Source organism: Sciurus vulgaris (genome assembly GCF_902686455.1).
Source record: "Sciurus vulgaris genome assembly, chromosome: 3".
NCBI classification, from domain to species: Eukaryota; Metazoa; Chordata; class Mammalia; order Rodentia; family Sciuridae; genus Sciurus; species Sciurus vulgaris.
Genome location: NC_136463.1, coordinates 41,831,844 through 41,976,022, shown reverse-complemented (window position 1 = coordinate 41,976,022; position 144,179 = coordinate 41,831,844). Strand labels below are relative to the sequence as shown.

The window sequence follows — 144,179 nt, the reverse complement described above, 5'->3', positions numbered from 1 at the left end:
CAAAAACAAACAATCCAGCTTAAAAATGGGCAAAGGACTTGAATAGACCATTTTTCCTAAGAAGATATACAAAGAGCATGTAAAAAGATGGTCAACATCATTAGTCATCAGGGAAATGCTTAGAAAAATCCCAGCGGGCTTAGCCAGTAGCATGGGTATGTGGAGCATGTATATTTGTGTGGAGAGTTATATGTATGTGGGTGCATGTATGGGTATGTATGTGGGATGTGTGAATGTATATGGGGTGGATGTATGTATTTGGGAGCTATGTTGGATAAAATGATCAGGAAGGAACTTTTTTTTTTTTCTTTCAGCACTGAGAATTGAATTCAGGGGTGGTGTCCAGTGATCAACATCCCCAGTCCCTTTTATTTTTTGTCTTAAGACTGGGTCTTGATAAGTTGCTGCAATTGGCCTCAAACTTTGAATCCTCCTACATTAACCTCCCAAGTAGCTGGGATTACAAGCATGCACCACATGCACAGTGGGAGAGTCTTATTTCATGAGGTAAGATTGGAATGGTGAAAGAAGCAAGAAAAGCAGAAAAGCATTCTGAGCAGAGGGAACAGTGTTGCAAAGACCCCAAAGCAAGATCTGCTTTGTTTAAGGAACCACAGCAGCCATGGGCTGGAGTGGAGGCAGTGAGGACATGAGAGCAGAGAGGCAGGGGACAGGGTAGGAAGGGCCTCCAGGCTAACGCAGACACTGTGAGATTTTATTACAAGACATACATTTGCATGTCAGAGTAATGCATTCATAAACTTTTAAAGAGATTATGGAAGCTTAGAAGAAGAATAAAGGGCATTTAGCTTGAAGCAGGCCTGAGGGAAAGAACCAGAAAGTGGAAGAACCCGAGAAGATGGGAGAAGTGTGATGGTAGGGCCTCTGGGGCCCCTCTAGCAGGGTGCCTGTGAGCAGGAACAATTCCTGAAGACCCAGCCTGTCCCTGGGAACCACCCCTGGTGTGTCAGCCAAAATCAGTTAAGGCTTGACCCTCACTGTAGACTCGCATCAACATGATGATCTGCAGCTCAGCACAGTCCACTAGAACTTTCTGTGATGGTTGGAAATGACCTGTGTCCTGATGGCAACTCCTAGTCATGAGGGCACTATGGAGGTCTTGAACTGTGCTGCATGGGACAACTGACAAATGGAATTTTTCATTTCACTTAATTTAAATTTAGATGGCCACCAGGGACTAATGACTCCCACTCTGGAGAGTACGAGATGGGCTCTCAGTTCTTCCATGTATTGCATGACTGGGTTCCACCAGGTGGCTTCTCTTCACAGGCACAACCAGGTGGCTTCTCTTCACAGGCACGACCTGGGTGGCTGCCACCGCACACAAGCCCTTGCCCTGCTGACCCTGTCTCACTCTGACCCAGCTCTTTGCTCTGGGCCATCTGAAACCCTTTGGTTAACTCACCACAGATCTCATCTTGAGTTAGCAGCCGGCAGATCTTTCCATTCTACTAAGAACATTATTTTCCGTTTGCGCACGAATCTTGGTCTTTGTCTACCTGTTGGTCATGTGGGAAGGATTAGGTCAAAACCAAACCCCGCGGCCATAGCAGATGGCCTAGTCTGAGATTCATACCTTTTTCATCAGGAGCCAAGAATATCTACCTTGCTAATTTGAACCCAAACAGTGAAGTGTGCTCTTTCTCTTTTTCTCTCTCTCTTTTCTTTGGTATTTATTCTGTGATTTCAGTTTTCAAAACCAAAACATTTCTGCAATGCAAATGGCTTACAATGGTTGTGGTCTCCAGTGTGAGTCTTGTAAAACAAATGCATTTGGCTTGTGATTTTGCAGAGCCTTATAATGACTCCAGGTGGAGCTGTCCAGTTGTGAAGGAAGGCGGCCAGATTATCTCTGTGGTGGGGCTATCCTGTGCTTCCTGAGATGTTTGCCAGCATCCCTGGCCTCTACCCACGTGATGCCAGTAACAATGCCCCCACCCCTGGCACCACTGAGACAACCAAAACTGTCCCCTGACCATGGAGGCAGTTTCTTGGTGGATAACATGGATGAGAAGAAGAGGGGATGTCTAAGAACACGTGAATCATTGCTCTTGGAAGTGAAGGTGCATAGACTCTAGACAACATTGCCTATAGGTTTCCAGGTCTTAAAATTGAGTGAATTCAATGAGGGACTCATGTCCACATTCTTTGTTTATTGTTTTTTATATATTCACTTTTCTGAGGGTCAGATACCAGGGCTTTGGTGGTGGGTAAACAGATAATTTTATTAATTCAGTCCATAAATTTGTATTGATTACCTGCTGTGTGCCAGGCACTTCTCTAGGCACCTGGGAAACAGTGATAAGAAAAACAGACATACTTTCTGCTTATTTGGAGCTGCTGTGTGTGTGTGTGAGTGTGTGCACATATGAGTATAAATAACTAATAAATCAATGAATAGAAAAACAAGGGGACTTTTAAAAATGACAAGGTACTAGTGGTGGGGAAGTGCTGTTTTAGATAGGGAAGATCTCCCCTGAGGAGATGATACTTGATTTTCTGCTTAAGAAGGTAATAATCCAAGGATAGAGCATTCCAGGTCGAGGGAATAAGTGCAAAGGCCCTGGGGCAACAGTGTTCAAGCTGCAGTCAGATGTCCTCTGTGAGCAGGAGCAGGAGCAGCGATCAAACCACAGGGCCCCATAGGAGTTAACATTTCATTCTTCATAACATGGAAAGCCATATTAGTGTTCTAGGATCGCCATACCAAATTTCTATAAACCAGGGCTTAAAACAACAGGCATTTATTCTCTTGCAGTTCTAGAGGTCAGAAGACTTAAATCAGTATCCCTGGGTCAAAATCAAGGCATCAGCAGGACCATGCTCCTGCTGAGGCTCAAGGGGAGAATCTCTTCCTTGCCTCTTTGGTGACTGCAGGCTTTCCCTGGCTGCAGTCTTTGTCCCCATGGTCATGTTGTCCCTGCTTCTTCTGTTTGTATCAAGGACTCGCCCTGTACCTCCCCTTTGTAAGTATGCATGTGACTGAATTTAGGGCTCCCTGAGACAATTCAAGATCATCATCTCAAGATGCTTAATTTAGCTGAGTGCTGTGGCGAATGCCTGTAATCCTAGCTGCTCAGGAGGCTGAGGTGAGAGGATCACACAAGTCCAGAAGCTTGAGGCCAGCCTGGGCAACACAGCTTTCTTCCATTGGTATGGAAAACATTCCAAGTGGAGGAGGGACATGCACAAGCTGAGGGGTGGGGAAGACAATGAGGTATTTGGGAGGGAGCAAAGGAGGCCAAGTGGAATAGGCGGGATAGAGGCAGAAAGGACTCCAGATAATCTCACACATCTTTTTTTGAAAGAACTCTTGATTGCCATTTGAGTACACACTCCCTTGTTCTCAGTTCCTGTAGGAGTTTGAGTCCACCCCTGGTTCTGGGGGAATCACAACCCAAGATTGGCTAGTCAAACTGTTATATCTCCTGACAACATTCATTGGTCCAGAAATGAGCACATGACCCAAACTGGGCCAGTCACAAACATGCAACTTGAACTCTCAGGGGAAGCAACCTAAGAGGTGGAACAGGATCCAGCCATGCCTGAAGTCATCCCTATCAAAATGAGGCACCCAACAAAAACAGGTTTAAGGCAGTTTGGGATCAGGTTTTATGTATCTGACAATCATGTAAAGGACTTAAGTTTACATCTATTACCTCACAAAATCCCCAAGGCAGCCAGGGTGGTGTGGGGGAGGTAAAGGGCCAGGAACGATTATCTCTGCTTTAAAAAATATTTTAACCTTGCATGCAATCCCAGAGACTCAGGAGCCTGAGGCAGGAGGATTGCAAGTTCAAGGCCAGTCTCAGCAACTGAGCAAGGCACTAAGTAACTTATTGGGATCTTGTCTCAAAAAAAAAAAAAAAAAAAAAAAAAAAAGGAATGGTAATGTAGCTCAGTGATAAAGTGCCCCTGGGTTAGATCTCCAGACTCCCAGTACCCCAAAATAAAATTGTTTTCTTGGTAAGAGTCTTGTAGGTTGACTCATACTCCATTGTGCCCTTAAGGCACTGGGAGACATTGTGCACTCTTAGAATCTAGAGAAGGGGAGGAGAGTGGGACTGGTGCATTTGCTCTGTACAAGGTCAGCATTGTTAGCCTGTTTTATGGATGAGAATGCCATGACTCTCGAAGTCTTGCCACAAGTAGGCAGATGAGCCCAGCTCCTTTGGTTCAGCTCTGGGGTTCTTTCCTTGTGTCCTTGCTGTAAGAGAATAGCAGAATCCATTCTGGCACCTCTTGCCTTATCTTGTCCCACCTCATCCCCCAGCAGGAGGACTACTACCATGTCTCAGGTGGGGGAAGGGAACAGCTGGTCATTTGTGACCCTCACTCTGGCCACAGTTCCTCAAATACTCCATGTGTTACCCTCTCATTGTCCCTGCCCATTGGAATGACCTGGAATGACATTCCCTCCCATTGTCTACTACCTCACTCCCACTAGTTGACACTTTTTATTCCTTTCTCCAGGAAGGCTGTTCTTGTCAGGTCAGACGAGGCAACGCAGTTCTCATCTTGCTCACCAGAGCACTTGCAGTTGGACCCTGAACTGCCATGCATGCAGTCTACTCACTGAGGCTGCCATACTGTGAGGAAGCCAAACTAACTCATGGGGAGACCATGGAGTAGCCCAACACTGCAACACTGCATCAGACTTCTGCCCAGGCAGTCCTCGTGAGACAGTAACTGGTCCAGAACTTTCTGAATGTCCAGTTCTTGTTATGTATGGTACTTGGAAACATGCCTAATCTCCCCCTTGGGTAGGGTAAGCCTTCAGTGTAGACAAGAGTTCAGGGAAAATGGGGAAGTGTCTTGGTTATATCTTTTTGCATTACAAACTACTCCTAAAGTTTTATTGCTCACAATATTGTTCATCAGGAGTTCAGATAGAATTTAGCAAGAATTTTGTTCCTAGACCTGAAAGCCACACACTGGGTAATTATAAAGAAAAGAGGTTAGGTTAGCTCACAGTCCTGGAAGTCTAAGAGCATGATGCTGGCATCTTTCGTATCTGGTGAGGCGCTTCCTGCAGGCATTGTGGAGGCATCACAGGGCAAGCATGTCAGGGGAGAACTCAGTTTTACAACAAAGCCACTTTTGCAATAATCCATTAATCTACAAATGCATTAATCCATCAAATGACCTAATTTCCTCTTAATGCTTCCACCGGTTCTTACCTCTTAATCCCTCATGATAGGGATGAGGTGTATTTCAACACGAGTTTCAGTGGGGACATTCAAACCATTGTGCAGCAGGTCTCTGATGTGCCTGGTGTTGGCTAGGTTGATTCAGTAGGGCTGGAGGAATAAAGATGGCCTCAGTTACATGCCCAGTGCCTCCACTGGGGTGGCTCAAACAGCTGGCAGGGATGCTGGGATTCAGTCTTTTCATTGTGTTGAAGAGCTACTTTCATGTGTGTAGAATGTCTTTATATAGTAATGGGTTTTCCTCTGCAAAAGCAGAAGCTATTAGACCTTGGTGGAAAGATCTAGAACATAACTCCTGCATATTCTATTGATTAAAACAAGCTATAAGACAATACTAATTCAAAGAGAAGAGAATGGACTCTATTTCTTGATGGGGAAAGTGCTATGAATAAAAAAGAGGACGAGAATGACTGGTGACCATCTTGGCAGACCGTCTACAAAGGAAGTTACTGGTGTTCCATGACAGACAGTGGTAATCATTAGAGCTTTATATAAATGTCCCAGTTCTCTTCCTTGAAGGAATAGATTAGAATAGCATTTTCTCATTCCTTTGAAGAGAGGGCATGGTCATGTGACTTGCTTTGGCCAATGAAGTAGAGCAGAAGCGAAGTGTGTCATTTTGGAGCAGAAGCTTTTAAGGGTCAAATAGTGAGTCACTACCACATCAGTTCTCCTGCCTCAGCAACTTTGGAGCATAGAAATGGAGTGTTAGGAGCTGAACTGTATCCCTACCAAATTCATATGTTGAAGTTCTAACTTCCAGTACATCAGAATGTAGTTATAGTTGGAGATGAGGTCTTTAAAGGGGTAATTAAAGTTGAATCAGGTCATCGGAGGTGGGTCCTAATCTTGTATGACTTGTGTCCTTTTAAGAAGAGGGGTTTAGGGCACAGATGGACTCAGAAGGACAACCATGTGAAGATGGAAAGAAGAAGATAGCCACTTACAAGCCAAGGAACAAGGTCTTGGAAGAAATCAACTCTGCTGACACCTTTATCCTGAATTTCTAGGTTCCAGAACTGTGAGAAAATAAATTTCTGTTGTTTAAGCCATCCAATCTTTGGTATCTTTTTATAGCAGCCTGACATTGTTTGAATATTTGTCCCCTCCCAAATTTATATTAAAATTCATTGTCATTTTAACAGTATTAAGAGGTGGGGATGGGAAGAACGATAGAATGAATCAGACATTATTACCCGATATACATGTATAATTCTCTACTGGTGTGATTCTGCATCTAAAAGAATAAAATAAAATAAAATATGACAAAAAAAATGAGGTGGAAACTTTAAGAAGTGACTAGGCCATGAGGGTTCTATCCTTGAGACTGGATTAATGGTGTTATCATGGGAATAGGTTTCTTATCACATGAATATGTTTTTATAAAAGGATGAGTTTGTCATCCTTTTGTCTCTCTCTTATCTGCTCTTTGCTCTTCCATCATGTGATGACATAGCAGAAGGGGCCTTACCAGATATAACCTTTCTATTTTAGAATTCTAGGTTCTAGAACTATATGAGCCAATAAATCTCTGTCCATTATAAATTGCTTGGTCTGCAGTATTCTGTTATAGTAGCACAAAATGGAATAAGACACAGCCACAGCAAACCAACCCAGATTTTGTCACTGCAAAGTGGGATGCTATTGTAACAAAAACCTAAAAATGTGGAAGTGTCTTTGTAACTGTGTAATAGGTCGAGTCTGGAAAAGTTTTGAGTTGCATATTAACAAAGACCCAGATTACTAATTAATTTGTCAATAAGTGATCAAGGTGCCAGCAGATTTAGTGTCTGGCAAGGCCTCACTTTATGCTTTCTAAATGGTACCTTCTTGCTTCATTCTCACATGGTAGAAAGAATGAACATCTCCCTAAGGCTGCTCCTAATCTTATTCATGAGAGTGCATTCTTCATGACCTAAATTATCCCCAAAGTCTCACATCTTAATTCTATTATACCAGAGAATAGGTTTCAACATGTATTTTGCATGGTCAGAAATATTTAGATGATAGCAATCATCTTAGAAATAGGCATGTACCATCATGAACAGAGTATTAGTGTAAATAGGAATCTTAAAAGGGCTTTTGGTAACCCACAGTTCCATATGGATATTAACTCTTCTAATCCATGAATATGAGATGTGTTTTCCTTAATTTATCTCTCATTTAATTTCTTTCTGCAATATTTTATAGCTTTATTGTACAAATCCTTCATTTCATCTCCTTGGTTAATTATTTTATTCTGTTTGATGCTGTTTGTAATTTTCTTTTCAAATTGTTCATTGTTTGTATATGAAAATGTAACTGATTTTTGCATGCTGATTTTATATCCCACTACCTTAATGAATTCATTTATTAGGACTAACAGTTATTTTGTGGAATCATTATGATTTTTTCATACAAGATCATCACCAGCAAACAGAGATAATTTTACTTCTCCTTTTCTAATTTAGTTTCTTTTTATTTCTTTTTCTTGTCTAATTACTCTGGCTAGAACTTCCAACATTATGTTCAATAGAAAGTGGCAAAAGTGGACATACTAGCTTTATTTCTAATATTAAATAAAGGCTTTCAACATGTAGTATGTTGTGGGTTTTTCATATATGGCTTTTATTACTTTGAGGCACTTTCCTTCTACTTCTGGCTTGTTGAGTGTGTTTATCATGAGACAATATTGAATTATGTCAAATGCTTTTTCTGCATCAATTGGGATGATCGTGTGTTTTTCCTTTTCTCTGTTAAAATTGTGTATTACATTGATTGATTTTTGTATGTTGAATCATCCTTGCATTCCAGGGATAAATCCCACTTGGTACTGGTGTATAGTTACATTGACACATTGCTGAATTTTATTTTACAGTATTTGTTGAGGATTTTTGCATCAATATTCATAAGGGATGTGGCACTGTAGTTTTCTAGTAGTGTCTTTATCTAGATTTGGTATTAGGGTAATGATGGCTTCATCTAATGAGATAGGACACTTTCTCTCCTCTGTAATTTTTGGGAAAAGTTCTAGAAAGATGGTATTAGTTCTTCTTTAATTATTAGGTAGGATCTACCATTGATGACATTATGTCCTGGGCTTTTCTTTGCTGATAGATTTTTGATTACAAATTCAATCTCCTTACTTGTTTATTCAGATTTTTTATTTCTTCATAATTTAGTCTAGGTAGATTTCCTATTTCTAGGAATTTTCCTTCCTTTTTAAATTTTTTTTTAGTTGTAGATGGACACCATACCTTTATTTAATTTATTTTTTTGTAATGCTGAGGATCCACCTCCATGCCTCACACATGCTAGGCAAGTGCTCTACCACTGAACTACAGCCCCCACCCTAGCATTCTTATTTCTTAACATAAGCATTTATAGCTGAATTTTCCCTCTTAGTACTGCTTTTGCTGCATCCCATGAATATTGGTATGTTGTATTTTCATTTTCATTCACCTCTAAGTATTTTCTAATTTACTTTTTGATTTCTTCTTTGATATATTGATGATGTAAGAGTATGATGTCTAATTCCCCACAAATTTGTGAGTTTTTCAGTTTTACTTTTGTTATTGATGTCTAACTAGATGCCATTTTGGGTGGAGAAGAAACTTTGTATGACATCTTTTTCTTTAATCTATTGAGACTTAATTTGCAGCCTAACATGTAGTTTATACTATAAGTATTGCATTTGTACTTGAGAAAAATGTGTCTATTTTTGTTGGATAGAGTGTTCTGTATGTATTTGTAATATCTAGTTGGTTTACTATTGTATTTTTTAGGTTCTTTATCATTTATCTTCTGTCTGGTTGTTCTACCCATTACTGAGACCAGGGTATGGAAGTTTCTAAACATTATTGTAGAACTACCTATTTTTCCCTTCAATTCTGCCAGGTTTTCTTTGTTTTGTTTTTGCGGGGGGATCCTGGGGATTGAACTTAGGGCCACTCAACCACTGAATCACATCCCCAGCCCATTTTTGTATTTTATTTAGAGACAGGGTCTCACTGAGTTGCTTAGGGCCTCACTATTGCTGAGGCTGGCAAGATCCTCCTGCCTCAGATTCCCGAGCTGCTGGGATTTCAGTTGTGTGCCACTGCACCTGACTGTCTTATCTTCTTGTTGTATTTAACCTTTCATTAATATATAATGTTCTTTTTTGTCTCTTGTAAACTTTTTAAAATTTAAATCTATTTTTTTTCTGGTATTAGGTATATTAGTCAACGTTTCATCTCTGTAACCAAAAAATCTGACTAGAACAACTTAGAGGAGAAAAAGTTAATTTGGGGCCACAGTTTGGCTGACTCCATTGCTCTGAGCCTGAGATGAGACAGGTGGAAGAACATGACAGAGGAAAGCCGCTCTGCTCATGTCAGCTGGATACAGAAAGAGAAGAAGCCAGGAGGACAAGATATAATCCAAGGGCAACATTGACCACCACCTCTGCCTGCACTTCTGATATTGAAGTAGCAATCAGTGAACCCAACACAGATCCCTGAAATTTTTTGCTCATCCTGGTTTCTTTTTTAAAAAAATTTTAGTTGCTGAGAACACAATAGTTTTATTTTACTTACTTATTTTTTAAATGTAGTGCTGAAGACTGAACCCAGTGCCTCATATGTGCTAGGCAAGTGCTGCACCACTGAGCTGTGACTGCAGCCTGCTCATCCTAGTTTCTGCACATTCTCTGCAAACTGTTCCAGGAACACACATTGCCTGCCACATGCCTGGGTGTAGGGCATGGACAACTGCTACTGAATTGAAAGCTAAAATTGATCAAAATTAACTGCAATTTAGTATTCAACCCTTCCCCTGGAAGTTGGAACTTTCCAATGGACTCCAGAATCCCCAAATAGTTGCATAAGCTAGATTTTTCTGTACAATATTTGTCTAGGTGGGGAGATAGGTTCTGGTGCTTCATTGTATTCCAAAGTTCTCCACCTGGAATTAAATGCATTTTACAAGTGAGAAGGACTTGAGTTTCAGAAGACCAGGGGGCTGAAAAATGTGGACTCAACTGTGTTGCCCCAAATTTATATGTTGATGTCCTAATCCCCATACTTCAGAATGTGATTGTATTTGGGCACAGTGTCTATAAAGAGGATATTAAATTTAAGTGAGGTATTGAGAATGGGCCCTAATCTAGTATGTCTGGTGTCCTTATAAGAAGAGGGAAATAGCATATAGACACACACAGAGTGACAACCATGTGAAGACACCAAAAATGACAGCCATCTACTAACAAGGAACAAGGTGAAATCAACACTTCTGACACCCTATCAGACTTCTAGCCTCTGGAAGTGTGAGCATATAAACTTCTGTCATTTAAACCTCTTAGCCTGTGATATTTTGTTATTTTATCCCAGAAAACTAGTATGGGAAGTCTCAGCTCAGTCCTGAAACCAATTCCCCATAAATACTGAGGGATGGCACACTCCCCCCCACCAAATATATCATACCACATACACACACACTCACATTAAATTAATTAGCACATGTACATAGATTCATGTACACATATGTATATTCATATAAACAAACATATAATACATAATTATATATAAACACATTTTTGCTAGTGTGCAATAAGGCAAGAAGAAGATAAAAAATCATTCAGATTTAAAAGAAAAAAATAAGTATGTCTTTATTCTTAGATAACATAATTGTTATATGGAAAATTCTATATATAAAAAATTCCATGGAATCTACATGAAAGCTATTATAACTAATAAGAGACTTGAGTAAGATCTCCAGACACATGATCAATATACAAAATATATTGATTTTGCATTTCATATATTGATTGTATTTCTAAATACTAACAACAAACAACAAATTGAAATTTTAATAATTTACAGTGCTCTCAAAAGTATGAAAAGGGAATAAATGTGGCAAAAGTTGTGAAAGACTTATATAATGAAAACTAAAAAATATTGCTGAGATAAAGAAACCACAAATAAAAGGAGAGATATACCATGCTTGTACATTAGAAAGTTCAATACTAAGCAGTCAGTCAAAGAGCTGTTGGAGGCTCACATTACCAGCTTTAGAACAAGACCTAAAACTAGACTAGTCAAGAGAGTGTGGTTTTAGTGCAAGGGGCAGACGTTAGTTTGATGGGGCAGAATAAAGACTCTAGAAATAGAACCCAATGTCTAGACAAGTAATTTTCAACAAAAGTGCAAAGGCAATTTAAAAAGGATCATCTTTTTTCTTTCTTTTTCAATTTCTTTTTCTTTCATTCTTTTTTTGTGGGGGATACCGGGGATTAAACCCAGGGGTGCTTAACCACTGAGTCACGTCCTCAGCCATTTTTTTTTTAAATTTTGAGACAGGGTCTAGCTAAGTTGCTCAAGGTCTAGATAAGTTGCTGAGGCAGGCTCTGAACTTGTGATCCTCCTGTCTCATCCTCCATAGCTGCTGGGATTACAGGCATATGCCACCATGCCTGGCTCAATTTCATTTTTGAGACAGGGTTTTGCTAAATTGTTCAGGCTGGCCTTGAACTTGAACTTGTGATCCTCCTGTCTTAGTCTTCTGAGTAGCTGGAATTACAGGCATATGCCACCATGCCCAGCTAAGGATCATCTTTTTAACAAATTGCTCTGGAATAATTTGAAATCCATATGCAAAAAAAGTAATAATAATTTGGATCCATATTCTGAATTATATATAACAATAAACCCTCAAAGGATCATAGCCCTAAATGTAAAACCCAAAAATGAAATTTCTAGAACAACATTTGAAAACATTTTGATTTTTACATACAACACTGAAAGCATAAACCAGAAAATTTTAAAAAGATAAATCAACTTCGTCCAAATTAAAAACTTTTGCTCTTTAATAGATGCTGTTAAGAGAATGAAGAGATACACCTCAGAGCAGGAGGAAATATTTGCAAATTATATATCTGTTAAAAGACTTCAACCCGTATCATAAAGATATAGGGAAGATGGGTGGAACAAACAAAAGCAAACAAAAGGAATAAAGGAAGGATGCAAAGGGGAGGAAATATGGAATGAATTTAACAAAATAATGTTCCATGTATATATAAATGTGCCAAAGAGAGTTTCTTTATGTATATGTAGAAAGAACCAGTCATAAATAAATAAACAGGCAAAGGAAAAATCAGTAGAGGAAGGAGAATAGGGAGTGGGGAGGGAAATTTGGAAGGGGATGAGGGTTGAAATAGAATTCCAGGCATGTATGATTTTGTCAAAATATATCCAACTACTATGTGTAACTATAGTGCTCTAATTTTTAAAAAATAGACTTCATCCAGACTATATAAAGGATTCTCAAAATCCAATAATAAGAATATAAACAATCCGCTTTTTTTTTAATGGGCAAAAGGTTTGAATAGGCACTTCATCAAATGAGATATGTGGATGGCAAATTAGCACATGAAAAGATATTCAATGTCGTCAGGCAAATATAGAAACCATAAGGAGATACCACTGCACACCTAGGCTACAATTAAAACGACCGACCATACCCAGGGTTGATGAGAACGTGGGACAACAGGACTCTCATTCTTTGCTGGTCAGAATGTATACAGTAAACCACTTTTGAATATAATTTGGCAGTTTCTTTAAATTTTAAACATACCTACATTATGAGATTGCAATTCCATTATTAGAATAGAATGAAGGAACATAGCCACACCAACATGTGCATCAATGTTTAAAAGAGCTTGAATTGTAATCATCAAAAGCTGGAAACAGCTGAGAAGCTAAGATGACAATCAACAGGCAACTGTGATACTTCCATACAAATGGGGTGTTTCTCAGCAATAAAAAGGAAGGAGACACCACGGAGGCAGGCACACGAAGTCCCAGCTACCTGAGATAGGAGGATCATTTGAGCCCGGGAGTTTGAGGCCAGCCTTGGCAACATAGACAGATTCTGTCTCAAAAGGGATAGGACTGGGGGTGTGGCTCAGTGGCATGGTAATTGCCTAGACTGCACAGGGCTATGGGTTTCATCCCCAGCACTGCAAAAATATTAACAATAAAGGACATGAGAATGCCCTGGATGGAAAGTGTCCTCCAGTTCTGTGGCCTGGAGCCAGGGGTTCCATTTAAGAGACTGCTTTTGCTTGGGTTCTGTTTTACTTTGGTACTGGGATGAAACCCAGGGCCTTGCAGAATGGAGGCAAGTGTTCTATGACTGAGCCCCTACAGATGGGTCCATCAAAATTTTCAAGCCTCCTCATGGCTCCCATGTCACTCAGAGGACAAACCAATTTTCAAAATGACCACAAGGCCCCTCAGACTCAGCAGTCATTACCTGTCCTGCATCTCTTCCTTCTGCACAGGCTCTCACCCACTGGCCTCCTTGCTGCTCCTGAAGCTGGCCAGGCCCTTCCTGCCACACTTGCTGTTGACTCCTTCTGCCTGGAAGGTGTTCCACAGTGTGCCACAGCCCCCCTGCCTGATTCAGGTCTTTAGTGTCAACTTTGTTTGTGAGGCCTTCTTACTACTTGTAGGCCAAGAGATATCCAGGTTCTGACCCCAGGAACCTGTGAAGGGTCCCTTGAATGACAAAAGGGATTTTGCAGATTAAACTAAAAATTTTGAGATGCAAGGTTATTCTAGATTGTCCAGGGAGCCCTAAAAGGAAACAGAGGAAGATCTGACACAAAAGAAGAAAAGGAGGTGTGAAAACAGAAACACAGAGAAGCCAGATGTTGCTCTCCCTGACTCTGAAGCTTGCAGAAGGAACCACCTGCCCAGAAGAAAAGCAAGTCAGTGGCTGGAAGTGGCAAGGAATGCTTTTTGCACAGGGATTCTCCCCTGGGGACTCTTGAAGGAATCAGCCCTGCAACACCTTACCCCATGGAAGCTGATTTTGGATCTGTGGAACTGTAAGAATAAATATGTGTTGTTTGTAGCACACTTGACCATGGTCAGCATAGGTGCCTCACATATTACTTAAAATAGCATTCCCTGGCGAAGGAAGAGAAGATGGGAATAGGAAAGACAGCAGAATGAATCAGACCTAACTTTCCTATGCTCATATCTGAATGCATAACCAGTGTAACTCCACATCATATAAACCACAAGAATAGGATCCTAATTAGAATAAGTTATACTCCATGTATGCGTGATATGCCAAAATACACTCTACTGTCATGTATACCTAAAAAGAACAAATTTAAAAAATAAAATAAGCATTCCTCAACCCAGAATCCCTGGGGTCCTTTCTTGCCTCCTTCTCCCTCCCTGTCCTCATCAACACCAGACACAACATTTATACTTATTTACATGTGTATGATTTATCTATCCATAAACTCCAGGGGTGGGGATATTTTGTCTGTTTTCTCCTGCGCTGCGGAGCCCACCTTGTGGTATATATAATGAAGCTGGGAAAACCATGTGTGGACACCTAAAAGTTGAATGCATGCAGAAAATAATACTGAGAATAGTGCAAGAAATAATTTAACAAACACCCCGAGGGGCCTTGTTTAAAACTGGTGGAGTTTGTTCTTTTTCTTCTCTCTTCTCTTTAAGTTTATACAGCCTTGCACATGAAGTTCAAGTCTGCCAGTCACATCCACTCCCACCACACGCACACACCACCACCACCTAGAAGTAACCAGTATTGGGAATTTGGTGTGTGTGTTTCTAGCTCTTTTTATTTCTTATTATTTTTTTAATTTCACCTACACAGATAGAGGCTGATTAATGATCCTGGGGCTGTTTGGGGTGTGTGTTTTAATTGATGTGAATGGAGCCACATCGTCCCCTGTCTTCCTTCTCCTCAGTCTGTTTTTGAGAGGTCTCTGGGTCTAACTCTTTTCCTGGACCCACTGTATCATGTTGTTATGAGAATGCATTCCATTTTATTCATCCATTTCCTGGTCGATGTGCCAGGCAGAGTCTGGGCAGGAAACAAATGGAGCTTTTGAAAAGGGAAAGGACTGAAGGAAGGGCCTTGGGAAAGGTGCAGACAGGACTAAGGACAGCAGCCTCTGTGTCTTCTCAGCTTTTGCCATCTCGGATTAAAGTCTTTGCTCACATCTTGTGACCATCCATGGGGCAGCAGCTCCTCCAATGTCCCCTGCTGGGGGACTTGGCCAGGGCATTTCCATGAAGCAAGAATTAACAACAGGCAGTCAGTGTAGATAGGTAATCGGGTCGGATTGTGAAAATGGAGGCTGGTTTGGGTCCTGGAAGTTGGAGATTGCCCCTGGGAGATCAGAATGTTAAAGTCTCCAGAGCTCTTTGATTACTAAGATTGCCTGCCTATACCACCCCTCCCAAAAGGCTAGTAATGAAGCAATTCCGAGCAGACAGGGGCTTCTAATTAATGCCCCCTGGGCTGCTGCTCCCTTCCTGGCCAGTCACTCTACCTTGGCCCTTCCAGCCCACCTGCTTCTCGCCTTTTGGCTACCCCACCAGACATCTTCTGGGCCTAGTCACATATGCAGCAAGGACAGAAATAAGGGGGAAGAGGGCAGGAGAACAAAGAAACTCTAAAATGTATAAAAGAGACATGATGCTCTCACTTCTTGCGATACCCTTCTCCCTCTCGGGAGAAGTCTGTTACTATTTTTTAAATAAAACTTGCTTTCTACACTGGCCTCAGCTGCTTCTCTAATGTTCAAACTTCAACATTTGAGGAAGCAGAACTCGTCACTGATAACCAGCAGTATCACCCAGGCACTGATACTCCAAATCTACTTTTGCCTAAGATGAGTGCACCTCTCAAGGGAATTTACCCTGAGTCCACTCAGCACATCACTCAAGGACCTCCCCACCACCCCCGGGGGGCCTTTCTTTACCCAGCATGTCCCTTATAATTTGTCAGCAGGACCTCATTGAACAGACTGCAATTCAAAGAACAATGTAGGTCAGAGTCCACGTGAGTCCTCTGTTCCCTCCCTAGTCAGTTGCATCTTTGTGTCCTACCCCACTGCGGCTGAGCCCCACCTTACCCTAACCCTGCCCCACAGAGGCCCTGAGGAGCGAAGTGGGAGCCGGTTGGGCTTGCACAGGGCCCTGGGGAGAGCCTGGCAGGTCACTGCAGAAACAGTACTTTCTGCAGGAAGGACAAAAGTGCCCGCCTTTCTCTCACTTCCTTTTTGGGGCCTGGGAGGGTTGGCCTTCGAGTGGCCAGCTGCTATTTATGGGCCTAGGCTGTGCTGTGTGAAACCCCAGTCCCTCCCGAGAGGAAAGAGTGGTGGAAGTGGCGGGTGTGGGGGGTGTTGCTGCAACAGGTGACACTATCCTAGGTCTGGGGCACCATTTGCCCAGGTGTGGCGGCCATGGTCAGAGGGAAACCCTCCAGGAGGTCAGGGTGGCCCTGGTGCAGCAGGTTTCTTCACAGGTCAACCCCACTCTATCATATGGATAGATGCTCAATATACAGAGGGGGCTCGTCTCTTGGGTGATGGCATAAATCTCCCTGACTTTGATGGAAGGGGATACTGAGGACAGAGAAGCTATGGGCCTTATCCGAGGTCACACACTGAGCTTGGAACACCTGCAGGACCGGAGCCCAGGGTCTGGGCTCTCATTCCGGTGCTCTTTATCTCCTTGGGGGTGGCAGGAACACCCGTTTGGAGCAGAAGTGAGATGAGTCATTTTTGAGGGTCACTGAGCATCTTTCCCCACCCTGGCTATCCCCAGGGCTGTGGCTAGGGGATGGAGGCCTCCTTGTATTGTTCAGAGCCCCTGGGTGGTTTGCAGGTGGAAGGAGACTGTGGTTGGGAGGGACAGGGAGGGGGCTGCCCAGACATGAGACTCACACATATCTGGAGCCTCAAAATCTGCATCCGGGCAAATGAGCAGAGCTGCCTCCCTCCATGTCCTGCCTCATTCATGTGGAACTTTTCTGAACTTTATTTTTGCACCATCTGGATTACTCTCGGGTGCTCATTGCAACCTGATTTCATTGGAATAAAGATGGCCAGGTGGCATTCCTTTTCCCCTCCCTTGCTTCTCTCCTTCTGTTCTTTCTTCCTTCCCAGTGTACTTGTTGGGCCACACCCTGAAGGATGATCAGAGTCGTCTTCATTGGCAAAGTGAGATTTACAGGAAATGATGAGTTACTCAAGCAAATACCTGGCCAAAGAGCCTTCCAGAAAGTGGGAATGGCATGTGCAGAAGTCCTGAGGCAGGAGCATGATGGACACACTTGAGGTCCGGAGAGGAAGTCCCATGTCTGGAGTGAGCAGATGAGTGGAGTAGAGGAGAACTTCAGAAAGCACAGGGAGGGTGAAAGTCCCTGATTCAATGACATGAGGGTGTATGGACCTGGGCTTTCAGAGCAGCTGGAGAGCTGGCAGAGGGTCCTACAGATTAGAACTAAACTTAGGCTTGGGTACTAAGAGGTCACATAGATGCCTGGGTGGGAACCACAGTGAGGAGGGGCATTGGCAGCAGGAGGAGCTCATGGGGCGTCCCCTGGCTAATCTAGGAGAGTGACGAAGACAGCTCAGACTCTGTGGGGGTAAAGGAGATAAGAAGTGATCATCTCAGAATCATTTTGAAAGTGATTCCTGCTCAATATGCTCATGGATTGGATGAGGGTGAGGTGTGGGGGGAACAGGGAGCCAAGTTCATGATCCCCACATGCTGTGCAGGGAGCCAAATGGACTGGGTTCCAATTTCGACCTGACCAGCCATCATCCACGTGTCTCTGTGCCATGGCCAAGTCACCTGGGTTCCCGGGTTCATGTGTGTGACTGAATGACTGACCCCTATGGGGCTCCACATTGCATGCATCCAGGGTCAGCTCAGCACCTGGCACTCCCGATTACCCAGGAAATGCAAGCTGTGGTGGGGCAAGGGCAGTAGTCCCCATTCACCACAGCCTCAGGCAGTTCTCTCACCACCTCCGGGACTCCTTTGTAGAATGCCTGCGGTCCCGGGGCAAAGGAGACTGAGCTTCTATTCCCTTCCAGACATGGGGGAGAGATCATGTGCTAACAGTCATGGTGCCGCATTTCTCCTGAGGAAACAGACCAGGACGAGCAAACGGCTGAACATGAAGTGGTGAACTGTGAAGGCTGAGGAATGGAGAGGAACGAGGACGTGCACTTCAGTGAAGGTGGCTAGCAAGGGTCCTGGGGGACTTCAGAGCATAAAGGAAGAGGGAGCATAGGATGGAGGGAGGAGCCCTGAGTGGAAAGAAGAGCGTGTTCCAGGGGTCTGGGGTTGGGCAGCCCCGGGTGCCTGCGGGGAACTGAAAGGAGGGTGCTGGGAGAGTCAGGTGGAGCAGCGACAGAAGCCTGCAGGCAGAGAAGTGCTGTTGGGTGCGGGGGTGGTTGTGACAGGTGTGGGCACTGCCTGGGCATGGTTGCTACAGAAACTTATTACGCAGAGGTGGGTGGCTGTCATCACACATACGTGGGCCCTGTGTGTTCCTGTTCTCCAGCGTGATTCAAAATAGGGTGTCACCCTCTCCCATTCACGGCAAGCCAACTGCAGGGACAGAAGGGAAAGCCATATTTGGGCCTCCTCCCCTTCTAGGCCCTGGAGTTCAGTCCTTTGCTGAAATGGCCAGGCGATGAGGGGAACAGGTTGTGGGGAGGCCGTGTTCACCACTGTGCTTGGGGACCTACCTGGGCTCTAAGTCAGGTGGGCAGATGGCACCCCAGAGTAAGGCTGGCATAGCACAGCCTATCACTGCTGAAATGCCACCATTATGGATGGGAGCATCGGCTTTGGAGAGTTGAGAGCCACCTTGACCTCAGAGGAGGTTGTTTCTGGAAGCAAAGATCCAGCATGTATTCATGTTTCCTGTTGCTATAACAAAATATCTGAGATCAGGTATCTCATCTTTAAAGAAAAGAACGGTAGTACTGGGTCCCTGAAAGGTCTCTTTCAAAGAATTTAATGAGGCCTAGGGAGCTATGAGAGCCAGGCCAGGCCAGCATGACTAGATAAGTACTATCTAGAAGGACACTGAATTTCTCTAGTGTGTGCTGGGAATTAGAGAAAGTTGGTGTTATCTGTAGTAAGCTGCTTTCTTGCACACATGCCAAGACAGCTGCTCCTTGGAATGCTGGTCATCCAGGAAACGACAGACTAAACAAATTAACGATTCATTGCTTCTGTAACCAAACCTATAAAACCCCCTCCCTGTAGTAACTGGTATAGATCAGTCACCATGGAGAGGAAAGTGCTGGTCCAGGCAGCCACCCCTGGACAAAACAACATGAGGGATGGGAGGTGTGACTTCCTGGCACAGCCCTGCAGGCCCCGTATGCAGCAGAGGTGCACTGGTCCCACCGGGTGCCACTGGGCTTTCTGTGAAACACCTGTCCAGCCTCTCACCATTGGATCTCTTCCATAAACATTTCTCAATGCACTATGTATGTACCATATTCCTTCTCTGGGTATCTTCCTTGGTCTCTTGGCCACCTAGTCCACGGCCCCAGCATACATGGGCTGCAAATGTCACAATGGGTAATTTATAAACAATAGAAATTTATTTATCTCCTAGGCCTGGTGGCTGGGAAGTCTGTGGTGCTGGCATCTACTTGGCATCTGGTGAGAGTTCACTTGTGCTTTGTTACATGTCAGAGGGCACCACCTGGTGAGACAGAGCCTGAATGCTAACTCTTCTCATAAAGCCACTAACACCATCGTGGGAGCCCCACCCTCATGACCTCACCGTGTCCTAATTATCTCCAAAGGCCATCAACATACGAATTTGAGGATTAAGTTTCTAACACGCGAATTTTGGGGAGCATCTATCCCCGAGACAGGTGAGACCTGGGATCTTGAATCCTTCCAAGGCCTTTGCATTGGGCCGTGGAGGCGTGTTGATTCTGAAGAAGGAAGAAGAGCTCATGGCAAGAGCTTTTGCTTCACTTAGTCCTCACTGCAGCCCTGAAGGTAAGAATCATCCTTCCACTTACAGGTGAGGACACCGAGGCTCCAGGAAGTCATATGGTTTGCCCCAAGTGTCATAGCTCCTAAGAGGCAGAGCAGGACTTGAATCCAGGTCTTTCTGAAATGATCCAAAGCCTTGTTAGAGCTCTTGGTCTCCACTGGTAGGAGGGTGGAGTGGTACAAACACTATGGAAGGTCATTAAACGACGTGGAAATAGTCACAAAAGCCAAAAATACACCTTTCCTCGTGAGCGATCGTATTTCTGGGTGTACACCCAACACAGATTCACCATCATCACTAGAATGTAGGTAAAAGGATGTTTCTGACAGCCCTGTGTGTAAGAGTCCCAAGAGTAGCCATCCCAAATACCCATCAACAGGAGAATGGATTAAAGAACTGTGAGTATTCACAGAATGGAATACCACACAGCAAAGAAAATGAACTACACCACTACACACACAACACAAGTGAACCTCACAGGCGTAATACTGAGTGAAAGAAGTTAGACCCAGAAGAACAGATGCTGCATGGTTCCTGGAGTTCACAGTCAGGCAAGACTGATCTCCAGGGACAGAGGTTACTGGGTGGAAAGGGCAAGGAATGGGACCTGCTGCAGGGCCAGAAATGAGTGTTCTCATTTGTGGGTGCTGGTTGCGTGGGTATAGTTACGTGGAAAAGTCCTTGGTGCTGTCTACTTGAGACTTGAGCTCTGTACTCTATTTCCATTCTCCCTCCCTAGAAAAGACCAGTCCTTCTCCTCCTCTGTCTGGTTGTGCCCTGGGGACATGGAGTTCCACATGGGTCCTAGAAAAATGAATCCCAGACTCCAGGGCTCAGTCTTCAAAGACCCTCCCTCTGCCCTTCACAGGGCACATCTTGGGGAGGGGACACTGCAGGGGCAATAGGGATGGAGATGAAACTGCCAGAGAGGACAAAGGAATTTGAATAGATGTTGGTGCCTGGAACTTTCCAGAAAGCCTGTCACAGGGGTGATGCCTCATGCCACTTTAATGGTGGCCCTTGTGTCCCTAGCTGTATGTAGTGGGTGTACTCTCAGCTCAGGGCTTGTCTGGGCACTTGCTGATCATGAAAAGTCCCTCAGACACTTCGGTCTGGCTATCTCTAAAGAACCGGCCTGGAGTGCAGCTGGTGGTTGAGCGCCTGTCCGGCATGCCCAGGGCAAAACAAACAAAACGAAAAGCCCATGTAGCAGTTGCCCCGACGTGGGGTGTCCTTCCCTTCTTCCACCCCAGGCTCTTCTCCCTGGAAACCTGAGGAGGGACCCCAGGCCTGCGCCCTGGCTCTCTCCCTCCCCTCCTTACCTTCTGCTTACCTATTTTGAGCTGCCTGGCTGGAGGGAGAGGCAAGGGCCTCCGTCACATCCAGTGGTAACAGTAAGACCTGAGCCATTTGAGGGCTAATGTGTTCTAGCTGCTGTGCCACATGTCATCTCAGGCAAAGCTTAGAGTGACCCCATTCTACAGAGGACAGAACAAAGGCTCAGAGGGGGCTGACTTGCTAGAGGAAGATAGAGCCTGTGTGTGAACCGGGAACCCAAGGCACCTCCCACAAGGGCTCAGCACTGCTCTGGGAACCCCATGGTCGTCCCCATTCAGTAGCGCTCTCCCAGTGGCGGCCTAGAAAGTGTTTTTGGGGACCCCAGGGGAACCCTGAAGGGAACCCCATGCCTTTGTGAGGATCTGCTGGATCTCCCTTGCCGACTGCAGACCTGTGTGAGGGGGACAGTCCTCAATACTTAGGCCAAATGACAGGTCACACTGGACTGACCCCTGGGACAGAGGTCATTTCTAGCTACCTTGTAAGGCAACAAAAGAGATTCACAAAAACGTAAAATAGTGCTACTCTTCTTACTCATTTTCTTTTGATGCACACCTAGTCAATTTTCTGTAACAGTATGTTATGTATGTTAACGAGGAGGGAGCTTCTTATGGTTACTTAAAAAGAAAGCTGTCTTTCAATTCTGAGTTTCATTTTAACGTGTTCAGTGTTGATGAGTGTAACTCTCTGGACTTTTCCACAGAGTTTGGAACCAGGCAGGGGGTCCCAGCTGGGCAGGCAGCAGACACGCCAGGCTTCTGCTACCCCTGCCAGGTATAGGGAATGCACATCAGATTCTCTCAGTTCATGGGAGGCTCCTTGCGGCCAGGGTGAAGCTCCCCAGAGGGAGCCCTCTCAGGGGCCTAGGTGAGAGGCCAGGCACCTTTCCCCACCAAATTGGAGGAAGCCTCAGCTTTCTGTAAGAAGTGTCCCCCTAGCTGATTCATCTGAACCCCCACTGGATCCAGCTCGCTGAGCAGCCCCTACAGTTGTCTCCTTCACAGATGTGTGAATACCAGGCTCTGGGGTCCTTCCTGTCCTTGCCTCCAGAGCTCCTCCAAACTGGCTAGGTGGTGAGAAACAGAAGGACAGAGGAATCGTCAGGTTGGAGACAGTGGGTGAGGCCCCGTGTGGGATCCAGGGCCAGGTAAGGACTCTTAGGGATAAACTGGTAAAACCCCAATAGGCCCTGGAAGCTTTTAGTTAATGCTTACCTTTATTATGTCTTTTCAAGTTTTCTGAGGACCCAAAATTATTACAAAATTTAAAGTTTATTTTAAAAATGGGAAACTGGGCCAGGGGCCATTGTGGGGCTCAGTGGCAGAGCGCTTACTTAGTATGCATAGGGGCCTGATCCATCCCCAGCACTGCAGGGCCAGGACAGGGATGGGGGAGTAAAGTCAGATGTGGTGGTGGTGTTCGAGTCCAAGAGTTTAAGAGCAGCCTGGGCAGTCATCAGGAACACAAACAAAAATAAATGCTGCAGGGGATGTATAGAAAAAGGAACATACTTAGTGTTGGTAGGATTGTAAATTAGTACAACTGCTATGGAAATCAGAATGGAGTCTCCTCAAAAGACTAAGCATGGAACCATCACATGACCCAGGCATACCACTCTTTGGTATTTACCCTGCAGATTAAAGTCAGCGTGAACTTGCGTACCCATGTTTATGGCAGCACAATTCACAATAGCCAAACTATGGAACCAGCCTAGGAGACCATCAATGGATAAAGAAAATGTGGTATACATATACCATGGAGTTTTACTGTCATAAAGAAAAATGAAACTATGTCATTTGCGAGAAAATGGATTAATCTAGAGGACATCGTGTTAAGTGAATTAAGTCAAACTCAGAAGGTCAAGGGTCAAATTCTTTCTCCCACATGCAGAAGCTAGAGAGGAAAAAGGAAAAGGTGGGGGTAGATTTCATGAAATTCACGGGGAGATCAATAGAGAAAAGGGACCAAGGAGCTGGGAGTAGGGGAGGAAGGGGGAAGTGCTGGGTAGTGATATTAGCCAAATGATATTGTTATATTGTGTACACACTTGAATATGTATCTAATCCCATCAATATGTACAACTGAAATGCACCAATAAAAATGTGGGGAAAAATATGTTAGTACTAGCCAAAAAAAAAAAAAAAAGGAGGTGATGGTCACTCCAGGTCCCCATGTACATGAAGCACAAGAGGCAGGTATTGAAAATCAGAACGGTTCTCATTCTCTGTGAGGGACAGGGGACCTAGGAGGGGCTGGACAAGATCCATTTCTAAATCTAGGGACTGGTGTGTCTGTGTGTGAAAGACTTTTAAGCAGTACACTTACATGAATGTAAGCCATATCTTAAGGAATTTTCAAATGTTTATTTAAGAAAAACTAGGTCAGGAAGAGACTGTTTTGGCTGAGGGGACTTGTGTATTTGTCCAGTGAGCTGCAGTCTGGAGCTGCCCATGCCTCTTCTAGAAGTTTCTGCCTCTGCAAGGGGAGCATCTGTTGAGACCTTGAGCTCCAGGACCCACAGAGCAGGAACGGAGGTACTTAAGAAAGTCAAGGAATTGTCACTGTGTAGTTTGGACAGTTACCCCAGAGGCTCATGTGTTAGGGCTTGTTTCCCAATCTGTGGCGCTGCAGATTGACGCTTTCTTAACCCCTTGTGCCTTAGATCCTGCCCCACCCCCATCACCTGATGGTTCAAGGCTGAGCTCAACCAAGAGCTCACTTTGAATATTTTTGACTTGAATGGTTTCCTTAGATGTGGTTTTGTTGTTGGGTTTTTGCTTTTGTTTTGGCACTAGGGATTGAACCCAGGGGTACTTTACCACAGAGTCCTTTTTAAAATTTTAATATTTTGAGATAGAGTCTCTGCTAAGATGCTGAGGCTGACCTTCGACTTGCAATCCTCCTTCCTCAGTCCCCTGAGTCTCTGGGATTACAAGTGTGCAGATCATACCAGGCAGATGAGGTCTTTTTATCCAGCTCCACGCACAGGGATGTCTTTTCAACCAGATTGTGGAGCTTTTGGGGGTAGAAACCATGTTTTTTAATAGTTCTTCCAAAGGAGCTGTAACAGGGAGCTTACTGCTTAACCAGGGCAGTTTTTGGTACCGGCAGAAGCAGTGAGCTCTGTCTCCAGTGGGGCTTTCTCACCTGGACAAGTCTGCACAGATCCCCGTGGGACAGGACAGTCCTGTGAATGCTTGGGGACTGCCACCCAATCATTTCTCCTTCATGGGCTCACATGCCAAACAGGTTCTGGGCCCTGAGAACCCTCCTCTGATCACATGCCCAGTAGCTAAATCCGCCCAACCCCACAGACACCCAGCAGAAGGCTCTCCACTTCTGCAAGGCAGAAGTGCCAGGGATTCACACATCCAGGGAGTAGCCAGGTTATGTCCTTTCAACCAAGAGGACAGACAGGGATTGATGTATAAATATCCAGCCCCCCACTCCTTTCCAGTTTTCCCATAGGATTGAGTTCCCATTGCCTGTGGTGACTATCACAACACAGCCTTGCTTGAAATGTCTTCCCTTCCTTGTGTCACTTCTCCACCTGCTGACCTGCAACTCCCACATAAACTACTGGTGCTTAATCTTCACATTAGTATCTGCTTAAGGAGGAGCCTGGGCCCTCACAGTACTTCTACCTAATGTGAGACCCATAATAAACAAGTACCAGCATGTGAACATATGCAATTTGAGCATTCCTAATCTGAAAATCTGAAATCCAAAGTGCTTCAGAATCAGAAAGTGCCAATATGATGGTCAACAAGGTTTGTTTTTTTGGAGCATCTCAGATTTCAAATTTGCAGATTATGATGTTCTACTGGTAAAGCCTATGTAAATATTGCAAACAACAACAACAACAAAAGCAAAACCAAAACAACAACTCTAACTTCTAAAACAATTCTGATTCCAAGCATAACAGGTAAAGGATACTCTACCTGTGGTATAAAATTTTGGTGAGGGTGTGAAAGGAAGAACAGGGTGTACATAAGAGAGGCTAGGTAGAAAGGAGCACAAGTCTCAAATGCATTAGTAGGGTTATGCCTACTTTAGAATACAAGGTCAGTGTGAGAATCTTCTTTCCATTACTGTAACAAGATGCCTGAGACAATCAAATTAAAAGAGGGAAGATTCACTTTAGCTTATAGTTTCAGAGGTTGTAGTCCACGGTCACTTGGCCCTGTTGCTTTGGGCCTGTGGCAGCCCAGGTCATCATGGCAGGTGTGTGTGGGTGAGGATGCCTGTTTACCCCATGGTGACTGAGAAGCAAGAAGAGAGGAAGAGGCTGAGGCACACACCCCAGTGACTAACTTCCTCCCACTAGGCCTCACCTCCTGAAGGCTCTACCCCCTCCCAATAGTGCCACAGGCTGACAACCAAGCATTTGGGTCTTTCGGGGACATTCAAGATCCAAACCACACTAGATATTATAATTACAATCACTAACATATAATTATCCTAACAAAGCTATGGGGTGGGTGCAAGTATTGACCCCACTCTAGAAAGGAGGAAAATGTGACTCAGAGACTAAATCACCTACAAAATGTTTCAGAGATCCCAGGCGGATTCCTCTTCCAGTCATTCTCATTTCAGCATAGTAGTTTCTCCTTATCTGAGGCTTGGATTTCTGTTGGTTTTGGATAAACAATGTCAACTGCAGCTTAAAAACACTGAATGGAAAATTCCAGAAGTAAACAGTTCATAAGTCTTAAATTGAGTGACATTCTCATGCCATCCCACTTCATTCTGCCTGTGCCATGAATTTTCCCTCTGTCCAGAGTTTCCACACTTCATATGCTACCCACCCATGAGTCACTTTGCAGCATCTGTTACCAGTTTGACTGCCAAGGTGGCACGGTGCTTGGGTTCAAGTCATGGTTGCATGGCAGCCTAACACTACATCACAATGCCTAGTCACTGACCTCACTTCATCTCTTCATGTGGACTCTGTATCACTTCACTGTGGGTACAGTACAGAAAGATATTTTGAGAGGGACCATATTCATATAACTTTTACTACAGTATATTGCTATTCCATTTTATTATTAATTGCTGTTAACATCTTATGCATAATTTATAAATGAAATTTTATCATAGGTGTGTATAAGGGAAAAGAGTATATTGCAGGGTCGGCACTATCTGTGGTTTCAGGCATTCACTGGGGGTCTTGGAATGTATTCCCATGGATAAGGGAGGGGGGCCTACTGTAAATGACACCACTATTTACTGAATGGTTCAAACCAGAAATCTGGGGTTGACCCTCAATTCTTCCCTTTCCTTGCTCCCGCATCTTATCCACCAACAATTTGTCTGTTCTACCTTCTAAAACTCTAAACATACTCAATATGGCCATTTCTCTCACATTCCCACTGTTGTCACTGTCCCTGTAGCCTCCATCCTCTCTGCGGAGTCATGAACTTGTCTGTGACCATCACCCACTTTCCCCCAGGAGCTGCAGGGATATCAAATGTAAATCAGACAGTGTCAGCTCAGAAAGAAGATTCTCTGATGGCTCTTTATTGTTCCATGAGCCTTTGGAGGACACTTAAAATCCAAACTGTAGCAGCCAGGATAGATCACTCAGAGGAAGTGACATCTAAACTGAGACCTAGAGGATGAGGTAAAATGTATTCTAGACAGAGGGGGGGAACACATGCAAAGTCCCTGGGGGCAGGAAAGAGCTGGCATATTCAAGGTACATGGAAAAGCCCAACATCCCCCTGCAGTGCCAGGAGTAAAGGGGAGCTTGGGATGAACCTGGAGGGCTGGGCAAGATCCAAATCACCCATCCTGTGATTGGCAGGATGGGAAGTTTTCCTCTGTTCTGAAGACAATGGGAGGTTTCCAGCCATCTTCCAGCTGTAGATTGAATTTGGAATGTCCCCCAAAAGCCCATGTATTAAAGGACAGAATAGGACATGATAGAAATTTTAAGAGGTGAAGCGTAAAGGGAGGGTTTAGGTTATTGGGTGGGGGTGCGCCCTTGAAAGAGATTGTGGGACCCTGGGTCTCTTTTCTCTTTCTCTTTTTTGCAGCCCAGTCATGAATGCACAGCTTTCTCCACCACCTGCTTCTGCCATGATGTGCTGCTGCCTCAGACCCAAAAGTGTGGGGCCAAATGACCATGGACTGAAACTTCCAAATCCGTGGGCCAACGTGAACCTTTTCTCTTTTAAGCTATCTCGGGTATTCATTACAGTAACATAAAGCTGTCTAACGACACAGTAGGCTGGATTATTTCACACATTCCTTCTTCTGAGAACAATAGAAAAGCTGGACAAAATTGAAAAGAAGCAAACATATCTTTTTGCAGGTTCCAGAGAACTCTCAAGGCAGAGAGGTATTAGAGGACGATGAGGCCAAGACCTGGGAGAAGCTGGACTCCAGAGAAGGGAGGCAGGCAGGGGACACCACCTTTCCCCGAGGTGATCACTGACTGGAAAGCTACATCTGAGATTGAGAATGGAGCAAAGGTTTCCTCAGACTCATGGAGCTTGGGACAAGGAGAATGCAAAATGTGGATTTTAGAACCTTCCAATGAGGAGGGGTCTGTTAGATGTCCATGGTTTGTGGTTGGGACTCTTGAAAGCTACAATGTGAAGAATAAAGATGAAGAGTAAATAGACCCCCTCACAGGTCCAAGTCCCTCCTTCACACCACCTGCGTTCCTTGATGGGTTCAGGGATCTGGGACGGCTGGTGCATCCAGACCAGTTGCCACAAGTAAGCAGGAAGATGGCATCTGTTTATCTGCACAGTTTTTCCTGCCTACTGTCCAGGGTTACAAGAATAAAAAACATGACCTAAAATTCAAGAGGAAAAACACACACACCAACAGTAAAAACAGACCCACAGGGATGTTGATAATGGAGTTGTCAGATATGGACTTTGCAATAACCATGATTAAATTTTATGAATTTCAGGATAATATGGCAGGGCTGCAGATGTAGTTCAGGAATAGAGCACTTGCCTACTATGCAGGAGGTCCTGGGTTCCATAGTCAGCACTGATTAAAACAAACAAACAAACTGGAGAATTTTGGTAGCAAATGAGAATCTAGAAAGGGGCATTAAAAATTAAGCATATTTTTATCATACTATCTATCAATCACATTCCTTTGTATTTATTCAAATGAGTCAAATTCCTATACGCACACAAAAAACTATGCACAGATGTTCATAGAAGTTTTATTCAAAAGTACCAAAACTTGGAAGTAACTAAGATGTGCCTCAGTAGGTGACCAGAAAAGCAAACCGTGACACATCCAGACAATAGAATAATATTCAGCACTGTGAAGAAGTGAGATCTCAAGCCATGAAAAGACATGGAGGAAACTTAAATGCCTTTTACTAAATAAAAGAAGCCAATATGAAAAGGCTATATACTGTACAATTTCAACTATATGACATTCTAGAAAAGGAAAAACTATGGAGATAGTAAAAAGATCAGCAATTGCCAGACGTAGTGGTGCATGCTTATAATCCCAGTGGCTCAGAAGGCTGAGGCAGGAGGATCTCAAGTTCAAAGCCAGCCTCAGCAACTTAGTAAGACCCTGCCTCAAAATAAAATAAAAGGGGCTGGGGATGTGTCTCAGTGGTTAGGCACCCTTGGACTCAATCCCTGGTACCCTGCTCCCCCCAAAAAGATAAGTGATTGCTAGGGATAGAAGGAAGGGAGGGGTGAACAGGGAGGGCACAGTAGAATTTTAGGGCAGTGAAACTATTCTATAAGGTATGTAATAGTGGATACATGTTGGTATGCATTTGTTAAAGTCCATAGAATGAATTCAGCAAGAGTGAATCCTGATGTAAATTATGAACTTTGGGTTATAATGGTGTATTAATGTAAGCTCATTGATTGTAACAAAAAATGTACCACTTTGGTGCAGGATGTTGATAATGGGGAGGCTAGGTTTGGGTGCAATAGAAACTCTGTACTTTTAACTGCAAAGCTGATTATACTCTAAAACACAAAGTCTGTTATTGAAAAAGAAAATAAAAGAAGGTAAAATACTGGAAGAAAATAAATGACAAAAAGAGAGAGCACTGATTAGAAACTGTAGGCCTGAAAAACTTAGTAACTGAAATTAAGAACTGAAAAGATGTGTTTAATGACTGATTAGATGCAGGGAAGGAAGATGTTAAGGACTGGAAGATATGTCAGAAGAACATATACAGACTGAATAATGAAATTAGTGAGGAAAGAGGATAAGTGATATATGGGACATGATATGAAAGGTTCAATGTGCAAATGAAGTTGCAGGAGAAGAGAAAGCACTGGGCAGCAGTAATAGTTTAAGACAGGATGACTAATATGTATATTATAATAAATTACATTTGTGTCTATATGTATATGTACACACATGTGCTTTTCTTTGCAAGTCCTGGGAATCAAACCCAGGGCCTCAGGCATGCTAGGCAAGTGCTATTCCACTGAACTATACCCACAATTCCAACTAAGAGTACTTTTTTAAGTAAGTGAAAGACATCAAGCTCTGGATTTTAGAAAGACTGTAAGCCCATAGCAGGATAAATTCAAAGAAAACACACATGGGAACAGTACAGTAACTTTACTGGAAACCAAAGAGAAAAAATTTTAGAAATAGGCAGAGAAAGGAAGCATAAGAAGCCATTGGAGAGCTTCCTGAGAAGGTCGACACTGTGGCTTAAGTTCGAGATCTCCTGGAGCTGCCGGGGCAGCATGAGTGGTGACTGCAGACCAGTTAATGACTCAGCAGAGAGGAAGGAGGCTGCAGGGACAGCGGGGATGGGAGAGAGAAAGAGCCACGTTGAGTATTTCTGAGTTTTAGAAGGTAGAAAAAATTGTTGATGGGTCAGATGTGGGAGCAAGGAAAGGAAAGAATTGAGGCTCATTCCCGGATTTCTGGCCATTCAGTAAATAGTGATGTCATTTACAGTACAGCCCCTCCCCCATCCATAGGGCTACATCACAAGACCCCCAAGGGAATGCCAGAACCACAGAAACTACTGACCCTTACATTTACTGCTTTTTCCTACACATACATATTGTCATGGTTTGGATCTGGAATGTTCCCCCAAAGGCCACATGTGGGATGCATGGTTCCTAGTGCAGCTGGGTTCAAAGGCAAGACTTGTAGGGTACTTGATTGGTTCATGAGGATTCTGACCTCATGTAGTCATCGTTGATAGTGGAATGGACTACTGGGAGTGGCACCTGATTGGAGGAAGTAGGTCACTGGGTGTGCGCCTGGAAGGGTTTACCTAGTCCCTGGACCCCTCCTCCCAATCTGTTTCCTGGCTGCCATGAGCTGACAGCCTTCCTACCCCACCATGATGTTCTGCCTCACCTCAGCTCCAAAAGAATGGAGCTGGACAACCATGGATTGAGTCCTCTGAAACTGTGAACCAAAATAAATCTTTTGTCTTCCAAGTTGTTCTTATCAGATATTTTGGTCACAGTAATGAAAAGCTAACCTACATACCTGTGATACAGTTTCATTTGTAAGTTTTCATTTATATGAGCACAGTAAGAAATTAATAATAATAAAATAGGAGACTTATAACAATATACTGCAATAAAAGTCATGTGAATATGGTTCCCCCGCCTCAAAACAATTTTCTGTACTGTAGTCACCCTGCTTGTGAGATGATGTGTCATCCCCACGAGGAGATGAAGTGAGGTCAGTGGCTAGGCATTGTGAGGTAGTGTAAGGCTGCTATGTAACAATGACTTGAACCCAAGCACTCTGACACCTTGGCAGTCCAGCTGACAACTGAGATGCTACCGAGTGACTAAGGGGCAGGTAGTGTACGCAGTGTGGACAGAGGGATGATTCATGCCTCTGGCTGGCATGAGATTTCATGGAATTACTCAGAATGGCACGTTACTTAAAACTTATGGGATAGGGGTCTTGAGAAGGATGGCGAGTGGTCGCTTCCCGATCAAAGAAGAGATGTGGAGTAGGCTGGTGCCTCCTGACCTATACAAAAGTGCTAATGAGTCAAATTCTGAAGACAGAGGCACCCTAGAGAAGCCTGAACTTAACTTACAGGAAGATAAAGAGGATGGGCCCATTAGAGAAATAGAAATTGAAAATTTCCCTGCAGGTGGACCAAAAATGGAAATAAAGGTCAATGCAAATGCTAAGAAGAATGCCCTTCTGGAACTCCCTCATATATGTGGATCAAATTTCAAGAATTGTACAAAAAAAAATTCTGAACAGAAAACCTCAACTTCAAGATTCAGAGGGAAAAAAGAGAAAATGCTCCAAAAAAGATTGAAGAATGAAAAAGACTCTCACAGTGAACAGTCCGCAAATGAAACTCAGCGGAAGGAGCTTACTTAGTACTTTGGAGACGATGACATATTTGAACATCCTGTTAAAAAGGTGCAGGTCTGTAATCCCAGTGGCTCAGGAGGCTGAGGCAGGAGGATTGCAGGTTCGAGGTCGACCTCAGCAACTTAGCAAGGCCCTTAGCAACATAGTGAGATCCTGTCTCAAAATAAAGCATAAAAAGGACTGGGGATGTATCTCAGTGGTTAAAGCACCCCTGGGTTCAATCCCTGGAAAAGAAAGAGAGAGAAGAAAGAAAGAAAAAGAGAGAGAGAGAGAGAGAGAGGAGAGAGAGAGAGAGAGAGAGAGAGAGAGAGAGAGAGAGAGAGAGAGAGAGAGAGAGAGAGAGAGGGAGAGAGGCAGGCCAAGGTCAAGCCAGGTCTTGAAAAGAGGATAAACCAGATTATGGAGGAATGGGATGTTGAGAAGTCTGAGCTCGTGTAAAAATTGCCAAAGCAATTGGGTGCTACAAGTTTGTAAATGCCAAAAATAAAAATAAAGGGTTGCTGAAAATTTACAGGCTGCTTGAAAAAAGAAACTTGCATGGGCGTTGAAACACAGAAGGGATGGGGAACCAAAATCCACGTGGGATATAGCTGATCTGGTGGAGTTCTTCAAGACACTTGTAGACTCATGTGCTCAATTCTGAAAAGATTTTCCTTCTTCAGCTAAATGGGTTGGGAAATTGATAAAAGTAAAACAAAAATGAGCATAAATCTTGGGAGATAATCATCATCTTTTCAGTCTTTTACTAAAGAGTTCCATCCATTGAAATGAATGAAACAGGCACTTTTTGTTATCCAAGAAACCTAAGAATACATATGGGAAGGAAGGATAGGATTTTATTTGTTTGTAGAGACCTATAATATAAAATCCATTTTGCTTTCCATGTGTTTGGGATAGGGTAGCCTGTGAGATCCTAGTACCTCCTCATTTGTTCTTGGCATAACTGCACCTTTTCTGGAATTGTTTTTAAGATTGCCTTTTGTTAACAATGGATTAGTCATAAGTGTAAAAAATATTTGATACAAATGACTGTATGCCTTAATGCTATAGAAACAAGGAGTGAGTCCTTATTGGAGGTTCTGGAGTGGATACTTCAATAGTCACTTGGTAAAAGCGCCTGGCTGATTTTTGTGTGCCTTCAGATGAAGTAATTATAGTGAAAAGGGGACTGAATGTGGTATTTGGAAGATGATCTCAATTCAGCTCTTCCCAGAAAGGTCTTTCTAAGTATCTCCTGGGCATATTATTCCTTCAGTTATAAGATGGCTCAAAACTCAAGATAATGTAACTTTGAATTCTCTGCAAGGCAATTTGTTTTTAGTCTCTCTTCCCTATTACTCCTTAAAAGATTGAATTAATGAGGATGAACAGAGGGATGGTGCCACGGGAAGTAGTTTTCATTAGGTGTGTGTTTCATAGTCCCAATGGGAAGGGGCTTTGAGAAATCATATGATAGCTGGTACACAAGTCCACCAGCTGTGTTATACATAATTGTTATAAATAGTTGGATGCTATGTTATAAATAGTAACAAACTTGCTTTTTTTAGAAATAGAATTTATGAACTGTTTACTTCTGGAAATTTCCATGTATATTTTCAAGCTGCAGTTGGCTGTGGGTAACGAAAACCATAGAAGGAAAAGCCTCGGGTAAGAAGGGGCTCCTGCAATGGGAGTGGCTGGAGGAGGAGTCAGCCTGAGGTCTCCGTGAGGTGATTGACTTTTTAGGTGATTTAGTCTGAGTACCATTTTCCTCCTGTCTAGGGTGGAGTCAAGACTTGCACCCACCCCATGGCTTTGTTAGGATGAGTATAGGTTAGTAACTATAGTTTTAGCCTTCAGATATAGTTTGGATCTTGAATGTCCCCTAGGGGGCCATGTGTTGAATGAAGGCTTGAGGTCACCAGCTTGAAGCCTCTGGCTTCACCAGCTTCTGGCACTGTGGGGAGGTGGTAAGACCTTTAGGAGATGGAGTCCAGTAGAAGAAAGTTAAGTCACTGAAGGTGTGTCCTTGAAGGGGATTTTGGGACTCCAACCCCTTGCTCTCTCTCTCTGTTTCCCAGCCGCCATGATAGAAACAGACTTCTTTCTCCATGCATACTTGCCATGATGTACTGTACTGCCACAAGGCCCAAAGCAACAGGATCAACCAACCAAAGACTAAAAGCTCCAGACCTGTGAACCAAAATCAACCTTTCATATTTTTAAATTTGATCACCTCAGATATTTTGTTATACTAACAATAAGCTGAATAATACAACATTCAAGTAAAAGATGTAAAGTTGCTGGTTCCTGGTAGGCACCTGGAACAGGATTTCACTGTTTCTACCCTGGGACACCGTATCCTTTACCACTTTGGATCCAGAGCTGAGATGACCAGGTCAGCCCATTTGTAGAGTTTAGGAGCCCCAGAGCTGGCTTAGCCTTCTGTAACAGAGCCAATTTTCCATTTATCTGGAAAAGGGGGAAAGTGGAGATTAGCCTTCATAGTGGCAGGCGATTAAGCTCAAATACTGCAACATAAGAGTGTGTTTTTCTTTTTAATCCAAAACTTTTAATTCTGCCTCTGCAACCTGAGGATCCCTGATCTGCCTTATTTCATCTATAACTATTGTTTTGGTTTGCTAACCATAGGAGATCAATATTCACCCTCCTTCTCCTCAAAGGGAATTTTTCTGTGAGATAAGTGAGACCTGAAACGGTTTTTGGTTTTTCCCAAGCAGGGCATTGACTGGATCCAAATGCATACAATTCAGATATTGCTTGGGGACCTTCTCTGTGCCAGGTACAAGGATATTTCATTCATTCCTCTGTTCAGTAAACATTTCCCCCTTGCTGCCACCCCCACCCCTATGGATGTTTTCATCTATTACATCAAGATGCTAATTCGTACTCTACTAAGTGCATCTGACTTCCTGGACAGGTCTTTACCTGGACTTCAGAAGCTGGCACCTCCTTTGCAGAGAGGCTGTCTGACCTGCTGCCCTGGTCCCCTGCCCCCTGACTCCTGATCCTGCCACCCCACTTTAACTGCTGTCTGCTCTTTGGCTTACTTCTTTTCTCTCTCCCCACCCTTTCTCTCACTCTGCATGCAGAAACTGAGACGTAAGCCTACTTATGTTCTCAGCACTCCTGCACACTGTAAGCACTCAGTGTTTGTGCACTTTGTGAGGTAGATCTCTGCTTCTCAGCCTGCCTGACCTGAGGGCACTGTGGTACCTGGGTAGAAGAACATGGCCAGTAGGAACTTGGGGTTCTGTTCTCAACCCTATGAAGACTGGTTACATATCCAGTGTCAGAGATTTGGGGAGCAGATCTCAGCCCCACCATGTCCTGGGCTAAACTGCTCAGTCTTTCTAACCTCGACTTTCTATTCTATAAAGAGGGGACATGGGGGCATCTACCCTATTCTGAAGAGGAAGTGATTTAAAATAAAATATATGGGGCCGGGAGCTCAGTTGTAGAAACACTTGCCTACTATGCACAAGGCCCTGGGTTCAATCCCTAGCACCACAATAAATAAATGAGAAATACAATCTGGTTTGCGGTGGCACAGAGTAGGTGGTCAACAAAATGTGGTCACCTATTATCAGCTTGATTCTCTCCCCCACCCCTTCATCTTCAGCTTCACCTACACCACAGGCCCTGCCCCCTTTTCTAGCTTGGGCTCCCCACTGACGGGATGCCAGAGGCCTCAGTTCAGAGATCAGCCCCGGGCCCCTCTTCCTCCTGGTCATTCACCAATTATCTGTTGGGTCCCTTTTGTGTGCCAGGAGCAGCTCTAGGTGCCAAGGCCTGGCAATGTGGGGAGGAAGCCCCTGGCTGCCCGGAGCTTACATTCTAATTGGGGAAGCAGACAGCCCTCCAGTGAGCTCCTGCTAAGCAGAGGAAGTGCATGGGAGGAAATATACCAGATCAAAGAAGTAGGAAGTGGCTCTATAGGGACTCAGGGTGGGAAGGCCTTTAGAGGAGGTGATGTTGGAGCTCAGACTCAGTCATGCAAAGAGCCAGAAGCTGAAGGGGAACAGCAGAGCAAAGGCCCTGGGTTGGAATGTCCCCAGGATGTCCCCTGGCTTGTTTTAGGATAGCTTACATCAGATGTGGAGAGACAGGAGAGGAGAGCAGGCAGTAGGGCAAGGCTGTGTGGGGCCAGTCCCTTGTTGTTCTAGGCTTTTATGTATCTCCCCCCAGGCTATCTGGGAGTCACTGGTTTGTGGAGGCTGATTGCTCGCTGAGTCACTGACAGTCTCCCTAGGGGACTGGCCCCTTCTTCTCACGAAAGACCTGGTTCATTGGTTTTCCTTACTTGAATTGGTCACCTCCACCAGCGGAACCCGAAGGAATCAGAACTTGGGGGTTTGTTTGCTTCCTTTTTGTTTCCAAACGTCTTTCCATCTATTTATTAATTTAACAAATGTCGGTGAAGTGTATATTGTGTAATGCATACTTTGCTGGGTTCTAAGGACAAATCAGAGGCTTTGGTGTCCTGGAGCTGCCCAGAGTCTAAAGATTCCACAGCATGAAATGGGAGTCCTGAAGCTTGGTTCACCTATAAGTTGCTTCTTTTTTGGATTCCTGATGATGCAGAAGTGTGTAAACATCTTTGCCCAACATGGCGTGTACAATAGAGGGATTAGATGAGAGAGAGAAGGAAAGAAAGAAGCAGGAAAAAAGATAGATTTTTTTTTTCTCTTACTCTAAGATCTAAAAGTTTGCAGAATGTTTAGCCTTGATGTTCCATTCCCCATCCAAACCACCCATCCTGCTACATTCAACCCCCAAGCCAGGAGAAGCTAGGACACCACCAACCCACCTCTTTCCTGAGCTGCCCTGAGAATGAACCCTTTAAACACTTTTGACTGCCTTCTCTATCTCCTGATTCAGAAGCCCTGGTGGGCTAAGAGTTATTTGCAAAGCTGCACTTTTTGTTTAACAAATGACTTCTCTGCTAAAAGCCTTGCAGGGTCTCCAGAACCTGTCCATCTTTTATTCTCTCTAGGAGCCATCTGGCCATGTGGGAAGGGTATAGAGAAGCAGTGCTGTATGGACTGAAGGCTTTGGGTTCTGTGACCTTAGAAAGTCATTGTGCCTCTCTGACCCTCAGTTTCCTCTTCAGCAAAATGGGAATGATAACAAATGAAATTCTGAAAGTATTAAAGAAGGTCAAATGTGCCCAGTCTCATTAGTCATCGGGATATACAAATTAAAGAAACAAGACACAATCTCTCACCTATTAGTTTGGCAAACATTTAATAATCTTTACTCTCCTATGTAGTCAAAGATATGAGGAACAAGGACAGTCATACTCGGCTAGTTGGAGTGTACATTAGTGTGGTCATTTGGATCTTATCTAGTGAGACTGGAAAGGTGCAGACCCCACAACTCAAATCCCATTTGAGAATTCCTCTCTAGAGAGACCCATGCACCTAGAGGCATGCACAGATCTGCCCACAACAGGGCTGCTCATAACAGGAAGGACTCAAATACAGTCAAAATGTCCCTCAATAGAAAGGTAAAGAAACAAGTTAAAGGTAAAGTTAAAGAAAGGTAAAGGAACACAGTGAAAGGAACAAGCTTGCTACATATGAATTAATGTGAGCTGATCTCAACAGTGTTGGATAGGAAAAGAAAGATGCATAGTGATAGATACAAAATATTTATATAAAAAATATTAAGGGGCTGGGGATATAGCTCAGTGGTACAGCACTTGCTTAGCATGTGCAAGGCCCTGGGCTAGATCTTCAGCAGTGGGATAAAACAAAACAAAAACCTCAAGCAAAATGATGCAATCTACAGTATTGTTCATAGAAAAAGACATTCTTTTTTTTTTTTTTAAGTGTCAGAGAAAATTTATGGAGGTCACTTTTCAACATGCTAACCTTGACGAGGAAGAAGTGAATCATTTTTTCATCTTTACATAAGCTTGGATTTTTTGAAACGCTGCACATATTATTATTACAATTAAAAAGTACACTGAAGTAATTAATATAAGAACAACCAAACAAGTAAACATATATTAAATGACTAAGTATGTAAAAGATTGGGTAGATTGATCAACTGACCCTGTCTCGCTGGCCCTAAAAGTCTTTTTTCACCTCCTGTCTGGTTGTCCATCTGCTCACCCATATCTCTGGTTTCCTCGTCTCTGAGGGTTCTTTGAACTCCGTAGCCAGTTCTGTTCTTACTTTAACTAGGTATCAGTGAATAAAACATTCGGTTTTTGAACCAAATACTCTGTCTTTGAGCCTGAATTCCTTTTTGTTCTCCACACTTGGTGAATTCCCTAAGGGAATGACCTAGCTTCTGCTTTCTCTCCTCTGGGTCCATTTTGGCCTCTTCTAGCTTGCTACAACTGAAGTCGCCTCCAAAGCAAAACGTATCCAAGGACATTCTTATAAAAGTATTAAAATGTGCTGGAGCTGGGTTTGTGACTTGATGGTAGAGTATGTGTGAGGCACTGGGTTGGATTCTCAGCACCACATATAAATTAATAAAATAAAGGTCTATCAACATTTTAAAAAGATTTTTTAAAAAGTTTTAAAATGAGCTTAGAAGCAGGTACCACATTTTTGACAGCAGTTACTTCAGCAGAGGGGAAGAGGTAAAAAAGGGCAAGGGGGATTTCAGAGCATTCAATTATCTTTATGAAAATCTTTTTGGGAGGGTACCAGGGATTGAACTCAGGGGCACTCTATCACTGAGCCGTATCTCCAGCCCTATTTTGTATTTTATTTAGAGACAGGGTCTCACTGAGTTGCTTAGCACTTTGCTTTTGCTGAGGTTGTCTTTGAACTTGTGATCCTCTTGCTTCAGCCTCCTGAGTTGCTGGGATTATGGGCATGCACCACTGTGCCTGGCTCCTTAAAAAAATTTTGAAGGTGAATATGCCAGCATTTTAACATGTAATGCAGGTGGTGAAAGTTTGGGTGTTTTTAATATTATTCATAGTCATTTTCTGTATATTTATTTTCAAAAGGGAGAAATAAAAATATTAACTTTCTATTACTGTAACAACATACTTGAGATAATCAACTTGAAAAGATGAAATGTTTATTTTGGCTCATGGTTTCAGAAGTTCCAGTCCATGGTCACTTGGTCCTTTTGCTTTGGGCCTATGGAGGCATAGTACATCATGGAAGAAGTGTATGGTGGAGGAAGATGCTCACATCATGGCACCTAGGAAGCAAAAAGAGAGAGGAAGGGGTCAAAGTCCCACAATCCCCTTCAAGGACACCCCTCTGAAGACCTAACTTCTTCCCATTAGGCCCCATCTCTTAAAGGTTCCACCATCTCCCAATGGCACCATGGGCTGACAGCCAAGCCTTTGACACATGGGCCTTTGGGGACATTTATCTAAGTCACAGCATAAAAGAAAACTCTCCTTTACAGAAAATACCCACTAATAATGTAGAAGGAATGATAGGTTTAAAAAGTCACCAGCTCACAAATGTGACATTTGTTTCAGTCAAGGACCATGAACAATGCTAACGTTGTCAACAGAAAGGGTCTCCTTTCTGTTGGGTACCAGGATGTTCACACAGTGCCAAAGAATCCCATAGGTATCACTAATTACCTAGTGTGCTTCCCATGGGGGCTCCTGGTATCACCACCTTCACAAATGATCTGGAATAGCATCCCTGTGATGGGGAAGAGCTGACACTGCACCTCCAGTATCACTCAGAGGCAGAGGAACAAATTCAACACCACCAGGAGAAAAAAGAAAGACTAGATGTGGACCTTTTGTAAGACCATGGCCAAGCTTCTTCACCAAGTCAGTGTCAAATTGTTAGTCACCTTTCCATCACTGTAATAAAATACCCAAGATAATCAACTTTAAAAGGAGGAAAGGTTTGTTTTGCCTCACAGTTTCAGAGATTTCAGTCCATGGTTAGTTGGCTGGCTTGCTTTGGGGTTTGTGATGAGGCAGAACACCATGGCAGGAGGGCATGGTGAAGCAAAGCTGCCCATCTGATCACAGCAGGGAAGCAAAATGGGAGAGAAGGGGCCAGAGTCCCAGTATCCCCTTCAAGGACATGCCTCCCAGGGACCTAAGTCCTCCCACTGGGCCCTGCTTTCTGAAGTTTACACCACCTCCCAGTAGCACCACAGGCTGGGGATCAGGCCTTTAACACACGGGCCTTTGGGGAACATTCAAGATCCAAACTATAGCACAAACCAAAGAAGGAAAAGATGATCACAGAAAAAGAAGAGAGTAGAGAACCACTTCAGATGCCTAAAAGACAACAGAAAATATAATGCGTAACCCTCGATTAGATCCCGATTCAAAACTAGCAACCAGGAAAACCTCAGGACAATTGGAGACATTTATATATGGACTAGATAGAAGGTGATGTTACTGAATTATTGTGGACTATCTTGGGTGTGATAATGATAATCTATGTAAGAAAATACCCATTTTCTAATCGCATTCACTTTTTTTTGTGGTACTGGGGATTGAACTCGGGGCACTCTACCACTGAGCTACCTCCTCAGCCCTTTTAATTTTTTATTTTGAGGCAGAATCTCCCTAAGTTGCTGAGGCTAGCCTCCAAGTTTCCATCCTCCTGCCTCAGCCTCCTGAGTTGCTAGGAATACAGATGTGCACCACTGCACCCAGCGGAATGTCCATTTTCTCAGGGAACATCTGCTGAAGCATTTGGCAGCAAAGCATCATCCTGTCTGAAAACTGCCCCGTTGTCTCAGCAAGAAGGCAGCCAGGCAGAGACACAGGCAGATGTAGATAATGGACCCAATGAGAAGAGTCCTTGAGCCCATGTGGAGAATGGGTGGGTATTCATTATGCTTCCCTTTTTACCTTGCTCTAAGTTTTGACTTTTTCATAATAAAAAGTAATGAAGGAAATATTTTAAAATAAGAAAAGCAACTAGAAACTAGGTCTTCTCACAGAAGTTCAGAGACTCAGTATATAGAAACTGCTGTTTGCTTCTTCAAATTGAATTTTGCTAAAATAATGGTATCTAGCATTTCTGAGAAATTAGTACGAATGGAATGAACAGCTCAATTAGCAACAGAGGAAATTGAGAGCATCTGAGTTGTATATGTAAATTGCAATAATGAAAATGAGGGCTTTCTCTGCATTTCTAAGAAATGTAATTTTGGGACACTCTTGCTTTTGTCTTCTCTCTGGACTATCAGAGGTTCAACAGTGTGGCCTCAATCGAAGGGGACAACAAGGGGCTGGCAGACAGGAGGGAGCACATGGAGTCCACCAGTCTAGCCTGTTATGGGTCTTTAAGGTGAAAATACCACAGATGTACAAGAGTGATGTGGGACAATGTCACAGTGTGATGTGACTCTGACCAGCACAACAATGTTCCCATTGATTAAGTCATTCCACTTAAGCAACTAAAGCCCTTCACTGAGACAGGAAGATAAAATATGAATTAAACAAACAGATACAAAAGTATTTAGGCCTGTGCCTAGAACACAGGAAGCACTACATAAATTCTTCCTGTTTTTATTCCTAATGAGCATTCTGAGAGATCATTAAAAACCATCAAGCCTGATGGGCAGGATATAGTAAATGAAAAAGTCACATGCAAAGCACCGTGTTCCATCCTTAGAAATGAGCAATTATGTATATATGGAAAAAAAGTGTGTATTGGGGAGAACATGGGGGAAACAAGGGGATGCACATCAAGAGTGACACATAGGTGTGCATAAGTGCCTGTACTTTGCCAGCATGCTGCACATGGCAGGTATCTAGGTGGGAGAGACATTTACTTTTCATTCTTTTCCCTTTAGAATTCTTCCTTTACCATGCACACATTTTAAACGACTGATTATACACATATAAATGAACCAACTCCAAAACTTTGAGGTGTATAAGGTATCTACTCTGGGTTCCAAAACTCGTCTGTTACCTTGATTGTGGAACTTAAAATTAGAAGCCTCCCTCCCCCTGGGAGTCAGCTCAGAAAGGACTGGTTTCAGAATGAGGTTTGGAAAGTGAAGAATGAGGTTCAGAAACCATTCTGAGGGAACGCACGTGAGCAAAAGCATTCACATACTGATCAGCAGTGAGACAATCCCATCCTTCAATCCCCAGTCACCCCCCAAATCAGGCTGCATTTTGTTTGTTTAGTTTTCATTTCTTGCAGAGCACATGCTGGCTTTGACTCTCCTAAAGTGCTACAAAGCCAAGACGGTGTGTGTGGCTTCAGACAGCTGCACCCAGTCTAGTCCAGTCTAGTTCCGTTTCTGGAAGGCACAGTTTGCTCAACAGTCAGAGAGGAGTTTTGTAACAGTCAGAGCTAAGCTCCTGGGAGTCAGCTGCTTTGTGAGGTGGTGGATCCCCAGACCTGAGGGTGTGCAAACAGAAGACAAGGAGGGGATGTGATACAGGCATTCAACAGTGACCCTGGGCTTGCCCCATTTTGACAGGCAGAAAGTCCCTGGCAATGAGGGTCTATTGATCAATTCCCTCGAGTCCAACTGTGGCTTTGTTATTTTCACTGACACAGTAATGAAAATCTTACATATGGTGTGGGGGGGGGGGGGCGGGCGGATAAATACCATCCCCAGTCTTGGTCCCCTCTTGCTTCACATGGAGGTCGCCATTGTCATTGTGCTGCCCTTTCAGATTTCCCATGAATCACATGCCTTTGCACATGATCCTGGCCAGAGTGGTACTGTGGGTGTATATGTGTGTGTGCACATGTGTGTGATTTGCTTTTTTTGTTTTTCAAATTGCTTTTGATATTGTTTTACTAAAAAAAGGCTTCATACTATAAACATCATGCTTATAAACTACTTTTTTTCACTATCAATCTGCCCTATGAGCTTCAGAGTCACCTCCTTCCCTTTAGGTGTTGCATACATAGCTCCTTCTGACCTCTGCACCCTGTTTATTCAGCATTCTCTGTTGGTGCTCATTTAAATGTTTCCCATCTTCCTCTATCATTGGCAAGGTTTTAATGATGGACAAAACTTCAGGGTCCTGGGGGTAGGCACATATTCTACACTTTAATTGACCCTGGCCTTAAAAAACAGTACCACCCACCCACATCCTCCAGCAGGAGCTGAGTTCTGTACATCACCTCCAGCACTTGATAGGATCAAACTTTAAAACCTTGTCCACCTGATGGATCAGAGTTACTTTTCCATTGTTTAAATTGTATCTCTCTCTCTCTCTCTCTCTGGTACTAGGAGTAGAACCTTAGGCACCTTACTCCTGAGCCACATCCCCAGCACTTTTTGTTTTTAATTTTGAGACAGAGTTGCCATGGCCTTGCTAAGTGGCTAAGACTGGCCCTGAACTTGGAATCCCCCTGCCTCAGCCTCCCAAGTCACTGGGTTTGCAGGTATGCACAATTGCTCCCACTTATTATTATTTTTTTTTTTGGCAGTACCATGGATCAAATCCAGAACCTCACTCATGTGAGGCAAAAGCTCTACCACTGAGCTAAATCCCCATCTATTTGAGCATTATCATCCTTTATTGTTAACCACAGGTACCCTACATGCAATGGAACACCAGAACTCCCCCTCCTATCTAACTTGGTACCTGTTAACTGATCTCCATCCTCTCTCCCTCACCCTCCCCAATCCCTACTCTCAACTTCTTTGAGATCAACTTTTTTAGATTCCACATATGAACAAGAATGTGTAGTTTTGTTTCTCTGGACCTGGCTTATTTCAGTTAAGATAATATCCTCTAGTTCCATCCATCCTGTGCAAGTGACAGAATTTCCTTCTTTTTAAAGGCTGAATAGTATTCCATGATCTATATGCACCACATTTTCTTTGTCATCTGTTGATAGATGTTTAGGCTGATTTCATATCTGGGATACTATGAAAAGAGATGCAGTGAACATGAGGGGTTGCTGTGCTTCTGATCCCTCAGGAGGTTTCAGAAGACTTGGAATGACATAGAAATAGTTATGGTACTGGGTGATAAGGGCCATAGTCTCAATCCTCAGTCCCATTTGTGGAGAACTCACTGTGCCAACAACTTGCTCTCAGAATGGGAGTGTGTGAACTCAGACTCAGATGGCTTGTGCCACGCATAGTATTATTATTATACCCATTCTACAGAACAGAACACAGCGGCATAGGGGGGCACATTATGTACATAACTTGTCCCCAAGACCTCCAGTTGGTATTTGGCAGAGTAAAGATTCAAACCCTGTCTGGAGGCTCTAGTGTCCAGCTTCCCAGTGCTTTGACAGGCATCATGACAAGCGGAGGAGGTGCAGAAATTGAGCCCATAACTTGGTTGTGGCAGTCAGTGTGGCTTCCCAGACACCTCATCTGAGCCTTGAAGAAGAAACAAGAGGAGCAGAGCTTGCAATGGAATAGGACAAGATCCTCCAGGAAGAAGAAGGCCTGAACCCTTCTGCGAGGCTGAGACCTGGCCTGGGGGTATACGCTTGGGGCAGGAGATTAGCCCCTGAGGTGGGCCAGGGAAAATCTGGAAGTCCCTAAGCCACACCAGGATAGTCCCAGGCCGTTCTCCGCACACCGGTGGACAAAGCCGATGAGACTCAGCCACTCACCTTGCCTCGTGAATGCGCAGGCGCTGGTGACCGGGCAGCTGATTTACATACTCCAGGTTGTGGGGAAAACCCAGGAAGCGCAGCCCAGGCACTAATCAAATCTAGGGCTAATAATAAACATCCTGAGTAATGAGTGGCCAGGTCCAGAGCAGGCGAGGTGGCCGGAGCTGGCGGGCAGGCAGAGGAGCAGTGTGAGTAGCTGGGCCAGCGGGCAGGTGGGCAGGTGGGCAGGTGGGGAGGGCCACGCCCCAGGCTCTGGAGGGGCTCGTGGACCCACACAGAGCTGTAAGCTTGGGGAGGCCCCAAGATGGCTGCAACCGGGGCTTCCCCAGGCCCCTGTACGTGGAGAACCCCATGTCTGTGCACTTTGCGGGGTGGTGGGGGGTCTTGCCTTCCAGAAGAGGAAGGCCAAGGCTGAAGCTGGGGAAGGTCCGCCACGATGTCAGGAATCGTCACCTTTGTGACCATTTACCCCCCTTCACATTTTTTCTCTTCCACCCTCATTGGGCCATTTAAAAATGAATCCCAAACACTACATGGTGTGATTTTAGAAATCTCTGTATTAGACTCAAAATCCCTAACCCCCGCCCAAACTACCACTTCTGAAAAGAATTCCTTAATATTCTCAAACAGCTAGTCAGTGCTCAAATGTACCTGCTTGATATATCCACATCTTTTCAGTTTTTTTGTTCAAATCAGAATTGAGCATGGCCCACATTAGACATTTAGTTATAGTGTTAATCCATACCAATTCCCTCCCTCTCATTATTAACTTTTTACTTCTAATTATTTGTTGAAGAAATGGGACTATTTTTCTTGAAACGTTTCATTAGGACTGGACTTGGAGGTTTGCTCAAAGACAAACATTACCTGGAAACATCTGTTGCTTAGAGCAAATGAGATGATGCCTGGTCCTTCATCGTGAGATGAACACAAGACTGGATGTGAGGAGGGGCTGTCCACACCCAGGCCACAGTCAAGATCCTCAGGCCTCGCCTGTCCCTTTCCCCTGCACCCCAAGCTTGAAGCCTGTCTTATCTCTGATTTTCATTTGAGACCAGTGACTCCAGACCTGTTCCAAGCCAAGGGCTCAAATACACATAGTTTCTTAGAGAGTTTGACAAGTCAGTGACAGGAGGCCACCTTGACCTAGGATGAAACCCCCAGGGACTCTGGGATCAGGAGTCAGGGACCAGCTGGAATTGTGACTTGGCACCCACAGAGGCTGGAGAGGGAAATGTCCTAGCTCCCATTGTTCACAGACTGAAGCACTAAAGCTTTGAAATGTCTAGACCCTCTCTCTCTTTTTTTTTTTTTTTTCTTGTTCAGACCCGCTCTTGAAGAGGAAAGGCTCTGGGAAGGCCTATGGTTAAAATGTGCTTTAGTTTTTGTTTTTTTTTTAACTCAATCTGTTTTAATTTTAATAGTTCTTATATTTGTACCAACATAAAAGTAGGTATATATTCTTTTTGGCTTTAGTTCTCATGCAACAATAAAACCTAGAATAGTTACAAATTAAAACAAAAATATAAAACCAGTAAGGTGTGAATGAACCACCTTTATTTACTATAACAAGTGCTGCTGTTTTCTCAAATAGAAAAATGTTTTGCATACAAGAAATGCATCGCAGGTATTGGTTTACTAACAGAAAACTGTTGTTTCAGATCTCATTCTGTTCTTAAACTGTTATGAGTGGTTTTACTTTAATAATAAAGTTGAGAATGCTTGTTTGCATTAACAATCTTGTTCAAACTGATATTGAGAAATTCAAGTCTTTTCTTCCTCTTTCAAGGCAATCAGATCAGTATATTAGCCAAACTTTTTACATGACAATCTTCAGATGCCAATTTTAAAAAGGCAAGAACAGATAGATTGAGAAAATTCAAAATTGCCTTTACTGAACTGCAGTAGTGAATACTAAAAATCCAATTAGATTTAGATTTGAGACAGGCATATTTTTTACTGCTTATTTGGCATGGTGCTTGTTGCAAGTTGCTGTGTAGGGAGCCCCTCCACTTAATGAAACTTACATGGCTCCGATCTCTTCTGAGTAATGTAAATAGTTGTCTGACTTTGACTTTCTTTAACCCCTCATGTTTCAAACTAATTTGACCACAGAGGTCTTTCTTGGTACAGCACCTGTCAACTAGCTGAGTATGACAGGAAACTCAGGCTGAGGGCTCCAAGAATCGTCCCTCTTGGCTGCTCTCTGGTTTCGGGGTTCAGGGGAGAGCCCCTGGCTGCATCTGGCTCTGCTGCAGCCAAGGTGTGAGCCCAGCCCACAGGCCCAGTGTGCAAGAGGAATTCTTCGTCCTTTTCTGTCCATCAGCAGAGCTTCTATCTCAAGCTTCTGTTCTGCCCAGCTGCTGTCCCTCTTGGGGGTTTCTTGACCATCTTTGGGTATAAATAGTGGCTCTGGGATTTTACATCGATCCAGGTGGTGGTGGAGGAAAGGGAAGCAGGGACAGCAGCCTGTGGTCAGTTGGGTGTCTTCCATGGTCAAGTGGGCACTATCTCCCTATCTAGCCCAGTGGCTTTAGTGGCTTCCAGGCCATGTTAGAACCTCTCTAAGGCTGTCCTATTCCCACGAATCTGTTGTCCACTCAGCCATCACTTCGCAGTGAGGCCAGAATGGGTGGAAGTTCTCTCCCTCTCATCTTCCCCACCCAAAATGGGGGAGAATCAGAGACCTTTTTAAAGTTTTTGCTTGATTCTTTGGTTTTAAATTGCTTTTGAGTAGATGGCATAGTCATGTGATTTGAAACCCAGAAAGGATAGAAAAATAGAAAGTAGAAAGTCTTCCTTCCCTCCTTCATCTGCCCAGTGCCTGCCTCCTCTGGGATACACAGCTTAATTGACATGTAATTTACAGCTATAATGTTCACCTACTGAAAGTTTTCTAGTATATTTATAGAATTGTGCAACCATCACCATAATCTAATTTTAGAATATTTCCATCACCCTGAAAAGAAACCTTGTCACTTCATCCCCTATCCAAACCTAGGCTACCACTAATCTTTCTGTCTCCATAGGTTTGCCTATTTGGGACATTTTATACCAATGGACTCATAGTATGTGGTGTATCATGACCTGCTATTTCTGCTTCCTTAGCATTTTCTCAGGGATCATTCATTCATAGCATATATTCGTACTTCATTCATTTTTGTGGCCATTTTATGGATATGTTTTGTTTATCATTTCATCAGTTCATTGACATTTGGGTTGTTTCTACTCTCCAACTAGGATGAACAATGCTTCTATGAACCTGGGAGTACATATTTTGAGTTAATGTTTTTATTTCTCTTAGACAGGTACCTAGAGGTGTAATTAATTATTGGGGGTCTTATAATTCTGTGTTCAACATTTTGAGGAATTGCCAAACTGCTTAAAAAGTGGTTATACCATTTTATAATCCCATTTAATGCACAAAGATTCTGATTTCTCCATATTCTCACCAACACTTACCATGGTCCATCTTTCTCATTATAACAATTACAGTGAGTGTAAAGTGTTATCTTGTGGTTTGGATTGGCATTTCCCCAATGATAATGATGCTGAGCATCTTTTCACGTGTTTGTTGGCCGTTCATATATTTCTTGGCAAAAATGTCTGTCCAACTATTTATCCCATTTTGAAGTTGGGTTGTCTTTTTAATCATTCAATTATAAGTGTTCTTTAAACATTCTGAGTTCAAGTTTCTTATCAGTTATATGATTTGCAATTGTTTTTCCAGTCTTTTATTCCCTTCTTCTTCTCCTCCTCCTGCCTCCTCCTTCTCTTCCTCCTCCTCCTCCTCTTCCTCCTCCTTCTTCTGCAGCGATTAGGGTGGGGACTGGGATTAAAACTCAGGGGTACTTTACCACTGTGCTGTATCTCCAGTCCTATTTATTTATTAATTTATTAATTTATTTTGAATCAAGATCTTGCTAAGTTGCTGAGACTGGCTGTCAACTTGCCATCATCCTACTTCAGCCTCCCAGGTCACTGGGATTACAGGTGTGCACTACCGTGCTTTTTTAACTTTCTTGATGGCTTCTTTGGAACACAAAAGTCTTGCATTTTCATGAAGTCCAATTGATCAGTCAGTTGTTTCTTTTATCAAATGTACATTTGGGGTCATTTTCTAACCCCAAGTCATAAATATTTAGTCCTATGCCTTCTAAGAGTTTTTCTTTGTAGTTTTAACTCTTCCATTTAGGTCTATGATCCAGTTTGAAGTAACGTTGAGAGGTGGGGGTTTAATTTCATTCTTTTATATGTAAATTCCTGTTGTCTCAGCACTATTTGTTGAAAAGACAGTTCTTTATGCCATTGAATTGTCTTGGTACCCTTGTTGAAAATTAATTGACCATAAATGTTAGTCTTCAATTTTGAACTCATAATTGTACTCTGTTGAGCTATGTCTCTTTTTATGCCAGTATTGTATTGTCATACTTACTGTTGCTTTGTAGTAAGTTTTGAAATAGGGAAGTGTGAGTCCTCCAACTTTGTTCTCTTTCAAGATTGTTTTGGATCTTTTGGTCCCTTGCATTTCCATATGAATTTTAGGATCAGCTTGTCAAATTCTGCAGAAAAACTCAGCTGGGATTTTGTTTGGAATTGCATTGAATCTGTAGAACAGTTTGGTGAATATCTGAACAATATGAAGTCTTTCAATCCATAAATATGGATGTCTTTCCATTTATTTAAACTTTCTTTAATTTCTTTCAAAAATATGTTATAGTTTTCAGTGTACAAGTCTTGCACATCTTTTGAAAGTTCTTTAAAATATTTCATTTTAAATATAATATTGTCTTTATTTTCTTATTTTAACAGATTTTTATGCAAATACCAACACACATATAAATTAGAACTTTCTTCCTTTTGAGGGAGAGGAACCTATGAGCTATACAATATATACCATGTTTTGGTTTGCTTTTTTTTTCTACTTAATATATCTGGAGTTCTTTCCATAGCGATATATATAAAGAGCTTCTTCATTACTGTTTTTATATAGCTGCATAATAGCCCAGTATATAAAGTATAATGTAATTTACTTAGTCAGTCCACCACTCATGGACGTTTAGAAATCCTCAGTAATTACAAACATCGCTGCAGTGAGTTTATCTTTCCCCCCGTAGGATAAACCTGGAGTTTAATCACTGAGTTATCAATAATTTTGATAACTATTGCCCAATTGTCCTCCATAATGGTCACACTTATTTACTTTCCTTCCATAATGAATGAGAGTGCCATTCACTCAAGGCTTTGCCACCAGAAGTGCTTTTATATTTTTTTATTTTAAAAACTCCGTTAGAGAGAAGATGTATCAGTGTGGTTAGACTCTGCCCGCCTGTCTTGTATGAATGAAACCATGTTTTTACCTGTCTGTCAACGGTACATCTGTGACCTTTGCCCATTTTTCTCTTAGGTGTAGTCAGTGTCTTTGCTTTTCTGTTTGTCTTTCAAATATGAGTTGCAAATGTTTTGCTCCCAGTTTTCATAAGGAGTTTGTTGCCATAAAGAAGCTGTTTTGTTGTTGTTGCCATTTGGTTTTTTGTTTTGTGTATTCTATTTTTATCAGTCTTTTATGGATTTTGGATTTAGGGTCAGATGTAGAAAGACCTTTCATACTCCAAGGTTGTAAAGAAATCACCAAATGGTTTCTTCTCTGTAACTATTTTTATTCATTTCATCTTTTAATCTTCAACTGGGTGTTTTGTTGTTGTTGTTGTTTGATTTGTTTTGTTTTTAATCTGAGTGAAATTTCCTGTGCTTGTTTCTGACCCAGTCCCTTTGTGCCAAGAATCCTTTCTCCTAGTGTGAAAAACAACAGTTAGAATTTCTGCTTCTTCTTTTCCCCCACTAGGACACTGCTCCCCTGAGTGCTACTGGGATGGAGGAAATGCAGGCAGGGAAGGGGATTGTTGAAAACAGCTCACATATTATCCCCGCCCACTGTTCGTTACAGTAGAGTGGAGACATATGCGTTGCTGTAGTGCCACAATTTTTTACTGAGGACAACTATGTACAAGGGGTTCAGTCATTTATGAGCATTTATTGACTACCTCTTCTGTGTGCCTAGTAGTACGAAAGACACTGGATTCAGAGTTGAATGAGACAATAGGAGGTACAATATTTCTGTCATTGATATTACAATTATTCTATGTTATTACAAATGGCCATCATCAGCCTATTACATTCTATTCTATTTGTGCCAGAATAATAGCTACCAATATTAACAGCCACGTCTTCAGCCAGTTCCATGTTATCATGTACATGCCCTTGAGGAAAGCCTATAGTCCCATTTTACAGGTAAGAAAAACTGAGGTTTTACATGGCTCAGGCCCTCTCCTCAGGGGACCCCATTGTGCCTCCCCACCATGGGCACTTCCTCCCCCACACGTTCTGTCACAGAACCGTGGTGGATCAATTTTCTTCCTTTTAAAATTTAATTGGTATTTATTTTGGGGTACTGGGATTGAACCCAGGGGTAATGAACTACCTCCCAGTCCTTTTTTTTTTTTTTGTATTGAGACAGGGTCTTGCTATGTTGTCCAGGCTGACCTAAACTTTCAGTCCTCCTGCCTCAGCCTCCTGCACCTGTGGGATCACAGGCCTGCACCAACACATCCAACTGCAAATCAGTTTTCACACCAAGCTAACAAGAGGCAAAAATCACAGCAGATAGAAATGGTCATTCCAGTTTTATTAACAGAAAACTGAGAAGTGACTTGATGAGTTCTCTCAGAGCCTGTTTAACTCATGACTTTAGACCAGCAAGGGGCAGTGACCCTGAGCACCACTGACATGTGGTGTGTGGGTGTGTGGCTTTCTAGGGGCAGGTCCTAGAACTATTCTCAGTATTTCAAAAAGGCCTAGTTAGAAATCATATATGACTAACAGAAATGAAGTCATTTTTCTTCTTCCTCCTCCTCCTCTCACTTCCACCCCTTATTTCTCTGCCTCCCCTTCTTCTCTACAGTTAATAAAAAACTGTCATATCCTCATCTGTCCTTGTGCATGTCACCAGGTTCCAGCTGTGACTTCTGGGACATGCATGCCATCTCTCCATACTGGAATCTCTCCTGCCCCCACCTCACTAGTGACAACCCATCTTTTTAGCTTCCAGTCCAAATTTTCAATCAATGTTCACTTAAAAGATTAAAGGAGACATTCCTCCTGCTTACGAAGCTTTTACTGTCTTTTATGTTCAAGTTCATCTACAGGTTTTTGTGGCAAAACTGTAAAGAGCTTGCTAAAAAAAGGAGTCAACACTTTCTCCCATATCTGTTCCTTTTCTCATGGACACTAATTCCTCTCCCAAGGTGCAGATAAGGAGAGAGTTGGCTCCAGTTATTGTAGCAGGAATTGACCCTTAAAATTTTTATTTTTGAGTTAGGTCTAGGTCTTATTCAGTACAACACTCCATAATGCAAGGAGAGGCAATATTAATAAAGCCAACAGCTCAGGAGGTCAAGGCTATAGTGCTCAGTACCATGCTGGGCACTTGTCATGCACATAATGCTCACAATGACGTTAGCCAACACATCCTTGTTGTACAGATGAGGACACTGGGACTCAAGGGATATTATTCATTGCCAATTGCTCACATTTATGAAAATATGACTGTTGTCCACAGCTGAGCCATACATGTACTATGATTATCTTTATTTTATTATTGGCCTCTTTGGTTTCCCTGAAGTTGATAACTCCCAGGTTGTTGTATATCAATAATTTATACCCAGCTCTATAACAGATCTAACTTGTCAACTGGTCAGACTTACTCATTTATCTATCATTTCCATTTTTCCTTGATAATAGTCTTTTCTTTCTTCTTCACTTAGTTGGGATAGGGGACCCTTCATACTGTCACCTGGGGAATTCCTTTCCCATTTTGCGGAGAATTTCCATCTTCACCCCTCTGCTGAGAGGGTTACTGTTTTTCTCCCAGCCTCACTGTTTTCTTACTCCCTCTATTTGATGAAGCACACCCCCAGGTATTACCAGATCTTGCATGTCTGATAATGTTTATTGGTGTTTATTCCACTCCACAGATGATAGAAAATATTTAGTGTTCTATTGAAAATAATTATCTGTTATGAATATGAAGGCATCATTCTCCATTTTTCTTTCTTCCTGTTTTGCTCTTTTGGTGTGGTAAAATACATATAACAAAATGTAACATTTTGATCATTGTTTAAGTGTAGAATTCAGTGACATTAAGCACATGCAGAATTACTACTGTCTATACCTGAAATGTTTTCATTAACCACAACAGGAGTTCAGTATCTATTAATTAGCACTTTTCCACCCCTCCTCCAGCTCTGGTAACATCTATTCTACATTCTAATTCCATGAATTTGCTCAGTGACCTCGTGTAAGTGGAATTTTGTAGCATTTGTCCCTTTTGTATCAGGCTGATTTCACTTAGCAAGTCTTACAAATTCATCCACATCAGTACATGTGTCCCTTCTTCATTTGCTTTAATAACTGAATAATATTCCCTTGTATGCCATCTTATTTATCCATTCATCTGTTGATGAACTATTTGGTTGTTTACAACTTTTGGCTATTATGAAAATGTTGCTCTGAATGTTAGACAACTTTTCATTGCTGGGACAATACCCAAGAAAAACACCTTAGAGAAGGAAAGATTTATTTTGACTCACGGTTCAGAGGTTTCAGTCCATGGTTGGCTGGCTCCATTGTTTTGGGCCTAAGGTGAAGCAGAACATCATGGCGGAAGGGCATGGCAGAGGAACACTGTTCACTTCATGGTAGCCAGGAAGCTGAGAGAGGGATAAGGAGGAGGTGAAGGAGAAGGAGGAGGAAGAGAGGGAGAGAAGTGCCAGGACAAGAGCATGCCTGCAGTGACCTACTTACTCCAACCATGCCCTACCTCCTACATTTCCACCACCTTCCAGTAGTTCATTGGGCTACTGAGGTTGGAACTCTTATGATCCAACCACTTCCCAAAGCCCCACCTCTGAAAATTGCTGCATAGGAACCAAACCTTCAGCACTAAGCCTGTGGGGGACTTTTAAAATCCAAACAGTGACAGTCGGAATGTATGTTTATATCCCTGCTTTCAGATCTTTTGGGTATGTACCTAGTGGTAGAGTTGCTAGATCATATGGTAGGTCAGTGTTTAACTTTTTGATGAATGGACATAAAAAAGTGATGAGCTATGACCATCTTCTGCAGTGATTGCATCATTATACATTCTCAGAAGCAGTGCACAAAGGGTTCAAATTTCTCCACCTCTCCAACATTCATTATTTTCAGTTTCTTTTTACAATAGTCATCTCAATGGTGTGTGATATTTTATTGTGGTTTTGATTTGCATTTCTCTAATGACTAATGATGTTGAGCTTCATTTCATGAGCTAGTCAGTCATTTGTGTATCTTATTTGGAGAAATATTGGTTCAAGTCTTTTGCCCAGTTTGACTTGAGTTGTTTGAATTTTGAGTTTTTTACGTAGTCTGGATAACAACCCTCCTCAGGTATACAATTGGTAAATATTTGCTCCTATTCTGTGAGTTGTCTTTTCATTCCTTCAATAGTATCCTTTGGTGCACAAAAGTTTTAATTTTGGTAAAGTCCAATTTATTTAATTTTTTTCTTTTCTTGCCAATGTCTTTGGTGTCATTGCCAAATTCGATGTATGACAATTTCCCTCAGTGTTGTCCTCTAGACTTTTGTAGCTTTGGCTCTTAGCATTTGATAAATTCTGAGTTCATTCTTATATTATAGTATTAGGTAAGAGTCCAATTTCATTCATTTGCATGTGGATATCCAGTTTTCCCAGCACTGTTGGGAAATATTACTCTTTTCCCCATTGAATTATCTTGTCTAAAACCATTTGACAATGTGCAAGGGTTTACTTCTGGGCTCTGTATTCTGTTCCATGGTCGGTATGTCTATCTTTATGACATAGCAACACCTTTTTTTTTTATTGATTAAGTTTTGTGGTAAGTTTCACAATCAGGAAGTATGTCTCCCATCTTTGTTCTGAAAATTCTTTTGACTTTTTCCATTTGAGTTTCTAGAATCAGTTTTTCTATTTCTGTAAAAAAAAAAAGTCATTAGAATTTTGTTAGAAATTGTATTGAGTTTGTAGATTGCTTTGGGTAGTATTAACCTTTTAATATCATTAAATCTTCCAGTCCATGAACACAGGCTATCTTTTGTTGAGATATTTTTAGTTTCTTCTGGCAATATTTTGTAGTTTTCAATACACACTTATGCCTCATTGATTGAATTTATTCCTAAGTATTTTGTTCTTTTTTATGCCATTGTAAGTGGAATTATTTTCCTATGGGATTGTTCATAGTACATCTATAAAAATTCATCTGATTTTTGTGTGTTGATTTTGTATCCTAGAACTTTGCTAAACCTTCTACTAACTCTAATAGGTTGTGTGTGCGTGCGTGTGTGTGTGTGTGTGTATGCATGTACATGCATGTATGTGGAGATTTTAGGAATTTTTTATACTTAAGATCATGTTATCTGTGAGCAGAGATAATTTAACTTCCTCCTTTCCCATTTGGATACCTTTCTTTTTCTTGCCTAAATGCGTTGGCTAGCATTTCCAGTGCTATGTTGAATAGAAGTGGCAAAAATGTGCATTCTTGTCTTGTTCCTAATCTTTGAAAAACTTTCAGTCTTTCACCATTGAGTACATTATTAGCTGTGTGTTTTTCACTTATGGCCTTTCTCATGTTCAGGAAGATTTTTTTCCTTTCCTAGTTTATTGAGTTTTTAAAAAAATCATGATAAAGTGTTGTTTCTTGTCAAATGATCTTTCTGCATCATTTGAGATGATCATGTAGTTTTTTTCCTTGTGTTTATTTATTTAGGTACTGGGGATTGAACCCAGGACACTTTATCACTGATCTACATCCCCGGTCCTTTTTATTTTTTATTTTGAGACTATCTTATTAAGTTGCTTAGGGTCTTGCTAAGTTGCTGAGTCTGATCTTGAACTTGTAATCCTCCTGCCTCAGCCTCTGAAGTCTCAGGGATTACAGGTGTGCACCATCATTCTTCATTCTTTAGTGTGGTGCAGAATATTGATCAGTTTATATGTGATGAACCATCATTGCCTTCTAGGAATAAGTCTCACCTGACCCTGTGAATGCTGCTTTTCATATGCTGTTGGGATCAATTTTCTAATATTTTGTTGAGGATTTTTGCATATGTATTCATAGGCATGTTGGTCTATAATATTCTTTTCTTGTGATGTCTTTATTTGGATTTGGCATGAAGTCTTTTTGTCTGACAATAATATATCTGCCTCAGCTCTCTTTCAGTTACTATTTGCATGAAATATCTTTCTTTATACTTCTATTTTTAACATTTTTGTGTTATTTAATATAAAGCTTTTTGTAGACAACATATGGATAAGTCTTGTGAGTTTCTAAAAATTGAATCTACCAATGACAAATTACTTCTCTCTTGCTACTTTCACATTCTTTGTCCTTAGGGTTCCATAATTTTATTATACTGTGTCTTGGTGCAAGTTTTTCTGGAGTTTTTCCTGCTTGGAGCTTGTTGAGCTTCTCAAATGTGTATACTCATGCCTGTCCTTACTTTGGGGAAGTTTGGAGACATTATTTCTTTTACAATTAATTCCAATTTACATGTAATAATTGTACATATTTATGGGTTACAATATGATTTTTGATATATGTATACATTGTATGATAATAAAATAAAGGTAATTAGCACATCCATTACCTCATGCATTTGTCATTTCTTTGTGGTGAGAATATTTGAAAACCTCTCTTCTAAATATTTTGAAATAAGCAGTGTATAATTGTCACCCTACCATGTAATGAACATCCTCTCTGTTCCATAATGTCGTACCTCTTGACCAGTTTCTCCCCATCCTGCACTTCCCCTTCCCTCTCCAATCTCTGGTAACCACTATTCTACTTTCTACTTTTATGAGGTCAACTTTTTTATATTCCACATAAGAGTGAGAGCATATGGTATATGTCTTTCTGTGTCTGATTTATTTTGCTTAAAATAATATCATCTAGATCCATCTATAGTTTTGTAAATGACTGAATTTCATCCTTTTTATAGTTTAATAGTATTCCATTGTGTGTATACCACATTTTCTTTATATATTGATCTGATTTTGGCCATTTAATTCCAAACTTGGTTTTTGTGAAGAGTGCTACAATAAACGTGGAAGTGTAGATGTCTTTTTAATCTACTAATTTTATTTCCTTTGGATACTACCCAGTAGTGGGATTGCTGGATCAATTAACTAGTTAATTCTAGTTTTAACTTTTTGAGGAATAATATCCTTACTATTTTCATAATGACTGTACTAATTGACATTCCCACTAATGGTGTACAAGAGCTCCTTTTATGCCACAACTTTGCCAGCATTTGTTATTTCTTGTCTTACTGATCATCACTATTCTAACTGGGGTGAGACGATGTCCTGTGGTTTTCTTTTGCATGACCCTGGTGTTCAGTGATGTCGAACTTGTTTTCATAATCTTTTGAAGAATGTCTGTTCAGCTCCTTTGCATATCTTAATATGATTATTTGTTTTCTCTTATGTTGATATGTTTGAATTCTTTATATGCTCTGGATATTAACCCTTGTCAGATTTTTTTTCAGGTTGTCTCTTCGCTATCAGTTTTTTCCTTTGCTATTTGGAAACATTTGAGTTTGATGCCATCTCCTTTGTCTGTTTTTATTTTTTGTTACCTACATGCATCTGAGGTCCTATCCAAACAAAACCTTGCCCCAAAGCAATTCCCCTGTGTTTTCTTCTCATGGCTTTACAGAGTCTTGCATTTTAGCCTTCAATGCATTTGGAGTTGACTTTTATAACTGGTAAGAGATGGGGGTCTAGTTTCATTCTTCTGCATGTGGCTATCCAATTTTTCAAGCACCATGAATGGAAGAGATTATTCTTTTCCAAATGCATATTCTTGGCACCTTTATCAAAAGGCAGTTGATTATTAATTCACAGATTTATTTCTGGATTCTCTATTCTGTTCCATTGGTCCATGCATCTGTTTTTATGCTGGTACCATGCTGCTTTGGTTACTATTGCTTTGTAGTATATTTTGAAGTCAGGTCATGTGATGCCTCCAGCTTTTTTGTTTTTCCTCAAGTTTCCTTTGAATATTCAAGGTCTTTTGTGGTTCCATACAAATTTTAGGACTATGTTTTTCCCCATTTCTGTGAAGAACATCATTGGTACTTTGATGGAGATTGCATTTGAATTTGGTTAGTAGGGACACTTTCACAATATCAAAATGGGGTATTTGAGAACTCATTAAACACAGGATATCTTTCTGTTTGTGTCTTCTTGAATTTCTTTATCAGTGTCTTAGTTTCCATTGCAGAGATCTTTTAGTTCCTTGGTTTGATTGATTTATTTCAAGATATTTTCTTTGTAACTATTGTGAATGGGATTTCTTGGTTTCTTTTTCAGCTAGTTTGCTATTGGAATATAGAATACCATGATTTTTGTATTTTAGATTTATATCCTACAACTCTACTGAACATTTCTTGCTTTTGTTGTTGATGTTTGAGATGGGGTCTCCCTATATTGCTCAGGCTGGCCTTGAATTTGCAATCCCACTGCCTAACCTTCCCTGAGTAACTAAGATTACAGGCATGTGCCATCACTCCTAGCTCTTTTATTAGTTCTAGTAGTGTTTTGGTGGATTCTTCAGGTTTTTCTGTATATAAGATCATGTTATCTGCAAACAAGAGCAATTTAGTGACCTTTCCAATTTGTATGCTTTCATTTCTTCCTCTTCAGTTGGGTAATTGATCTGGCTAGTACTTCTAGTACTACATTGAATAAAAGTGGTAAGCATAGAAATCCTTGTCTTGTTTTAGATTTTAGAGGAAAATCCTTCAACTTTTTCCTCTTCAGTGTATTAGCAAGTATTGTCATACTCAGGTTTTATGGTGTTGAGGTATACATTACTTTTTGTTTCTATTTTTATTTTTTATTTTAGGTGCTGGTTCTGGAACCCAGGGCCCTGTGCATGCTAGGCAAGTACTCTGCCACTGAGCTACACCCCTGAGGTACATTCCTTCTACATCTAATGCATTGAGAAGTTTTATGATAAATGAATTTAAATTACTATTAAGTGTTGTTTTCTGAACTCCTAGAGGTGATCATATTGTGTCCTTCATTCTGTAATGTGACATATCACATTTATTGATTTACATATAATGAATTTATTGATTTACATATAATGAATTATCCTTGCATCTCTGGTATGAACCCAACTTAAGTATGGTGAATAATCTTTTTGATGTGCTGTTGGATTCTGTTTGCTAGTATTTGCAGGGGGTCACTATTTCTTCAAATTTTCTGCCCTTTTGTCCCTCTTCCTTCTGGAACTCCTATAAGCATATATCTGCTAAGGGTCCCACAGGCCTTCAGGGTTAGTTCATTTTTTCCCCCATATCCTTTTTTTTTTTTTTTTTTAAATTCTGTTCTACAGACAATAATTTCAACTAACTTACCTTCAGGTTCACCAGTCATTTCTTCTGCCTACTTAAATTTGCTGATAACTCCCTCTAGTGAGTTTTTCATTCAGTTATTGTACTTTTCAGTTTCAGAATTTCTGTTTGGTTCCTTTTTTAAAAAAGTAAACTATTTTTAGAGCCGTTTCAGTTTCACATCAAAATTGAGTACAAAGAGTTCCCATCTACTCTTGTCCTTCCTGAAAACACAAGCTGCCTCCACACTTATCGACACCTCCCACCAGAATGGTACATTTGTTATAATCAATAAACCCACATTGACACATCACCCAGAGTCCATGGTCTATATTAGGATTCACTCTTGGTGGTGTACATTCTTTGGACAAGAAGACGTCCCCGTATATCCACCATTATCATGTCCCTGTTCCACCTATGCCTGGCAGCCACTGATCTCTGTAGTCTTGACTTTTCCAGAATGTCAAAGTTTACATCATACAGTAGCTTTTCCAGCTTGGTTCAGCTTATTTAGTAATATGGATTTTGAGTTCCTCTATGATATTTTGGCTCAGCAACTCCTTTGTTTTTGGCGAGTACTATCCCATGGTTTGGATGCACCACTGTTTCTTCATCCTTTTGCCTACTGAAGTGCATCTGGTTGCTTCCAGATGTTGGTTCCTTTTTTTTGTTTCCATCTCTTAATCCATATTCTTATTTTATTCATATATGGTTTTCCTCATTTGCTTTAGTTCTTTGCCCATGATTTCTTGAGCTACCTTGAACATATTTAAGATTATTGATTCAACACCTTTGACTGATCATTCCAATGCACAGGCTTCCGTGGAGATATGGAATGTTGAATTCTTTATTTCCTGTGAACATTCTATGTTTTCCCACTTCTTTGTATGTTTTGTGATACTTGTGAGAACTGGACATTTTGAGTATTTTGTTGTGGTAATTCTGGAAATCTGATTTTCCCACTCCTCAAGAACTGGATCTTGCTCATCTATAAGGACTGGAGTCATTCACTTGTGACTTTTTCAAACTCTTTTTGCACAGTATGTGTTCCTTGCTGTGTGTAGTCACTGATGTTTCTGTTCCTCTAACTTTGTAGTCACCCAGTGTCCTCACAAGATTTTCTTAAGTGTCTGGCTCCCAAAAGGAGAGGGGGTTACAGAAGCCACATCAACCATGGTGTTGGCCCCTGAGTGATCTAAAACAGCAGAGTCAGCAATCAGAACCCACAACCCCAATATTTGAAGGACAAGGGCCTTATTGCCCAACCTGGCCCCAGCAAATGCTAACCAGGAACTTGGGCAGTTGTCCCCACTGATGCTTTCCAGGGTCTGGGGGCCAGGGAATGGAAGCTGTTACCAAGCCAAGGCTGAAATCCATCCAAGTTCCTGAAACTTATCTGTCTCTTCAAGATCTCTCCTGGATAGCTCCAGAGTTTCAAAATAGTTAATTCCTTTGTTGCTGCCAGCTCAGTTGTTTAGCAAGAAGGACAGATTCTTAGAGCTTCTTGCTGTAACTCTTCACATCCCAGGACAGCTGTGGAGATCTTTCAATTTTGAGTCAACCTTTGGACTTTCTGAAATGATTCTATCATTTCATATCTCAGAAATGTCTTCAATTGCATCTTCCAACCCTTCTACTTATGTTTTTATCCTGGATCCTGGCTATTATATCTTTAATTTTTAATAATTCTTATGAATGTTCTTTAAAAAAGAATGCACTGTTGTTTTTTTTACAAATGCAACATTCTCTTATATTTCTGAGGAAATTCTGCTGCTGTTGTTTTTAACCTTCTTCTGCTTCCTGCATCACCTATGTTGGCCCCAGGCACTCTTCTTCTGTTTGCTGGGTTTGAGTTCTTTTGTGCTGGGGGTGGTGCTCCAGTTTCAGACCCTTGGTTCCTGGTTCATACCTAACAGCTGGTTGCAAGTCCTGGGGAATGGATGGGACTGTTGGCATGGATGCTTTGCTGTAGTGTGATCAGGCAGGGACTTGGCCATTTTCTTTAGAGACTTTCCCACTGACAGTGCGTCTCACTGTTTCCCTTTGGGTCCATTTGCCCAGAACACTGTCTGCTTATTTCCAGCTATTGCAGAGTGAGGTGGAAAAAGTTTTTACAAACCTGCCTGCAGCACCCCTCAGGTAAAGGCAAAACGAGTGAGAAGAGGGGAGACACCATGCTGGAGGAGGATCCTCACTCGATCCCCCTCTTGCCGGGAAGGACCTCTTTGCACTCTCAGTTGTGCCTGGGGAGACGTCCAGTCTAATGCTTGGGTGGACAATAAGGAACGGGGATCTGGGCGGGACCAAGTCCTTTTATATAAATTTCCATCCTATTCTCTTTCATGCTTCACACCTCCTGCCCGATTCCCTGCTGTTAGCCACTCTCGGTGCCTCCCGTTCTGGAGACATCCTGAAAGCCTGTGGCCTCCTTCCCTCTCTGGGCATAAATGATGGGAGTCAGTACCCCTGGGTCTCCCGGTTCTTCCATCTTCCAAAATGTTGCTGCCATCAGGCCCCTGCCTTAGCAACTTCTTTCTTTGTCTTTATCTTTGAGGACAAACGAACTTTTTATTGTCCATTGTAAGTTTTCAGGAGGGAAAGAAGATAAACTCACCTGTTTAAGCTGCTGTGCTAAGTGAGATGCCACTCATGTTTTCTCAGTTAAAGAATAAGCACATGCTGCCGGGGTCCAGCCCTAGCAGGGGTTGGAGGTCCTAGGTGGATGGGAGGCGTTGGCATGGTGGAGAAACAGCACACAGAGACACCAGGTGTTCTGAGGCTGAATCTGAATCTTTATTGTTCACAGAATCTTTTTGTATGTTTTTTCTTTGGTATTATTACATCATTTCATGGTTAATACAATGAAATGTTAAGTTAAAAATCTTCAAGAGTATAATTAATGACCTTATTCAAGAAACATGTTCTTACTGTATGATAACTTAAATAAAAAAAAAAACAAAACCCAGTTCCCAACAAGGTAGAGGGCACTATGCTCTGTTTAGTTTTAATTTCCCTGAAAGAATACGTCATTAAGTTTCTATAGCAGTTACCCTTTCCAAGAACTCTCATGTTAGATATTAACAGTGGAAAGTTTTTGTTAATACTAACAGAGAATAGAGGAATCAGTTTATACTTAATATTTATTCTATTTCATGTCCTCAATGGCGGACTAAAACTCTATTTTGATCTTTAAAGAACTAGACATAGGAAGAATACAAATTATACTTATGATTAACCTATTTATTTTTTATTAAGTGGGAAAAATATCCTTAAACTTAATCATAAACACTAAGAAAGCAATGAAGACCAAACACCACATCAAAGCTCAGAGGAATACTCTCATATACCTATAAATAACTTTTAGAGAATTTGTATACTTAAAAGAAATCACAGGCTCCTTACAGATTTGAGCAAATCATAATTGCTTATTTATGACTTCATCTAAGTATTAATATTAAACTGGATGTATGTTATTTTGTGTCCCAGCAACATGAAATCTCCCCAGTATTCTCTGTCATCTGAATCTAAGGATATATTGATTAGTATATTAAAAGCAACTGCACGTGGAGACATGCCACACCTATGGCCCCCAAGAGGGAGGATGATCTTTCAACAGAACCGTGTCAAGTGTTGGAGTGGTAGGAAATAGATGCGGGAACATGCCTTGCAGAGTTTAAAAGGAGATGCTGGGGAGCCGGGCATGCCCCTGTCATCCCAGCCACTCAGGAAACTGAGCAGGAGGATGGCAAGTTCAAGGCCAGCCTGGGCGACTTAGCAAGACCCTGTCTCAAAAGAAGAAATAAAAGGGTCTGGAGATATAGTTCAGTAGTAAAGTGTCCCTGGGTTCAGTCTCCAGTGCCAAAAAACAAACAACAAACAAACAAACCAACCAATGAGAAGTTGAGGAGAAGCAAGGGTCCTAAAATCAGACAGAACATTTCATCAAAGAAGTGATGCATCTCAGAATGAATACATACAGACTGCCAAGCATCGGAGCAGGCAAGACTCAGAAACCATGTGGGCAAACAAAGCCAGACACAAAAGCCCCTGGTGATGAGAAGGACTGGAGGAGGCTACAGTTGTGTGAGGCACTGGGTTCGAAACTCAGCACCACATAAACATAAATAAAGGTGGAACTTGAGATTACGTAGAGGGAATAAGAGGGAGGAGGGTATGAAAGATGGTGGAATGAGACAGACATCATTACCCTATGTACATGTATGATTACATGAGTGGTATGAATCTACATCATGTATAACCATAGAAACAAAATGATGTACCCCATTTGTATACAATGAATCAAAATGCAGTCTGTAAAAAATAAAAAATAAATAAATAATTAAAATTAAAAGATACAATAACATTTAAAAAAGAAGGACTGGAGGTGTAGCTCCGTGGCAGAGCATTTGCCTAGTCTGACCCCCAGCACTGCAACAAAACAAAGAAAGGTTAAAACGGTAGCTACACCTGGGATTAGGTATGGGGAGCAGGGTGGCCCAGGGAGTAGTCCAGGGTGCAGCAAATGTCTCTCTCTCAATGTGGGTTGAAGTGACACCATGTATCCATAATCACCAAACTGTACACATAAGACTTGTGCACTTTGCACATGTCACTGTGTTTCACACCATGATAAACAAGGAAAAGGGAACGAAATGGACATTTATTGAGTGTTTATTGTAGGCTATGTCTGCTTTAAAAAAATTAATTTAATGAGCACCTACTATGTCCTAAGCACTATCTAGGTCCTGAGGACCTAGCAATTTGGTCCAGGCCCTCCCTCCCACATGATGCCCACAGTTGCTGTAGGAGATGGTATGAAAGGAAAGCAACCACAGTGACAAGAGAAGGGCATTGCAAATGTGTATCAGTGACCTGTCGCAGTGTGGGGAAGAGTCCAAAAGTTTTCCCTGAAGAAAAGATTAGAAATCTTAAGGAAGAGAAATAAATAACCAACCGAAGGGGTTGGAGAGGGGAAGAAGAGCATTTTGTGTAATGGGAACAGCATGTGCAAAGGTCCTGTAGGAGAAAGAGGCACAGCCTGAAAGGAGGGCAGAAAGCAGGGCCAAGCAGGGTGCAGCTGATGTGAAGGAGGGAGGGACCCTCATTTCATAGCTGGGGAAACTGAAGCATGGAAAGGCGAGGTGGCACTAGTGAGTGCAGCTGGAATTGGGAGCCAGCTTTGTCTGGGTGCCCTCTGTCCGCTGAGACACAGAAAGTCCTTGGGGATCTGGGTGAGGAGGCCACTGGGCTCCAGTCGGCCTGCCAGCAGCCCTCATGCTCCCTACCTCTCAGCTCCGCAGGGCCTGTGGCTGGCTGGCTATGGGATCCTGCCCCAAAGAACAGTACTGGGACTCTCTGCTGAAGAGCTGCATCTCCTGCAAGTCGACCTGCGACCATCGGAGCCTGCGCCCCTGCACAGCCTTCTGCAGTGAGTCCTGGAGCCTGGGCCCAGGGCTGCTGGACCAGCCCCACTGCCCCCAGAGTGCCCTCTGGCCCCACTGCAGTCTGGTGGCTGAGAGTGGGGGTCAGGGGAGGAAATGCACAGTTTGGCACTTCTTCGCCCTGCGTCCCACTCTCGCCATGTCGCCTGCTTTCAGTTTCTTGAACATGCTGCCTTCTTTCCGGCCCCAGGCCCTTGGCACACACTCTTCCCTCTACTCAAAATGCAATTCCCTCATTCATCATCCCTCAGCTCCCTCCTACCCAACATTCAGGTCGCAGACCAAATATCAGGGGTCTCCTAGACTCTCCACTAGGAGTTAGGCCCTTCTGGTCAGTTTCTGTCATTTTCTTTTGAAAACTTTCATCATAGGAATTGTCAACCATGCACAAACGCAGAGTTAGGATAGCACAGAAAGTCCTGTGTACCCATCATTGGCTTCAGTCATTGAAATTCTGCCTTTTTATTTTCCAACCATTTTTGCTTGTATATCTTAAAGCAAATTTAAGACCTTATATCATTTTTACCTGTAAATACTAGATCAGGGATACCCCACACATCAGGTCCCCCAAAACATAAACTCAACATCTTATTGCAATAAATAATTCCTTAACATAGTATGATAGTTGGGCCATATTCAGTTTTCCCTGAGTGTCTTGAAAAATATCTGTTGTTCACTGATCTTTTTAAATAATTTGTTCTTTTCCTTGATAGAACTCACCATAATTTGCTATTATGGTTTTTTTCCCTTTTTTTGCATTTGTTTCATATCTGACACAGTCACTAGACTGAACTCTCGGAGGGGGGACACCATATCTGATTTGAGTCTGGCACAGTGCCTGGCATGTAGTAAATATCTTAAATACGCACTGAGGGGAGCTCAGAAAGGCTGAGTGACTTACTTAAGATAACACAGCTGAAAAGTGTCAGGATTTGAGCCCAGGACTCTGACTCAGAAACCTTGACTCTGAACCACACTGCTCACTAATGAATTAGAACTTTCATGGTTTCATCCTGCAAATATATATGGAGCCCTCTAATGCCATGAAAATAGGAATCTGGACTGATCCTTTAAGGAGGGTGTCATCTGATCAGAAAAAAGAGTAAGTACCATAAAAAGCCACAGTTGGGAGGACCCCCCTCAGCTGATGGGGACGTGTTCTTGGAGTTCATAGGATATGGAAGTCAGCTGGGAGGGAAGGGAGCCCTGGAAGAGGGACCAGCATGGGCTGAGGCACAAAGACAGGAAGACAGGACAGAGGATCCTGAGATGCAGAGTGGGAGAGGTCAAGATCAGGCAGTGAGAGCAAGTGGTCGGGGCACTATGGCATCGCCTGTGGCACACACACGGGGCCTCTATAGAAGGGAGGGGGCACAGAAACCCTGCAAACACTGGTGTTGGGCTGACCCTGCACCACGAGGGGTGGTGGCAGTCTTGGCAGCTTTGAGGAACCCCACAGGGGGGCAGGCCCCGCAGGGCCATCTGAGTCTTCCTGAGGTCCCAGTGCTATGGTCTTTCTGTCCATCTCTTTAGTCCATCAAAGATGTGGGGTGTGTGTGTGTGTGTGTGTGTGTGTGTGTGTGTGTGTGTGCGTGTGTGTGTGTGTGTGTGTGTGTACGGGTGTGTGTACGGGTGTGTTGGGTGTGTGTGTGTGTGTGGGTGTGTGTGTGTGTACGGGTGTGTTGGGGGTGTGTGTGGGGGGTGTATTGTGAAGATGCTCTAGTGAATATTCTATTCAAACCTCCCTTAACCGAGCCTATGCTAGGTGCCAGTAACTGTGCTGGGCTCTCCGACTCTGCCCAACAACACTAAGACCCAGCATTGTCATTACCCCTCTCTGGGAGGTGGGGAGACTGAGGCGTGGAGCAGTGAAGACTGCACAGCCTGCACGGCAGAGAGACTCCCCCAGTCTGCCTGGTTTTGAAGTTTGTATTTTTAGTCACATCCTACACTATCTTAAAGACAAAAGAAAGTTTACTTGTGAAAATAAAAATATTCTTAGGCTTTCTGGAAGGCAAATTTATTGTCCCAAATATTTTTCTTTCTTTGGTCCAGGTCCTGGAGCTGGAACCCAGGGCCTCTTGCATGTTAGGCAAGCCCTCTATCACTGAGCCACACCCCCAGTTCCTATTAGATTTCTTTATACACTCAGTGTTGGTTCTGTTGTGCTTGGACTTTAAACTGCTTGGCTTCTGCTCCTTGGCACTGATACTTGTTTAAGCTGCTGTGATTCCCATTTATTTTTAAAACAAACAAAATGCTACTAATGTCAGCTTTCCCACTTTACTTCCAATCCCCTCCCACAACTTGCCAAAGAGGAGTCTGACCTTTTCCCTCTATTCCTTATGCTAATTTGAAATATATTTTTTCTTGATGTGGTTTGAAAAATACAAGTAGATATCTTATATGCCAATGTAATAATCTAGATTATCAATTTTAAAACATAAGTAGAACATCTTCAAATGTTTGAAAACTAAGAAATGTACTTTAAAAGAATCTATAGGCCAAAGAAGGAGTAATAATGAAAAGAGAAACGTTTTGAACTAGATATAGGAAAAATACCACATATCAAAATGTGTGCAGTGCAGCTAGAACAGTACTTAGAGGACAATTCATAACCTTCAGTTTGTATAAATTCAGTTTGTAAAATGCAATTTGTAAAAAGATTTGGATTATTCTGGAATTGCTTTTTGAATTGGACTGTAATTATTTTTAACTTTGATGTCCTTTGAGAATAGACCCAGAGCTTCTGCAGGTCCATATCACCCAGTAGCATCACTCGTTTCTGTTTCCCAGAGTCACTCAGTTGCCACAAGGAGCAAGGCAAATATTATGACCATCTCCTGAGAGACTGCATCAGTTGCATCTCCATCTGTGGACAGCACCCCAAGCAATGTGAATATTTCTGTGAGAACAAACTCAGAAGTCAAGTGAACCTTCCACCAGAGCTCAGGAGGCAGCAGACTCGGGAGACGGAAACCAGGTCAGATAACTCGGGAAGGTACCAAGGACCGGAGCACAGAGGCTCAGAGGCAGATCCAGGTAAGCTGCTGGAGTCAGTTTGTGGTGTTGAGGGTCAAAATGCAGGGGAGACTGGGCACCAAGCCTTGATAAAAAGAATCTGAAGGGCTGGAGTCAGCTTAGTGGGAGAGCTTTTGCCTAGTATGTGTGAGGCACTGAGTTTGATTCTCAGCACTGTGTATAAATAAATTAAATAAAGATCCATCGACAACTAAAATATATATTAAAAAAAGAAGCATCTGCAATATAAGAAGCCCAGAGTCCGGCAAGTAGCCAGAAACCAGGATAGCAAAACAATTCAGACAAAATTTCCAGAAGTGTGTGGGCAAGAAAGAAGTAGAAGAAATTACCTTACCAGTAATTATCTCTCACCAGAGAGGGACCTTTGTAATAAAGGCTGCTAAGGTTCTTTTTATCTCTTTCTTTTTAAACTTTTTATGTACTCTGACACGAAATTATACAATTTATGGAGTACCATGTGATGTTTTGATACATGTATTTGTTGTGTAACGTTCAAATCAGCCTAAACAGGTCTATCTCTACAAATATTTGTCATTCCTTTGTAGTGAAAATTCTTTCATCTACATTCTTCAAACATACAGTACATTATCATCTAAGCTCACCCTACTGTTCAGTGGAGTGCCAGAACTTATTTCTCCTGTGACTTAGTACCATTGACCAGCCTCTCCTCACCCACCCCCACCAGCCATCCCCAAATGAGCAAGTTTTTTTTTTTCAGCAGCCCTACCTGTGTGAGCACTGTGCCAGGAGGCCACCCCAGGCCTCTGCCAAATCTCAGCCTCCATTTAGAGGAAATGGAGAATTCCTATGAATGAGAGGAAGAGATATTACTTAAAACTTTATGGCCAATTTGGACATGGTAAGAAGAGTCCTGCTGAGTTGGGCATCTACTTAGTGCCAGGTGTCAGAAATAATCTGACTGGTTCTTCTAGGAAACAACTCTTGACTCCCTACCCTGTTATGTGGTGTTGGAAAGAATGGAGGGGGACTCCATGTGGAGTTGCAAGCACCTGAGAGACCCTGGAGCTGCCCCTGGAGAAACAGCAGGTCTGAGTTCCCAGAGAGTTGATTGGTTTCTTTCCTTTGCTATGACTTTCCTCATGGTGACAGCATTTCCGGAAGGCCAGGCTCCAGGGCCAGAATGTCAAAGGGTAGGTCTCGTGTGCCCTGATAATGGAGGTTCTCAGCTGCAATCTCCACTTGGTTAGCCTGTCATCTTTGATTCTTTTTTTTGGTACCGAGGATTGATCCCAAAGACGTTTTACCACTGAGCCACATCCCCAGCACTTTTTGTAATTTTTAATTTTGAGACAGGATCTTGCTAAGTTGTCAAGGCTGGCCTTGAACTTGTGATCCTCCTGCCTCAGCCTCTTCAGTTGCTGGGATTACAGGTGTGCACCATCACACCTGGCTCATCTCTGACTCTTGTCTGCTGTCAAGTTAGCTGTCATCCATAAGCTCAGTGGCTTAGAATTCCTCATGAGTCAGGGATTGGCTGTGTCAGGCTGGCTACCCCAGGGGGGATAGCTCTACTTCCTGCATCTCTTATCCTCCTCCTGGCACCAGTGAACTGACCAGGCTTGTCCTTCTCATGAGGAGAGTAAGGGATAGAAACACAGCCTCATACTACCTACACCAGACATTAGCTATATCACTGCTACAGCATTCTGTTACTCAAACAAGTCATGAAGTCACCAGATTCAAGAGAGGAGAACAGACATCATGTCTTGGTGCAAGAGTGGCAAAGAATTTGTAGCTGTGATGAGTTTGTGACCAGTTTGAGTCCAGCACAGCCTCTCTCATGGGAGGCGCTGCAGATTCACACGATGGGGTGCGTGGATACAGAGGGACAATCAACCAACCAAGAAGGAAGTGTCTGCCTCCCTGCCAGTGTCTGATGGCCTGTGCACCTTCCCTGCCTACTGTGACACACTTGATTTTCCCCACCAGCCTTTCCCACCTCCAGTGCAGTAGATTCCCCTTTGGGTCAGTCTTAACCATTGCACAGATCAAGAGACTGAGTCTTAGAATTAGGAGTGACTCCCTGAGTCACATGGCAAGTATGTGACTGAGTTGGGCTTTGTCCACCCTACAACAGCAGGATGACCCAGGGTAGCACCCATGGGTTTACTGATTCCTGAGGGTCATGTGTTGCCCATAGGATGAGGTTAGCCACTTCCTGCTTGTGACCACCAGCTAAGACTTCTCCAAAAGGTACTTGGAAGAAACCTGGGGCCTCATCTTGGCTCCAGGGATAGAGCTCCCATGATGTGTGGGTGGGTGTGTATAAGGACATGTTGGGAGGTCGTGGGGTCAGCATTACTGTGCCTCACCCTGCAGCTTTGGCTGCTCCACTGTACCACGGTACAGCCAGGGGACACCACAGACCCTCCCAGAACCTCAGAGACTTTGTGACTCTCTTGCTGTCCCCTGTCCCTGCCCTGCATCTGGGTGATCTGGGGTTAAGCTCTATTCTGCTCTCTTCTCTCATACCTGTATGTGCTGCTGGGGCAGGGGCTGGGCTGGTGTGGACTGTAAACAGGAAGCCTGAGGCCACATGCACAGGGGACAGACCCAGATGTGGACTGTTTGAGGGCAGAGAGCAGAAGACACCATGTGACCATGCTGCTGAACCCAGTGGAACAGTTGTTCTGTTCCCTGTCCCCTCTGTGGGCTTTCTGAATCCTGTCACCCACCACAAGTCTGTAGTCCTGCCAGGCCCACCTCACCCTACACCAGGTTTCTCATGCAGCCCGCTCAGAACTGCCCTTCCTTCACGGGGGGCCTGCGGTGCAGGGGGGAGGCAGCAAGGGCAGGATCCTGTCCTGACTCTGTGGATTTCAGTCTCATGGAGGATAGACTACAGACAAGACTTATGCAAATGATAAAGTAATCTCTGTCTGGAGATAACACAACCCAGCTGGGGCAAGGGATGGTGGAGACTTCGAAACTTCAAACATCGAAATATAGAGACACAGCCAGGTGGGGGTGATGCACGCCTGTAATCCCAGCAACTTGGGAGGCTGAGGCAGGAGGATCACAAGTTCAAAGCCAGCCTTAGCAACTTGGTGACGCCCTAAGCAACTTAGTTGAGATCTTGTCTCAAAATTTTTAAAAAAATTAAAGTTCTGGGGATATTGCTCAGTGGTTAAGTGTCCCTGGGTTCAATCACACACACACACACACACACACACACACACACACACACGTATATATACCATTCACCTCTCTGGCCGTGGTGTAGCCTGGAGAGGTGCATCCCAAGGATGACATCTTGCAGAGAAGGAGGAGGGGAACTGAGATAGAACAGCAAGCACTCAGGAGTAGCTGGAGATGGCACTAGGAGGGGTCATGTGCCAGATGAGAGAGGGCCCTTGTTGCCAGGCGACAGAGGGCCCTTGTTGCCAGGCTGGGGAGGCCAGTGTCCAGCTAGAGGCAGGGAGGCAGCAACTGGACGAGAGGGTCAGAATGTGACTGTGAGGACATCTTCCTCTTTGCCTCTGGGGGCATGGATGACAACCATAGCAGCAAGGGTCCTGTGTGAGAGGCTATTTCTGGCAATACTGGGGCCACAGATGACGAGGACCTGAGGTAGAACAGGCATGAGATCAGGAGGTGAGGGAAAGGCCCTTGCATCTGGCCAGTTCAGAGTCACACAGCCTCTGTACCGCTGACACATCGTGGTGGGGGATCACACGGACAGGGTGACCAGGAGACCACTGATGTTGAGATGCAGCTATCAAATCATGGAGCACATCCCAGTGACAGAACTAACCCAGGTGCTTCAGTATTCATGCATCCAGCAACCAACTCAAGTGGCAGGCCCGGGGACTTCAAACTGATCAGGAGCACAGAGGACGTGTCTGGCTCTCTTTAACTACTACAGCGGAATTTGTGATTCTGTTGGGGACAGGGGCCACAGCTGCTTCTCATGCAGCTCATGGTGGCCTTCATATATAATGGAAGCAGAAGCTAAATTTCAGTTAGCCATTAGAGAAAGGAAATCTTTGTTTTGCTTGTTTCTCCAAGTCACAGGCCCCTGGAGTTGTCCCATGGGCCCTTGGGGTCCTACACTAAGACCTGCAGGTGGTTTTGTGAGCCAGCCCTTGACCAGCCTGCACCTGAATTCCATCCAGCACCACCTTCCAGGTGACCTGGAGAAGTTTCAGTACTGCTTATCCCCAACTGTCCCCACCCATAATGACCTCCTGGGGCTCTCTCAAGGCTTAAGTGACTTCACATTTGGTGTGTGTGTGTATGGTAGCTGGCATGTGAGGACCAGCTGCCCTTGCTGGTAAACTAGGTTAGCTTCCTGTGGCACTGTGATCTTGCTCCATAGACCAAGTGACTTAAAACAGCACACATTGACATGTTCATAGTTCTAGAGGCAGAAGGGCAAAAACCAAGGTTTGCACATGACTGTGTTCTCTCCAAAAGCTCCAGGAGAGGGTCCTTCCTGCCTCTTCCAGTTTCAGGTGCCTGCAGGCATTCCTTGGCTTGTGGCCTCATCATTCCAATCTTTACTTCCATCTTCACATGGCCTCCTCTGTGTCTGTCTCTCCTCCCTTGTCATCTAAGGACACTTGTCATGGGATCTGGAACCCACCCTAGTCCAGGATGATCTAGTCTCCAGGTTAATTTCATTAGATCTGGAAAGACTATCATCACATGTGCAGGTTACAAGGGGGCATATCTTGGGGGGGCACTGTAAGGGACAGTGTCCCCAGGACACTCTGAGCTTTGAGTGGGAACACCACATGTGATGGTAAGGCCAGGCTTGGGGACAGCCAGGATCCCTGCATGTAGCTGAAGTTCTGGATAGCATCTTATCTGGAAAACTTGGATTTCACCCACCTAGAAGGTGGCAGTTGAAGTCACAGGAATGGAAAATGTTGCCCCAAACCCGAGCTAGGACAGCAGCAGTCTAGAAAATTCCATTTTTAGATGAGAGGTGGCTTTGAAAACAATTTTTTAGAAAACAGACATAAAGAGAAAAGCAGGGGGAAAAAAAAGAAAAACAAAACAAAATTAGCAAAAATTGGCTTAGAAATAAACTATGCCCTGGGGCCTGCCTGGCTCTCTCGAGGGCATAAGCTGTGCAATGCCCTCTGGTGGTAGTATCTGGGAACTGCAAACAGGAGCCATCTACCCTGAACTTAATTTCACTGGCATCTCTTCTGACAAAAACTTGCTCACCAACTAGAGATGTAGCTCAGTGGAAGAGCGCCTGCCTAGCATGTGCCTAGCCCTGGGTTTAATACCTGTGCTGAGCTCCTATGCTCCCTGGGATCAGGGTAGAGTGAGCACAGAGCTAGGGCTCTACACCACATGGAGCTGGGCGTGGCCTGGCCTGAGGGGTCACAGGGGGCCAACAGAAAGTGGTTCCTGAGTTTGAGAACTGAGTGACCTTCAAGACTGGATGAAAGGAAGTAGAGAAGTGACAAATGTGTCCCCACTGAGCCAGTGCAGACTATCCCTTTTCCCAAGGAGAGTCCTGGCACTTACTGCCACAGGACATGGTGACCAAGGCCATCTAGGTGACTTTTGAGCAGCAGAAAACCTGCTGTGTGATCTCCCCATCCTTCCTGGCCAGCTTCACATGACTCTTTACAAGTATGGGCTGGCATGTGGTCCAGTGGTAGAGCACTTGCCTAGCAAGCCCCCAGCACGGGGGGAATAAATTAGAGAAATGTGGAATCCCATTGCCACTATTAGGTGTTGTTTTGGAAATGATACACATACATCGTTTTTTAAAGACTATTTTTAAAAAGCTTTTGGGAAAAATCTCCATCCCACCCCCAGCCTCTCGGTTTCTCTCCCAGAAGCAATGACTTAGCAGTTTCTTATCTTTTCTTTCACACATAAATCTTCTATGAGGCACACTCACATCTCCTCACCTCGGTTACACCCTTGCTGGAATCCAGAGTGCCCACCATGCTATGTCATTCCAAGTCTCTTGGTGATTGCTCCCTTTCAGAACACACAGACCCACCCTGTTTGTTTTAGTGACTGCATAATATTCCATCTCCTGGACATACCTCAATCCACTGTCCTTGCTACTAGACTCCTAGCATGTCTGAAGTTTTTGGCTGCTGTGAATGAGGCTGCAATGGATACCTGTGTGTAAGTAAGAGGACACACCCGTAAACATGAAAGTGGATCAATCAAAGGAATAAGAAAATCACATTTTTAAAAAAATTTTTATTTATTTATTTATTTTTTATTGTAAAGAAAATTACACTTTAAATGGTGGTAGATGGCTGGGAAAAGTGGTCCACACCTGTAACCCTGGTGACTCAGGAGGCTGCAGCAGGAAGATCTCAAGTTTGGGGCCAGTCTCAGCAACTTAGTGAGGCTGGATAGGGAAATAAAAAATAAAAAGATTTGGGGATGTAGCTCACCCCTGGGTTCTACCCCCCAGTACTAAAAAAACTAAAAACTAAAAATAAATGGCAATAGATGGTTTCAAACGACCCTAAAAAGAGACAACCCCCCACCAACAACATGTAAGGTGCCTGTTTTCCCACACCTCTTGTGGGACAGGTAGAAAATGACTCTTTTTTTATATAGTTTTTTTTTTATTGTAGACAAATGGGATACATGTTGTTTCTCTGTTTGTACATGGAGTCAAGGCATACCATTTGTGTAATCATAAATTTACATAGGGTAATGTTGTTTGATTCATTCTGTTATTTTCCCCTTCCCCCCACCCCTCCCACCCCTCTTTTCCCTCTATACAGTGCTTCCTTCCTCCATACTTGCCCCCCTCCCTAACCCTAACTCTAACCCTAACACTAACCCTTCCCTCCCCCCATTATGTGTCATCATCCACTTATTAGTGATATCATTCGTCCTTTGGTTTTTTGAGATTGGCTTATCTCACTTAGCATGATATTCTCCAATTTCATCCATTTGCCTGCAAATGCCATAATTTTATCATTCTTTATGGCTGAGTAATATTCCATTGTTTATATATATACCACAGTTTCTTTATCCATTCATCAATTGAAGGATATCTAGGTTGGTGCCACAATCTGGCTATGGTGAATTGAACAGCTATGAACATTGATGTGGCTGTATCTCTGTAGTATGCTGATTTTAAGTCCTTTGGGTATAGGCCAAGGAGTGGGATAGCTGGGTCAAATGGTGGTTCTATTCCAAGTTTTCTAAGGAATCTCCACACTGCTTTCCAGAGTGGCTGCACTAATTTGCAGCCCCACCAGCCATGTATGAGTGTACCTTTCTCCCCACATCCTCGCCAACACCTGTTGTTGCTTGTATTCTTGATAATTGCCATTCTAATTGGGGTGAGATGGAATCTTAGGGTGGTTTTTGATTTGCACTTCTCTTATTGCTAGAGATGTTGAACATTTTTCCATATGTTTGTTGATTGCTTGTAGATCTTCTTCTGTGAAGTGTCTATTCATTTCCTTAGCCCATTTGTCGATTGAATTATTTGCATTCTTGGTGTGGAGTTTTTTGAGTTCTTTATAGATTCTGGAGATTAGTGCTCTATCTGAAGTATGATTGGCAAAAATTTTCTTCCACTCTGTAGGCTCTTTCTTTGCATTGCTGATAGTTTCCTTTGCTGAGAGAAAGCTTTTTAGTTTGAATCTATCCCAGTTATTGATTCTTGCTTTTATTTCTTGTGCTATGGGAGTCCTGTTGAGGAAGTCTGGTCCTAGGCCGACATGTTGAAGATCTGGACCTACTTTTTCTTCTATGATCTTCAGGGTCTCTGGTCTGATTCCGAGGTCCTTAATCCATTTTGAGTTTAGTTTCGTGCATGGTGAGAGATAGGGGTTTAGTTTCATTCTGTTGCATATGGATTTCCAATTCTCCCAGCACCATTTGTTGAAGAGGCTATCTTTTCTCCATTGCATATTTTTGGCACCTTTGTCTAGTATGAGAAAATTGTATTTATTTGGGTTTGTGTCCGTGTCCTCTATTCTTGTACCATTGATCTACCTTTCTATTTTGGTACCAATACCATGCCGTTTTTGTTACTATTGCTTTGTAGTAGAGTTGAAGATCTGGTATTGTGATACCCCCTGTTTCACTCTTCCTGCTAAGGATTGCTTTAGCTATTCTGGGTTTCTTATTCTTCCAGATGAATTTCATAATTCCTTGCTCTATTTCTGTAAGGTACGTCATTGTGATTTTAATTGGAATTGCATTGAATCTGTATAGCACTTTTGGTAGTATGGCCATTTTGACAATATTAATTCTTCCTATCCAAGAACATGGGAGATCTTTCCATCTTCTAAGGTTTTCTTTAATTTCTTTCTTTAGTGTTCTGTAGTTCTCATTGTAGAGGTCTTTCACCTCTTTTGTGAGATTGATTCCTAAGTATTTTATTTTTTTCGAGGCTATTGTGAATGGGGTAGTTTTCCTGATAATTCTTTCCAAAGATTCATCACTTATGTATAAAAATGCATTAGATTTATGTGCATTGATCTTATATCCCACTACTTTACTGAATTCACTTATGAGTCCTAAAAGTTTTCTGGTGGAATTTCCTGGTTCCTCTAAGTATATAATCATATCATCAGCAAATAGGGATAGTTTGAGTTCTTCTTTTCTTATTTGTATCCCTTTAATTTCTTTGGTCTGTCTAATTGCTCTGGCTAGAGTTTCAAGGACGATATTGAATAGAAGTGGTGAAAGAGGGCATCCCTGCCTTGTTCCAGTTTTTAGGGGGAATGCTTTCAGTTTTTCACCATTTAGAATGATATTAGCCATGGGCTTAGCATAAATGGCCTTTACAATGTTAAGGAATGTTCCCACTATCCCTATTTTTTCTAGTGTTTTGAGCATGAAGGGGTGCTGTATTTTATCAAGTGCTTTTTCTGCATCTATTGAAATAATCATGTGATTCTTGACTTTAAGTCTATTGATATGGTGAATTACATTTATTGATTTCCTGATGTTGAACCAACCTTGCATCCCTGGGATGAAACCCACTTGATCATGGTGCACTATCTTTTTAATATGTTTTTGTATGCAATTTGCTAAAATTTTGTTGAGAATTTTTGCGTCGATGTTCATTAAGGATAATGGTCTGAAATTTTCTTTCCTCGATGTGTCTCTGTCTGGTTTAGGTATCAGTGTGATATTGGCTTCATAGAATGAGTTTGGGAGGGTTCCCTCCTCTTCTATTTTATGGAATACTTTGAGAAGTATTGGAATGAGCTCTTCTTTAAAGGTTTTGTAGAACTCGGCTGAGAACCCATCTGGTCCCGGAATTTTCTTTGTTGGTAGGCTTTTGATGATTTCTTCTATTTCATTACTTGAAATTGGTCTATTTAAATTGTGTATGTCCTCCTCGTTCAGTTTAGGCAATTCATAAGTCTCTAGAAACCTGTTGATGTCTTTGAAAATTTCTATTTTGTTGGAGTATAGATTTTCAAAATAGCTTCTAATTATGTTTTGTATTTCAATCGTGTCTGTTGTGATATTTCCTTGTTCATTCCGAATTTTAGTGATTTGGGTTTTCTCTCGTCTTCTCTTTGTTAGTGTGGCTAAAGGTTTATCAATTTTGTTTATTTTTTCGAAGAACCAACTATTTTGTCAATTTTTTGTATTGTTTCTTTTGTTTCAATTTCGTTGATTTCAGTTCTGAGTTTTACTATTTCCTGTCTTCTACTACTTTTGGTGCTGGTCTGTTCTTCTTTTTCTAGGTCTTTGAGCTGTAGTGTTAGGTTGTTTATTTGTTGAGTTTTACTTCTTTTATTAAATGTGCTCCATGAAATAAATTTTCCTCTAAGTACTGCTTTCATAGTGTCCCAGAGATTTTGATATGATGTTTCTTTGTTCTCATTTACCTCTAAGAATTTTTAAATTTCCTTCCTAATATCTTCTGTTATCCATTCATCATATAATAGCATATTGTTTAATCTCCAGATGTTGGAGTAGTTTCTGTTTTTTACTCTTTCATTTATTTCTAACTTCAATCCATTATGATCTAATAGAATACAAGGTAGTGTCTCTATCTTCTTGTATTTGCTAACATTAGCTTTGTGGCATAATATATGGTCTATTTTAGAGAAGGATCCATGTGCTGCTGAGAAGAAAGTGTATTCGCTCTTGGTTGGATGGTATATTCTATAAATGTCCGTTAAGTCTAAATTACTGATTGTGTTATTGAGATCTATGGTTTGTTTGTTCAATTTTTGTCTGGAAGATCTGTGGTGAGAGAGGCGTGTTAAAATCACCTAGTATTATTGTGTTATGGTCTATTTGGTTTCTGAAATTGAGAAGGATTTGTTTGACATACATGGATGAGCCATTGTTTAGGGCATAGATGTTTATGATTGTTATGTCTTGCTGATTTATGCTTCCCTTAAGCAGTATGAAATGACCTTCTTTATCCCTTCTGACTAACTTTGGTTTGAAGTCCACATTATCTGAAATGAGGATGGATACTCCAGCTTTTTTGCTGAGTCCATGTGCATGGTATGTTTTTCCCCATCCTTTCACCTTTAGTCTATGGGTATCTTTTTCTATGAGGTGAGTCTCTTGCAGGCAACATATTGTTGGATCTTTCTTTTTAATCCAATCTGCCAGTCTATGTCTTTGATTGATGAATTCAGGCCATTAACATTCAGGGTTATTATTGAGATATGATTTGGTTTCCCGGTCATTTGGTTCATTTTATTTAATTAATTAATTTATTTATTTATTTGACACGACTTGGTTCCTCCTTTATTTGACAGTTCCTTTAGGATAATTCCTCCCTTTGCTGATTTGCTTCTTTGTTTTTCATCTCTTCCTCCTGGAATATTTTGCTGAGAATTTTCTGTAATGCTGGCTTTCTTTTTGTAAATTCTTTTAGGTTTTGTTTATCATGGAAGGATTTTATATCATCGTCAAATTTGAAGGTAAGTTTTGCTGGGTATAAGATTCTTGGTTGACATCCATTTTCTTTCAGGGCTTGGTAAATGTTGTTCCAGGCCCTTCTAGCTTTTAGGGTCTGGATTGAAAAATCTGCTGATATCCGTATTGGTTTCCCCCTGAATGTAATTTGGTTCTTTTCTCTCACAGCCTTTAAAATTCTGTCTTCATTTTGTATGTTAGGTATTTTCATTATAATATGCCTTGGTGTGGGTCTGTTGTAATTTTGTGTATTTGGAGTCCTATAAGCCTCTTGAACTTGATTTTCCATTTCATTCTTCAGATTTGGGAAATTTTCTGATATTATTTCATTGAATAGATTGTTCATTCCTTTGGTTTGTTTCTCTAAGCCTTCCTCAATCCCAATAATTCTTAAATTTGGCCTTTTCATGATATCCCATAGTTCTTGTAGATTCTGTTCATGATTTTTTACCATCTTCTCTGTTTGTTCAACTTTGTTTTCAAGGTTAAATATTTTGTCTTCAATGTCTGAGGTTCTGTCTTCCAGGTGTTCTATCCTATTGGATATGCTTTCTGTGGAGTTCTTAATTTGGTTTATTGTTTCCTTCATTTCAAGGATTTCTGTTTGGTTTTTTTTCAATATCTCTAACTCTTCATTGAAGTGATCTTTTCCTTCCTGTATTTGCTCTTTTAACTGTCGATTGGTGCGATCATTCAATGCCTGCATTTGCTCTTTCATCTCATCGTTTGCTTCCCTGATCATTTTAATTAAGTCATTTCTTCTGCCATGCTGTCATTGGGTTTTATTGATGTAACATCTAGATTTGTTTGGGGCATTTTCTTCCCTTGTTTTCTCATATTGTTCAGATATCAGTGGACCGCTGAGATATTGCAGATTTCCTCTATTGACTTATAATGTCCCTGAAGATTTCTATTATATCCCCTCTTAGCCTTCAGTAGGCTGAAGTCTTGGAGGAAGTTGATAGTGCGGTGCTCTACAAGGAAGCTGCCTCTCTAGGGGTGGTGGCCTTCAGGTGGGGTATATTCCCTGCTAGTGGGCAGAGGTGCCTCCACTTGTTGACCAATGGTCATCCAAAGGGGAACTAGACTGCGGGCTGAGCCTGTTTGGGCCTGTGTCTCTGGTTTTACCGTCTTTGTGGGAAAACCTCACCCGGCAGGGAAGACTCACCTGGCGGGGAGATCTCGCTGGTCAGTTCCCCTCCTAGAGGTTCCCCTCAATCTACAGCTACCGCCTGGGCTGAGCTGCCTTCCTCTGCAACGTTCCCAGGGTCCCATACCTACCTCCTGGGCCTGGGAGCCTCACCCTTCGCAGACGAGTCTCCTTAGGCTGCCTCTCCTCAGAGAATCTGCCCGCAGTCCTGGAACCTTCGCTCCGCCCCTAAGTGTGTCTCTTCCATCAAGAAGCCTCCTAGGTCCTGGGGCCCTGCTCTGCACCTAATCGCCTGGCTATGCAGCCCCTCCTCTGAGCAGCTACCTGGAGCCCCGTACAATCGCTCCAAATCCCAGCGACCCGCCGCATGCCTCTTCCTCCAGACAGCTGCCCGGTGTTCCGGTGTGGTCACTAGATGTCCAAGCAACTCACTGCGCGCCTCCTCCTCCCGCCAACTGCCTGTAGCCCTGGGCAGTCACTCGGAGTCCAAGTGACCTCCCCCATTCCTCCTCCTCCTCCGGGTAGCCCCCCAGGTGTTCAGGAGTGGTCACTCTGAGTCGCTCTGAGTCCAAGTGACCTGCTGCTCGCCTCCTCTGGGCAGCTGCCCGGAGCTCTGGTGTGGCCACTCCGAGACCAAGCGACCCATTGCGCTCCTCCTCCAGGCAGCCCCCCTGGTGTTCAGGAGCAGTCGCTTTGAGTCCAAACAACTCACCACTCGCCTCCTCCTCTGAGCAGCCGCCTGTAGCTCTGGTACAGTCGCTCTGAGTCCAAGCACCCTGCCGCACTCCTCTGCACTCCTCCTTCTCCTGTGGGCAGGCCCCGGTGTTCAGGAGTGGTCGCTCTGAGTCCAAACAGCTCTCCTCGCAGCTCCTCCTCTGGGCAGCCGCCCGGAGCCCCAGTGGTTGCTCCAAGTCCAAGCGCTGTGCTCTTATATAGTTTTAATATGCATTTTTCTTCTTAGTCAAACGGTTTTGAAAAGCATGACTTATGAGCAGGTCTCTAGGTAGGGACCATTTTTCACTTCCCATAGGAAACCTCAAATCATTGATCTGGGAAAAGAGGAAAGCAGAGAAACTGGAAAAGTTCTTTAATCCCCTGAAAAACAGAGGGGCTCTAGATGGTCATCCATGCAGCATGGAAAAGCCCCTGGAAACTTAGTGCCCTAAAAATAACATTTTACTATTTTTGCAGTTCTGTGTGGGGCTCAGCTGGGCAAGTCTTCTGGCTGGCTAGTCTCACTGGGGTCTCTCATAGGGCCACCAGGTGGATGGTGCTAGGGATGGGGTCCTTGAAGGCCTGGCTCTGATGCTGGGGTGGCCTCACCTTGCTCCTCCTATGTCTGTTCTCAGGCCTGTCCAACTCCATGGGGTCTCTTCCTGTGGCCTCTCCAGCTAGACTTCTCACATGATGGCTCACATCTCCCAAGAGAGCAAAACCTGCAGTTGCCAGGCCTGCTTCAGGTGTAGGGCCAGGGCTGGCACAGGGTATCCCCAGGGCATCTTCTTGGGTAAAATGAGTCCTGACTCAGATTGAAGGGAGAGGACTCCTCCAGGACGTGGTATCAATGGCTGTTCTTTTGTGGTCCATTCAAACCTCATGCTGAAAATATTCAGCATCTGCAAATGTTTAGTCTTCCTCCTTGAGTTATCATGGCAGTCCATCTCTACTCTGTCTCGTAGCTGGCCTTCTGTCTCTGCTGTAAAGGCCGCTGGCTTCTCTCCCATTGGTCCAGCCAGTAGGACATTTTTGTTTTATTCCAGGGGCTGGTGGGAGCAGTGGGTCTCGGCCTCCAGATGTGCAGCACCTCACATCCTGAGAACCACAGGCCAGCACCCATGGTTGATCCAGAGAGCTCTGTGTGCTCTCTGAGCTCTGGGCATGGCACATACGAGATAGCACCGCAGGCCTCGGTGTGGTACCAGTTCACCCAGAGCTCCTGTCCCCACTTTGTAAATGCCATGGTGACACCAAACGACCACTAAGAATCCTGCCAGCTCCATCACATCATCAACACTTGAATCTAAGAGTGTATGTAAAGATGAGGGGCAGTACCTGCCCTGTGGCCCTCTCTGTCTGGCATACTGGCCCAGAGCACTGGCCTGGGACTCTGTCAGACTTGCTCCCAGTTACAAATCTAAGACTGGGAACAAACAATATGACTTTGAGACTCAGGTTTGTCATCTACAAAATGGAGTGTAAAATGGTGGGGGTGCTGTGGAAAGCAGTCTGGCAGTTTTTTAAAAAGCAATCATGGAATGACCCAGCAATGGAATGACATCCACACCCAAGAAAATTTAAAAACACATTCATGGGAAGACTTACACATGCACATTCATAGCAGTGTTATTCACAGTGGCCAAAAAGTGGCAACAACCTGAATGCCCAAGAAGTGACAAGTAGATAAACAAAATGTGGTATTATCCACACGCAGAATATATTATTCAGCAATACCGAGAAATGGAGTTCTGAGACACTACTCTGCACAGGTGAACCTTGAAAATACAGTGCTGAGTGAAAGAAGCCAGAAGCAAAAAGTCACACATTGATTGACTCCATTGATAAGAAATATCCAGAACAGGCAAACCCACAGAGTTAGAGAGCAGAGAGTGTCAGCCAGGCTGAAGGCAGAGGGGGTAGAGTTAATGGGACAGGGTTGTTTTGGGCAAGAGAAATGGTCTCAAATTAGTGGAGATGATTGAATATGCTAAATATGTGAATATGCTAAATAACACAGAAATATATACTTTAAAATGATGAATTTGATGGTATATGAATTATATCTCAAAAATTTTTTTGGTACTGGATATTGAACTTAGAGGCACTGTACAACTAAGCCACATCCCCTGCCCTATTTTGTGTTTTATTTAGAGACAGGGTCTCACTGAGTTGCTTAGCGCCTCACTTTTGCTGAGGCTGGCTTTGAACTTGTGATCCTCCTGTCTCAGCCTCCTGAGCTGCTGGGATTACAGTCGTGCACCACTACACCCAGCAATATCTCAATTTTTTAAGTGGCAACCTATCCTCCAATGGAGTCAGAAGATTAAGGAAATTACTGTGCAAAGTGCCCAGCACATAGAATGGGCTCAGTAACTGGTCCCATCATACACAAGTTTGCATGCATGAGTGCAATATGTACATATTATATTACATCTAGCTATCTGTCCTTCCACTGGAGGACGTAGCTCACGTCCCAATTCCAAAGGCCAGGAAGATCTTGGGATAAGAAAAAAAAGTCGAAGGAGGGCTTTGGCCTGGCAGTGGATCTGTCTCTCGCATCCCAAGTCTGGAGGCTGGTTAGTAATCTTGCTGGTACTGACCTCAAAGTATAAGCTCATCCAGGAAGGCTCCTCATTGGAGGAGGAGCCAGATGCAGGGAAGATGGAGACACCATTCTTGTACTGTCATCCACACATCCATCTACCTCCGGGACCATTCCCGTCAACTCCCTAGCAAACAGACAACAGAAAGGGCCAGCTCGAGAAGTGTCCAGTTTTGAGGTCTTGGAAGAAGTGTGTGGCAAAGGATGTCAATTTCCTCCAGGACCCAGAAAGCATACTAGCCAAGCCTCAGGTCAGGAAAGGAATCACACCTCTCCAGGAGTCAGAGAGCAGCTAACTGGGAGTGGGGGATGGCCAAGAGGATTGCTTGGGCATAAGGAGGGGAAAAGAAGGACCTTGACTGGAAGGGGAACTGAGGGTTTCTGAGGTGGGGCAGGAGTTAGGATGGCTGCCGGTTTAAGAAGACACTTCAGATAAGGGCCCTGGGGAGTGGGGTCCCCCTTGAACTCAAGGTCTTACACTGTCTTGCAGTCCTTCTAGGACCGAAGCTGAGCCCCGAACAGCTGGCCCTAGTCTACAGCACACTGGGGCTCTGCCTCTGCGCCATAGTCTGCTGCTTCCTGGTGGCGGTGGCCTGCTTCCTCAAGAGGAGGGGAGATCCACTCTCCAGCCAGCCCCCCAAGGGGCCGTGCAGAGCCCGGATCAAGTCCTCCCAGGGTGAGTGTGTGAAATGGGGGTCCTCGCCCTCTTAACTGCTTGTGTGACAAGACTCAAGCCAACCCTCTGATTTGTCACTGCCTGCTGCTGAATTAGGATTTTTTTTCCTGGGTGCTAGGGTTTGAACCCAGGGCCTTGCGCCTGCTAAGCACATGCTCTTCCACTGAGTTCCATCCCCAGCCCTACTGCCTGCTTCTATACGGATAGTGTTTGCCAAATCTTAACATGTAGAAGTCTGGGACACATCCGGTTAAAACGGCTGGGCCAAAAGAGAAAGTGCACTTATAAGGTAGCCATCAGCATCGCAGGACGCAGGCTCTCTGAACTAAAACCGGGAGGTCACCCTGGTGTGTGTGTGTGTGCGTGCATGCGTGCGTGCGGATTTGAAAGCCGAGTGCCGGCGTGGCCCTTAGTTCCTAGATAAAAGGAGACTTCTGGAGTCCGGGCGTGGGGCGGCCGGGTAGAGGAGTGTAGGGCAGTGCAGCGGCAGCCCCAGCAGACGTCCTCTCCTGTCCCCGCAGACGCCGCGATGGAAGCTGGGAGCTGTGCCGGGGCGCCGCCCGAACCGGTGGAGACTTGCAGTTTCTGCTTCCCGGAGCGCAGGGCGCCCACCCAGGAGAGCGCGGGCGTGCTGGGGATTCCGGATGCCGCGGGCCGGGGCTGCGGGGTGCACCACGCGGGGACCGCCTCCCCGCAGCCGTTGGAGCGCACTGTCAATGGCGGGTTTGGCGTCGTGTGCGCGCCCGCCCTGGACGGGGTTCCCGGCGAATGAAAGCTGGGTGGCCAGGACGGAGGTGGAGGAGGGAGATGAGGAAAGAGGAAGAAATGGAAAGAGACTACGGAGGGAGTGAGAGACGGGGAGGGAATGAGGAAGAAAGAGACCGCCGGAAATCGAAAGAACGAAGTTGAGACCGAGAGGAAATAGGAATGGGGAGAGGTGCCAGAGTGGGAACTCGGACGTTCTTTATCCCCTTTCCGTGCAAACCGTGTCACCATCACCATAACACACACGCAATAAAGTTATCTGTGCATGCTATTCATGGCTCCAAGAGCCCTTTTCCCTATAAAATAAACATCCCGCCTCTCCTCCGGGATCTTGGTGTGTCTTTCTATCTGAAGAATGAAGGCGTCCAGCCCTCACCTTCCTTGGCACAGGTTTCACCAAATGCAGCTGTGGGACGACCTGGGGCGCTGACAATCTTCTCAGATTGCTGGTCGGCCTGGCTCTTGTTAAATGCATTCTACTGTCATGTATAACTAATTAGAAAAAAAATTTTTAAAAATTTTTTAAAAAGAGGGAGAGCAGAGAAAGATGGAAGAATGGTCTGCAGAAAGGTAGGTGTCGCCATCATCTGGAGAAGTAGGGACTTGAGTGTCTACTTTTTTCACAAACAACAAATTCTCTTCCATGCCTCCTTGGTGAGGGCATGAAAGTACAAAGCGTGTGTATATGTATGCACATGCGTGCACAGGCCTGGAGGGCAGTTGGAGCTGAAGGTAGCAAAACTCTCAGAAAGACGGATGGGTGTTCACTGGACCCCAGCTGAAGATCGTTTTCATTTGCATCCATTTTTAAATTAGCATTTAAGCCTTTAGTTTTGGTAGCATTTAAACCTTAAGTTGCACAACTATTCTTAGAAGCATTTACACAGTAAATGATTATGTAAGTTGAAATCTCTCATGCGCACCACCCAAGGGTATGCAGCAGGACTACACTCGCCAAAGGGCCATGGAGCATACTTTGGGAAACATGGACAGGCATCCTGCTGCTCTGTCTAATGCTCTCTCTTCTCACCATCAGTGGGCTGATAGGCTATGCATCTGCTAGGGCCGCCATTCCAAGTGCCATGTTACTGGGCTGCTTCAGCAAAAGAGTTGTTCATGATTTTGGAGACTGGAAGTCTGAGGTCAAGGTATCAGCAGAATTGGCTCCTGAGGCTATCTGGCGAGGACCATCCCAGGCCTTTCCTTGGCTTATAGGTGTCCTTCCTCCTCTGTCTCTTTTCCTCATCTTCCCTCTGTCTCTGGGTTCAAATTTCCCTTTTATAAGGACACCAGTCATATTGGATTGGGATCCACAATAATGACTTTGTTTTCACTTTTCTGTAAAGACCCTATCTCCAAACAGGGTCACATGAAGCACTGGGGATAAGGACTTCAACATATGAGATTTGGGGGACAAATTCCACAAATTCCACCCACAACACTGGCCCTCCATGAGACCACCTCTGTTTCATTTTTGTGTCCAGACAAGCTGGCATCTAAAAACATAGCTGCCAAGAGCACTTGCCTCCCCTTGCCAAGTGAGCCCACTTGGCAAATGGTCCATTTTGGCTGCATTGTTTCTGCACTACCACACCTACTGCAGGCAGCTTCCTTTCTTATAGCAGGGTTGACACGAAGACCCGGTCACAGTGTAGACACTAGTTAGGTGTTGGCCAAGTCCCACTACACTGTTGTGCTCAGAAACACAACATCATCTATTAAGGCACGTTTGTGTGATGTGCAGATGGTTATTCTTACAGATCTGTAGTTTTCAAATTCTGAACCTGAAGGGTTCTGGATGTAGGATACTTCTGGAAATTCTTGGTGGGGTTGGGGATTACAAAAACAGGATGCTGAGCATCCAAATTCAACTTCAATCAGACAAAATCTTGTAGAGTTCTTTGTATAGTTTTCCAGTTGACCTTGGTATAAGTTTTTGTTTTGTTTTTAAAAGAAAAGTAATTCCTTGATAGAAGTAGACCTAAATACTGTCAATTTTGTCCATGTTGTGTGGTTCTACCTTGAAAATATATCCTGATTCCAGTCAGTTGCATGGCCTCTATAATTTGAATCCTCATCATTCGTCACCTGGATTACTGTCTAACCTCCCTGGGCCTCCTCACTGCCACCAAGTTTTTTCTGTAAAGGATCAGTTAAAATAGTTACTTAGACTTTGTGGACCATGCAGTCTCCATTGCAACTACTCAGCAATTACTCAACTCTGCCATGAGAATGCAAAAGTAGCCACAGACAGCAAGCAAGCCCATGGGTGTGACTGTGTCTAATAGAGTTTGATTGACTAAAACAGGTGTGGGGGGCGGGATGTGGACAGTGGGCTGCCAACCTCTGCTTGACTCCATGGCAACAGTGATCTTTCTATGCCTCTTTAAAAGATGTGTCTACATTAGACATCCTTAATCAATCATAGTAATCCTCAAATAGTAATACATTTCTTCCCATATAGGGTAGGAATCTTACAACCATAAACTCCCCCCACCTATCTTTTGTGCTATTGTGCTCTTGGGTGACAATGCAGGTCACAATATTCCTGTTCCACCTTGGTTTTATACTTTTCCACGAAACTCTGCTACAAAGTGGGTCCTCTCCGTATTTCTGGCCCTCCCTCAGTGGTAGATCACTGTTAATTATCACGAGTGTGGGGGAAATGGGGATTGTCTATGATCCTGTTTCCATTCTCAGTCTGAGGCAGGCCCTATGCTCTGGGTCTAGAGATTGAAGTTTTTTCATTGATGCTTCTTCTCTGAGGAGTAGCCCTCTCATGAAGTGGGACAGTCTCCTGCCTCCCAACTGCAGTGGAGGCTAGTTGCTTTTCCTTTCCACCAACCTCAGTCAGTCTTCACACATGTGGTAAGGCCAGCAGGGTTTGCTGCCTCCACACCAAATTTATGCCTTTTGTTTTCAGGGAAGATGAGTCTGGGTGAGCTTTGTGTGTTTCCTGCCATGGTGGCTGCTCCCTTTCCCAGGCCTGCATCCAAGGATATCTCTGGTCTCCGACTGCATGTGTGTGAGGACCCAGTGGAGGTCTGTGGAGGAGACCCTGCAGTGGGTGTGAACTGCCCTGTGCTATGATTTGGAAGTCCCCCACTCCCCCAGGACTCCATGTGTTGAAATTATCCCCACTGGGAGGTGATACAATGATGGAGACTTGACCCAACTCTTGTGTTTAGAGGTGTGGCCTTTGGGAGTTGATCGCAATGGGATCAGGTCATTAGGAGACCCCATGACTGAATCCTGGTGGCTTTATAAGAGACCAGAAGAGACACACGTCTCTTGCTGTGTGATGCCCTGTGCTGCCTCAGGGCTCTGCCAGGAAGACCATTGCCACATTCAAACCCTGGAACCTCCAGAACTGTGAGATAAATAAAAACCTCTTAAAAAATAAAAAATAAAAACCTCTGTTCTTTAAAAATGAACCCAGGACAGACATATCCTGCCGAGTTCCACACTCAGGCTGCCCTTCACTCACCTCTGGCAGTCTTTACATTTTCCACATTTTATAGATGAAGAAATTGAGTCTGGAGAGTTGAAGTAGCTTGCCAACAACACCCTCCACTAGGACTGGAGCTCGGCAGCTGGGCTCTTTATTGTGCAGTCGCTGGCTTCCACTGCAGAGGTTAAAATGAAATCTTGACATTAGAGAGGCTGGAATCTTCTATTTTAACATGTGGTGATTAAGTCTATGACCTGGCAAAAGAATCCACATGAACACACTGGCATGGAAAGCATGACGAATTCCAGCTCGAAACAAGGCAGTGAGCCCACTGGCTCCTGGTGAGCAAAAGACTGTGACATAGAGGCACAGCTGACACCATCCCTTCCACAAGCCGCCAACATTCCACTCTTACAACCAACTCAATGAATAGACTGAAGTGAACTCCCCAGGGTGCCCAAAGGACCTTTATTTCCCATCTTTACGGCCAGGCGTGTGTTTTACCTGGAATGTCCAATCTTGATGGCACAGTGCACACCATGTTCTGCAGGCCTCTTCTCCAAGGTGGTCACATTGAAGAGCCTTCTCCAACCATCCTGGCCCTGGCTCCCTGCCTTCGCTTCACCCGCCTTCATGTCTCCATAGCATAGTGCAAGCCCACTTGTACCTGCCCCGCAAGACTGTACTCTCTACAATGTGGACAGGTCTTTGGCTTTTGTCACTCCCACACATGTCAAACATGTCTGCCATTAAATAGTTGTTGAATGAAAGAACTAAGTGTCAGACTGGATCATTTGTCATTTTAGAACTTTCAGTTTTAACAGTCCACAAAAATATGACTTCCAGAGATTCAAGATGGCAAACTAAAGGGAGGCTGCATTTCTTATTGCCCCACAACTCCGGTTTCAAGCAAAGGAAAATCTGTTTCTCTTGAGGCAGTCTTTGCTGCTCATTGATCCCCTGCTGTTTACCCCATTTGTCCACCTGCATCTGCCAGCATATCGACTATACTTTTGAGTGCAGATTGCTCACTGACTGCTGCCTATCATCCACATTTGCCTGTTTGCCTGCCTCTTGCCTGCCCATTGCCTGCCTGTCACCTACCCATCACCCACTGCCCAAGGTCCACCTGGTGATCATCCACCAGTAGCCTGCAGACTGCCCGCAGACCCAGGGTGGATTGCCAGCTGCCTGCTGTTGCCTGGAAGTCCAGTCACAGTACCTGCAGGTTTGGAAACACGTGGCTGCTGCCATTTTGGGACAATAGCCAGGACTTGCAGGACCCCCCGGCTCGACCAACAGCACCCCATACATACTTGGCACCCATGCTCCGTGCTGCAGCTCTCCATTTGCTAACACATTTGGAAGCTAGTACAGCCATCTTGGATTATCCTGGAAGTGGAAGCTGCCATCTTTAGGTGGGGCCAACCCCATCCTGAGACCCCTGCTGGAGACTGGAAACTCATTGTCAGGTACCTCTCATGCATCAGGCTACTGAAGACTGGGAGGTTTGAACAGTAGATGACTGTTATAGTGTAGATTTTTTTTTTTCTTTTTGAAAATTTTTGTTTTTATTTATTTATGTTTCTCACTGTATTTTTCCTTTTGTTTACTGTTTCCTCAGAGTCTCTTTCTCCCTTTTCTCATGCTAACAAACAACTTCTTTGATTCTGCTTTCGCTCTTCCTACAATCTAGTACTTCTATATACTCTTTTCTTATCCCATTAACAGTTTCATCCTACACCCCTCCCCATCCTTTTTCTCCACCATTAGAAACTGTAGACCTAGATAATAATTGAACTTACCCTCTCTGTTTATTATGACAATATTGTTAAGGTCTTCATTTGATTTAGGGCTGCATATTATCTGTACTGGCTGCTGCTAATATTGATCTCCCCCTTAAAGAAGAGGTTTTGGAAACCTGCAGGGTCAATATAAACCTGTAGGGGGGAAACTGCAATACCCCAGATCTACACTGTTAGAGGGGAAGATATGTGAACAACATGAAAAAACAAGGGGAAAAAGTGTTCCAAACAAACCTAGATTCTATATTAACAGAATCCAATGACAGCATGGTAGAAGAAATGTGAGAAAAGGAGTTCAAAATATACTTAATTAAAATGATTCACAAAGCAAAGGATGAGATACAGAGAGCAAATGCAGGCAATGAACGTTCACTCCAATAAACAGTTGAAAGAGCAATTGCAGGAAGCTAAAGATCATTTCAACAAAGAGATAGAGATTCTGAAAACAAACAAACAGAAATCCTTGAAATGAAGGAAACAATAAACCAAATAAACTCAATGGAAAGCATCTCCAACAGACTGGATCACTTGGAAGACAGAAACTCAGACAATGAAGAAAAAAATATTTAATCTTGAAAATAAAGTTGACCAAACAGAGAAGATGGTAAGAAATCATGAATGGAACCTCCAAGAACTAGGAGACATCATGAAAAGACCAAATTTAAGAATTATTGGGATTGAGGAAGGCACAGAGATACAAACCAAAGAAATAAACAACCTATTCAATGAAATAGTATCAGAAAATTTCCCAAACCTGAAGAATGAAATGGAAAATCAACTACAAGAGGCTTACAGAACAGCAAATGCACAAAATTACAACAGGTCTACACCGAGGCACATTATAATAAAAATGCCTAACATCCAAAATAAAGGTAGAATTTTAAAGGCTGTAAGAGAAAAACATCAGATTACATATAGGGGGAAACCAAGATGGATATCAGCAGATTTCTCAGCCTAGACCCTAAAAGCTAGAAGGGTCTGGAACAACATATTTCAAGCTCTGAAAGAACATGGTTGCCAACCAAGAATCTTACACTCAGCAAAACTAACCTTCAGATTTTAAGATGAAATAAAATCCTTCCATAATAAACAAAAGTTAAAAGAATTTACAAATAGAAAACTTGCATTATAGAACATTCTCAGCAAAATACTCCATGAGGAGGAAATGAAAAACAACAATGTAGGTCAGCAGAGGGAAGAACTACCCTAAAGGAAAACCCAATCAAAGGAGAAACCAAATCAAATTAAAAACCAAAAATAAGCCAAAATGACCAGGAATACAAATCATATCTCTATAATAACTCTGAATGTTAACGGCCTAAACTCATCAATCAAAAGACATAGACTGGCAGATTGGATTAAAAAGAAAGACCCAACAATATGCTGCCTTCAAGAGACTTATCTCATAGAAAAAGACATTCACAGATTAAAGGTGAAAGGTTGGGAAAAAACATACCATACACATGGACTCAGTGAAAAAGGTAGGGGTTTCCATCCTTATATATCAGATAAAGTGAACTTCAAGCCAAAGTTAGAAGGGATAAAGAAGGGCATTTCATACCACTTAAGGGAACCATAAATCAGGAAGACATAGGATCATAAATATTTATGTCCCAAACAACAGCGCATCCATGTACGTCAAAAAAAGTCCTTCTCAATTCCAGGAATCAAACAGAGTACAACACAATAATTCCAGGTGACTTTAACACACTGCTGTCAGAATGCACGAGAAAATGCTTTCCCCTCCAGAGCCCTATCAATAGAGTATGTTAGCTAACTTTGGATTTTTACCAATGGAGAGAGAAAAAATGGTCTTTCATCTGAAGTTTTAATTTAATTTTCTTTTTTAATGAGTGAAGTTAACTATCTTGTTTATTAATAGTAAATTTTATTTCCTTTTTCTATGTTTGGAACGGGTTATGATTTTGTCAATTTACATGTTAGGAAGGATAGCTCTTTGTGATATGAGCTGTAAATATCTCCTTTAGTTGTCTTTTTTTAAAAGTTTGTGATGCTTTTTTCCACAAAAAATTGATTTTTATATAACAAAAAGTACCAGTGAAATAATTTATGACTTGGGGATTTTTGACTCTTAGGTAGTTCTTGCTAACTCCAGATATGTAAAGAAAAAATTTTCAAGTTTTCTTATTATTTAATGGTTTTGTTATTTAAAAAATATCTTTGGTACATAGGGAATTTATCATGGTATATGAGGTAAGGCAGAGATATTACTTTACTTATTCCTATAACATTTATTGACTACTTCTTTTTCCCAGTGATTTGAGATGATGTCCTCTTTATACATTCAATTTCTAGATGTATCCGAATGTATTTACTTCTGGGTATTCTGTTTTTCTAATAGATCAGCATGATACTCTTAAATTATTTAGACTTTTAAAAATGCCTTATTGCGTTTTAGTGCTGTTCCCACTTGTATGTTTATTTTTTTCACTAAATTTAGCATCAGGTGATACAGCTTAAAGCTATTAAGTTTCCATTGAGATTTTGTTTAATTTATAAGTTTACACAATAATATGATCCTTCCATTTGCAGAAAGTCTATTTTTTTGCCTTCAGTAGTATTTTAATTTTTAACTGGCCTCACATTTTTATTGACAAACATATTAATGTATTTTTTACTGTTATGAAATCTTTTCTTCCATTAAATCTTCAAAAGATTGTTTGAATCTACGTAAACTGATTTTCATATGTTGGTTTTGTACTTGGTAATCTAATTGAGCTATCTTACTGTTTGTAATAGCTGTTAATAAAATATCTCAAACCTAATATATATATATATATATATATATATATACACATATACATACACCCAGCAAAACTAACCTTCAGATTTTAAGATGAAATAAAATCCTTCCATAATAAACAAAAGTAAAAAGAATTTACAAGTAGAAAACTTGCACTATAGAACATTCTCAGCAAAATATTCCATGAGGAGGAAATGAAAAACAACAGTGTATACACACACACACACACACACACACACACATATATATATATGACTTCCTCTCTGCTCTGGTTTAGTGTATCTCCAAAAGATCATATGCTGGAAACCTGGTTCCCAGTCAGCAGTGTGGAGAGGTGGAGCCTCTGGGAGGACCACAGGTTCTGGCAGGAGTGGCTTTGTTAGGATAGTGTGTACTCTCTACCATGCTTGCAACATGTCACCTCAGGATGCCTCCCACCACATTAAGATGCAGCGAGAAGCTGCTCACCAGATGCTGGCACCATGTTTTTAAACTTCTCAGACTTCAGCATCATGAGACATTTATTCATTCTTCATGAGTGTCAGAAAATGGACTAAGACACCTTGCTGGCTCCTACTTTAAACCACTTATGGTTTATGTGTACCACCAAGGAGGGACAGGGAGAAAACAATCTTCAAGATCATCAAAGGTCAGAGTTGGGGGAATTTCCCAATCATTCCTGGTAGCCCTCCCCTTGTCTCATTTTATAGATGAGGGACTGGGGGCTTCAGAGAGGAATTGCTAGTTCAGGACACACTGTCAGAATGCTAGAGTCCCAGACCCCTCTCCCATCCTGCATGAGAAGTGCTTTCTCCACTACATTGACTGCTTTTTGTGGGTGACAAAACTGGGGTGGGAATGAGGTCACATGGGGCTTAAAAACAGTATTAGCATTCACAAATTTGTTGCGTGGAGAATATTGTCTCAAGTGAGGTCCCAGGTCCTGAAGTAAAGTGGGTGTAATTTCAGGGGGATGTGTGCACACTTGGAGGAATCCGTGTTCTCCCCAATGAACTGGTCCAGATTGGGGTTTCAGGTTTATTGTGGTCTAAGTTGGACCTCAGGATCTATGCAACACAGGATTCAACCTTGTGCCTGATCCTTTGACCCTCTGTGGATCAGTGGAAAGGATGGAGCCTGCAGCTCTCCTGGGAGAATGTTCCTTTGCAGGTGAACATTTTACACCTTCCTAACTTTTTCCCACTGGTTTTCCGTCTCAGAGGTGCCAAGAACCCAGTTTTATTAGTCTGTCAGTCCTTTAACTGAGCTAGTCCTTTAACAGCAGCAAGTGATCCAACCTGTCTTAAGCGCACAGTTCCTGCTTCCCCATTGTCTTGAAGTGGCCGAGTGTGGAGTCTATGAGGGTTCAGGGTGGTCTTTCCTCTTGACCCCAGACTCTTGGGCCTCAGCATTCATCAGGAACCCCACTGTCCCCAGGCTTTTGCTTGTGCTGTCCTCTATATGAAAGCCCCCTCCTGCTTGACTGTCATTCCTTGGCTGGGATCCCAAAGCACTAAAAGTCAGGGAACTTACTGAGTGGGCATATCATCCTTGTGATGGACAGCAAGAAAAGGGGATGTTTTACCTAGGTATGTCTGCAGATAGGAAGAATTTAAGGATTTATATGAAGGTTTAAGATACATTCGTTGTTCAGGGCTCAGACCAGTTTCCAGCCTGCCAGGAAAAATGCAGCTGGCTGGTCAGATTGGTCAAGTCACTCTGGTCTTTGGGACAGAGAAAGCCAGGGGAAGAGGTTGAATCCTATACCAACTCAGGGATGATTCTAAAGGACAGTGATGAAGGGAAACCCTCCCAGGGAGCAGATCTTAAGAGCAGTCAGTCTTTCTGGTTACCCACTTTGCAGCAACAACAGAGCCCACAGTGCTGACCTGCATCCATCCACAGGAACTGCTAATAGCCTGACTGGTGGCAAGGACTTGGGAGAAACAGGACTGAAAGATAAGTGACAAGATCTGGGTGGACAGCCTCTCAAAATGGGCAGACTATGAAGATGTCTATATCCATGTTCCCTTTGTCCTCTTTGGTGGGAACACAGAGAATTACTAAAGGAACACTTAAATGGCATGCCTGTGGGTGTGGCCCACCTCTTCCCTCAGTCCTGTACTTGCTCAGGGGGCCCGTGAACATGGCCAGTGCAGAGATGAAGGCCCACCAGGTGGCACTCCTGCCCCCAAAGCACCTCATCTGCCCAAAACAGTTGCCAATTCTGGGCCCAGCATCATTTCCAAGGAGGACTCAGCCAGGCCTCTTTCAACATGAAGGGGTTGTTTGTCTTCACTAGAATAAAGTCATGATCTAGGTATGAATTTGCCTGCTCTGCCCATTGGTACCTCCACCCTATCTCAGCACCCCACCAATAACTGCTCTCTAGTCAAAGTCCCTGATTCACAGCAGAGGATATGTGGCAATAGGTGCACATCTATGGGACTTACCTGCTCTTCACACACCATCTGGAAGCGGCTGGGCTTTCAGAGAACTCAGTAATGGTGAAGGGATAGGGCTGTGTTGCAGGGGAAATTTGGTGCTTTAACTAGAAACCATTATATGATTCTGACCACCCACCCACCACCCCCCAACCAGCACAAGGGTCTGAGAATCAAGGTGTGAATGTGAAACTGCTTCTTAAATACACCCAGCTAGGCTGGGGGTGTGGCTCAGTGGCATTCAGTGGCAGAGTACTTGCACAAGGCCCTGGTTTTCAGCCCCCACACTGCAAAAAACAAAAATCCGACTGGTCACAAAGCCACGGCTGCATTTCTCCTCTGCTTACACACGAAGCTTTCTCTTCTTGGGGAGAGCCTGCTACCAATGTACCTTCTTATGCCACAACCAGGTCAGCTAATCACACCCTGGCATGATTCCTGTACTTGAAGGTCCTCAGGTGACCCTCATGCACACCAGTCTGAAGGCATATGGCTGTTCTGAACCCTCCATGTTGTTTTCCTTCCCACGAAAGAAGAAAAGAGGGTTAAACAACAGTGGGTCAAGGAAGTAGAGCACAGGGACTTTTTAGGATCCAGCACAACCCAGGGGCCAGGACACTTCTCCTGCTGCTGTTCCCACTCTGGGGTTCACAATTCTTGCCACCCTGTGTTAGTAAGGGGAGAATGAGCCAGACTGCAGAATAAAATGTAGCTTTATTATGACATAGGAAAGACTACAAGCCATCAGGGAGAAGAGAGTCAAATAGCCCCTCAAAATGACAGGGAAAAGGCAGGTGTAAACATCTTGGTAATAAAATCTCCAACCACAACACAATCATTGGAATTTTTTTCTTACAATTTTTGTTTTCAAAGTTATAGTAAATGAAACAAGTCACTTGAATTGTCAAAAGAACTGCGATTTTACACAAGTAAAAGCATACACACCAAGCCAAAATACAATAGCACTCAGGTATATATGTCTCAGGGATGCTGCTACAAGAGGGAAGTCCAGGGGCTGTCCTAGAGCCCAGCAGGAGGGGAGCCCAGGCCTAGCCCCAGGCTGCTGCCTTGTGTGAGGAGTCCCTGACAGAGGGAGGCTGTCCACACGATCCACAGGCCATCCCATGCCTCCAACACTTCACACGGCTCAAAAACATTGCCTTCGTATTTCTGAAGAGGATGAGTTCATTTGTCTTACTATGAAGCACTGAAATGACAACCAGTATCTCAGAAATACAGGCTCTTTCTAGCACACTGGTTATGATTGTATACAGGGGGGTGTCACCCAGTGTGTCCCCTTCATGGTAAGATGCACTTTGTGACAATCTGAACACCTCCCTACACAAGGTGGTCAACTAGGAAATGGTAAAACCATTCTGTTGACCTAACAGCCGAGGGAGGGGGGGCTATAAGAAGTGATTTCTAAACCCATCAAATAAATATGCTGCTCCTCAAAAAGTAAATTCACATGAGCACTTCAATGCTGAGGACCCAATGCTGAGGGTCCTGGCAGAGAGCAAGGCCCAACAGGAACTCAGTGTCCATGGGGCCACAGGAACAGAGCTAAGTGCTTAGAATGCCAAAGCCTTGGGGAAGGAGGGAATCAATCTGAACACAAAAGTCTCAAATAATGCTTACAAAAAGGAGCATAGTTCTTTCTCCCCAGTTCTATATTCTTAGTGTGGCGACACAAGCGAGGGGTATGTCACGATGGAGGAAGCAGGTTCAGCCCAACCAGAGGTGACCAGCCAGAAAGTCCAGCTGACTCACTTGCTTGCTTCACACCTGCATCTGGACACCCCACAATCAGGGTGCTGAGACCCCCAGTTCAGACTCCTGCAGGTTGACTTCAGTTCAGTCTCTTTTCCAAAAGGTTTGTTCCTGATTAAAAGACAAAAATCTGCTCCCAAGATCATCTTCATAGCACAGAACATAGAACCTGGCCACCTAGGGCTGTGCCCGAGAATCTGGGCCCATCCACGTTTTTCCAATAATGCTTATTTAACACATGTGTTATTTAACACATGCTTCAACTTATACTCTTCAAGCACAGAAACATGACAGACAATGAATTGGGAAGTGTTCAGAAACTGCACCACTGAGGCTTGGCCATACCTGCCGACTCTGTGGCACATGATCGTGTTTCCTGGGTTCTGGTGTTTCTACGTTGATTAAGCAGCAGCTTCTCAGTTCAGGTCCCCTACCTGCCTTTGTGTGGCCTGTCAACTGTGAGAAGTTTTCTCATTTTTGAATAGTTTAAAAAAAAATTTTTTTCTTGACACATGAAAGTCGTACAAAATTCAAATTTCAGGGCCCATAAATAAAGGACTACTGGAACACAGCCAAACTAAAACTGTTCACATATTATCTACAGCAGAGGCCCTACAGTCCACACAGCCTCAAATTCTCACTACTCAGCTCTTTATGAGAAGATACTTGCTAGCCCTGAGACTGCTCATTCCCTTCTCCCCAACACAAGGACCCCACAGTCCATGCAGACAGTGCTCCAGGACAGCTGGAGAGTTGGCCATTCACAAACTAGATTCGAACAATGCTTCCGTCCCCAGGTCCCCAGGTTGTAATTTCTCAAAAATGGACTAACAATCTAAGTTTGGGTTTGAATAGATAGATACATGCAAGATATCTTACAAGGAACTTCCTCAACCAGCTCTGCAACAACCTCAATCACAAAAGCATTTCATTCTCACTACAACTGAAACCACAGCAAGTGTAGAGAGGAGGCACATGGTCTCCACTAGAGGCCGCTCAGCTTCAAATCCACCACACCAGCCACCAAGCGGCCCTGCACAGGCAGCAAGACCGAAGATCAGGAAGAAAAATGGGAGGAAAGGGACCATGGAACCACTGAACAATGCTCCATTTACTCCAAAGATCAAGACACTGAATCATGAGCTGCAGCCCAGTTCTCCCCCACTGACTCTGCCTGCTGTGAACCACAGAAGGGGAGAGAGTAGCAGGGCAGGGTGGGGAGGGGTGCAACAGAAACAGCACCAATTAAAAAGCAAGACTCACTCTTGAGAATAAAGAAATGGTCTAGATTTCAGTATAAACTCGACAGTCATTCACTTTACTATTATTACATTTATGAAATTCACCATTGTGGAAAAAGAGAAAAGGGAAGGGGAATAAGAAAATGTCTATTTCTAGAAAACTGAGAGAACATCTGAGCTGATGCTTCCACATGCAGTTGATGCTAAATTATCTGCAGAACAGACGTGCTTGGAACCTGCGCAAATACCCTCAGGTCCATGGGCTCTGGGGCTGCTTTATAGCTGCAGAAAAAAGGGGAGGATGGGAGCTCACACTCTATGCATTTAATACTACAACCCACTAAAGGCGCTCGCAAGCCCTCTGTCCTTGCACACCATCTTTGCCTACAACTTTGATGGACCCATTATTTTCAAACGGGTGGGCACCTTTTTAAACTGTGTGCATGGTATAACAAAATGAAGCACCAGGCAGAGGCAACTCCATGCCATGAGAACGCCCCCAACCACAAATCTACAGTTTTGAGGAACACAGGAGAGATGCTAGTGATGAATCCCCTCAGCTCCTTTCCCAGGGCACACGTCCTGAGACCTGTGCTCCAGCAGTTCATGTCCACTCTGACACCTCGGCTCCCAGGTGCAGAGGAATCACGTGTGCGGGCTCATCTATACAGGAGGGGTGCCATGATGGTGTGATGTCAGGGAAGCTGGGGATCATCTGGTGAGGCTTGCCAACTCCTTGCCCTCCTTTTTTCTGACCAGCTATGGATGAGGTTACTCATATTCCAGGAACTGTTTGTGGTAGAACAGTAGGTATCTGAGGAGGTAGAAAGAATACAGGCTTTATTCCAATTGCATGTGTAAAGGCATTCAAATCAAACAGCCCACACCAGACAAAAATATGTGCATGTGGCCCTCTGCATGCATCTGACTTCTTAGTTGGTTTTGGTTTTTCAGTCCTCAAGGAGGACAGTCCCTTGCTGCACTGACCTGTCCCAATCAATGCAGCCTGACCCCACCCCGCATGCCAGGGAGTCACTGCAGACTCACCCAATGCCTGCAGCCCTTTGACATGGTCTCTCCTGTCCTTGAAGAACACTGCCCTCATGGGAGGCCTACTGCTGCTATGAACGCCATGGCAGGTGTAGCCTGACTCCTGCTATGCTCTCGAGGTTACACTTTAATAACACATAAGCCCTTGTCTGAAAAACTCTGCTGCTCTGAGTTCATGTTCAACCCTGAAGGAGTTCCTGGCAGCTGGGTCAGCCTCATCCCTGGGCCAAGAATCCTGCTGCCCATTCAGGGATAAGGATCTAGGGAAGTTCAAGATAAAAAGAGGGGTCCCCTCAGTCACTGAAGGGGCAAAAGTTTTCTGTACCCAAAGGAACAAATCCAGCAGAGGAGAGAGGAACTGATAAAGAACTGATTTGCCCAGATCACAGTGTGGGTGCTAGGTGAGTTAAACGACTCTCTCTCCTCTCCCACAACTCAGCTAGGTAGGTGGCATCCTACTTGGAATGAGCCCTCATTACCTCAGCAACTAAAGGTGAACATCGAGTGTCACTTGAGGCACTAGAAACAGATATGGCTTTGGACCCAAATGACAAGAGGGGCAGAATGGGGTGGGACTGCAACCATGAGGCCTCCAGCCCCACACAGGGGCTACGCACCCTTCACTGTCCAGCACGTCCTTGATGCTGGCCTTGGTGATGATGGCATCGTCACACTTAAACCACTGATCTTTGTGCTGACGGATGAAGCTGGTGTAGTGGCCACTCTCCAAGGTCCCTTGATGGTTAACAACAGCAAACAAAGAGTACCTAATAGAGGGAGGAGTGGGGAAGAGAATGGCTGACTAATAGCACCTCTGTTGGAAAGCACACAGCCCTGACAGGCCCAGGTGGCCACTGACCTGACCAAACCTAACAACAACTGCAGAGGGAGAGGGAGCTAGCTGAGTCTGCCTTCCGGCCCTCCCCAGCTCTCACCAGGGTGCAGTGAATTCCTGGAATCACACTTAGCAGAAATGGTGATCATCAGTGGGGAGGTAATGGTACTCACTCTACTTGTGCCACCTTTCTATAGTACCAACAGCAGGAAGAACAGAGCCCCTTAGACATGAATGAAGTCAAGAAGCCTGGGCAGGGGACAGTCCCCAGCTGGAGGAGCATTCAGGTAACAAATAGCCTTTGCTATTTGGTAAACGGAAGCAGACCAGGAAGCAATTAGGCCATAGGAAAAGTGACTTCTGCTGATACTATTCCCCATGTGCCCACCCTGCCAAGGGAGGCAGGGAGACCCCTGCAGAGGGTCCAAGAAGCCCCACAAGCCATGAAGCACCACGTACTTGTTGTCGTTGTTGAGACTGTCCATGGGCTGCTGGTACTGCCCATTCATCCTGCTTTCTTTACTGTAACAAAGAGCAGCAAAACTCAGAATCACTGAAAATAATTCACCAAAGAGACATGAGGTTCTAACAATCACCAACACTGAGAACAGCTAAGTGGATGCTGCCAGAGGGTGCACTTCACATGCTGTAGGTGGAGACTATCCTCATGCTGCAGTGTGTGGAATGGGACTCAAGCTGGAGGCTAAGACACCCAGGAGCCCAGCAGCATACCTCCTGGCCACTTGGCCTCCTACAGCCTCCACAGAGGGGACACAGCAGGCACACTCTCTCAAGTAGATCCCCCAGGCCTTTGCTGCCCCCAGGAGCTCCCTAGTGGGCTTTGTGACTTTGTAATGAGCCATCCTCCCACCAACTCAGTGTTAAGTCAGACCCATCACCAGCTGCCTCAGCTACTTCCGCAAAAAGAACAAAGACTATTTACCCCTCCACCAGCACTTTGGTAAAATGGGAAGGGGGCCTACTGGAAATGAGAACTCTCATGTTTTGTTTAATGCATTCACCCACCAAATGCTAGCAGAAGCTTTAAGATCTCTGAGACCCTGGTATCAGCAACCATTTCATCACCTCCCTGGACACAGAAAATCAAGGTTATGACGACTCATTTTCCCAGAGTGGGCTGACGATACAGAGCTATCATTCTGACAAACTCATTTTATCTGGGACAGTACCTGTGGACCACAAGGACAGAGCCACCAAAAGAAAGGACAAAGGAAGATGTTAATAACTAACAACAGATAATTTGCTTGAGATGGTCCAGTGAGTTGTACTATAAACCCTAAAAAAAATGTTCACCTCCCAATTCTTAGAACCTGTGAACATGACTTTGTTTATAAATAAAGGTCTTTGCAGATATCATTAAGGTTGTCCAGCCTGGATTATCTGGGTGGGCCCTAACCTTAATGACCAATGTCTTTATGAGAGAGAAGCTGAGGGATTTCAGACAGACTCAGGAGAAGACCCTGAGAACGGAACCAGTAGTGGTGTGGCCACAAAAGTACCTGGAGCCACCAGAAGCTAGAAGAGGTGAGGAATGGAACCTTACCAGATTTTCAAAAATGGGCCCTCTCAAACCTCCTGATTTCTGGTCTCCAGAACCATGAGAAAATAAATTTCTATCACTGCAAGCCATGAAGTTTGTGGATAGCAGTACATTAGTAAGCAGCATGGTTTATTTGAATATTAAATTTTAAGTGTTCTAGGAGCTGGGGAGATAGCTCAGTTCATACAGTGCTTGCCTGTCAAGCACAAGGCCCTGGGTACAATCCCCAGCACTGTGGGGGGCAGGGGGGGAGTGTTCTATAATATAAAAATCTGAAAATAAAATAAAATCCACAATCACAAAATTTTAGCATTCCAAATTTTAGCATTTCCAAATCTGTTTCATCAACTAAATCATTGCCTTCTCCTTACTATCTTGCCTCAATGAATTTCCAAGTTTGAAAGTTGATAAAGACTTGCTGGAGAAAAATTCAAAACATAAACCACCCAAGGAAAAACAATTCACTAATATATGTCTTGGGTAAGATCAGGATAAGTAATTAAGTATATGAAAAGTTAGATTTTTATTAATTGTGACAAATAGCATTCTAGAAAGGTGCTATATAACCACCCCAACAGGACAAGGTGACTCCTACCTGGAGGCCATGAAGGGTGTCATGTCCAGCTCCAGGGGAAAGGACACATATGTGGTGATCTTCCGCCTCAGTTTGGCCGAGTGCTCAAATCGCTATAGAAATGGAGGAGGGAGAGGGAACAACAAGGAGACTAAGTGACAGTTGGCTTGTGAGTTCATGAGGGCTCCTTCCTCTGGGCATCCCATCTTACTTTCTGAATTGCCTTTGGTCACATCTAGTGCTTACAGATTCAACAACACAATGCTAGTCCACACACATCTGATTTATGAAGTTCACGTCAAGTCTGGAAATGATGAGAACGCTCCATGATAAACACCAGGGGCACAAGAAAGTGATCTCAGGACAAACCCAGAAAAGGGCAGAATACAAAACAAATACCCCTAACCTGTGGCAGCAAAAATGAACATAGAGTTCCCTTCATCAATGAAAGACACTTCTTTGACTAGATGGGGAGCCGCCAAATCCAGCTATTGAGCTAGCAACCTTTTTTTAAAAAAGTTTTTAAGGGATGTTAAAATAAGAATATGTAACATCAACAATATTTGATATGAAGCCTCAAATATTAATATCTGGCCCTTTCCAGATAAAGCCCGTCAACCCTGGACTAGATCATAAATGCTAAGGGTCTTTAAGTAAAACAAAACTAGGAGAGGGAGATAGAAGAATGTGAGAAGTAATACAACTTTTTTACACACACACATACACACAAACACACTCACATCCTATCTTATCAAGAGTCACCTGCTTTTTGTTACAATTAAAAACCTCTTTCAGTAGCAGAAGGAAGCACTCACACCCTCTTGCTCCTTCGGCTTGCCTACTGACTGGCTCCAATTACAAAATGCCACTGAGCCTGACACTGGACTGCTTTCTGGAAAACTCACTTTGAGATGAAAGCAGGCCACGATGGGCAGCTTCTTCATGGTGAGCTGCTTGGTTGACTCCTGGTAGCTGTGGCACCCACTGCATTTGATCTTGGCACTGCTTCCCAAGTGCTCTGGTCTGGTAAATCTACAAGACATTTAAAAAATGTTTTTAGCTGGGCATGGTAGTGCACACCTATAATCTCAGCAACTCCAGAGGCTGAGGCAGGAAGATCACAAATTCAAGGCCAGCTTGGCAACTTCCTGTCTCAAAATAAAAAGGGCTGGGTAGTTCAGGTGCAGGGCCCTGGGTTCAATCCCCAGTACAGGGGGAAGATGAGTTTTTAGGGAAAAAATGAAGGATAATGGACAGGAAAGGAAGAACAAAGGAATGTTTTATCACTACTGGTATGCTAAGACTTGCTACAGAAAAATATAAAGCATAAACTGTCTATCTGAGAAGTAATTCAGTTAAGGTTGTTTATCATTTCACAATGAAAAAAACATGAAACTTTTTACATCATCTTCTCTCCAAACTTTTATATTACTGGAATTTATGACTAAATTAAGTAATAAAGACTCTCTTGGAAAAATGTTTTTGGTTATTTCTTTGCTTGTCTTCTAAAAGCTGATACCCCATTTTACTATTGGGACCTATCAATCCAACAAAGTTGATGCGTTTAAAAGATTTTTAAATATAACTTTGATCCTGCTTTGTAGCAAGATGAATCATAAAACTGTGCCCTTCTTTGTCTAAGGAATGCTTCACCTTAGCAAGGACTCTTCTGCAGTGACCTCTAATTAATGAAGAGCATCCTAAGTCTTACCACTTGCCTAAACCAATGAAGTAGAAAAGGAACAAATTTTAAAATGGCTATTAAGTGCAATACACCACAGATGTTTTAATCGCTTGCAGCAAAGGCCACATACATGGGAAGTGGGACCAGCTGTTAGTTCATGCTATGGTGCATGTTACCGGTTATAGAAAGTGAGGGAGCATCATGTTCTGCTCTTTGGCTCTCAGTTTGTTTACTGGGTTGGGGTGGAGTGGGAGATCAGAGGTTTGTCATACAGACATGCTATCATGCGAAGCCAGGAGACAGAAATACTAAAAAGTTTTAAAAAGGGCCATCCAGTGCAAGCTCCTGGGCATCTGCAGCCATCTACAGGCTAATGCTGCACATTCTCTCTATTCTCTACTCTGGATGGCAGAGAGAAAATACTATCCTCATCTGGCCCTGATATTTAGAGCTTTCTTCTGACCAGTTACTGCTTCTAAAGCAGCTTTCCACACGGTTTTCCCTGCCCAAATGCCATGGCTGCCTTACCTCCGCAGGCAGTCCGTGAGTGTTGTGGTACCTGATGCATGGCTCTCCCCGTTCACCACGCTGCCCTCGCTACCTGGGCTCAGGGGCCAGAACGGGGTGGAGGAGCCAGGCAGATCCAAGCTGATGTCCCAGAAGGGGTCTATGGTGGTGGAGACTCCACTGCAGAAAAGATGGAAACACAACAAGAGGACTGAGGTCCACTGCAGCTTCTGAGGCTTCTGTGCTTTTTTTGTGGTACACCAACATTGCACTTTTGTTCCAAGAATGCTTGAGGGTGGGTGCTCAAGCAGGAGCATTTGCACCTATGTGGCCTGGGCTCCCAAGGTGACCCAAGGAAGAGACATGCATAAAGCCAGTAAAGCAAGGGATACTCCTAAGTTTCTAAACCTGGGAGAGCACCACCTTAATTTAGGTTTTTTTTTTTTAAGAGTAAACTTCCTGAGTTCTAGGTTCATAGGCTCTGAATCCCCAGGTCTATCTTGGCTGCATGTGGGATCTGGAGCAGCATCATTACCCAGAAACTGGCTACTGCCACCCTGGGTAGTAACAGAGACAACCTGCCACACACCCACCACACACCCGCCACACAAACACACACACACATATCACACTGAACGTACACTGGCCAGGCTGAGCAGCCCCTGCAGAATGTAAGATGTTGGATTTAGGAAGTCCAGCTCCTGCTTGTAGATTTAATTTATAGTATCAAAAAAGGGAACCTCATGGGCTGGGATTGTGGCTCAGTGGTAGAGTGCCTGCCTAGCATGTATGAGGCACTGGGTTTGATTCTTAGCACTACACATAAATAAATTAAAATTAAATTAAATTTTTTGAAAAAGGGAAACTCAGAATGGGATATTTGCTCAAGATATTTAAACAGAATGTAAATATGAAACAATCCCCCACTAATAGAATTTGATAGTTAAGGGTCAGTGAGAAACTACTCCACAATGCTCAGAGGCAAGATCCAAAACAACCTTTGCTATTTAAGAGAAAACTGTATCTGTGACACCAAGCTACAGAGACCCTTTTCCAGGACTCCATATGGACAATCCACTGTGGGCTCTCAACAACCATGGTGGATTGTGACCAGGGCTTTAAAAAATGGAACTGGAATAAAAACACCAGTGTGCACTGAGGGTGAGTGCAAGGTCCTCTGATTTAACTGCCAAGTGATTCTCATTCAGGTTCTGAGGCCTGAAGTGCTAAGCAGTTAAGTAAGTGTAACTACACCTGGCAAGAGACAGTCACTACCTTGGAGCAAATAGAAATGGGAACCAGGATGAAATAATCAGATCAACACATGGGATTATGGATGTTAGGAGTCTTCCAGGGTGATCCAGCTATTCCTGAAGGGGGCTGTTTTATTTGGTTCCAGATGTCAAAGAAATGTGGGGGATAATTCTCAAGAACACCCTGTTGGATTGAACAGTGAAGAAAACACTGACAGTCACATGTCCCATAAGGACCCCAGCCCGACAGGTTTTCTTCCATAGCCTCTGGTACTCAGTGTCACAGTCTTCAGTGACTCTGCTTTAGTGTTAGTGTTTACTTAAAAAACTCTTCAACATAACAGTTCTGCTGCCCGAGACATGCGCTAAGACCTCAGTGTGGCCCATGCAGATTCTGATGCAGCAGTTGACTGTCTGGCTGAGAGCTGCACTTACTGGCAGACCTGGCATGTGACATCAGATTGCAGTCCGCCTGTGAAGATCTGGTCGATGATGCAGTTACAGTGGTTAGGGTTGTTGGCCTTCTTCCCGTTGTCATCACCTGAGGACAGAGAACAGCTTTGTGATCAGCATCTGTGCACCTCCAGGACAGCAGACACCAGGTTTCCACATCTACCCAGCAGAGACAGGAGGAAAACAGGAGTTTTGACACTCTAAAAGGTATGTGAAGACATTTGTGATTTCAACAGACTTGACGAAGGGGCCCATCACTGTTTTAACTGATGAGAGAGCTAAGCACCTGATTTTCAATGCTCTTTGTTTCCTAGCCTCTACAAAAGATCTCTTTAGCAGCTCTCTCAGCAACAAAGTGTCTGACACCTAACAGCTTGGTAGGGTTATTGTTTTTCATGTGCAGAATAATCAAATAAATATTTTTCTAGAGAGGAAGCCCCCAACCCATTTTCCCTCATCAGCTCTAAACTTCCAAACTCCTATACTTCCAAACTCCTGTGTCTTCCCTTTTGTTCAGTATGCAATCTATAAGCAAATACAAAATTTAAGTAGCAGAGTACAAGATATATTTGAAATGTATATTCTATCTAACTTTCATTCAGTTAAACAAGGGGTATAGTGATGTATTCATTTTTACATAGATTATGTGTCAAAAAAGTAGAATTATTACAAAAGAATGGCCAGTCTTCTTAGAGCCATCCAGAATTAAGATTAGAGAAAAACACTTCCCAAAAGAACCTCAAATTCACAAGGTAAAATGTTACAAGGGATGGGAAGATATACATATACAGGAAGATATAAAGAAAGATGAGCTGGAAGATGACCCAGAGGTGACAAAAACTTATGAACAACACACAACCAAGTGCATCGAGGGCCCACAACCTGTATGTCAAAACTCTGATAACTACCTTTGTTTGTTTTGTTTTGCAGTGCTGGGGATGAAACCCAGAGCTTCGCACATGTCAGGCAATCACTATATACTGAGCCACATCCCTGCCCATGACTTCAATTTTAATGAGAAGGGCTGACATTTCTTTGCAGGCATTTTTAATGGAGTTAGGTCAGAAGAAGAAAACAATGGTGTCAGTTTTTGGTTCTATAAACATTTTAATAGCATTTTCAAACAACTTTTAATAGAGATTTCGCTTATGGAGATTCTTAATTACTTTCATAAGATGCTTACAGTAATAATTTAATAATCTTTCACAGTGGCTCTGTCCTGTTTGTGTGGCATACATTATTTGACAAAACCCAATAAAACCTAAGCTATTGAGCAAACTTCATTTGGTTCTTAGGTAAGCATTGTAAGTGTGTATGCTTTTAGTGGAAAAAAATTTTAAGTACCAACAAAACAGAACCAAAAGTCACAGCTGATCTGAACGAGTCATCCAATGTCAAGTGTAGGGGCTCTGAACTGTTGCCACAGGCTCTACGGTTACATTGGTGTGAGGTGCCACCACCCGTGAGCATAATCTCAAGAGACTAAAAGGCACTAGCAAAGCAAGCTGCTTGTTCTTTAAAAGACAATTAAAGAGAAAAGCAGCTGGGAAGGTACCACCTACAACTTAGCTGCAGGGGCCCAAGAGCCCAGGGAACCCAACAGGAAGCAAGTATCTATCTCCTTATCTTCAGAGGTGAGATCTGAACCTGCAGCCTCAGCATCACCCTCCCTCAGACCTACTAAACCAAATGTCAGCAACGTTAAGAAGCCCTAGATCCAAAGACCCACATCCACGCTTCACTGCAACCTGCAGGCCCTTTGAACTGGGAACTCCACAAGAACCGGGAAATATGTGATGAAAAAGGGAGGGAACCAATTGTGTTTCAAGCTTTCCCACCATTCCACCGGAATCTCCACTTCCAACCCTAGGAGCCACTGTGCCCTCTCCCACTTCAACCATCCAAACCCACACATGCCCAAGAACCTGAGAGGGAGCACCATGCACCAGGCCGGGCTGTGGGACTATGTTAAGGCAGAAGCCATGTTCCATTAAAATCCCAAGAGAGAGTTTAAAGTAAAAGACCTTTGGTAAGAATCAAAAGAGGATTGCAATCACAGTCAGGGATGCACCAAAAGGTGAACAGGCTTGGTCCCCTGATCCCAGTGCTCTATTATAGAGCAGTAAATCATTTGCTCTGGGGTGTCCCCATGGGAGAGGGATGGTTCCGATCATCAGTCATATTCAGAAGCTTCAGGCATGATAACCCAGAGGAACCATAGAGCAGCCACAACATGCCAAGGTCTCCAAGGAAGGTCCAACTGAGGGCTGAGATTTCACTGTTCATGATGATGGGTCGTATAGGACACCCACCATGCTGTTGCATTCCCAATAATGCCAAAGACATATGAAACTATTTCCTCTTCTTCTAAAAATAAACTACAAGGAACCTTCTTTAAGAAAATATGACCATACACAGTCTATGCAGCATATGGTGGAGTGTTCTCAGCACATCCCCCAGTTTTGGATGTACATGCCCTCATCCTCTCTTCGCTCCCTCTTCAAGGAAAACGCCTGCCCTGACCCCAGGAAAGGCGCCAGGGGACAGGGTGCAGTGCCAGTCCCACCTTTGCAGTGCCGGTGGAGGACATCCAGGGCTGCGATGAGGAACTCGTGCGCATCCTGCTGCTCGTAGCCTGCCAGGTGGCGTGCGTGGGTCCACACCAGGTGTAGCAGCTTGTATGGGATGTGAGGGGACCGGTGCCCAGAGTAAAACTGCTCAGTGAGAAGTAAAAGGGAAAAACTTGTGGGAATACACACTGGACTTGAGCATACAACAAAATAAAAGTATTTAACAGTTGCCTAGGATGGGTAAAGTCTAGCTGAAAGGGCCAGGGATATAAGTCAGTAATAAAGCAACACTGGCTTCAGTCGCTGGTACAAAGGAAAAAAAAAAAAAAGACTTGATCTGTCCAATGTTACCTTATACAAAGCAAACCTCAGGTCCAGGTTCCCACTGACATGAGCATTTCAAATCTTACCATCTGACCTACTGTGAACTCTGCTTAGAATACATGTACAATATACCTTTCTTATAATTCTGAATAAAATGATACTGTAACCAATATACCATTATTAATGATAGACTGGGGCAGGTGTAGCGAAATGGTAGTGCTTGCCTGGCATGCACAAGGCCCTGGGTTCCATCCCTAGCACCACAAAAAATAAGTAAATAAAAAAAGTCACAAAATTAGCTTTGTTCTTTCAGATTCAGAAGAGTTCACACACTCAGGAGTTCCTTCATTTGACAGTAACTGGCCGTTGTTTACACAGCAGCAGTATAAAGTGGACAAGGAAGCAAGACTGTTCAATTCTTTAACAGGCTTACACTTGTAAGACGCTGAGAGGTAGACAGCTGCTATAAGGAAGAGATGCTAGTACTGGTTGAGCATCCCTTAAACTGAAAATTTGAAATCCAAAATACTCTGTAACCTGAAACTTTATAGAGTGCATGGTACATTTTGGATTTCTGGATTAATCCAAAGATCAATTAGTAAGATCTATGCAAACATAATCCAAAACACCCTGAGATCTGACACACTTGAGGTCCCAATCATTTCATATTCTAGTCTCCCAACAATTTAAGTCTATTCAATCATATAATCCCCATAGACACCAGTATGATGCAGGAGTTAGGAATGGGTTAGGCTAGGTCTATGGCTATACCACTATAAACACACTGATTTCACCTGATCTCAAAACTAAGCAGGGTCAAGCCTAAGTACTTCAATAAGATAAATGGGTTATGCTAGGATAGAAATTGGCAACCTTTTTTATGAAAAGAGCCCAACAGGGAGTAAATTCAGCTGTGCAGGCTACATGGTCTCCACTCAGCTACTCAACTCTGAGGCTGGGCTCACATATTGTTAGCCACTGACAATATGTGAGCCAGTGGATGTAGCCATGTTCTGACAAAATAGCAAGATGACTGATAAAAGCAAGGAAGGCTGGGCCTGCCTGCTCCTGTGAGACCTGTAGGGTAAGCATCTGCCCCATTTTTAAACTGGGGTAACTGAACCTGGTCTGAGACCCCAGACCAGACATGTACTGACCCTGGGGCCAGAGTTCTGTCTTGCATTCTAATCTCCAGTTAGACCCAGACATGTATTGACCCTGGGGCCAGAGTTCTGTCTTGCATTCTAATCTCCAGTTAGACCCCGACATGGACGGGTACACCATGAGGGCAGCTAGTCAGATCAAGGGAACAGTGCCACACTTTCAGAGCAGAGGCTCACAAAGAAAGGAGGCCTTTGATGAAACACATCTGGCAGGCTATGGCAACAGAAAACCCACTTCCCTTGAGAACGAACCAGTAAAGAGCCAGCACATGTCTCCAGGCCTTCCTGAGATCCAGGGTGGTAGACAAGAGAATATAAGTGTGATAGACAAGAGAATATAAGTGTGAACTGCCAGTGTTTACAGAGATGAATGTCTTCTACCAGCTGATTCTGCCACGCCCCTTGCAAGGGCTCCTTTTCTCATCCTGGGTCAGCAGTGTGTCTCCAAAGACTATACCCACAGTCTCTTACCTAGCAATCTCTTTTGGAAAAACTGTCTTCCATAGTTTAAGCACATATTAAATATTTACTCACTACATTCAGGGTTCTGAAAATTTACCTTCCCTTATCATGGTCAATCCTATTTTATTTTCTTTAAAAGGTAAAAGAAAGCAGTTACAAAATATTCCATAGCAGAAGTTGGCAGCACTCACCTCCTGGAATAGTGACGACATCTCACATACCAGGCAGGAGCTGGGACTCTGCATCTCACACCGGTGCCTGTCAGACAGGAAGAAGTCACGCAGGAGTGGTGTGTGGGTCAGAGCCTGGACAATGCAGTTCATGAAGCACGTGTTTCCAAGGTTGATCAGCCCTCGCAGACCTGAACAGGAAGCCAGAGAGTGTGGAAGCTACTTGTACACTCAGCCATGGGTAGTGTACTGCCACAACCTGGGGGCTGCATGATCCCTTTCTTTTATTAATTCATGCAAGAAGAAATGTAATACATTCCTCATTTTTATATGAACTGTGTTGAGAAACGTTCACCACCATTAATTCCCTCTTTCTCTTCGGCCGTTGTTTTAAAACCATTACCCAAATGTGTTTTCTATAAAAAACACACTGGAACAGAGTCCCCCAAAAAACAAAATGCTTTTAAAAAATGTTCTAAAACATATTTTTTCACTTCTTAGAATACTTGGTGAACATCCTCACATACAGCCACATCATTTCTCTCCCTGAAGATCAACCTGGTTAATATACACTTGGGTTCCTTTACACATGCAAACTCTTGAAAGGTGGGAACCATCTCCACTCATTCTTCCGCACTCCAAGCCCATGGCAGTCCCTGCAGAGAACAGGTGCTGGAGACCTGGCTGTTGATCAGGTCAATCAATGACATGCAGTTTAAGCAGGGCTTAAGCAGATTCCTGTTGCATTATGCAACCTTGAGGAAGAAACCTAAAAGTGGAAATAGACTGCTGCTCTGCATGATGTCCACCACCCACCTATGGTGCAGTTAGAGGTGATTTTTCTCCTTTTAGGGTTGTGTTTCAGCAGTTCCAGCTCCCTTTTGGTTGGTTCCCAGGTTGAAAACTTCTCTCCAGCACCTAAGCAGATGAAAGATAATTTCAAGTGCTGTTGGATTAATTTTCATCAAGAATGTTTATAAACAAAAGTTGAGGGGTTCTGTACTATTTATCGGGCTGTATTTCAAAGAGGGGCATCCCTAACATCAGGGTTTTCTAACACCCTACTGTACAGGTGGGTGAGTGGCTTGCTTACAGGGGCTTCTCTTTGGTGGTGGTGGGGGGAGGTTTGTGAATACACATTTCTTGCAAAACGGCCTACTAAAGCCACCCCCATATGAATGCAAGATGATTCTTTTTTTAAATGCTTCCAATTCCTAAGTACAGAAATTGCAGTATCAATCTCACTCAGTTCCTGGGTACTTCTCTGACTATGACCAAGTTCTGCCTTTGACAGACTGGAGGGAACCACAGGATTTAGAGACAAAGCAGGTAGGTAGATTTAGGCAAAACCCAACCTTGCATCTTCCAAGCCTTCCGCTGTTCCTCTTTGGCAATTATTTCCATGTCTTTGTCATAGATGTAGTCTTGACACAAAAAGCAATAAATACCTCCATACGTGAGATCGATGGCTGCAGAGGAAGAAGGGTAGAGACAGGAAATTCAATTTAATATGGAAGGCAATGCTTCAGGACTCAAGCATATAAGTCAAGTTTCTTAGACAATGTGTGACATAGACAATAAGGGCAAAATTTCACTGACTGATATTTTAGGTTCATAAAGATTCCTGGCCACCTGACAGGGTAACAATGCTTTAATACATTGAGAATTCCTGGTCCTATCATGAAAAGGAAAGCAAGAGATGTGTGCTGTTACTTTGTTCTATTCTCTAAGAACACAAGTGAAAGTTTCTAACCAGACAAGCCTAACTTCTTGGCCAGAGCCGTCTCCTGGGCAAGGATCTTGTGCACTTTCTCAACAGCACCATCTGGAAAACAGGACCAACACCTGGGTTCTTAATCACTTTATTCTAAGGACAAAGTCCTTTGAACACCTGGAAGGCACTTTCTGAACTCAATAATTAAAAAAAAAAAAAAAGGGTGTGTGCACAGGCTTAAATTCATTAAGCACTATCAGATGCAGGGAGGTAAGGTGACAATAAAAAGCACAGACTTGGATCAATCCTAGCTCTGCCACTTACTAGTTATAAACCTTTCATAAATTACTCCACTTCCTTGCGTCTCAGTTTCCTCTTTGGTAAAATAGTGATAGTACAGTAGGTAGTATATCTCTTAGTTTGTGTGATTATCAAATCAGGACATTTAACTTAAGTACATCTCCTGATAAACAGAAATATCTTTAAAAACAGATCTTACAATACACTGGTCCCTCAGCATCTGTGGGGAATTAGTTACAAGACACCCTTGGATATTAAAATCTGTAGGTGCTCAGGTCCCTTATGTAAAATGGTGTAGTGTTTGCATATAATCTACACACATCCTCCTCTATACTCCAAATCATCTCTAGATTACTTAAAATACCTAACTACATGTAATGCTATGTAAATGATTATTATATTGCATAGTTTAGGACATAACGACCAGGGGGAGAGTCTGAGAGGGGGCAAAGGGTAGCCATGGTAATGGCTACCCTTTGCCCCCTCTCAAAAACCTGATAAAATCTCAAAAAACTATTGTGAAGTCCTCAAAAGAGATGCTACAGAGAGCTCACACGGCTGCCCTTTGACACTACATACTTATCAGCAGTACACTTCCTGGTATATGGACACTGAAATAAAATCTTGTCAAAGACCAGTTTACTTACAATAAGGACAATGGGAACTGTCAGGAGGGCACAGACATTCAACGAACCAAGCATATAGGTGAAGAAAAATACTAGTCTAGGGAAGGTGTGTCATTATTTTGGTGTTTGTCCAAGTCCTAGATCATGCCCTTCCTCAAGGTACTGTTACACAGCAATGGCACTGTATAAAACTGACTGACAGTCAACAAGGGTGCCAAGACCATCTGGGGGAAGAAAATAGCCTCTTTAGAAAACAGTGTGATGGGACAGTGTGATGTTCACACACAAATGAAGTTAGATCCCTACCTCGTATCACATGCAAAAATTAACTCATAATGGACCACAGACCAAAACATGAAATAAAAACTCTCAGAAGATAACACAGAGATAAATCTTTATGATCTGAGATTTGACAATGGATCCTTAGATTTGACACCAAAAGTATGAGCAACAGAAAGCCAGATATGATGGAACACACCTGAAATCCCAACAACTTAGGATGCTGAGGCAGGAGGATTCCATTTGAGGCCGGCCTCAGCAACTTAGTAAGACCATGTCTTAAAATCAAATAGACAGGTAGGGTCAGGCGGGTGGTGCATACATATAATCCCAGTGACTTGGGAGACTGAGGCAGGAGAAGTACAAGTTTGAGACCAGCCTCACCAAATTATCCAGGCCTTAAACTATTTAGCAAGACCTTGTCTCAAAATAAATAAGAGGTTGAGGTTGTGGCTGGGTTTGATTCTCAGCACCACATACAAAAAAATGAATAAAAGTCCATCAACAATTAAAAAAAATTAAAATAAAAAATAAAAAGGGCTGGGAATGAAGCTCAATGACCAAGCACTCCTGGATTCAATCTCTGGTACCAAAAAAAAAAAAAAAAAAGTCAATCCCAGCACCCACCCCCAAAAAGGAAAGGAAAAATAGGGAAAATTGACTTCATCAAAATGTCAAAATTAAAACTTTGCCACGCCTGGTGGTGCACACCTGTAATCCCAGTCACTCAGGAGTTAAGGCAGGAGGATTCCAAATTCAAAGCCAGCCTCAGCAACTTAGTGAGGCCCTGATCAACAAAGCAAGACCCTGTCTCTAAATAAAATGTAAAAAGGGGGAGGAGATGTGGCTTAGTGGTTAAGAGCCCCTGAATTCAATCTCTGGTACCAAAAACAAAAACAAAAACTTTATACATTAAAGCACATCATCAAGAAAATGAAAAAACAACCTAAAGAATGGGAGAAAAAGGGGCTGGGATGATGGCTCAGTGATAGAGCGTTTGCCTAGCATGTGTGAGGCACTGGGTTCGGTTCTCAGTGCCACATATAAATAAAAAAAAATTAAGATTCATCAACAACTAATAAAAATATTTTAAAAAAGAAATTTAAAAAATGGGAGAAAATATTCATGAATCATATATCCATCCAGAATAGACAGACATATAAAATATTAGGAACAAAAAGAATCCCATTAGAATATGGGCAAAAGGACTCAAACTGGTATTTCTCCAAATATACACAAATGATCCAAAAGGTACAGGAAAAAAAATATGTTCAACAGCATTGGTGATTAATAAAATGCAAACTGGGCTGGGGAAGAGTGCTTGCCTTGCATGCCCAAACACCTAGGTTCAGTCTCTGGGACTGCAAAAGAAGAAAAAAGAAAAAAAAAATGCTAATCAAAGTCACAAGAGATATTACTTCATATCTACTATGATAGCTATTTTAAAAAAGAAAAGAGGAAAAAAATGTTGGCTGGTGAGGATGCACAGAAACTGGAATCCTCATACATTGCTGGTGGGAGTATAAAATGATACAGACACCACAGCAAAGTTTGGTGGTTTAGCAAAAGTCAAAACACAAAATTAATAAATGACTCAGCTGTTGCATTTCTAGGTTTATATTAAAGAAAAATGAAAACATATGTTCACCTCAAATTACACACACATGTTCATGGCAGTATTATTCGATAAGAGCCTAAAAGTGATGGGCTGGGGCTATAGCTCAGTTGGTAGAGTGCTTGCCTTGCATGCACAAGACCCTGGGTTCAATCCCCAGCACCACCAAAAAAAAAAAAAAAAAAAAAAAAAAAAGTCTTATCAGGTGAATGGAGAAGGAAAATGTGGTATATACACAATGGAGTACTATTCAGCCATACAAAGGAATGAAATGTTAATACATACTACAACTTGGATGAGTTCTGAAAATACCCTGAGACAGAAGTCAGACATAAAAAGTTACATACTGTAAAATTCCATTCACAAGAAGAAAAACTCAGAACAGTCAAATCCTTAAGACAGCAGATCAGAAGCTGCGGAACTGGAGGTGAGAAAGAGATTACTTAATGGACATGAAGTGTTCTGAGGAGTGAAAAAATAATTCAGAGGTGGTGGACGTATACAACACATTACATGTACTATGAATTGAACATTTTAAAATGGTTAACTTTATTTTGTGTGAATTTCACTTCAACATAAAAATTAAAAATCAAAAAAACCTAAAGCAATATCTACAATCAGTAGTTCCTTGGGAGAAGAAATTCATAGTCAAAACTATTCTAAACACAAACCCTTGGACTGCTCCCAGGTCTAAAGCTGATGGGCAGGTGTCTCGCTACCTAAAACTGACCAGGGCCTCTCCTGTAGAGATGGTGTCTGCTTTTGTCTTTATAATCAACTCACTTGGGAACTCTCAAGCCAGCAGTGCTCAGGCACTCAAGAAGGGCCTCAAGAAGAGGGAATAACCATTAACTCAGAAATGAGCTGACCCCACCTCCCACCCCATACTCACCATTCTTTTTGGGCAAATGACATAACTTCTAATGTACACAAAGCTAAAGGTGTTATTTTTTAGCCCTTTGTGACTCATACAGGCAAAATCCAAGTGCCCTTTTAATTCAAACCAAAGATCTTCAATGAAACTAAAAGGTATGAAAACAAACTGCTCTAAGTTACCTGTGTTCCTACCTGTTACCTGGAATTCAAAAGCCTGAAATGTATGCCAGCACAGGAGACTACACCAAATTAAAGTTTTTTCTTAAGTGTGTGCTTTTTCACATTACCTTAAAGCAATATTATAGGGCAGCCGGACATAGAAAGTAGAGCCTTTCACTAGACCCTTCTTGTCCCACATATTCTTCTCTATCTTTCCCAAGGCCTTTGCCAATGACCCTATGACTTCTAACATTCTATCTATAAGAGCATAAGCCACAGTGTTCAGGTCTCCCTGCTGCTCCAATTAAAAACTGGACACCCCATGGAGTAATACTGAAATTCCTTTCTAAGGATCCACTCTAATGTATTACTGAATATTCCTGAGGATTCAGAAGGACTTGCCCACAAGGAAATCAATCTTGTTCCTCATACACCATGAGGTTGCTCAATTCAATTTCCCTTGAACATTCTGCAAAACACTCTCCATGAAATTAAAACCAAATACTATCAGTCTAGGAAGTTGTTCTGGGACAAGGGAAGGAGCAGCATAGGATCCATCTGTCCTCAACAGGGAAAGACTGGGAGTTTACACTTATTCATGCAGATTACACTTCACAACTTTCCTTTCCTGCTCTCCCCTTCCCTCTCCCTGCACACCTGCAGGATGCTTTCCCATGCTCCAGACCATTCTCTCAAGGAACAGCAAGCCAACCCCACTAATTCACTCAAGTGTGGCCATCTGAGGAGGTCTATAATTTAGGCATCAGAGCAAACCAAACAGGTTTCCCCCTTTAATGTGGGAGAAGGGAAAAGAAAAAGTAGTGGAGGAAGGGACAAGGAACTTTTTGCTAAAGAAAGCATGTAGGCTTTGCAGTCTGACAAGTCTGTACTCAAAGGCTGGTACTGCCATGTCTCAGTTCTATAACCTGAACAAGTTCCTCCACCCTTCTTTACTCAGCCCATGTTACCAGCTGTTCAGCAGAGTATCTATTTTTTTCCCTGTAAGGCACCCAGCATAGCACATGGTTCATCTGTGGACAGGTAATGATGCTGCTGAGCCTGCAAGGCTGTCTAGGTGGCAGAGCATTGGGCTAAAACTCACCTGTGCCTGGTCACTGAACTGTCTAAACTTAACAAGGCACACAGAAAAGCACATGTTCATCCAGCAACTGTCTTTTATGCTCCACAGCTTTTGTTTTTTGCTACTGGGAATTGAACTCAGAAGCACTCAACCACTGAGCCAAATCCCCAGTCCTATTTTGTATTTTTTACTTAGAGACAGGGTCTCACTGAGTTGCTTAGCACCCTGCCATTGCTAAGGTTGGCAATCCTGCCTCAGCCTCCTGAGCCGCTAGGACTACAGGAGTAGACCACCACTCTGTACCTGCCCAGCTTTTTGATCAAGTTACACTATAAGAATAATCTTTTGGGGGCAATAACACTCATTTTCAGATACTGAAGAGTTCTGAATCAAAACCATCAGTCTCCCACCGAGCATGCCTGTAATTCCAGAAACTTAGGAGGGTGAGGTTGGAGGATCATGAGTGCAAGGCCAGCCTTGGCAACCTAGCAAGACCCTGTCTCAAAAAATAAAAAGGAGTGGGGATACATCAGTGGTAAAGTACTTCTGGGTTCAATTCCCAATACCAAAACAGAAACAAACAAACAAAAAAACCTTCAACTTCCTATCACTCTCACAACTTTCAGCCTGTGGGAATTTGGTCACATGGCTCTTCTTGTTTTAATGAGATATCATTCATAAACCATATAATTCATTCAAAGTGCAGTCTTCCCCTATATCCACAGGAGACTGGTTCCCGAATCTCCTGTGGATGCCAAAACCCTGGGTGCTCAAATTCCTTAGATAAAATGATGTAGCATTTGCATATAACCTAGGCACATCCTCCCATTTACTTAAAGTTATCTCTAGATTACTTATTATACCCAATTCAATGTAAATATCATGAAGAGTGTAATTCAGTGACATTAATTATGTTCATAATGTTGTATACCATCACTATATTTTCAAAACTTTTTCATTGTCTCAAACAAAAACTGTAACCTAAGTATTAACTTCTTACCCCATAATCATCAACTGATGCAGAGAAAGTAGCTGACAAAATTCAGTACCATTCCATGAAAAAAACAATGAATAAACTAGGAGTAGAAGGCAAATTCCTCAATATGATAAAGGACATATGAAAAACACACAGCTGAAATGACACTCAATGGTGACAAACTGCAAGCTTTTCCTCTAAGACCAGGAAAAAGACAAAAATGCCTTTTGTGCCACTGCTGTTCAACACAATACTGCAAGGTCTAGCCAAGGCAATCAGGCAAGGAATGGAAATAAAAGGCAGTCAGACTGGAAAGAAAGTACTGTTTGCAGATGACATGATATTTTATGCAGAAAACTTTAAAAAGTCTACCCTTTCCTGAGGAAATAGTCCACAAAAACTAGTAATTCAGCAAAGCTGCAGGTTACAAAAACCAACACACAAAAACCAGCTGGATTTCTATGTAATAACCATGAATGATATGAAGAGGAAATCAAGAAAATAATTCCACTTACATTAGCATCAAAGCTAGTAAAACACTTCAGAATACACTTAATCAAGAAGTGTTATCATACACTGAAACCCACAAAACATTGCTAAAAGTTAAGAAAAAAATGAAACAACCCATGTTCATAAACTGGAAGACCTAATGTTAAGATGACAATACTAGTCAGGTGTGTACACCTGCCAATAGTGCTAACTACTCAGGAGGCTGAGGCAAGAGAACTGCTTGACCTCAGGAGTTCAAGGCCAGCCTGGACAACATAATGACACTATCTCAACAATAAAAGGGAGAAAAATGACAATTCTACCAAGTGATCTATAGATTCAATGAAATCTCTACTACAGTCTCAAAGATATTTTTGCAGGAAGAGACAATTCATTTAAAACTTAAGTGGAATGAATCTCAAAGGACCCCAAACACCTAAACAACAGTGAAAAAGAACAAAGTTGGAGAACACGTTGCCTAATTTCAAAATTTACTACACAAAGCTACAGTAAACAAAATTATGTGACACTGATTAAAGACAGACATACCAATGGAATAGAGCACCCAGAAATAAACCCTCATGTATACAGTCAAGTGATTATGCAAGAGGGCATCAAGATCTTTTGGAGGAAAGCAAAGTCTTCTCAATAAATGATGCTAGAAAAACCATGTCCCTAACTAACATACGAGCGTAAAACTTTATCTAACACCATATATAAAAATTAGGTCAAAACCAATCAAAGACCATCAAAGTCATTGAGTATAAAATTTAAATTGTAGGGCTGGGGCTGGGGCTCAGTGGTAGAGCATTTGCCTGGCATGTGTGATGCCCTGGGTTCAATCCTCAGCACTGCAAATAAATAAATAAAGGTTCATTGACTACTACAAAAATTTTTTTAAAAGTTCAATTATAAATTACTTAGAAAAAAAACCAAAAGGGAAACCTTCATAACTTTGGATTTGACAATGATTTCTTGGACAAGACACTGAAAGTACAAGCAACAAAAGACAAAAATGGATTCAGCCAGATTTTTAAGTTCTGTCTTATCAAAATTTAAATCCAAAGCACTGAGTCCTTTTTTCTTCACATAAATGTTGATACTGCAAATGACTGAAAAAACAGGTTTCAGAACCAATAATATTTTCTTCTACAAAAAAATGAAGACTGATGGCTGGAGTTGTGGCTCAGTGGCAGAGCCTTTGCCTAGCATGTGTGAGGCACTGGGTTGGATCCTCAGCACCACATATAAATAGATGAGTAAAATAAAAGGTCTACCAATATTTAAAAAAAAAAAAATGTAGACTAATGTGGTTCTTCGGTGGAAGGGAAATTTATACAACACAATTATAAGACAGCAGGTGTACACAGGAGCAGAATCAAAGTCGTGGTTACTAGAAGTAGCATCACGTCATAATGGAAACACAAAACACATGGACTAACACACACCAGAGGGCCACATCTTTCTACCTTTCCATGGTTTTGTTCCCTAAAGCAACATTTATAAAAGCTTACTCATTTTAGTGGAAGAGCAAAGCTGATCACTCAGGTTGCTAAAATGAATGACTATCACAGATTTATAAAGTGATTTTTATAGATCATGTTGGGTTAACAGTAAGATTCTCCAGAAAACTTTTAAGTAAAAATATTTATTTCCAATTTTCCATATTCTTTTAACCAAACTGTATCTGGCTCTAAATTGATCTGAGATTCAATTACAGTAGGAACATGTCATCTGTATTATTCCATCATAGCCACACTGACCTGATTAGCACCTTTGCCCTCACCTCAATGTAAGAAGTCATCACTGACAGTGGGGATCCCCCTTTGGGTTCGTAGCTGACCAGAGCTTGATGCACCACTGGCTCTCCTTCCTGACAGGCCAGTCAGCTCATTGTTACAACCTGGGTCCCCAATTTCAAGCAGTCTTTTTGCAAACAGTTGCTATTAGATGGAAATCAGATCCACTAGAAATGATTAAATTACTATAATTTCTTCTACCTCAAAAAAGAAAAACAACAAAATAAAACAAAACAAATAAAACCTCACAAAACTTGAGATAAATTATAAAGCAACATAGTAAATTGCTTAGGGGAAGGTGTTAGGGATTGAACCCAGGGGCACTTTGCCACTTAGCACCATCCCTGGCCCTTTTTATTTTTTGAAACCCCCAGCCCTTTTTATTTTTTAAACATGTGAAAAATAAATTTATCTTTTTAAAAAACTTTTTTTGTAGTTGTATATGAACAGAATGCCTTTATTTTGTTTATATTTATGCAGTACTAAGGATCAAACCCAGGGCCTCACACATGCTAGGCAAGTGCTCTGCCACTAAGCTACAGCCCCAGACCAAGATAAATTTATCTTGATGCCACACAATGTTAATGCTAAGTTGCTGAGGCTGGCCTCAAACTTGTGATGCTCCTGCCTTGGTCTCTAAGGTCTCTGAGAATACAGGTGTGTGCCATGGTGCCCTGCTGATAATGGATTTTTGTTTTGTGAATTTTTGTATTTGCTTTACATGAGCTAGTCCACGTCACCCAGAAATTAAGAAATGTTTCCTTTACAACGGAAGTGCTACTGCACACAGCCTGATGCTGAGGTGACAGCCTCTGTGTGCCCACAATACACTGTAAACATATCACATAATTCAGAGGCCTGTTCTGCCTTCAGTCATCTCCCTTCTTTCAAGGAAATGATTACAGAAGACATGCTACCTATGTTAGTCTCAGCCAAAGTGTGGGGTTCAGCCTTTGCTGTGTGCACTGCCTACAGGGAGTTTGTGCAGCAACTTCAAAAACATGCATCAAGTTATTTCTGATTAGGATATTTAGGTTAATATTTTCCAGAGAGCATGAGATTACAGAATTTTAGGAAAAGAAGACAAAAAACATCTTTTGCCAGGTTCACATGAAGCGTTTTCCAAAAACAGTTTCTCTGGCTTAGACCTCTGAAAATGGTCTTCTAAAGGAGAATCTAAAGACCTCGCAAGCATTTAACTGACGGTGCTACTTTGCAGGAGAGAAAGAAGTACTTAATGACAACAGCCAGAAAATAAAGGTGTGTGGCACACATCTGTAATCCTTGCAATTCAGGAGGTTGAGGCAGGAGGATTGCCAAGTTTAAGGCCAGTCTCAGCAACTAAGTGAGGCTCTAAACAATGTAGTGAGACCCTGACTCAAAATAAAAAATAAAAAGGGTTGGGGATGTGGCTCATTGGTAAAGCACCTCTGGGTTCAATTCTCCAGTACCAAAAAAAAAAAAAAAAAAAAAAAAAAAAATTAAAAAGGCAAGAGTAAAACTCAGTTTTATACAACTTTAGAATGTAGGAGTCTGAATTTGAATTTTTTAAAATTTTAAAAAAATTTTTAGTTGTAAATGAACACAATAACTTTTATTTTTATGAGGCGCTAAGGATCAAACCCAGTGCTAGGGAGGTGCTCTATCACTGAACTACAACCCCCAGCCAAGGAGTTTGAATTTTTAAGCATATGAAAGATACATTTATCTTGATGCCACACAATGCTGAACTAGTCTTTTCATGAACTTGCCTACTTTGGTTCCTTACTATGTTTCAAAAGGAAAAATGAAGATCTGATATTCATTCATAGAGAAAGCACTGAAAAACACACAAAGTTTCAAAGAAACGTAACCAAACACAACAAACAGCGATTGTCATTTATTATTTAAAGTCACATAAAATGTTAACACCAACTTAAAAACCCTTTGGGCAAACGGCACATGATCCATCTGAGTGAGGCTCAGTTTATCTCCTTCATTTCCCCTATATTTAGGGGAGAGAGGTGGGTAATGCCATTCCTGCCTCAGGAGGGCGCCTTACCCAGGTTGTGCCGCTTGGACTTGGCGTGTTCGTGGATGTGTTTCTTATTGAAACAGCCAAAGAAGACGCAGTAGAGGCAAGAGTGGAGACGGTTCAGGTGGACGCCACAGACATGGCAAACGCAGGACTTTGCCTGAAATTCAGAGAAGAGAATCAGTAAGTAGTGCACAAAGCATCAGGAGAGCTCAAAGAGAAATGCCAAAGCCAAGCCAAGCAATCCTGAAGCAAAGACAGGGCAATTTATTGCAAATCACTCTGCTCATTCTTTCAAGTTCCCTTAAAGGGACTTACTTATGTCAAAATTAGCTCCATATTTAAAGACAGCCCATGACCTCAACTGTCAAAACCCAATAAGTAGCCAGGTGTGGCGGCACACACCTATAGTCCCTGTTACCTAGAGAGCTAACGTAAGAGAATTGTGAAATGAAGGCAGCCCAGCAACATAGCACGACCTGATTTTGGAAAAACAAAAACAAAACAAAGCCTAGAAAGCTAGTGGGATGTTTACCACATTCACCTTCCCAGTCCCAACAGGCATCCTAAGTCAGCTCTGTCCCACTCCAGGCCAGCTACTCACACCCTGAGTATCATTTGAGGCTTGATAACCCTGATTGCAAGAGCACATACTTTTAGAAGCAAAAGGACAAAACAAAAATCACACAGACAGCTGGATGTGGTGGTGCACACCTGTAACTCCAGCAACTTGGGAGGCTGAGGCAGGAGGATGTCATGTTCAAAGTCAGCCTCAAAAACTTAGCCATACCCTGTCTCGAAATAAAAAATAAAAGGATAGGGAATATGGCTCAGTGGTTAAACACCCCAGTGTTCAATACCTGGTCCCCACACCACCCCCACCCCCAAACACACACATACACACACACACACACATACACACGCACACACGCACACACACACACACACAGAGAAAATAGGAGGTTGAACTAAAGCAATATACACAAACAAGAAAAAAGTAACAACAATTTATTACTGAGAAATAGACCACAGGAACATAACATTTTAACAGCAGCAAGTATGAGTGCAGTGGTAAACAATTCTTATGTGCCCACAACACACAAAAGGATGGCTGACTTCTAGCACTACAGGGGACACCTAGAAAGAGGTGACATCTCAAGGAATTTCCACTGGGCTATTCTGGTACCACTTGAGTAAACACAAATACCAACAAGAATGAATTATTTACACTGAGAATTCCAAGCCCATGTTGAAATTAATACTAGAGACACACACACACAAATTCTCTCTCAGTCATCCTCATAAATGAATTCCAACTAACAGTTACAGTGGAAAAGACAAAAATATAAAATCTTCATTCTATAATCATAATAATAACTGAGTCAAGAAAGAATCATCAATGGACTCTAAAATCACTGGGTAAAAAAAAAATAGTAATCCACAAAAGCTAAAACAGCAGAAACAGACCAAATACCAGCCAACCGACAACGGGGTGGACAAACTGTGTGATGGAGTGTGATTCCCCATGAACAGGAACAAGGCAGGAGCGACAAGGTGCCGAGGGAAAGAAGTCAGATATAAAGGCCACATGTAGTATGATTCCACCCACACAAAACATTCAGAACACTAAAACCATACAGATAGGAACAAGACTGCCAAGGGCTGGGAAAGGGAGAACGAGATGAAAATGTGCTGCAACCTGAGGGTGGTGGACGGTGACCGCAGCACTAAGAACACCCTAAATGTGCTACCGTGTGTGGTTTTAAATGGTTAATTTTGTTATGTGATTTCACCTCAATCAGTGGTCAAGTGCCCCTGAGTTCAATTCCTGGTTATCCCCCCCCAAAAAAGACATGTTATATTTGTAAGTATATATATTGGGGCATTGGATATTTATAGTTTCAAACTTTTACTCCAGGAACTCAAAAGGGAAAAGCTCCCTTTAGGATTGAGAACTTGGGTCAATACCATCTAAAACAAACTGAACACTCCCCAGCAGAACAACCCAACCCATGACACACAAAGCACTGCCTCCAATACGGCCCACTTTGACTCTACTCATGAGGAAAACTCAGAGAAGTCCAAACTGAGGGACATTCTGCAAAATGACTGATCTGTTCTCTTCAAAAATACAAATGCAGAAAAGACAAAAAGTAAGCTGGAGAACTCTAGATGAACAGAATCTAAAGCAACCTAAAAAAATGCAATGCGTATCCTGGGCTGCATCATATAACCAAATGATTTTAAGTCACAAACAGCACTACTGGGAAAAGTGGTGCTGCAGTTTAGATTTGGAATGTCTCCCTAAGGCCTATGTATGGGGACTTGGTCCCCAGTTTGGTACTATTTAAGAGAGGGGGCCTAGTGGCAGGTCTCTGGGCCACTGGGGGCATGCCCTAGAAGGGGACTGTGAGGTCAATAGTTCTGCTCAGCCACCTGCTCCTGCCACGATGTGCTGCCCTGCCACAGTCCCAAAGTAATGAGGTCAACTGACCATGGACCTTAACCTCAAAAACTGTCAGCCAAAATAAACCTTTTTTCTTTATAAACTGATTATCTCTGGTATTTGTTAAGAGTATCAGAAAGCTAACACAAGAAGGGCATTTAAATAGGGACTATATGTTAGAAAATGTTATTCTATCAAAACCACACTTGGATTGTGATTGCTACACTCTGGTTATGGAGAATAGTGAGCTACTTTTTAGGGGAGGTGATCATGGCGGTGTTACCATGAAGGTCTATAACCAACGCCAGGTGACTGAGGAAGAAAGGTATAGAGGCATCAATGAATGGCTGAACCACTGTGAACTCTGCATCAACTATGTGATACGTGCAGTGCTCTTATTATTTGTTGTAGGTTTCTTATTTCACAAATACAGGAAAGCAAGTGTCAAACTGAATGAAACCCTGCTCCCCAGCAATTCCATTCCAAGGTTTATATGCAACAGAAGACACTGCGGCGGATCAGAATTTCATAGCAACATTATTTGTAATACCCCAACATAGGAAGAAGCCAAAAATATTCCCCATGAGTAAAGATGAAGGGTGGTATAATCGACTCATAGAAGACTACACAGCAAAGAGAGAGGCCTATGGGGCACTCTGTGGGGAGCAGCAAGACACAGACAAGTGCACACAGCAGGCTCCCACCATGGAACCAGCGAAGCCAGTCAATGCCTATGGAAGCCTGCACCACCGACTCCCAAAGGGCCACGGGAGGGACGCAGCAGCTCGAGGGGGCTCCTGGGGTGGTGAGTGCCATCCCCTCTGCTCCCTGCAGTGGTAAAACACGCTCACTCTATGAAAAGTCACAGAGGTGTACGTTTTAAGAGGGATGAGAAACCACAATATGAAAAAAATAACACACAGGGTAATCTACACACATATGCTGAAAGACATAAATGAAATACTATGATGATTAAGAGAAGAAAAGCATATCTGACCGTAAAGGGTTGAGGAAAAAAATCAGAAAAGTCTGCACACAGGAGACGGAATTTGAGCAGAACACCATGGGGCACAGCCCTTGTGACCAAACACACAGCCTCACACCAGCGGGCAGACAACTCACTGCACAGTCCAGCTCAAAGAAGTTAATGAACATGAAACAGCACCTAAAGAAAAAGCACAGAGGGTTCAATTCTCAGCACCACACAAAAATAAAGGTATTGTTTCCACATCTACAACTAAAAAAAGAACAAACACAAAAGTCACACAGAACTTGCATGCACACAACTTTCAACTGGTCTATGAAAAGCAGGTAAGTCTAAGAAGGTCTGGGCTTGGGTTGTGGCTCAGTGGCACAGCGTTTGCCTAGCATGTGTGAGGTATTAGGTTCCTTCCTCAGCACCACAAAAATAAATAAATAAAATAAAAATAAAGGTATTGTGCCCATCTACAACTATAAAAATATTTTTTTAAAAAAAGAACTAGACTTACCTTTTATTAAGCTTTTTAAAAATACCTTTATTATTTTTATGTGGTGCTGAGGATCAAACCCAGTGCCTCACATGTGCCACGCAAGCACTCTACCACTGAACTACAACCCCAGCCTGTTAAGTCTACTTCTTACACATTCCCTGCAGTGACTTTTTCAAGGGTCCAAATTACTTTTCTACCACTATGAACTCTGATGTAATTGAAGCACCAGCCAGAAACATTCTATTGTCCATGAAAAGTACACACAGGTGTATTTCCTAATGTTGTCCCAAGACAGCCAAGAAGTCACAATATCCCAGTAATTAATGAGCAAACCAGTGCCCAGATTCTGGTTTCTGATTTCCTTTTCTAATAAATGGAACCAGGAATCCTTGGAGATATGGCCCAGTCTAATACCAAAGCAGAAAATATACAAGATGTCCCTGAAATATTTTGCAATACTGGAAAGTAATGAAATGCTCAAAGATGACAAAATAATGTGGAATTACTCAGAAGGCTGAGGTCGAGTGAGCCCAGGAGTTTGAGGCCAGTCTGGGCAATGGAGTGAGGCCCTGTCTCTTAGGGTAAAGAGACAGAGAAGGGACACAAAAGACAACTGAAAGAGCGCCTAGTGGTTGAAGCTAGAATATGAGCAACGAAATAACGTTAAGGGCTAGGTTTGTAGCTCAGTGGCAGAGCACTTGCCTAGCATGTGCAGGGCCCTGTGTTCAATTCCTAGTATACCAAAAAAAAAAAAAGAATATCGTAGTATGTTTATGTTTATTTTTATTGTCAACAAATGGGGTACAATTTGTTTCTGTTTGTACATGAAGTAGAGGCATACCATTTGTGTAATCATATATTTACATAGAGTAATGGTGTTTGATTCATTCTGTTATTTTTTCCTTCCCCCCACCCCTTCCACCCCTCTTTTCCCTCTATACAGTCCCTCTTCCTCCATTCTTGCCTCCCTCCCACCCCCCATTATGTATCATCTCCGCTTATCAGCGAGATCATTTGTCCCTTGGTTTTTTGAGATTGGCTTACCTCACTTAGCATGACATTCTCCAATTTCATCCACTGCCTGCAAATGCCATAATTTTATTATTCTTTATGGCTGAGTAATATTCCATTCTATATATATATATATCACAGTTTCTTTATCCATTCATCAATTGGGGGGCATCTAGGTTGGTTCCACAATCTGGCTATTGTGAATTTAGCAGCTATGAACACTGATGTGGCTGTATCTCTGTAGTATGCTGATTTTAAGTCCTTTGGGTATAGGCCAAGGAGTGGGATAGCTGGGTCAAATGGTGATTCCATTCCAAGTTTTCTAAGGAATCTCCACACTACTTTCCAGAGTGGCTGCGCTAATTTGCAACCCCACCGGCAATGTATAAGTGTACCTTTTTCCCCCACATCCTCGCCAACACCTATTGTTGCTTGTATTCTTGATAACTGCCATTCTAATTGGGGTGAGATGGAATCTTAGGGTAGTTTTGATTTGCATTCTCTTATTACTAGAGATGTTGAACATTTTTTCATGTATCTGTTGATTGCTTGTAGATCTTCTTCTGTGAAGTGTCTGTTCATTTCCTTAGCCCATTTGTTGATTGGGTTATTTGTATTCTTCATGTAGAGTTTTTTGAGTTCTTTATATATTCTGGAGATTAGTGCTCTATCTGAAGTATGAGTGGCAAAGATTTTCTCCCACTTTGTAGGCTCTCTCTTCACATTGCTGGTAAGTTTCCTTTGCTCAGAGAAAGCTTTTTAGTTTGAATCTATCCCAGTTATTGATTCTTGCTTTTACTTCTTGTGCTATGGGAGTCCTGTTAAGGAAATCCGATCCTAAGCTGACATGTTGAAGATCTGGACCTACTTTTTCTTCTATAAGATGCAGGGTCTCTGGTCTGATTCCAAGGTCCTTGATCCATTTTGAGTTGAGTTTTGTGCAAGGTGAGAGATAGGGGTTTAGTTTCATTCTGTTGTATATGGAATATTTATATTTATTTAACATCTACAAGTCCACACTTATATAAATGATTGAATAAACACATAAATGGGTGAGAATGGGCAAATCTCCCAAAGAAGACTGAAGAACTCCAATGCATAGCTATTCTGACCAGGCACAGCAGCTCAACACCTGTAACGCCCCCAGATTCCCAGGAGGCTGGAAAGAGGAGGACTGCAAGCTCAAGGGCTGCCTGGGCAACTTAGCAAGACCCTGTCTCCAAAGGGCTGGGGATGTAGAGCAGTGGTACAGTGCCTCTGGATTGTTTCCCAGTACACACACACACACACACACACACACACAGGAACAGAACTACCCACAAATGTATGACCTATGCAGTGACTTCCTTCCAATGAGGACAGTGTGTAGAGGAAAGAAGAGTTACTCTGCAGTGGACAAATTTGATAAGACATCAGCCATGTGGTCAAGTTCACCATCAATAGTGGTAAAACAGCAGGCATGGTGGCGCACGCCTGTAATCCCAGCCACTCAGGAGGCTGAGACAGGATCACAAGTCCAAACCAGCTTCAGCAACTTGGCCAAACACTGTCACAAAATAAAAAATATGAAGGGCTAGGAATGTGGCTCAGTGGTTAATAGTGTCCCTGGGTTCAATCACTGGTTAAAAAAAAAAAAAAAAAAAAGTGGTAAAACATCCCAATAGTATTATCCTTTTAAAAAAAAAAATATATATATATATATTTAGTTATAGGTGGACACAATACCTTTATTTTTATGTAGTGCTGAGAATTGAACCCAATGCCTCATGCATTCTAGGCGAGTGCTCTACCACTGAGCCACAACTCCAGCACCCCCCAATAGTATTATCCATGATACAATGTCGTGAGAGGGGTACTTTACCTGGTCTTCCTCCCTTAGACCCATAACAAGAAAATCTAAACAAACACAAACTGAGGGACATCCTACAGAATACCTGACTACTGTTCTTCAAAACTATCAAGGATACCAAAAACAGAGCCTGAGAAACTTACTATCTAGGGGAGCCTAAGGACATGATGACTAAATGTAATAATGGGATCCTGGGGCAGAATAAGGACATTAGGTAAAAACTAATGAGATCTGAATGAATTATGGGGTGTAGCTAATCATGTGTCAGTATTGGTTATTAGCACTGCAACGAAAGATGTTAACAATCAGAAACCGGGAAAGGGGTTGTGGGACTCTTTTATCTTTGTAATTCTTCAGTAAATCTAAAAAAAGTAATATCCTTTAACAAGTTGACTAATTTGCACAGAACAAACAAGCAGAAAGAAAACTGAGGCAAACTGAGAAATATGGACAAACTATATCAAAGATGGTAGTGTATCAATGTCAGTATTTTGTTGTGATGCTGTACTACATACAGTCCTGTCTGTTACCACCATGGGGGGCGGGAGGGGGAGCTGGGGATAAAGTATACAGAGAGGATTGCTATTATTTGTCTTACCAGCCCGCCAATCTACAATGATCTCAAAATAAAAACTAATTTAAAAAGTACATTATATGCTTGTGTGGAAATGTCACCATGAAATCCACTAATAGGTACGATAAATATGACTGAACAATTATACATAAAAACACAGTTTTTTAAAGTTTCCTCAGCAAAGGAAATAATAATTTGGAGAGAGAGCCTACAGAAAGGGAAATAATCTTTACCACACGCACCTCAGGGCACTAATCTCCAAGACATATAAAGAACTCAAAAAACTTAACACCAAGAAAACAAATAATGCAATCAATTAATGGGCTAAGGAGCTGAACAGATACTTCACAGTAGAAATACAATTGATCAACAAACATGAAAAAATGTTCATCATCTCTTGTAATTAGAGAAATGCAAATCAAAACTGCTCTAAGATTTCCTCTTACTCTAGTCAGAATGCCAATTATCAAGAATACAAGCAATAATAAGTGTTGGTGAGGATGTGGGGGAAAAGGCATACTCATACATTGCTGGTGGGACTGCGGACTATTGAAACCACTTTAGAAAGCAGTATGGAGATTCCTCAAAAAACTTGGAATGGAACCACCATTTGACCCAGCTATCCCATTCCTCAGTTTGTACCCAAAGACTTAAAATCAGCATACTACAGTGACGCAGCCACATAAATGTTTATAGAAGCTCAATTCACAATAGCGAAACTATGGAACCAACCTAGATGTCCTTTGACAGATGAATGGATTATAGAACTGTGGTACATGTACACAATGGAATATTACTCAGCCTTAAGGAAGAATGAAATTATGGCACTTGCAGGTAAATGGATGGAACTGGAGAGTATCATGCTATGTGAAATAAGCCAATCCCAAAAACCCAAAGGCCGAATGTTTTCTCCGATAAGCGGATGCTGACTCATAGTTGGGGGTGGGTAGAGAAGAATGAAGGAACTTTGGATTGTACAGAGGGGAGTGAGAGGAGAGGTGGGGTGGATAGGGAGGGGATGGACAGTAGATTGTGAGACAGACGTTATTACCCTATATGTATGAAAAAAATTTTTTAAAAATATTTATCACTGTCGAAGAAAAAGTTAATAAAAATAAAGTTTGTTTTTTTTTTTTAAAGTTAATCAGGAATAGTGTGCACATTTAGTCTCAGCTCTCAAAGGGGAGGACGAATTGCTGGAGCCCAGGAGTTCAAGACCAGCCTGGGAAACGGGGACACACCCTTCCCTTTAAAATAAAAGTATTTCCATTCAAACTTATTCTCAGAATGGAATGGCCTATCCCCTCACAGACGGTGTAATGTTTTTGCTGTGATGATTTGAGAACTCAGCTCCCCAATAAATAAAGCAAACTGTTGATTCCTCAAAGAAAGTTTGAAAAGGAAAAAAGTCAACTAAAAAAAGGACATGGAAAACTGAGCTAAAATAAAAATATTAACGAAAGAGGGGAGAGCTCTCAACAGTGTTCTTAGCACCACCCTGAGCCAAAGAAGACTAATTTAGTCACCAGTGGAGCTAGTGACACTGGCAAAATTGAAGGCCCTTGGTGTTTTGTTTTGTTCTGTTTTGTTTTGTGCAGAACTGGGGCTGGAACCCAGGGCCTCGCACATGCTAGGCAAGCAAGTACTCTGCCATGAGCTATAGCCCCAGCCCTTTTAAAACTTTTATTTAGAGGCAGTGTTTCACAAAATTGCGGCATCCCCGGCTTCAAACTTGCAGTCCTCCTGCCTTAGCCTCCTGAGTCCCTAGCATTACAGGTGAGCACCAACACATGAGGCTGGCCCGTGGTCTTCCTTGTGCCAGACTACATGCCCTGGAAGTTACATCATTCTGTTTAACTAAGCCAATAAGAACAGAACTTTTAGTGTCCAAAATTATTTCTGCTCAACAGCTCAAACACGAGAGATTCGTTCATATCTGAAGAGAAGGATCACAGATTTCAATATGAAAACTTAACTACCAACAAGTGATGACCAGCACAGAATACAGACTTCCCTAGGACCTGCCAGAAACTTGTTCTAGGACCACCCCACAGCAAACTCCCAGGATGTCAAAGTCCCTTATGTAAAATGGGATAGGTTCTGCACAGTACCTGAACACATCTTCCCCCATCACCTCGAAATTACTTAAAATACTTAACAGAATGTAAATGCTATGTAAGGAGTTGTTTACTGTTAAGCATGACAAGGGAAGAGGCTGTATATGTTCAGTACAGACTCAACTTTTTTTCCCCTAGGATTTTCAATTGTGACTGATTAAATATGGACTCTGAAGATCAGGAAGGTGGACAATAAATTCTTTTCTAAAACATAGCACAGTAACTCAAGACAAATAACCCAAGACCATTTTTCACCTAAAATGACCTCCTTTTTGGGGATGGGGTTGTGGCTCAGTGGTAGAGTGCTTGACTAGCATGTACGAGGCACTGACTAGCATGGGTGAGGCACTGGGTTTGATTCTCAGTCCCACAAATAAATAAATAAAATAAAGGTCCATTGACAACTAAAAAAATTTTTTTTTTAAAAAATGACCTCCTTTTCTGCATCACAAAGGCCTATACCACCCCTCCAAACACTGACTGCACAAGCTGCTTCTCTTTTTATTGTCCACCAACTGAAAACTCCTATTTTGCCTGTATTACGCTTTGATACTTTACTTGGAGTTTCTGTATCTCTCCTTTTAACCGTCCTGCCTCTGCCCTGGTGTTTTTTAAAACCTGAAAGTGAACTTTCAGATGCACCTCAGATCTGATGTCTTGCCCTTGCCCTATTATTCCTTTTTTTTTTTTTTTGGTACTAGGAATTGAACCCAGCAGTGCTTAACCACTGAGTCATATCCCCAGACCTTTCTATTTTTTAGTTTTTTTGTTTGTTTTGAAACAGGGTCTTGTTTAGTTACTCAAGGTCTTGCTAAGTTGTTGAGGCTGGCTTTGAACTTGTCATCTTCTGGCCTCAGTCTACTGAGTCGCTGGGATCACAGAATGCCCATGCCCTGCCCTTGCCAGATTATTCCTTCTTTAAACTGCTTGTCAGCTTTAAGTTTAAGGCAGAAATTATCTTGCTATTTCATACCTATTGTTTTGGGAGCTAATTCCAACTTCAAGTTCTGAAGGCACAAACCCAGGGGTGAGTCTGCAAACTCCTTCATTACTTCAGAGTTGACTCAGAATTAAAGAGAAAATGGGCAGTCCAAAAAAAGATCAGCCCCCTTCTTCCAAAGTTTATCCATTTCTTATTCCTTCAACGGTGCTATTAAGACACATTAATGGGAAAATGCTCCCTTACGATATGAATTCACCCTTTAGCCTCTTACCTATCACTGCCCAGCGAGTTTTCCTTCCTCTCTAGCCCTTTTCCCAAACCAAAAACTTTCCCTAAGCATTTTTACTAGAAGAGTAGATTTAGGACCCAAATTCTGTGCCTTGGAAGCCTTCCTTTAGAGGACAGGCTGTAATAAAATTAAGAGGGAAAAGAGAAACAATTATTAAAAAAAAAAAAAAAAAAAAAATTACTGTTTTCCAAAGTGTCCACATATTCAAAATACAAGGCATAATATGTCAAGTCACAATAACCAGTAGAACTTCCTGACTTTTTTATAGTCAGTTTCTATGTTTACACACAAACCCTGAAATGGTAAGAAATTTGTTACATTTAACACATACCAGAAATGCAAAGGGAAAAGAGGTAATACTGAGTTCTAAGCCCTGGGAGCATTTTTACATTCAATAATACAAGAGTTGTACTGCAATTCAAGCCTAACTGGGGAGAAAGCTAACTAATCTGATCATGTTTTCCTTCATTCCCTATCAAAAGAAGGATCAAAGTTTGGATACAAAAACCATAACCTGCCTCACCTTGGATGAGAAAATTTGTCACTCCTATTCATCCAGGGATTCATTCCAGTGGTTAAACTATAGCTAAGAATGGCAACCCCAAAAGGCACCTTTGCATGATTACAAAACTATGATTTAGGGCCTGCCCTAGTGGCCCATGCCCATAATTCCAGACACTGGGGAGACTGAGGCAGGATGACTCCAAATTGGAGGCCAGCCTCTACAACTGAACTAGTCTGTTTCAAAGAGGGTGAGAAAGGCAGCAGGCAGGCTGAGGGTGTAGCTCAATAGTAGAGTGGATCTGGGGGCCATTCGCAGTACCACCAAGAAAAATAAATAAAACTGAAGTATTGTTAAAGTTCGTATCTTAAAACCAAACACATCTTAAGCCCGCAGATCAACTGAGAATCCCATACAACATGGAAAATGTATATTATTCACAGCTAATCTCCATAAGTTGTTTCTCAAACTAACTTTTCCTTAAGTGGGCCACTCAGTGTTAGAAATAGATACATGGGATGTGAAGTAATACAAGAAAATAAATCCCCCAATCAGAGAAAAACAGATTCATAGTTCATTGTTGGTAGATTCCTAGCAGTGTAATAACTGACAATCCTAAATTTCAAGGGAAATATTTATCACCACCCATCTATAGCTTAAATTTTTACAGGAGAACACAGATGTGATTCAATAGCTTTCGAACTAAGCAGCTAAAATTAGAAACTAAAAACATTAATCTAAGTCATACAGCAAAAAAAACTTCATCTTTTAGAAAGTTAGCTTAGAAGGCTGAGGCAGGAGGATCATGGAGTTGAAAGACAGCCTGAGAAACTGAGCAAGGCACTAAGCAATCGAGAGAGAACTTGTCTCAAAGTAAAACACTAAAAAAGTGTTGGGAATGTGGCTCAATGGTAAAGCACCCCTAGGTTCAATCCCAGGTACCAAAAGTTAAAAAAAAAAAAAAAGGGGGGGGGGGGATTCTCTATTTATTCCCATATAGAAATGTATCTTACACACATCACACGTCTTAAGTCAGAAAGGAACAAAACAGCTTCAACAAGATTGTCAGGTGCAGAATACTGGTTTCAATTTGGCACTTTTTAAGGGTCATAATTCCATCAGCAAGAATCTCACTGACAGTAAAAAAAAAAAAAAAAAAAAAAAAAAAAAATCTGTTTCATGGGATCTTAGTTCATTCTATATAACTATGCCCAGCATCATTACTGTCAAAAACAAAAAGAAAGATAACATGGACTACAAACCAAGCAGATCCATTAGTTTTCCCATTGAAAGTGCTATTCAAGGTGGAAATTGATAATGACTCCCAATTTAGTAATGTCATTTGCAAAACTATAAATTGTAAAAAAAAAAAAAAATTATTCAGATAAGAATGATATTTTGATTTCCAAATCATTAATAAGCCTAACCTTGGATGCACATAATGATTGAGGTCACAAGCACTAAGGTAACACCGTAACTTCCTGAATGGCTACTGGAGACGATTGGCTCCCGGTAAAATCTCATTGCAGAGGCACCAAGCCCCACCTCCCCCATCAATCAAAATTTTTCTTTAAAATTCACTTCTCGGTAGCTACAACACAAATCCTCAGTGGACGTGGCGATGCGGCCATCCAAGGATTCCACCTGCCCGCCCTGCTCTCCCCGCCCCACCCCCGTCCACTCCACAACTGAACCAGGGAAAGAAAGCAATGCCATCGCCCTGTGTCTGTCCCAGCAGACCCTGGCCCTGGGGGCGCTCTTCCCAGCACCGTCGAAACACCCTAACGACCCCGGTCCTGGGCACAGGTTCCGCGTTCCAGTACTAGGATCCGAGCCCTGACCTTCACGAATGGACACTCAGGTGTAATGGGTGGTTTCAAGACAAGATGGCCAGGCTGACTGCCGCAGACCATCCCCAGCCCGGGAGTCTTCCTATCATTTCTCCGCGGCCCCATCCCCTCCCAGTCCTGGAAGATTCCCGAAACAGATCACTTGCTACAACGCCGGAGACCCTCCCCTGCAGTCGTAGGCTTCCCACTCAACCTGGTGGAAGAAACCCCCCTCCCAGTTTGCACTCGCCCTCCCACGCCCCGCCCCTCCTTCGTCCCCACCCTCCGCGCCCAGAAGGGGAGGTGGTGGGGGGATGGGAGGTGAGAACGCCCCTGCCCCTCCCCCTAGCCTGCTGGTGCGAGCGACCCCGGGAAGCAGCTGGAAGGTAAAAGGCTCTTCCTTCTTGTCCCCATCAGGGCCCCAAGACCCCTGGCCCTGCGTACCACACCGCGCTACAGAACGAGGGGTGTCCTGGAGCCAGCCCAGGCCGCGGAGTTTGCGGGGTCGCACCTTGCGCTTGCGGGCCTCCGCTGTGCCGCTCCACACGAAGCACTGATAGATGGCCCGCAGGTTCTGTTTCCAGTTGTCCACCTTGAAGCTGGCCAGGTGCGAGCAGCCCGGCGGCGCCACCGCCAGCTCGGCGTCCATGGCCTCGCCCTCCGGCTCAGGCCGGGAGACCATGGTGGGCAAGGCCCGGCCTCGTACAGGGGCCGGCGGCGAGGGGGGCGAAGACGACGCCAGCGCGGCGGGAGCAGCTGGGTTGCGCGTCCGGTCGGCTAAGGCACGGGCGCCGGGAACAAAGCGGCGGCCGCGGCGCCGGCGGACAAAGACAGCGCTGCGCGAAGCCGAGGGGAGGCGGCGGCGGTGCAGGCGCCGCCCCCGAGCTGCGGCGGCCGCGGGCCCCCAGCGCAGAGCTCTCCGGGTTCGCGGGCGGAGATTACGTCACCCCCTGGCCAGCGGGCCGGCGCTGTATTGCGCAGACTCTGAGCGGCACCAGCCCCGCCCCCGTTATCCCTCCTCCTCCTGCTCCCGCAGGGGGTGGAGGGGATGGAGTGAACAAAGGCCCATCCCTATGTCTACGCCATTGGTTGCCGACCATCCCGCGGGATCTCCCGCCGTTGTCATAGGCTGACAAAACAGTCCGTCTGGTTCAGAACCGCCTCCCGGGTCGCCGGAGACTGGACGTGCTGGGTCTCCCACTAAGAATTGCGGAGGCGGGGGCGTGCTGAGGATTGGGTAACGCTGGATGTCCGTCAAGGCGTGGAACCGGTTTGCACCGGCCTGAGCTCTGCCGCAAAGAGGCGGGGCGACCTGCTGAGGGCGGCGCGGTTCCGAAGTCTGTGCTCCCTTCTCTCCCTAGGCGCTTCCCTGGTTCCTTGTCAACCGCCTTGGCAACAGGAACCCTCCTGTGAACTTTCACAGGACCCTACCACCTTTGTATCCTATGTTCGGTATTGCAGTGCCATGGATGTTAGATTGGAACAGCTAACTACCTGTTTGGCACTGCTTCAAGGATGCAGTTTGGAGTCACTCCACACCAGAAGCCCGCAGTCCAGGGAAGTCCAACCCAGCGCTGTACAGTTGAAACAGGATGCCAGTCACTGTACCGAGTTATAAATTTCATAATAACTATATTTTTTAACTGAAAAAAGCAAAACAAGGCGAAATTAATTTTAGTAAGATAGTTTAGCCAACCCAGTGTAGCCTGAATATCATTTCGCCATGTAAGCCATATTGTAAAATTGTTACAATAGTGAAATATTTTACAACTTATGTTGTCTTCGAAATCTAGTATGTGTTTAAGGCACATCCAATTTGTACCAGCCACATTTCACGTGCTAGAGTCTACTATGTGGGACAACACAGGTCTAATGAGTGTACTCAGCATTCTAATATGTGGGTTCCACATCTGAGGATTCAGTCAACCCAGGATGTGGGGTGCAGGGGGATTTCCCGTACTGAATGCTAATGGACTTTTTTCTTTTCATAAGTTCCTAAATGTCATTGTTCCCTAAACAATGCAGCGTGACAGCTATTCATACGAGCCTTTACAGTGTGTTAGATATTAGAAGATATTAGATCTGTGGTTTTAAGTATGTAAGAGCCAGGGGGCAGTGGCACACGCCAGTAATGCCAGTAACGCCAGTAACTCATGAAACCTCTGAGGCACAAGAATTGCACCTTTTGAGATCAGCCTGGGCAACTTAGCAAGACAATGTATCATTTTTTTTTTTTTAAGCGTGTTGGCGAGATGTGGAGGGAAGGGAGGGAGGGAAATCTAGGGAAACCTTGGTGCCGTGTGGTGCTGCTCTTCTGTACTCATCCCATTGCTGGATACTTTGCTGCTTTCTTCCACAAATTGTAGAAAACCAATTGCTGTCCAGAGCTGTTGTCAGTTTAAAATACAGATAGTGCATACTATTCTTAAAGCTACAGCATTTAATTTGTTGACTACTAGGATAAAGCATTTGTGTTGGGGGCAAATCGCCAAGCACACTTTTGCCTCAGAGTCGTTGAGTTTATAGTCGCAGTCACTTTTGATTGGTGCCATGACTCGGATGGGCTCTTCTACCACCACTTAGGCAAGTGTAATCCCATCTGATGCCCAGACCCCTCCACCCCATGTCGCTGGGCTCACCTTTTACTCACCTTGATGCTCTCCTTCACATCCATCACCAGCTTCAAATTGAGTTTTCACCTAGGTCAACTTAAATTCTCCTCTACTGACCTGAGATGCGAGTGTTGATTGTCCAGTGCCCTCAAGGCAGTTGAGGAATGGGGGTTCCCCCAGCCACGACTTTTACAGTTACAGCTGGCCCCTTAGTTGACCTTATCTGGTGGGTGGGTTCCCAATCTTTATGGTGGAAATTCTTTCTGAAGATTGAGGCTCCTCTTCACTCTCTCTCTCGAAAATCCTGACAGCAGGTCCTCAACTCTCTCAATTTTTGCCCAGCACACACTGATGGTCCCATGACAAGCCCCATCACTGTGCTGCCTTCCGGTCTCCAGCCAACTAGTCTGTGACCTTGGGATTCCTTGGACATTGACTTGGTTCTCAGTCTCCACCATGGGATCTAGGTCTTCCATTCCGGCAGATTCACCCTTGGGACATTTACTCCCTTAAATATTAAATCCCTTCCCCTGATCCCTGACCTAGAGCCATCAAAACTTATTTACTTGTGTAATGATATTTGGCCACAGTATCCTTTAGATAATCAATCAGAATGGCCAATTAATGGCACCTTGGAACCCAACATTTTACAGGGCTTATACAACTTCTGTGAGCAAGCAGGCAAGTGGAAAGAGATTTATCTTCAAGCCTTTTCTTTCTTGCATGCTGACCTTGATCTTTGCTCTTCCTGCAAACCCCAACACCTTCTTTTGGCTGGTTCTCCCCCTCCTAATCCTTCCTCCTCCTCCGACTTTTATCTGGCTGAAGAACCACCCCCATACCAGTCCCCTGCAGCTGAGGCCCCTCTGGCCCCTGCTCCTCCATGTCCTTTGCCCTGTTCTGTTTCCGTTTCCTCTCCCCCGCTCAGTCCACCCAGTCCTCCGGCCACGCGGTCCTGCACACATGTTCTAGCCCCCTTACAGGAGGTGGCCAGTGTGGAGGGAGTGATCAGAGTCCATGTTTCTTTCTCGCTGTCCAATCTTTCCCAGATAGAGAAGCGGCTAGGCTCCCTTACCTCCAACTCCACAAACTTCATTAAGGAATTTTACCCAGTCTTACGACCTTACCTGGCATGACATTTATATGATCATGTCCAACACCTGACCCTTGAGGAGCACAGTAGAGTTTGGGAACAGGCACACAGTTATGCAGATGAGGTTCACCAGTCAACCCCCAACCCACCCCATTGGAACTGAAGCTGTACCACATAGGGGGCCCGAGTGGGACTATAACAGGGACTGGATGTCTATGGTGGGACGAGTTCCAAACCTGCATCCTTTCAGGTCTCTGAAAGGCCACCATTAAACCCATTAATTATGATAAACTTCAGGAAGTAATACAAAACAAAACTGAAAACCCATCTGCCTTTCTGAGTCACCTCACGGAGGCCATGCTCAAATATACTAATCAGGACCCTGAAACTCTGGAAGGAAGACAGCTACTCATGACTTATTATTTTGCCTCAAGTGTGGAAAAGAGGTCCTCTGTGCACAAGCCTGCCCCAACCCCTGGCAGCCCCCAGGTCCATGTCCAAAATGCCACCAACTGGGACATTGGGCAGTGGATTGCCCTGGTGCTCAGAGAAGTGCCAGGTCACCCTCACCCCCTGTCCCCACTGACTTACTGGGATTGGCAATGGATGATTGAAGGGGCCCAAGACTTCTATACCTGATGACCACCACCATTTAGGAGCCCCAGGTGACCCTTACAGTGGGAGGCAGGCAGATCCCTTTCCTTAGAGATACTGGTGCCATCTTTTCAGTGCTGTGGGAGTTTGGGGGACCCATTTTTCCTCTGCCAAATCCTCTATTGTTGGGGTAGAGGAAAACATACCATCCCCTAAAAATCCCTCCAATAAGTTGCCATATTGGACAAATCTATTTCACTCATTCCTTTTTGATAATACCTATGTGTCCCATTTTCCTCCTGGGAAGGGATATCCTAGCCAAATTGGGTGCCTCTATTTCCTTCTCACCCACCATGTGCCTGCACCGAGACTCCTCTGCTGTTCCTGTCCTCATGACCCTGCAGGAATATACAACTCAACCTGAGTCTTCATATCCCCTTCTTCCCTCCCTGTGGACCCCAAGGTCTGGGACACCCACACACCATGTGTAGCCAAATGCTTATCTGTACTCCTTCATGTGAAGAACCCAACATCCTACTCAGTCCAGGCCCAATATCCCCTTCCCTATTGGAGCCTCTTAGGGCTTCAACCAGTCATCCAGGATTTAAGACAGAAAGGCTTCCTTCACCCCACCAACTCACTTTATAACACTCCCATCCTGCCTGTTAAAAAGCTAAATGGAGCCTACCATTTGGTGCAAGATCTCCTCATCATCAACTCAGCGGTTGTCCCCATCTTCTCCATTGTGTCCAATTCCTACACATTGCTTTCCTCTATCCCCTTCTCCACCACATACTTCTCTGTGTTGGATTTGAAGGACATCTTTTTCACTGTCCCTCTTTATCCTGACTCACAGGATCGCTTTGACTTCACCTGGACTGACCCTCTTACTCAAGTTTCTTCTCAGCTCACCTCCACAGTTCTCCCACAGAGATTTTGGGACAGCCCTCACCTGTCTGTTTGGCCAAACACTGTCTCATGATCTTGCCTCTCTTACTTTCTTTTCCTCCTGTCTCTTACAGTATGTTGATGATCTTCTATATAGTCCCTCTCTAAAGAACTCCCAAGGAGACACTATTAAACTTCTAAATTTTCTGACTGACAGAGGGTATAGGGTCTCTCCAGCAAAGGAACAACTTTCCCAACCTCACTTTATTTACTTAGGAGTCAGCCTCTTACCTGGATTAAAGGCCATCACTGTAGAGAGAAAAGCATTATTGCAGAACCTGTGCACTCCATCTACAAAGGAAGAAATCATTTCCTTTCTAGGGTTAGCAGGATATATACGATCCTGGATCCCAAATTTTTCCATCCTGGTGGCCCGCTTGTATGAGGCTTCAAAGGGCATTCCCACTGAGCATCTCCTCAACCTGGTGGAAGCCCCTTTCCAGACCCTTCTTCAAGTCCCAAACCTACACCTCCCTAACATCACCAGACCCTTCTACCTGTTTGTTTCTGAGAAAAGTGGGTTCGCTCTGGGGGTCTAAGGGGCCATATTTGGTCCCACCCTTGGGCCAGTAGCATACCTATCAAAAAGGCTAGACCCTACCGTAAGAGGCTGGGCACTATGTCTTAGGGTATTGGTCGCAGCATTTGTCTTAACCCAGAATCAAGAAACTTTCCTTTGGGAAAGTTTCCCACTGAAGTGCTCTCACCTCATCATCTGTCTGAGCTTTTAACTTCTAAGGGTCTTCAAACTCTACCACCCTGTCAGCTATTAGTCTTGCAAACTGCTCTAATTGAGGACTCTTCCATTTCCTTTAAGACATGCCCTCCTTTAAGTTCAGCCACCCTCTTACCCCCACCTTCCAACATACATGCTTCAGCAACCTATAGCTGCCTTGAGATTCTGGAAGTTAGTTCCCTGCCCCTCCAGTGTTCAGGAGGGGACCTTACACAACCCTACTTTCATAAGTTTCACTTATGGGAGCTCTTTTCTCCTTGAAGGAATCCTTCGGGTTGGATATGCCATTGTCTCCCTGGAAAAGGTTGTTTTCAGGACTACTGCCTAACAACACCACCAACCAACAGGCAGAACTAGTCGCCCTCCCGAAGGGAGAATCTCTCACAATCTACACTGACTCCAAATATGCTTTTCACATTATTCTTTCCCATGCTGCTATTTGTAAAGAGAGGGGCCTTCTTATTACAAAAGGGAACTCTATTACCAACTCTAGCTACATCCTAACGCTCCTTGAGGCTGTTCGCCTCCCAGCAACCATAAATCTTGTACATTACTGAGATCATCTGACAGACCAATCGTTCTTCTCTTCAGGGAACAATAAGGCAGATGAGGAGGCTAAAAGGGCTGCCCTGTCATCCACACTAGCCCCCATTATAGCTCTCCATGATCCCTTACCTCCACCACCCACCAACAGGGAGATACTTTCCTATTTCCATTATTTGTTCCACTCCAACCTTTCTTCACTCTTACAATTCGCTAAGACTCATCTGCAACTATCCTCCTCTGACATCTCATTTCTGAAAGCACTCTCCTCCACATGTGAAGTTTGCCTATGAACCAATCCTACAGCTGTCAGGACCCCCACTTTTCCAACTCACCAGGCCCATGGCATCATTCCAGGAGTGGGCTGGCAACTTGATTTCACTCACATGCCCACAGTAAGAAAGTCTAAATATCCATCTTCTCAGATGGGTTGAAGCCATCCCCTCCTCCAACAAAAGAGCACTAACCATCACTACCTTCATCCTTCATGAAATCATTCCTTGCTTTGGAGTGCCTACCTCCTTCCAGTCAGATAATGTGCCTGAATTCATCCCTCAAGTTTCCCAACAACTTGCCAAGGCCCTTGGGGTCCCTTGGCATTTCCATATTCTCTTTTACCCAAAGTCATCAGGCAAAGTAGAAAGAGCAAACCAAACTCTTAAAAATGTCTTAACCAAGCTCTCTTTAGAACTTCACCTTGAGTGGGTTAAACTCCTGCCCCTTGCTCTTCTGTATCTTTGTTCACTCCCAAAGAAACTTATTAATATTTCCCCTTTCGAACTGATGTACTGTCGTCCCATCCTTCCCCCTGGGCTAGTGCCCCTTTTTTCCCCCTCTTCCTTCTCATATATCCATTCCTCTCCTAAACCACATTTGAGCATTCCTATGGGGTTACACTGACTCCTCCCTGCCTAAACCTTTGTCTGGTCCCCTGGCTCAATCTCTTCAAGTAGGAGATCAAGTTCTTATCTCTTCTCCTCAGGAGGCTACAGCCCCTCTATCTCCCAAATGGCAGGGACCTCATATGGTGATCCTGGCTACATCAAGGGCTGTCAAGGTACAAGATTTACCAGGATAGTTACACATTTCTTGGGGTTAAGCTCTACTCTCAGTCCACAAACCCCTCTCCAGCTTCTAACATTCAGGCTTCTTCCAACTGATACTCGGTCACCCCAGTGGGACCTCTCTGTCTTAGGCTGAAGGCCATCGAGCCCTTCACTCCTCTTCCTGTTCCAGAGGCCGACGACCAAAACACTGAGACACCAACCACACCCAGCCATGAAGACTGCACTGCCAGCTACATTCTTGCCTCCCCTTCCATTCACCCTGTCTGCCATTTTCCCAACTATTGGATTTTTTTCTCAATAGATCTATCCAGGTGCCAGCCATTTCCTCCCTCCTGGATTGCCCACAAGACTGCTGGAAGACTGACTCCTACTGTCTGCAGGGACATATGTTCACAGCCAATGCTCAGAGTTTCCACTCTTAACACAGACTCAATTTAACTAACCCTCTCATGTCACAGGGATGTTGGATATACGTGACAGTGGGGTTCTCCCATCTCCTGGCTAGTGCTCTTTGACTTTCAACAGCATCCCCTTAGAGCATGTGATCAGGACCATCTCTCTTCCAGTTTCCTTCCAGGTGCATATCTTCCAGTGGAAGTCACCCTGTGGATTCACTAGAGAAAGGGAAGTGCTCTCAGGAAGAGTACTGCCTCTATGTCAACCAATCAGGTATTAATCAGCTGTATTACAGGAATATCAGGACCTCACAGGAAAGAATCGGACCCTGGCTACAAGTGCACTCTCCAGAGGATCCAGTCCCCAACCCCACCTGCTGCAATGTCATCTCCCTCCCCTGAATCAGCTCTATGCCCACACCCAGCAGGAAGCAGTTACTGAAGATGGATCTTCACCCATGCACCCAAAGGAATCTTTTTATAAAAACAAAAACGGGGGAATATAAGCTGCAATGACTGCTAACTCTGTTGGCTGCCCTGCAGGCAGGTGCAGTGCTTTGTCTGTGTGGACCTGCCAGGTGTTGGCTCCCCCAGGCAGCAGGTGGGCACTAGGTTTGCCCCACAGACTGGCCCTCGCCTTGGGCCTCAGGCTGCCTAGGACCAGTGCACTGTACAACCTGCCCCTTTGCTGCAGCTATTCCTCCCCCTCCCATCTTAACCAGCCATTGGTCCACTTGTCAGTCTGCACTCAGCAGCCATTGGCCTGATTCCTAGCCTGTGAACTTCCTCATCAGCAATTGGCTCAGTCATCATTAGCCTGCAAAATTTGACTACTTAAGAAAAGCTCCCTCACCATACTTTCTCTCTCTCTCTCTCTAAGATAGTCAAATCTGGAATTAAAAATTATGTGGGCCTGGGGTGTGGCTCAGTGTTGGAGCACATGCCTAGCATATGTGAGGCCCTGGATTTGAACCCCAGTACTGAATAGAATAAATATAAAATTATATGTGTGGATGAAATTGGAGAATATCATGCTAAGTGAGATAAGCCAATCTCAAAAAAACAAAGGACGAATGATCTCGCTGATAAGCGGATGATGATACATAATGGGGGTGGGAGGGGGCAAGAATGGAGGAAGGAGGGACTGTATAGAGGGAAGGGAGGGGTGGG

General features: G+C 43.2%; 2 protein-coding genes across 3 annotated transcripts; one reads left to right on the top strand and one right to left on the bottom strand.

The window, feature by feature from the left end:
• The first annotated feature begins 44,299 nt into the window (after positions 1-44,299).
• On the top strand, positions 44,300-86,372 carry TNFRSF13B (TNF receptor superfamily member 13B). Of its 2 annotated transcripts, XM_079133809.1 has the most exons (6): positions 44,300-44,427; positions 58,220-58,289; positions 64,005-64,140; positions 66,950-67,195; positions 83,030-83,215; positions 83,737-86,372. In XM_079133809.1, the coding sequence occupies exons 3-6, from the start codon at positions 64,032-64,034 to the stop codon at positions 83,985-83,987; spliced, it is 792 nt and encodes a 263-aa protein (XP_078989935.1). In that variant the 5' UTR covers positions 44,300-44,427; positions 58,220-58,289; positions 64,005-64,031; the 3' UTR covers positions 83,988-86,372. The 2 variants fall into 2 exon arrangements, with proteins under 2 accessions (XP_078989935.1, XP_078989936.1); XM_079133810.1 differs by lacking the exon at positions 58,220-58,289 and having other exon boundaries at positions 44,306-44,427.
• An 8,767-nt stretch (positions 86,373-95,139) lies between these two features.
• USP22 (ubiquitin specific peptidase 22) lies at positions 95,140-135,953 on the bottom strand. Its single transcript, XM_079134343.1, has 13 exons — positions 135,533-135,953; positions 122,017-122,149; positions 111,417-111,530; positions 110,878-110,979; positions 110,083-110,252; positions 107,939-108,086; positions 105,355-105,460; positions 103,688-103,846; positions 102,381-102,507; positions 101,497-101,588; positions 99,800-99,862; positions 99,123-99,272; positions 95,140-98,269 (listed from the first exon to the last, which is right to left on the bottom strand). The coding sequence occupies exons 1-13, from the start codon at positions 135,701-135,703 to the stop codon at positions 98,227-98,229; spliced, it is 1,578 nt and encodes a 525-aa protein (XP_078990469.1). The 5' UTR covers positions 135,704-135,953; the 3' UTR covers positions 95,140-98,226.
• Positions 135,954-144,179: the final 8,226 nt, after the last annotated feature.

Bases quoted from the DNA above. Each gene is read 5' to 3' on its own strand.
- TNFRSF13B (XM_079133809.1), top strand. From the start codon at position 64,032: ATGGGATCCTGCCCCAAAGAACAGTACTGGGACTCTCTGCTGAAGAGC. The intron at 67,196-83,029 runs GTAAGCTGCTGG...ACTGTCTTGCAG, and splicing joins AGGCTCAGAGGCAGATCCAG to TCCTTCTAGGACCGAAGCTG. The intron at 83,216-83,736 runs GTGAGTGTGTGA...CTGTCCCCGCAG, and splicing joins CCGGATCAAGTCCTCCCAGG to ACGCCGCGATGGAAGCTGGG.
- USP22 (XM_079134343.1), bottom strand. From the start codon at position 135,703: ATGGTCTCCCGGCCTGAGCCGGAGGGCGAGGCCATGGACGCCGAGCTG. The intron at 103,847-105,354 runs GTAAGTGCAGCT...TCTTTTCTGCAG, and splicing joins GTCACATGCCAGGTCTGCCA to TGGAGTCTCCACCACCATAG. The intron at 101,589-102,380 runs GTGAGTTTTCCA...CCATTTCTATAG, and splicing joins TGGCCTGCTTTCATCTCAAA to CGATTTGAGCACTCGGCCAA.